The 131,404-nt window shown below is 41.3% G+C and overlaps 4 protein-coding genes and 1 long non-coding RNA gene across 9 annotated transcripts; 2 read left to right on the top strand and 3 right to left on the bottom strand.

Moving 5' to 3' along the window:
* Positions 1–12,573: 12,573 nt before the first annotated feature.
* si:ch1073-358c10.1 (mitochondrial peptide methionine sulfoxide reductase) lies at positions 12,574–66,773 on the bottom strand. 3 transcript variants are annotated; one of them, XM_034675656.1, is made up of 9 exons: positions 66,184–66,773; positions 63,425–63,542; positions 63,106–63,182; positions 41,342–41,410; positions 41,029–41,148; positions 37,677–37,781; positions 25,793–25,899; positions 16,506–16,604; positions 12,574–13,086 (listed from the first exon to the last, which is right to left on the bottom strand). In XM_034675656.1, exons 2-9 carry the CDS (start codon positions 63,478–63,480, stop codon positions 12,832–12,834), a joined length of 888 nt encoding a protein of 295 aa, XP_034531547.1. In that variant the 5' UTR covers positions 63,481–63,542; positions 66,184–66,773; the 3' UTR covers positions 12,574–12,831. The 3 variants fall into 3 exon arrangements, with proteins under 3 accessions (XP_034531547.1, XP_034531546.1, XP_034531548.1); XM_034675655.1 differs by lacking the exons at positions 63,106–63,182; positions 63,425–63,542; positions 66,184–66,773 and adding an exon at positions 48,542–48,761 and having other exon boundaries at positions 12,576–13,086; XM_034675657.1 differs by lacking the exons at positions 12,574–13,086; positions 63,106–63,182; positions 63,425–63,542; positions 66,184–66,773 and adding an exon at positions 48,542–48,756 and having other exon boundaries at positions 16,204–16,604.
* Positions 66,774–67,265: 492 nt separating this feature from the next.
* ythdf2 (YTH N(6)-methyladenosine RNA binding protein 2) lies at positions 67,266–77,761 on the bottom strand. The gene is made up of 6 exons (XM_034675654.1): positions 77,527–77,761; positions 77,278–77,302; positions 75,963–76,042; positions 71,646–73,340; positions 68,597–68,662; positions 67,266–68,296 (listed from the first exon to the last, which is right to left on the bottom strand). The coding sequence occupies exons 1-6, from the start codon at positions 77,551–77,553 to the stop codon at positions 68,273–68,275; spliced, it is 1,917 nt and encodes a 638-aa protein (XP_034531545.1). The 5' UTR covers positions 77,554–77,761; the 3' UTR covers positions 67,266–68,272.
* A 10,882-nt stretch (positions 77,762–88,643) lies between these two features.
* Positions 88,644–94,414, top strand: vgll2b (vestigial-like family member 2b). Of its 2 annotated transcripts, none has more exons than XM_034675339.1 (4): positions 88,644–88,945; positions 89,395–89,743; positions 92,183–92,629; positions 93,388–94,414. In XM_034675339.1, the coding sequence occupies exons 1-4, from the start codon at positions 88,859–88,861 to the stop codon at positions 93,429–93,431; spliced, it is 927 nt and encodes a 308-aa protein (XP_034531230.1). In that variant the 5' UTR covers positions 88,644–88,858; the 3' UTR covers positions 93,432–94,414. The 2 variants fall into 2 exon arrangements, with proteins under 2 accessions (XP_034531230.1, XP_034531231.1); XM_034675340.1 differs by having other exon boundaries at positions 88,647–88,818.
* A 7,035-nt stretch (positions 94,415–101,449) lies between these two features.
* Positions 101,450–104,345, top strand: ctsl.1 (cathepsin L.1). 2 transcript variants are annotated; one of them, XM_034674302.1, is made up of 9 exons: positions 101,450–101,579; positions 101,808–101,912; positions 102,204–102,346; positions 102,445–102,642; positions 102,728–102,919; positions 103,242–103,407; positions 103,498–103,603; positions 103,919–104,022; positions 104,142–104,345. In XM_034674302.1, exons 2-8 carry the CDS (start codon positions 101,813–101,815, stop codon positions 104,016–104,018), a joined length of 1,005 nt encoding a protein of 334 aa, XP_034530193.1. In that variant the 5' UTR covers positions 101,450–101,579; positions 101,808–101,812; the 3' UTR covers positions 104,019–104,022; positions 104,142–104,345. The 2 variants fall into 2 exon arrangements, with proteins under 2 accessions (XP_034530193.1, XP_034530194.1); XM_034674303.1 differs by having other exon boundaries at positions 101,557–101,579; positions 101,812–101,912.
* An 11,007-nt stretch (positions 104,346–115,352) lies between these two features.
* On the bottom strand, positions 115,353–119,763 carry LOC117805721. The gene is made up of 2 exons (XR_004629502.1): positions 119,634–119,763; positions 115,353–115,793 (listed from the first exon to the last, which is right to left on the bottom strand). It is a non-coding gene; the product is annotated as an uncharacterized LOC117805721 (long non-coding RNA).
* Between the last annotated feature and the right edge of the window lie 11,641 nt (positions 119,764–131,404).

Raw genomic sequence — 131,404 nt, 5'->3', positions numbered from 1 at the left:
CTATCGGTTCAGCAGTGTCTGCTCTGTGTGTATTGTTTTATGAACGTTTCCTGCTAACATTCTCTGGCTACTCTGTAATTTACTGAAAATATCCTCACACCGCCAAGTTAAGAATCCGGCCAAAGTGGAGGGTCAGAGCCACTTCAGATTTCTAAAAATGTTACTTCCTCCAGTTCCACAGAATGACCAAGGAGTGGTGAGGTCTGTTAGAGCCAGTTCTCACAGACTGGAAGCAGAAGGTGTCAAATAAAGAAACATCAAACTTTAAAAATCGTGAAACACAAATAAAAGATAAGACATGATAAGACATAGTACAATATGTCAGTTTATGGCAACTTATAAAAAGGATGACTCCAAACAATTGTGATATTGTTTCATTAACTGTCAGTGAACTTCACAGAAAGAATGGTCTTGAGTTGGGATATCTACCTCTACAAATAATATTTTTTCTTTGTATTTATTTCTAGGATGTGTTTTCTTTCACAACTCTACAGACCTCTATCACAACTTCTTGAGGTCTATAGTTAATCCACACTAATCAGGACATTGTTTCAGCTGAGCTTTTGAATGTTTTTATTCCCCTGCTTGTTAGTGAGATGGATGCAGTAAAGATCAATACATATCCTGATAGTTGAGAGGTCAAAGGTCATGTTCTGACTACAAAAAGCAAATCCTTCTCAGTCTCACTGTGTTACAAGTCAGATTAGCGATCACACTTGGAGGTGTAATCCTCAATGTGGCACTTGTATATTTAAAAATTCCTGGTGTCATTTTCAACTTGAGCATTTGCTTCCATGCTTATCTCATCGTTATCATTATTTAGCCCCTTTCACACATGCACTGCACTTCAGAAATTTTCCTGATAGGCTGCATGTGGAAACGCAATCTGAGAAATTTGATATTTCTAACTTTGGGTTAACTTTTCCCTAACCCATATAAAGCCCCAGGGAATGTATGAATGTAGCAGGTTAAAATCTTGAAATTCACAGTGATAGAGTGGGCTGGGTGATGGTCCAGATTCCTTCTCCCTCTGCATGCCCTACCTAGAGTATTTTGATTTGTATGGGCATGTCAGACACAGAGGATTTCCTGCTGTGTGGGACGTTTGATAGGGAATTCTGAAATTTTAGGACCTGAGTGTCCCAAAACGGTCCAGAAAATGTCAAGAGTTTGTAAAAAAAACAACAAAAGGCCACAGAAAGGAACCCCGGTTGTAGAGAGGTCTGGACATGTTCAGACCAAAAAGGGGCAGGACTTACTGTGTTTCATCACAACTCGGAAGGATTTTGGTGTCTGGTTAGCTGTATTGTGTCTATACTTCATCTGCCTCTTGCTTTCAAGGAAATTTACAGTGCTATTTTCAGCATTACCAAACACACGCTTAAAAACTTTTCAAAAGTTCAGTTTGCATGTCTCACCTACTCTCTTTGTTTACAGTCTCTATACACGGTAACTCCAAATCATGTGATAGATCAGCAAACCTAGATCTAGAAAACCCAAATTATCTGTTTAACTTTTTACCTCTGGGGCAATACATGTGTAATTATGATTTTCTTTTGTAATTCTTCAACTTTTTAAAAGAAGTATGGGAAAAGAAGCAGTGGATTCAGATAGATACTGGTGTGGGTCAGGCAGTTGACCTCAGTTAAGATAAAGACGAGCACTTCAAACACAGCTGATAAGCTTCACAGTGAAGGACGCAGAGCAGCTCCTTTGGCCGAAACAAGAGATAGGTCTGACAAAGGCCAGTGTATGAGAGGGGAGAATTGGTTTTACACTGATAGAAATCGCTCTGACTCTGCTTTGTATTCAGACAAGGCAGAGTGAGAGGTTATTTTTCAAAATAAAATAGTTTGAAAGATTCTGTCTGATCGCCTGCCACCTTTATCTAATGAGTGTTACTTCAGCCAACAGTGGCATTATGTAACTGAATAGGCCTCAGCCTAATGTGACAGACACGCTGGGATAATGTTGGTCAATCAAATGTGTTTTTGTGTGTTCATTCACATCACAGCAGCCTCATAATGACTGTTTAACAACCTGAGTAGTGCTCACCTGTGTCAACGTGTTGAGTGACTGAGTTAATTATTGTCCTCCAGACGTCTGTGGGGCCTCAGATACACAGAGAGATTACAGAGGACAAACTAGAGATTAGATTAGCTGAGAAGCTAGCCCTCTTTTCAGCGATTTCAAGATTTAAGCCTCATTCTGCTGTTTAAACATCACAGATAAGCAAATGCATGGGTGCTGTTATTCACGCTCGTTTAAGATTATGCTCATAAATGACTTTCTGTTCACGCCAGATGTGTGCCCCTCCCCCTCCTATAGGGAGGCAGATGATTCCACCCTCCCTGACCAACAACAACACTCCAATGTTAGGCTAACCTCCTGGTGACTTTATCGCAGCATCTGGCAAACGTTAGGCCTCACCTGAACCCACCGTTTACGCTGTAATCTGAGCAGCGCTCTTACAGATGTGTCTTCAGTAGGCTAAGCTGTGTGTGTATGCATGTGTGCGATCATGTATGTACTTTCGCATCTGTGTGCTCTCTTGTGGGCTCAACAGCTCAGCTCACACAGTTTTTGAAAAAAGACAATTGCTCGGTTCAGGATGGGAACCAAAGAAGCCGGTGCAGGCGCAGCAGGGGAGCCCCTTTTCAAGCGGGCACAATAACCACGCAGCCCCAGAGAACACTGTGCCTGGTTTTGCCTTGTGAACGTACAGCAGTGACAGTGTGCTGTGCACGTGGTCGAGATGGGTCTAAGTGTCCTTTTGTTAGCAGTCACTGATAAAAAAACAAGACAAGACCTATAAGACAATAATACCACGCTCCCTGCACAGCTGGCATATTTTCTGAGAAGCTATTTCCTGTAAAAATTCTGACACAGGGAATAATGATGGCTTTGATTGGGCCCCAGTTAACGGGAGGCACTTCCTGTTCTTTTGTATTGGTTTCATTGTGAGGCGATGGGGTAGGAGAAGGGGTGTCAGGGGCGAGGCAGGGTTTGAGGGAAACAGCTGCTGGAGATGACACAGTCAAGAACATCCCTGTGACCCCACCCCCCTTACCCCACCCATGAACACACAAATACAAAAAAAACCAACAAAACACAATCACTTCTTTTGGAAAAAACCTGTACCTTTGTTAACCATCTGATTCTTCAATGGTCGCCCCAGTTTGATCTGCGCCTAACCACCAGGATGAGTCAAGCTGGTTAACATCATTGCTTGTTCTGACCCTGAAACACTGACGACAAATTCTCAAGAGGAAATGTTACTAAGAGATCAGCTTTCTGGTTCCTGGCTCAGCTCAGACAACAAAGGGATTACACCTATTGCACCCAATTACAAGAAACCAGGGTCAAACTGGATTTTCAAGTCATTCTAAGGTTGTCCTTAGACCTTTAAAAACACGAGTGTAATTTGTTTCAACTGCAACATTATATAACAAGAATTACCCTCTCAAAAGCACATTTCAGATTGTAACGCTTTTGGCGATCCTTGAGGACAAAGTGTAAGTCTTATATACTAGCAGCAACCACTTGTGTTGTAAAACAAAACCAATGCAGAAGTGCCAGAAATTGGAGTTTATTGAGTGTACAAAGTCAAGATTTCCCCATTAGGCCTAATGTTTAAATGCCCATTTTTACAGCAGAATTAAGAATATTTAAAGTCTAGCACAGAAAAAAAAACGACAGGTGTGTAGCTCATTTATTAATTTGTACTAATTGCCCCACTGTATGGTGGGGCAATTATTCTAGAAGGCAACAGTTAAGATAATATAAAGGCTAGGAGTTGAATATACATTTGCATGATTATGGACATAGATGAGGTGACAGACAGTTGGTGCTTTGCAGCTGAGTTATAGCTAGGTTCAGTTAGCATTTCCAACATAGCAACCCCCATTGTTGGACTTCAAAATGTCTCTCCTGTAACCAATGTGTGGTGTCACAGAGACTTCATCAATGTTTTATACAATCTAAGATCGTAACTCTTTGCTAATCTCTTCCTGCATATATGATTTTGTTTTTTTTTTGACAACAAATTCAACCCTTTTTTATTAATAAAGTCTTATTTGCAACTCAAGTGGGTGTTTTGTCTGTCAATTGAGAAGTTGGTGGTTCAATCCCCGCTCCTGCAGTCACATACCAAAGTGTCCTTTGGCGAGACACTAAACCCCAAATTACTCCCAGTGGTGTATGAATATGTGTCAATAAGATTAGTTAATAGGCACTTGAAATAGCAGCCTTTGCCATCAGTGTGGAGTAAATGTGTGTAGTGTTTAAAAAAAACCTACAAACATTTTCAAAGAGATTGCCATCAACCATGTTTGAATTACTTTTTGCCATTTCAAAACTTAATGAAGGATGAAAACAAGGTTTCAGCGGCAGGGATGATTAGTATTTAATATACATTTTGTAGTTGAAGAAAACCTTGCTCAAGGTAGTCAAACTTCCATTAGAGGCACAGCAAAATAAGTTTTAAACTGTGGTGAAAAGGTTAGGGTATGCACATTTCTGCACTAAGGGAAGTCTCACTTGTTATCAGTAAAGGAAAGTCTGTGGTTCTCAAGTTAATTGCTGCAAAAGCAGATGTTTGCTGCATTTAGCACACATATACTGTATGGGCCCTGTTTGTCATAGAATAATTATAATTTCTGACAGCTGGCACAGCAACCACAGCTCTCACATAAGCATTCGAAGTCATACACACCCAATGTTTTCTATCTGAGTTTTCCATTAGTGTTTCTGCAAAGATCACAGGTTGTTCTGTTTCCTGCCACATGCAGTGTTTCGCCACAGAAGCTAAACAGTGTTCATGCTCTTTCTGCTATGCATAGAAGCTGATCAGTGGAAAATCATCAGCAAAACACACACACACTTTTACCACAAACACAGATGCATGAGCACAAACACAGTTGCTGCATAGCTCCATCTTGCATTTACTTTACATTGGGAGAGTCCCCTCAGAAATAATCAGATTTTCAAAAGGCTGATTAATTTCCTCATGCTGTCAATAATATCTCATTTTGACCATTTTGACCTCATTTGTTAGCCTTGTCCCATCTCCCCCAATGTTTTTCTTACCTTTATTATCTTTTATTTTTCTCTCTGTCTTTTTTCTCAACCCTCTCTTTAGCAGTGCCAGTCTCTGAGGAGGCCTGATGTGAGCTCCAGATGTTGAAGTAGACTGGCTGGAGACAGAAAGGGCAGAGGGCTTCGCCATACCTCCCATCTCTTCTTCTTCACTTCTGTCCTCTCATAACACTTTACCTGAAGATTTTTGTGCATTCACTTTTATGCATTCCTTAATTTGAATATCGCACCAATTGTTTTGCATTTTTATAAAGAAACTTTTTATTTTTATTTTGGCACCTTCTGAAATGAATGTCTAAATTCCTATGTGAATAAATAAGGAGAAAAAATAGGTTGAACTATTGGTAGAGTCTCTGTTTGCTAGTTGTTGTGTCTATTTTTATTAAAATACACTTCTTCTCATCTTTCTTTTATTTAAAAAAAAAAAAAGTTGAATCCTTTGTCGTTTTACAAGGCCTCACGGCAGGGGTCAAGGGTCGTCTAGCCTCTAAAGATACAATCTCTGTGAATGTGAACATCCATCCATCAGTGTGGACGCAATGTCACCTTCCTCACCTCTTTACTCATACTGCACCTCTTTTTCTCGCTCTCTGTATTCACTTTTCCAGCCCCCTCCCTAGACTCATTTGCTGGTGCTTCCTTCAAAGCACACATTGATCACCGGTGGACACTTAAGATAGTTGTAGTGCCTTCTCTGTGTGAATGTGCCCGTGCAGCAGCAGGGGTCACACTGTGAAATGAGGCTGCATGCCGGGGCTAATTGCACTCAGGGGTCACTAGCGTGCATCGTTGGCCATGCACGTTACTTAGCATATCTTCATCTACTGATAAGATCCTGTGTATATGTGTTAACAGTAATTTGGTGTAAAAATAACAAACAGAACAACAAGGACTTTGTTAGATAAGTGGGAGAAAGATGAGTTTAGTGGTCTCAGGTGTTATTGATTTCAGCACGAGAAAAGAGTGCAGCTTCACAGCCTGCTTCTGTATAACACTGAAACTGTTTTCGGCTCTTTTGGTGAAGGTACAAAAGGTTGGAGATTAAATCCTAACCCTAGTTTATGAAGTTACAAAAATACAACAATGAGAAGTGTTAATTAATCCTTGTCAAGGATGAGAACACAGCAAACAGAGGCTAAAAAAATGTTTTAAAACTGCCCTCAGGCAACTTTCCCCTCCTTCACAGTTTGGCTGTTTTCTTCATATCAGACACCACAAGTCCTCCGTAACTCAGTCATAAACTCATCACTCTCAAAACAGAGTGGTCAAAGTATCTTTATAGCCACATGAAGAAGACACTATTATTTGACTCCAGTTCACTCTGCCCACACACACGCACACACATGTCTATTTACTGTGGGTCATACTAGGTAGCAATAGGGCATTTTATGATAGCTTACAAATCCACTTTACTGTAATAAGAGCACTTACCAGCACAACAATGTGTCACACATTAGTCCGATCACCTCTCGGCAATTTGGACTTGTTGTATCATCTGCTGTGACCCGACATCTCCTGAATATCATGCAGAAGCTGCTCTTCTGGACTTTCTGCGCGATAAACAAACACAACAAAGAAAAACGATGATAGCATTTTACAAATGTATTAACTATAGAGACAGGAAGACATTTAAGGATAGAAGTAGCAATTGAGACAGTAGGCTAGCTAAGGTTTGCTAATGACAAGGATAAATGTAGTAGCTGAAACAGTAGCTAACAGTTACTGCACTTTAATGTAAAGAGCAGCAGCAAAAAAGAAAAAAGTTCATTAAAGAAGTGAAATTTTAAAGCTTTTGAATATATATTTTCATTTTTTAACACTAATATTGTTTCATATAATCTTATAGAGGTTTATGTTTCTAGTTTCACCACACATGCGCACACCAGAACTACAAGTCTGCTGTATATGGAAAACTTGAGGAGTGAACACAGATATAATCAGAGAAGCGTTGCCCTAAAAATAAATTAGTAGACTTCATAACCTCAAATCTTTTTATTTTACATTACGATTTAGCAACTATTTTATTTTTAAAGAAACCAATGTTGATGAATGTGAATGGTTCCCTTTCAAATACAGAAATAAATGACTCTCTTACCGTCAGCTAATGAGGGAAGTGTTTCAGGACTAAATAAATTCAGGTGCTGCTTTGATGTTGATCCATGTTGTCCTGCTTGGCTTCATATCAAATGACCACAACTTTGTCTGACATGCTGTTGGTCAGCGTGCGTGTGTGCACGTGTGTGTGACTTATTTCAGACCAAACTCTACATGCAGACAGACAGTCAGCCTTCTTTGCCCATCTGGAACAAAGGCTGAAGAGTAGCAACAGTGTTGATAACGACTTTAATAAATGTGTGTGTGAGGCTGAATGTGTGTTTGTGTGTGTGTTTGATGCCCTTGAGCCCCTCTTTCCTCTACTGCAGTTCTCTGTGGCCTGATCTTTGACCTGGTCATTTGACCCTCTCAGTGCTGACCGCTTCTCGGTCATCCAGCTGTGAAATAGACTATATGTGTGTGTGTGTGTGTGTGTGTGTGCGTTTGTGTGTGATCACATCTGTGCTCTTGCTACATCCTGGGGGAGTTCTGTTCACTTTAAATGAAAGATCCTGATAAACACACGTTTGTTCACTTGTACTGTGGGTTGCTACATGGTTTCCTTCCATCAATGACCTATTTTTTTTAACCTCACACACTTAAATCTGTAAAATCTTTCTGTCTCTGCTGCTCCATCCTGCTGTTCCCAGATTCCTTGCCCCCTCTGCAGAAAAACAGAGGAACTGCATCCTAGTATGGATTGACACGATTTCCAGGGATGTATTCAGGGCTGTGATGATGAAGACTCTGCAAACGAATGACTTTTTTCTGCGATACGTAAATCAGTTACTATTTAACAACAATAAAACTACTTACCCCCATGCAGATAATGGAACTCACGTGCAGATAGCATGATGTAAGAGACAAATATTAATATTTGACAAGATTTTTCACATGAGGCTTATTTATTACAATGTTTGGGAAACATTACATATTCTGGAAAAGGCGCAGAGAACATTAGTTTCAGTAACATGCAGCTGAAGCGGAACATTTTCTCTTTAACAAAATGATTCTCATGAACAGAGTAACTTTTTAAAGGGTAGTTCCAGGAACTTTTAAGCCTATTTAGGCCTCAAGCCTGCAAAACTACTGTGCCGCGGAACCGTGTCCCTCTTTTTCTCTTTCTCCCCTACATCTTTCTTCCTATCTTTTTCTATCTGAACTCGCTGGGTCCCCAGTACAGCACACAGGGCCCCCTTTTCGTCTCCTCCCATCCCTCTCTCTTTCTCTCCTTCCTCTATCTCTCTCTTTCTCTGTCTCCCCCCTGCTAGGATCCCCACAGCTGCGCGGACCAGGTGCGTTCCGCCCCGACACACACACACGCGCAGACTCACACACACACACACACACACACATATATATATAAACACATGCACACACACACACCAACACACACACACACACCCTTACACCCGCCAACGGACGCAGCAGGAAATGCCTAATACCAGTTTTAGAATGATGCCACTATGCCAGCTTGACAGGGAGGCTGCAGGATCTGTCACCACAGAGAGAGAAAGTGAGACTGAGACGTAGAGAAGTGTCTTGCAGATGATCATAGAAGAAGTGGAAAGGATGAAGAATTATTTTTTAACTTCATGCTCTAGTTTTAACTCCAGACAGTTGAACATTTCTTAACTAATAACCAGCATCTCCAAATGGCCTGTTTCACTCCCCTCACTACTGGTCCATTTCCAGCTCTGGATGTCAGCACCAAATATATCCAACTACAGCTCTCTCCAGGGATCATCCATTGAAAAGGGACCTCTGTCTGTCTGTCTGTCTGTCTGTCTGTCTGTCTGTCTGTCTGTCTGTTTGTCTGTCTGTCTGTCTGTCTGTCTGCCTGTGTGTATGTGTGCGACTGTGCACGCATGTGTGACTCTATGTGTGGGTGGATGCACATGTGTTTTTACAAAAAAAAAGTACCAGTTATTTTGGTCTGTGGCTCACCGCAGCTCACACTCTCCCCTGTCTTGTACTCATCTCACACGGCCCCAAGAGTTGGAGGGGGAGAAGAGTGTGACAGACAAAGAAGTGAGTGAGAAAGTCAAAGAGGGGTAGGTAAAAGTTGAAAATAAGAAGAGGAAGATGAAGAAGATTTTGTCATTCGATGTTGGAGCAATGTGGAAGATTTCAAAGACTAGCGTATGGTGGATTATCAGGGAATACAAAAAGGAAATAGCCGTTACAAGGTGCTCCATTCATGTTTAGGTTTAGAATTCTTCTTAAACTTTTACACGACAAGAGTTAGGGTGTAAGTGTTAAAGAGAGGATGCACGTGACCATGACGTCATGTGCATACCTTCTATAACAAAGTCACATCCAATGAGTGGCAGAAAGCAAGTAGCACATAACACTGAAAGCAGTGAGCAGCATCGTCAGCGTATAGCTTGAATGCTGCAAAAATACAAGAAATGCTTCTTTAAAGAACTAAGGGGTGTACTCTCATCAATCAATCAATCTTTATCTGTATAGCGCCAAATCACAACAAACATTATCTTAAGACACTTTTACAAACATAGCAAGTCTAGACCATACTCTATGTTAAATTATTAACAAAGACCCAACATCAAGACAGGATACGATTCAGTCCCCTCTTACTGACTGGACTTAATCTTATCTTGTTTTAATCCACCATGAACGTTGCACCTCGCAGTATTTAGCTAGTTACAGCGGCAGCCATGACGCACAATGTGTTGACACTCAGTCAAACTGAAGGCATGTCTTAGTGAGAAAGTGACATCAGTGTATACCCTTGTTCATTCTGCAAGTCGTGACGATACAGAGTCCAAATTGAAAGTAGCGAGGAAAGAAAAAAATTAGAATTTTCTCAAATAGAAATATATTTTGACATTCATCTAACATTTCAAGCCCATTAAGAAATAAGCTGTTTCGGTTTTACAATCAAATAATGGGACTGCAACTGAAACTCACCAAAAAATTTGGAGGAAATCCTGTTCTATAATTTTCCCTAAACTCTAATTTCCTCCAATAATAGCAATCGAGTGTGAACTGGCACCACTGTAATGGAATAGTCTATCACCCAGTTTTGGTTGCTGAACACGTGCTGTTGCCCCATCATTATGGAGTGCAGAGCAGATGTACTGTATCCTGCCTCAGTGCCCAGCACCAGCAGCACTCACATGTGAGGAAACAATGCTAAGTAGCAGCCTCCAGTCAACACAGCATCCAAATCCAGTATCATGTCTCAATTTGTTGGGAAACACTGCAACAGCCAATGTGCTGGCAACGGTCTGCATTTGTGGAGACACAGCTGAGCTGACAATGTTACATAATGAGAGATGAGATCAGAGTGACTTGTTGACTTTGTTTATCTGACTGTTGAATAAACTTCAGCCAAATGTGGATTTTGAGTGTTGACTTAAGAATTACATCACTGACACAACAAATCTAATTTAAAATGGCTTTAGCTTTTTATTGGTTGATATTATTAAATTGCAAAGGCATCATGCAAGCTTGTAATTAAGAATTAATTCTAAGTTTATTATTTATTTTCTAGGATTCTGACATTGAGTTGATATATTTTATTAAGCAAGTGCTTTATTTTTTACAAAACGTGCTGCAACAAGTACTATTGTTAAAAAAATTGAGGCCATAATGTTTTAATCTTGTACATGTTTCATATAACTTTAACTTTAGTGTCGATCTGTAAAAGCTGTGCATGTCGAGGTCAACTTGATATGGTACAAATTGTGCAACCACAAGTCACAGTTACAACAGCAGTGCGGCTTGTGAGCAATCCTTTTGCATTTCATTGTGATGGAAAGTTAGAAAGACCGCCACATCCATGCAGAGAAACGCACGGTAACACACACTCAGCTACTGGTACACGATCACACACCATGCTGACACCTCAGTGTGGCCACATTCTCACCTCAAACCTTTCCATTCACTGACTGTCAGGCCAGCGTTTCCACCAGCGATGGATGTTTTTTGAGGCCAGAGTTTCTTTGAAAAAGACAGCGAGGGCCAGGCAGAGACCTACTTCAGCATTTCAAGATTGGCATCTTAAATTCTACTTTAAGATTTCAAGCTCCACCACAGTTTTTTTTAGGGCAGTTTCCTGTTTGATATTAGTAAATAATCAACTTTAGAATACTGTTTTTCCTCTTCCAAAATGCCAAACAACAAGCTGGACTACTACAAAAAAAAGTATGGAGTGTATACAGTGTGTGAAACAGGTTCCTATTTCCTTATGTGGAGGTAAGACTCTAGATCTAAACACAAAAAGCAACCACACACACTCCAACAGGAAGAGTGTGGGTGTTTGGGAGCAGCTGCATGGAGAAGCATCAGACCCAGCTTCCTCCTGGTGCAGCCAGCAGCACCATCTCTCCCCCCCTGCTCTCTTTCTCTCCCTCTATCTACTCATTTCCTTCACATCTTTAGCATAGACGGGAAACATATTCAGTCAGACTCAGACAATAACGTCATCATATCACCATGGTGTATTCCCCTTACCCCGGGAAACTGAACACAATTTAACAAGAGTCAATCTGCAAGTTGTGCAGAATGATTCTTTCAGTGACAGATCTACAGAAAACATGTTTTGTTTATGTTGTAGCGCAAAGAGCGTGCGTTTGTCCTGATTCTGTCCTGCTTCTTGCTAATTGTGACACACCAGCACATCCCCGCTTAAAAAACCCAAATGTTGCACAACACTTTCCTGTGTTGAGCTCTTATCAAGGGCTTGAAGGTAGCGTTAGAAATCCGCTCACACCTGTGCGAGGTGCAGCTCAGATGACTCAAGGTGCAGCTGGACGTAGCAGATAAAGCCTGAAAATAAACATGAAAGAGATGTTTTGGAAATTTAACTGTCACACGTGCGTCAGCTGTAAAATGTCAATCTTTTATTGTTACACAATCATTTGTGGTTTGATGATAAAAACAAGAAGCAAAAAAAAAAAAGATATACTACGTTAGTGATTATGAAAACGAACTTTGCTGAACATTTTCTCTGCTTCGAGGCTAGTGGAATCTTTCTCTTCTCCAGACAGCACAGGTGCAAGAGCCACAGCATCTTTGTGTTTCACTTTCCTTTCCAGTTTTGAATTCTTCCTCCCTAACACCATCCCCTTCTTCCAAACCAACCAGTGTTCTTTTGTCTTCTCCTCTCCTTTAACCCTTCTCCTCAGCCTCGTTCTGTCATCTGCACACCCCCAGTCAGTGGTTACTGCGCTGAAGACACTCAGCAGTTATTTCTGTGTTTCCTGTGTGTCATGTGGTGCTAGCTAGAACTAGCTAGCATGGCTGACAACACACAGGCTCCCAGGTGCAGAGAGAGTGTCACAGTGTGGGCCGTCAGCCAGAAAGCCAGTGGGCCAGTTAGCGAGCCAACCGGGCCCTGTAGCACGTGCTGCCCTACACCCCCCAACCCCCACCCTTAACCCATCGCTTTTCCCAGAGGGAAGGAGGAACAGGCTCATGACATTCTCTCATAGTGGTGAGAATGCACGACTCTGCATGTGTGAGCTTGCCTTTTTTTTGTTTTCAATGAGGGTATTGTTGCATCAAGCTAACCTGTCTGAAGACACATTTAAAACAGTTCCAATACATCATCAACCTGCGTGTGCACATACTGTATCTGGAATGAGCTGGGTTTTCTTTCCCAGAGTTCAGGGGTCAGGCCGTGCCAGCGGAGAAGACCTCGAGTGAAACCAGCATGCAGGGGCACCAGGGTTCACCCACTTCCCCCAGCTCGCCCTCAGGCTGCAGATGCACCGACCCAGACAAGGCTGCACTTCTCTGGGCAGCACAGAGAGACTGCTGTGCTCCGGTTCCTGGAGCCCTGATGCTCTGATTGAGACCCTGCGCCCATGCAGGAACCAGAGGGAGGGGAAGGGAGAGCAAGGGAGGGGATGCAAACACATCTGGCATCTGCAAAAAAAAGAAAAAAAAGAAAAACCTACACACAACTCGTATAGCATCATGAGAGGAATGCACAAGCCATATAGGAACAGCATTTTGTTTCCCATCTGCTATCAGAAGATATGCACACCCACACACACCAAACAACAATTGTGTGCCTGCTACCTCCACAATCTAGAAAAGTAATTATGTGAGGAGCAAGACAAGATGGCACAACAATTCTCCAGCTGGTAGGATGGCACTAGAATACACCACTCTGCTGTTGTTCTATTTTTATGGCTCACCAAACAATGCCGAGTTAGGAGTCTAGAGAAATTATTTAACAGCCCTGCATTTAAAAGAGAACTCAAACAATGCAGTCATCAGTGATGTATACATACACACTGCTGTATATACATTGGGTGAGATCTATTAAGCTTGTCAGGGGGGAGGATACATGAAAAGCTGTGAAAGGAGGACAAAAAAAGTGTATCAGAGTGCAAGAGATTTGTGTGGGTGCACGTCTCTGCAAGGTGTCTTTTTGGTGTGTTTGTTTCTTTTGCGTGGGCGATGCCTTTTACATTAGGCGGCGGTACAGGACGGAGGTACAGGTAGTGGTTGGTATGTGTGTTTATATGTGTGTGTAGGTACATGTGTGGGTATGGGTGCAGAGTACTTTTGATAAACAAGCAGTACCTCACTCAGTGTTTCAGCCCACTCGCAGATCTGTTCTATTCTTTAAATTTGTAAGGATATCTACAAGTATTAAAGTGTAAAGAACTTGACAAGAGGAAAGGAACGTAACACAAAAAAGATCTTACAAAGAGCATTTAAGAGTAAGATATGTGCATATTCATTGTGGTGTTTGTGTGTGTCTCTGAGCGTCCTTCTCTCTTCAGGGTGACTGAGTAAAGGCCGGAGAGAGGCATAGCAGCGAGCTGGAGCGGTATGCTCTTTGTGGACAGCTGTGGGGCTATTAAAGGCCCATCTGCAGACAATAGGCTCTGTCTGAAGGGCACACACAGCCTGGTTCCTGTCCTGCCCTGCCTCACTGTGTTTGTGTATGGATGCGTATATGAGAGTACCATGCATTTCCATGCCCCATTTTAATCTATTACAAAGGAATACTCTGAAAACATACACTCACTCGTGCACGTAGGCAGCTACTTCTAGATGTCATTCATTTGAATGTGTCTGCATTAAACCTGGCAGCAAACCTCCATCTTTTCCTCCACTTAAAAGACTCCCAATGTAAGTTTCTCTCCTCAGAATAGAACAGAAGCATGCTTTGGTTCACCTACACATCTCTTGTTGAAGCTAGACAGCATTGCAGATGGCGGAAGACCTGATTTCATGATGCGATTAAGGCTTTCATGTCATCCTCACTTCAAAAAGGAAATGAAGATCTCTTTATTAAAAGGTTATCTCCTCCCGCACATTTTACAAAACACAACGGCATGCAAAAATAAAGGCAGGCACTGGAAAACAGCTCACTGGCCCAACCACATACCTCTCTGCGTGGTTCAATCAAGCAAGCCACAGCTTCACACACACATACACACACGACTGCTGCATGCAGACACATGCAAAAAATATCTGGCCCAATACTAAAATAGGCCTTGAGAGGTTGCACCTGCACCTGTGCCCTGGTCCACACCTACACACAGGTGTCAGGATGTGACACACACAGACAGAGAGAGAGAGAGAGAGAGAGAGATAGGAGAGAGGGAGGGGGAAAAACGAGAGCGGGGTGAATCACACTCCTGCGGTCGACCAAAAAGCTTTCTCTAGATATCATCTCTGTATTTTTAAATAGACGTTATTTTAAACAGACTTTCAGCTTGACGTGTTTATTAATGAAAACACTGAACACACGGTGTACTCAGAAGTTACTACGATATGAAGTGATTCGATTTATGACAGGACTCTCACATAATTATAGGGAGTTTAGTGAGGGTTCATAGAAAATGTGTATCATATTGCATACATGAGTGCCTCGAGTGTGTCATCCTGTTACAAATGACTGGTTCGAGTGTGTATCTGTGTATCATAGTGAGTCATTCCGGTTGTCCCGCAGTGGTGTGGTGTGTCCCTTTTGCCAAAAGGGGCAGTAACAGTGGCTTGTCTTTCAGATATGTCTAACCATATAAAGGTGCTCAAAGCAGACGCATCAATGAACGCACCTTTACATGCAAATATAACATGCATTCAAAACCAAAACAAAAAAAGGTTAGAGGAAATGTATTTTAATATTTTCAAAGACAGGCAATGGCAAGTCAACAAATTAAAGGCAGCTTACAGTCCATCCTGACTGATGCTAACTCATTCACACCATTCCCTCTAAAATTAAAATAATACTGCACTGGTTGATTCAAGCTGGTGCCCTTGTGTCTGCCTATAACTGAACATAAAGAACATTTAGTATTTTAAAACAGTCTAGAGTTCATTAGCTGTATGGCTTTCCAGCGGACGAAAACATTTTGAATATAAAAGTATTCATCTGTTGGTTGGTGTTCCTTCAAAGCACCAACTTTGGAAGACAGAGATTAATATGGATTCAAAGTTAAAAACAAAAGGGTGGAATACAATCACCCTGCATGGTTATACTGTTTTTTCTTTTGAGAAACACTGACCCCTTGTGGTGATTTTGTGTGACTTCAGCCCAACAGAAACTCAGCTGCACTTCACAATTTAATGTGTGTACCCTTCATTTTCCTTTGAGTAGTTCTATTTGTTGTGTATGTTATTTTTTGTATTAAGCACCAAGAATGTTCTTTGTTCAAAATATGCTGTAAGACAGATACTTAGAACAAGATATGCTGCTGGCATTATGATGCATAATATACTGTATTATAATTATCTTTGCCATATTATATTATGTTATATTACATTATTATTGTAACTACAACTCATGGTCATACTACATACCCATATTTATTTATTATATTGCTTAATCTGTCATTACCAACCATAATCCCACCATGTCAACCTGTCACTACTGAAGCAATCTTCACACTGCCTGTAATTACTTCTATTTAATCTAAACTCCATTGTAACATTGTAAATATCTAAATTGTATTCTAGCTTTATTTATCTATTCTTATTTTATTTTTACTTATCTTTTTTATTTTATTTTATTTTACTTATTGAAACATCTTCTTGATTGTACTTATGTCTGGGTTGCTGTACCAACTGAATTTCAACTGAATCAATAAAGTAATATCTTATCTTATCTTATATTCTAAGGCTTAATAGTGACTAACACAATTATCTTAAGGACATTCTAAAACATACATTGTGGATTCATTGAAAAATAGATTAAAGAATTAACCTACAGGACCAGATCCCTTTCACCTTTTCTCACCACCTCTCCCTCAGAGTTCATCCTTTTCAGTAGTCCTGGGACAAGAGACACCAGTTCCTTTGAGACCACAGTAGCCTTTAGGTACCTTCTTCAGATACTGCTGGTGATAGTCCTCTGCGTAGTAAAACAGTTGCCCCTCCAGGATCTCTGTAGTGATAGGGCCGTAGCCCTTTTTATGTAGCTCCTAGGGACAAAATACAAACACAATCCAGAATAGTTAAAGGACATATTTTGCCACTCTCAAGAAAAGCACCTATTTGATTCTTTAGACAGAATGTGTTTAGAATAATCTGTACGCTGATTTTCCTCTTCACAATAATGCATAAAATATCTCAATGCACCATCTTCTTGTGTTCAGATTCAGTTCCCACCAGCTCAGTCATGACATACATTCAGCACTTCTTTCTCCTTCTTCTATAACTTTCTCAAAGCGAGCACACCTCTTAAATGGTTGTTTTATTCTGCAGTGTATTGGATGTGAACTTTCGATACCTCTCACTAATACAGTAAAGAGTTTCTGCTTGTCGACGAGGAAGCAGGGTGACTGAGTGACAGAAGAAAGGAGCATCTTTCCCTTTTTGTAGTGCAGCTTGCCTCTGTGGCTCTCTCTGTGGGACAAAGCATCAAAGGGTATCCGCTCTCTTTGAGAACTCCTTAAGACACTTTCATACTTACACTTTTAAAACACCTTGAGAAAAGGCTTCAAAGACATGAAAAAAAAGCACACTCGTTCACGCAAACACACACATACACACACACTAAACACCTTTGACAAATATATCAAATACACGCTGCGCTGAGTGGTTTTCTCTATCTAATAATACAAGCACTCAGTCCTCTCTAGATCAGTGCTCCTGAGAGCTGACAAAACAACAAGTTCGTGGAGCACTGGGACTGTCTGTGGGCAACAAGTAGCTCGCATGTAGCACAGTACACCTCAGAACAATGTGCAGTGTGAAGAGCTGTGCCTTCTGGGGGCGTCAATAGCAGAGTTCAACAAGTACCATGAAACAGAAGCTAAACGCAGTCAATCCTGCCTTAACATGGTCTTATCAGCTTCTAGGTGTATCCTATCTGCTGCACTTAATGGTATTATGTATACTGTAATTGTTCTTAAGGAGCAAAATTGCTTAATTTTTTACAATTTGTAGCTTTCCTCTAATTAAAGAGCTTTGGTTAGCTTGAGTTCAGAGAGCTTAAAGCTTTAGCTTGTACATTGTTAGCTTGTTAGCTAGCAAATGTTCAAGGATTGACTTTAAAGTAATAATAATCAGTATTTTGACATATTAAGAGGCTCAAAGTTGATGTTATATTAAGAGTGTTGCTTGAGCTGTAATAAACCCACCACATGCTACCCACCCAGCACTTACTCTGTTTGACAAAAGACAGTTAGCTAGCTTGTAATCCAAATGTAGGTAAACTGCTATGCTAACACAGGGGCTAGCTTATTGAATGATAAAATCTGAGTTGTTTTAACAGGTTGTTCTGGTGCCTCCAAGTGGCCAAATATTTTTCTTTTCAAATGGACTGCCTCTGCTAGGTTAGCAGTTATGCTAACATGTAAGCTAATTTATAGAATGATGAAGTCATACATGTGACGAATTTAAAATAAATACAACTTTAAAAATATATATATTTAAAAGAAGTAGATAATTCAGTTTACAGAGCAGCAGCAGTGGCAGACAGTCCTGGCAGGACTTGCCAAAATATTGACTAGAGGAAAACTATTCTTACAAAAGATGTTCCCCGACTGATCATTTTGATAAACGTTAATATGTCTGCTGAAAATAGGTGTTTAACATAGTTAACATCTGATGGCTGTGAAGACATCACTATAACTCTGACATCATTTTCATTAATGAAATACTTCATAACCCATGGTGATTTGTACAGAGACATCTGCATCTATGATGTTTCTTTTCTCAATGAAAAAGGTACTTACTTCAATTTGGCTGGCAGCCATGGGTATTAAAAGTCAACCTTCAAGTTCTTCTAATATTGACTGCTGGTCAATCAGTTTGAGACGGCAACTAATGAATATCTGAATTCAATATTCATCTGACTGTACTGATAAATTAAAGAACGTTTCAATTTTAATTAAGTACTATTTTCAATTAGTCCAATAGAATTACATAGAAGAGCGAGAAATGCCCTTCAAATGGTCTTTGAAATCCCCTGATAAGTGACTGTATCAGATAATTTATCATCCCAAAAAATTACAGATCAATTTCTCGCAATCATCTATTTGAAAGTGACAATTTTACAACCGCACAAGAAACAGAATTGTGCATGAGCATGGAAAGAGACACTGTCTTCATATCAATCTACATATCAATTGCTTAAACTATAGCCTAAATTACAGCAACTTCAATTTTGGCAGGATGGAATAAGTTCCAGCTAATGCTTTGAAGTCATCTTCAGGACGAAGGTAATGTATAAATATATACAATGATAACACACCTTGTCTACTAATCTAATGTCAGAGAAGGGCAGGAAGGTAGGTTATAATTTTGTCCACATGGAGGCAGTGTGGTACCAGCTGTGTGTGTGCGTGCATATATGTGTGTGTGTGTGTGTGTGTGCTGGAGGTGATGCAGTGGAGTCAGTAAATCAAAGCTCTGCGCCCCACAGAGAGGCTGAGGCAGCAGCTGACCTCTAAGTCCTCGGTGGCTGCTGCTACAATGTGAGGGCTCTAATCTCCCTGCAGGAAACGACCAAACATCCACAAACCAAACAGCTCTCAACGCTGAACACCAACCTCAACAAGCATGGAAATATTTACCTTTCAAATGTGTGTACTCTGACACGGAAGAGCCCATTTTTTCCCCTGCCTACATCCAGCAGCATTGTGGTTAACCAGCTGACACTAGCGTGGAGCTGTGGACATCATGGCCTAATTAATCACTCATCATCACCAAACCACTGTGGTAGCAAACGCTTCGGGGCAGAGGATGCTTCATGTGCACAGAACAACATGTCCAAGAAAAGGTCTGCTATTCTGGGCAAATACAAACCCCCCTTCCACCACACGAGTCCCTCGCTCTCCATCCAGCCCTGTACAGCAGTCACAACATGGCGGCCATTTTAGATCTATAAATCAGAATGCATGGCGTCACGCCACTGTGTATAACCTTATGTGGCTTCACGCTCGCTCTCTCTCACTCACTGCAGCAGCGATGGAGGAATGGAGGGAAGGTAAAAACACAGATGGAGGATGGAGCAAACTAGATATCAGAATGTCAACAAGATGAGCATTTTGATGCTGTTGGGAGGGAACCGTCTTCATCCCAGTTTGTCGTGCACACAAAATTTTGAATGTGTGTGCATGTGTTGGAGGGCTGACAGTTGGGGTCACAGATATTGAACCTGGTAAGGTATAGTTATGCTTTGGAGAAACTGTGGGGACAAAAATCCCATCAGACAGCCACATCATGGGGACTCCGCTTCAATCTGACGACAAAAAAGTCCTTTCAAGGCCAAAGATTTAAATGTACTGCTTGAGAATCATAGCTTAGTTAAGATCATGATAATGGTTAGGGTTAGGGAAGTAGATGTCACGATTAACATACAGTTTAATCGTGAGGGGATGAACGCTAGTCAACGCAATGTCCTCCCAAGCAATGAAAACAAGAATGTGTGTGTGTGTGTGTCAAGGGCTGAGCTCACTCAGCCCAGTCAGCCCTTCCTTTCTTCACGCCTGTCGGAAAGACTCCCCTGTCAGAGACATGGCTGAACGGGTGCATCTCTCTCTACCTCTCTGGCTCTCTCTCTCTCTCTCTCCATCTCCCTCCATGCTCTCTCTCTCTCTCTCTCTCTCTCTCTCTCTCTCTCTCTCCCATGTGAGCACAGACCACCGCTTCGTGCTACCAAGTCCTCCCTGCTCTCCAGCCAAGCGAGAGAGAGCCCCTCTTGCCATCGCCATCGCCAGAGAGACGGCCTCAGGACACAAATAGGACGTGACACCCCGAGAGAGGGTGGAGGTGGAGGAGGAAGAGGAGGAGGAGGAAAATGTACCCTCTTCACTTCTCCTACCCCACTGTCTTGTCTTTCTCTGTGTTTCTTTTTTTTCAGCTGAAGGCCCATGACTGCGGAGTGGTGGGGAAGAGATGTGCGTTGACATAGAGTTTGTGACACCCGATGACTCATGGTGAAGACATTTGAAGAGGGATATGACCTCGATTCTATGATTTATGTAATCATCCCTCAGTCCACTCCTAGTACTGGTGTGTGGTCACTACTATTAACCATGTCACTGTCTTCACAGCCCCGTTGTTTTATTAATGCTCTCATCTCAGTCTTGATCTCAATTCAAATTTGCTTTTAAGGCATTACCATAATTAAATACAATCGTTACACGGCCTGTTTTACAAGATTTTCAATGTAAATCTAATAATTCAACAGAGGTGGAGGAAGTATTTGGATCTCTGATGTAAGAACGGCACTGCCTAAATTTTAGAACATGGCAGGAAAAGATTTAAATCCCAAAGTAATAATTCTATTTGAGGAGACGTACAAATATATTTTTAACTCTTGACACTTAAAAAAATCCAAAATAAAAATACCAAAAGCAAGAAAAGATGTCTGTAAAAGTGTAACATTTCAAGATGATAAAGGCTTTTAATTACTGATGCAAATCTGAATTAATTTCGATATTCTTTTGGGTGTTTTAATCTATAATACAGGACATAATGCTGCATATTTAATATTGCACAATCTAGATAAATGCTTTAACAGCTTCTAAAATATGAGGATAAATACTATAGTGTATAAAAGTAAGAATACAATTAATGCTTAGCTTGAGTGAAGTGTCTTTAACTACGTGCCTAAATGTACCTAACCACTTAAAGTCAAAATATTCAGACTACCACAATCTGAAAATGTAAATGCATCAACTGGTTTGTGCAATACTAAAAACTCTTGATCTCATCTTAATATGTAAAACTAATGTTACGTTCGCTGCAGCTGCACATTCGAACACAAAAGCCCAAAAAGCTCTTCAACATCTTCAAAATGTAAATACACGGTGAGTGCTGCAGGAAGCAGAGCTGCTCTGTGGTACAGTGCCGGCTTCAGACAGACCGTAGCTCTGCCTGAAAACACATGAAATAGCCTGACATGATACTTATCGACTAGTCCTCCGCGCCATGCTTGCCCTCGATGACCTCGGGGAGAGAGCGGCAGAGCGGGAGTGATGGAGAGGAGGACGAAGGAGGACGGCAGACAGGGAGAGGAAGAGGCAGAGAGATGGTGCAGAGACACGCAAGACTGTCAAGACAGTGGAAAAAGGTGGAGATGAAAATAAAGTGTAGAATAAAAAAAAAAACGTGATGCTTCTTGTGCCTTTGAGATTCTGTAAAACACCATTCCTGTAAAATATCTGAATCTGTGTGTGTGTGTGTGCTCAAGAATGTGCACTCCCTCTGTGTGTCCGTCTGCACACCGAGGACTGAGAATTTTTTGCATTACCCCCTGCCCTGCTCTGTTGATCTCTGTTTCTCAGCGCGGGGTCAGGCATCCATTTTAGCTGGGCTCTAATCTTCAGCGAGCGCTCCTACATTTTGTGAGCGAGGAAGCCAATACTCCTACATTTGGAGAGGAGAGGAGAGGATGCACACACTGCTGTCTCGCTGCGAGGCGGTGCACACTTTTATGCTTTATTTTTCGTTGTTATTGTTTTCTTTCCAGGGCAGACAACAAGTAGATCAAGAACTGAAGACGGAAAAGGCAGAAGATGATCCCAGCGCTCTTGTAGGGAGTGATCACCTTTAAACATTTAAGCTGCTTTGAAATCGACGATACCTCACTGACGGGATGATGTTTATCTTCTTGCTATTACAAAAAGTTATTTATGAAAAATTCACCACTTGTCTGCGTTATATTTCAGCCTATACTGTCTTGTAGCTACATGAAAAATGAAAATACTGTAAGACCGTCATGTTTAAGACAGACGGACTATAAAAGACAAAAGCTCTGAAATAGTCGTAACAGCAAATTTGACTTTTGAAGACTTTCCAAAACAAGAGCGTGAGTTTGTGTGACATGCTGCGCCCCTTTTTAACAACCCTCGAGCTTCTCCTCAAGCCTCAAACGATCCCCCTCCTATTTTTTCCTACCATCATCTGAACCCCTGTGCACCCCCCCTTCCCCCTTTCAAGCTCATTAAGTTAGGATGCCTTATCAGAGGGCACACTCACCCCTCCAAGGCCCTACACACATGCATGTGCGCGTACACACATAATATTCCAAGCTGGCTTGATAAAACCTATTGTTCATACATGCACACACACACACACTCTCTCCCTCTCTCTCTCCCTCACACATCACACACACATTTATATATATAGAACCCCCGTTCTTCCATTTTTTCTCTTCAAACCCTAACCCATCTCTAACCCATCCTCCACCGCCACCCTGAACTCTCCTCCTAATCAACTCTTCCCATCCCTTCTCTCTCACCCAGCTCTAGGGAGACACATTTTAGCAGGGAGGGAGGGATGGAGAGAAGGAGAGAGAAAGAAGAGAGAGAGAGACGAGGGAGACAGAGGGAGAGAAAGAGATGCACTCCTCCTCTCTGCTCTGCTGCCACAGCGGCTTGGCTACAGAAGCCTTTGATGTTCTGCAAATTTCAAATTTCATTATAGAGAACCCCCTTCTCCCCTCTCCCCCTGCTCACTCCTCCCCCTCTCTGCTCTCGCGCTTAAACAAGCTTTTCTGTCTCACCCCCTCCCCACCTCACCCCCAATGCTGAAGTTAAGAAACTGAAAGCCCTGCAGAAGAGACTCTTCGTATGGGTTAATTATTCATTGGGCTGGGCGTGTATGTGCCAAATGTATGTCTGTGTGTGTGTCTGAACGTACATGAGAGTATGTCTGTGTGTGTGTGTGAGTCATGTGCTGGCAGTGGGGTGGAATCTGGATTTTGTGATGCCTGTCTTATCTCTGATCGTCTTAGATCGCCTCCACCCACTCTCACGTGTCACTCTCGCGAACATGCACCCACTTCTCCCGATATAGAGCGTTGGCCTTTTAGGATAAAAACACACAATCTAACACACAACCTTGCACAGACGGACACACACAGCAAGCCCTTCCTCTGTTGAGATACCATTTTCAAGTCTGGTGTTCTTGAGACTCAGCATCAATGCGGCAAAGGCAACCATTTCAGGGCAGGAAGCTGCCATTTTGGTTCAGAGCGTGTCAGCTGCTTTGCGAAGATATGTGTCCCAGTGGCCCTCAGATGAAACTGGGGTGCCAGTGAAGTGGTTGACAGATTGGTGGTGTCAGCAACGATGTCGGGTGGGGGGAATAGGAGGAAAGCGACCGAGTGCTGTTTCTCCCATGGATGTTGATAAATGGGTGTGTTTTTGCGAGAGTCTGCTGTAAACTGGGGTAAAGCTCTCAGCCTTTTGGCACAGAGATGACAGGAAGATAATGCTTTAACCCATGGCTGTTTTTATACTGCTACTTTGTGTAATTATGGTATAGCTGTTACATGTCTTCCAGGCATGACATGACATGTACATGCTGTCATTTTCAAACTATGTTAAGCTACTCTTTAATCCCATCAGAGGAGATATTTGATGACATTTAGGGACAGTTTTTTGAGAAACTTCCAAATAATCATGTTTGTAAATTGCAACATTTGAAGGGTTTTGCTTGAGATTTCTGTTTTTAATTTTTTTGGAGGAGGATTGATCCCAAAATATTCAACATGATATAAAGTCATTTTCCAGTTGTTGTTTTTTTACATACATATAAGTGCATATGCACAGAAGAAAAAGTTCAGTCCAGCGGCCTGTGTGAGCGCTTTTAAACTTCTCCTGAAACAGAAGTATTTCAATTACCCACCAATGCGTGCTTTCACTTCCACTGTTAACATTTATACACTATTTTTCTTACACATGCTCATTACGAAAATTTAGTGGAGTTTTAACTGCTAATGAAACAGACTTAAATTCATACTGAGGCCTCTATATGACCCACAAAAGGAAACTGCAATGACTGTCTACATTCTTCTGACAAAATAATCCTCTCCTCAAAGTGCATTTAGCTGCTTTTGGAATTATACCTGGTTCAACCGTCATGCCATCATAGATGTTATTACCACTTTTTGTCCTGTTGGCTAAAAAACAGATTTCAAAGTCCATTCAATAATCATCTTCTTTTATAATTAAACAACTAACAGCATTTACAACTACCATACAGTATCATGTGATCAAATAACATTGAACTTTGAAACTCAGCTTTTATTGACCACATCATGTCTTTGGTGATATGGTTTATTTGGTTCATACTTCTGTAATGTTTAACCACCTATCCCGACCTAACAGGGAGCTGGTGATAAAAACTATGAAGGTGCACAGCTTTTAAACCTAGGTGCTGTATACGTTTAGGTGTAAATGAGTAATTGTGTGTGTGTGTGTGTGTGTGTGTGTGTGTGTGTGTGTGTGTGTGTGTGTGTGTGTGTGTGTGTGTGTGTGTGTGTGTGTGAGTGTGTGTGTGTGTGTGTGTGTGTGTGTGTGTGTGTGTGTGTGTGTGTGTGTGTGTGTGAGATAGAGAGAGACAGGGTCAACGTCAGTTGATAGGCCTGTCAGTCATGGCCCTCTGATCTGATTGCCTTCCTCTTTTTTTCTTCTCTTGCCTTTCCTCCCACTATTCTCCACCTTCCAGGTCTCAGCTGCCACTCCTCTCTGACCTCTGAACCCAGCCCAAGGCCAAGGTTGGGAGGTTGTTGCCACAGCAACCTGGAAGCCCCTGAGGACCATGACTGCTGACCTCTGGGGTCCCTAAGTCACCATGTCGCTGATAATTTGCTCCCCTTTACCTCCTGCTAGCTTCTCCATGAATACCATTTTGAGAGGCCAACGGATAGATGGACTAATGGATGGACAGAGGGACAGATGGATGGAAGGAAGAACAAAAGGACGGCACGTGTGCCATTGAAAGCTTTAGAAATTACTTTTGTTGACCCATTGACCCATAGAGTCAACGATTCGATGTAGGTGGGGATCAGCGTCAAGAGGTGTTTTTTCTTAACTAAACAGCATCAAACTTTCAGAGGTCACCACTCCAGAGACTGGCTTTGAATTGTTATTTAAATGCCTGGGACGACTCCAAACCACGGCTCAGCTTTGCTTAACGGCCAAAAAAGTTACTTGGATTGATCACAAAATAACGTTTTGTTGTGCCAATTTGTCTTATGTAACACATCCAGAGTGAGCAGCAAATAAAAGATAAATCACAGGCACTTTTTCAAAGGATACTCTGCTGTGACTACCTTATCTCACACATGCTTGAGTTATGTCTAACACCATGCTTGAGTAAAGGAATAATATAACCTGATGTGTGTGTATCTGTGTGTTTGTGTGTATACCTGCTGGAAGGCCTCTTTGGTCTTCAATGCGAGCTCCTGCTGAGTGGGGCTGGATGTGTAAATGGCAGAGCGATACTGAGTACCGTGGTCAGCGTGCTGCCTCATACCTGCATGAAACACACAGAAAGAGAAAATAAGACACCCCACAAACAGACACAAGTACCACAATCACCACAGACACAATGCAATTTGCATGTAAAAGGTTTTCACAATTATGTCATCATCCTGCATCTTGAATTCATGAACCAAATGAATTCAAAGATCACAGCAGATTTGGGCTTTCATTAGGGAGGCCTGCGGTGTGTAGGTGTATGTGCTCGTGTAGGTGGGCGCATTTCCTTCTCTCCCTCTTCTTTGTCATCCTTGTGGCACTGTCGAAATTTTCATCAGCTTTACATCAGTGTGTTTGGAAGAGGCCCAGGCCTGGTGTACCTTGATGAGGAGGCCAAACAACTGCCATCACTTGAAGCTTTTCAGAGGCTACAGCACTGAGCAGCTCTGGCATCCATGGACCACTACATGGCAGGCTTCTCTTAATCTTTATGTCTCACTCTCTCTCTCACCCACTCAGCCTTTGTTTCTCATCCTTACTGAAGAGCATTATTCTTCTCTGCACCTATCTGACAACATCTTCATCTCTGGTCTTCAGTTATTGGCTTGGGCGAGCTCACCACATGGCATTTGTGTGTTCCTCTTTAGACTTTTACAGCTTTGCCTTTCAGAACGCAGATGGTGACAGTGGCTTAGTTCATCTGAGCAACAGACAACAAGAGACTGTAAGACAATAATCAGGGATGAAAATGAAGAGGAAAAGATAAATACAAACAAAACAATGTAGAGGCAGACTGCTTGTTTTGAAGTAATCTGAACAGTTTTGTATGCAGTGTTTCTACTATTTCTTCTACCAATGGTCGATGTGTTTTGTAAATGCTTTAAACAAAACAAGCAGTCAACATTAAAACAACTACTTCTCAATATAAAGGGAAGGTCCCCCTATAAGCAAACAGGGACTTATTTCCACATCTGAAACAAAATAATGCTTTATTTGTTATTAGTAATTTCCAGTTTAACTTAAAATGAACATTTTGAGCAGTTTATGTTCCGTTTGGCTCCATTTTGGTCTCCACTAACTCCTGAGGGAAACATATTGCTCTTTGGATGCAAATGCTGACTAGCTGGTGTATAAATTATTTTTTTTACTTTTAGTTCATCTCTAAACAGGGAATGATGATAATAAACCTAAAGGTTTAGGTTACAAGTTGTTAAAACCAGAAAAATCGTCTGAAAGATGCTAAAAAAGAAAACTTCCTTGGCTAGCCGTATCCGTGCACTTGGATAATACTGTCAGAGGGTCTACCACTAATTAAGAGCCTCTTTTATAATACACATAGTGTTCCAGTCAAGTTACTAAACCTTAAGTCTGAGGCTAATCTTAAGTCCCCAATGTTTGAGTCCAAGTCTAATTTGGGTCAGGGGAGAATAATCCTAATCAAGTCCCCATTATCTGAGGATTTATAAGGAAGACCACTGTTTGACTCTAAAGTACTGACTGCATGAACCCAGGTTAACTGCATGGGACCTTTTGGATGTGTAGAAAACACATTTGGTTTATTAGCATTACATTCTGACTGATCTTTTCCAAGTGTCTGGAGGTTAAATGTATCAATAAAGTGACAGCACAGTGTGTAAATGTGTATAATTTCTGCTGCCATGGCACTGCAGGGTTCTAAACTAAAAAAGCTGTTGGCGGGTGGCTAGCCGACAGTAGCAGTCCAAGTCACTTTGGCATCTCACTTAATTTTTTGGGCGCATACTGGATGGATGTCTGTTAAAGTTTGAGCTTGTCTCAGTCAACTCCTTGATGGTTCTTTTACATATTGAACATGTTGCATTGCTCGTTTGAAAAAATATTTGGCAGCAAAACTCACAACTGTAGCACCATGTAAGACATCCAGGCAGTGACTCTTGCTCAACACAAAGGCATTAAATGTGCAAGTGCCAGTCCTTTCTTGAAACTGAATAATCAGGAACAGAGTCTGACTCGAGTCTGAGTCCTAGTACCTCAACTCGTAATGCACACAGTTATTTGATTTATTTTGAAGATTATGTTTTGGTCAGTCCAGCTTTGACTAAGTTGAACAGAGCCTCTGCAATTGCAATGTTTAGTTTTTGTGATGAAGTGTATATTGTGCTCTAACCAAGACACCAAGTCTCTCTGTATGAAGTGAAAAAAAACAATCCATAAAACAATCAACACTGTGAAACAATCTGATGTAGTCAGATTGGTTCACAGTGGCAAATTGGAAGCATAAGCATAACTGCTTGTGAGACTGCTTCTAAGGTCTGTTGCCCATCCAAGCCTCACAATGGTTTAAAGTTTGTCCAACAACACACTGTATGTTACACTACCTAATATCTCTTCCCTTTTTCTGTTTATACCGTGGGAGAAACTTGTTCTGAATAAATACATGCAGCTGAGGCCACAATGCACTGGCATCCTCCTGTCAGTGATCTGCATATCTTGTTCTCTTTAGATTAAATGTTACCTTACATCATGGTGTGTCACAACCTATCTGTGACACAGTCTGTTCAGATAAAATGGCTGTAAGTATTCATCTGGTCTTCATTCAAATCAGAGCAGACAAGCAGACGTCGCCCGCTCTCCGGCGCACACTGAACGCCTCAGAGAATTTGCTTCACTGAAAATTTCATCAACAATATTAAATGCTTGAGTTGTTCAAATATGATTTTAGAAAAAGAGGGCTGTGGAGATTACCCAGTTGAACAAAATGCATGCATATGAGTCTGTTTAGTGCAGATATTGTTCCTTACAATATCTATTTAATCCAAAAATGAAGTGCCCTTTTTATACAACTGTTTTTAATGCAGGGTTTATTAGACTGCTGGACAAATGGAGGATGAGTACCTTTCTATTTGAAAAAATAAACTGAAATATTCACAGACAAATAATAGTTTCTGATTTTTTGTTTTTCCCTCCATTCCCTCCTCTGTTGGACAACAGATCTTTGCCCACAATAAAACCAAGACTTACAACCGCGCTAATGGTGCTACATGCCAACATAATCACGAATGTCACGGCAAAAACGTTTTCCCTTGCCATTTCTAATTGTTACAAGGCTTCAATAAGAAGGAATTAATCTAACCTGAGTGTATCAAAGGTCAGATACAAGGAGGCAGAGTGAAGGAAGGGCAAGGCAGGGTGATGTGCTGCTGCAAGATGTGACCCTGTTGAGGCTGTGATGGACCAAAGATGAAAAACCCTCTTCTGAAGTGTTTTGATTACGTTACTAGATTGGAGCACATGTACAAAGCTAGCTGAGCTCCAAACGGTTCAGGAAATATATTTACACATTTCTTGGTCTTGGTTTAGCGTGTTAGCATACCAACTAGCTAACTTGTTAGCACTAACCAATCCAGAGATGAGGCAAGACTTTGGTTGTAAACCAAAGTGTTGAACAAATTTTGATCTGATCAAAAGGAGACATTTCACCAAGAACCTAAAATGCCAACCTACTAGAAACACAAGATGAAAAGTCAGAGTCAGGATCACTGAACTTATTTGGCTTTATCTTTTGGGTAGAAAAAGTAACTATACTAAATTTCACCAAAGTCCATTTCAAAGTTGTGGAAATATTTAAGCATAGATCAAGTGGTGGACCAACCTACAATCCAGTCACTATTCCAACCTTACTTGCCAAAAAACATCCCTGATTTCATGAACCTACATTTTCTATCTCCACTTGTTTACACTTATTCATTCTTTGTAAATCAACTCTCTGTGTCATTTGTCTCCCTCTGTCTCTGCATCCATCTCTACCTTAGCCCTCTTTCTCTACATCTCTGCAGTGTTGGACGTCGGCCATCTTGCCCCCAGCACTGTTGTTCAGTGACGAGGCTAATGGTGGCCCCTTCATCAAAGGCCACCAAGCCGCTCTGCCATTGGCTGCCTGGCAGAGCCTTTACTGTGATTGGGTGGTTGGCAGGGGTTTGTAGCTTTGCTGTTTCCTCTGACCTTCCCTGCTGACCCCTGAGGTTCTGACCATTCAAACCACACACACACACACACACACACACACACACACACACACACACACACACACACACACACACACACACACACACACACACACACACACACACAGCAATGCTTGGTTATACATGTGCATGATCAAATGTGGATAAAATGAGCAGTTTAAATGAGCAAAAAAAATAGCATCCTATATCATGCTACTACGGGTCTGTCTGCTTTCATTTGATGAAAGCAGTTTAACAGAAGAACAAAGACGACTTTTTTCTCCGCCTTACAGGGAAAGGTGGATATTGAATCCCTCATATAATAAGTAAAGATGACAAAAGCTTTTATCAAAAAAGGAAAGCTTAATTATAGAAAATACCAGAGGAAAGTCAACGAGAACCCTTGAGTGGAAGTAGCTGCTTCCAACACAAAGAAAATTAGGATTCATCACATCTTCAGAGATCCTTTCACCGTCTGAAGAAGGAGTTACTCCCTGATCAAAATGTGAACACTATCCAAAACATCAGCCCAGCTTTTGACTATACTAAGTCCAAACCCATCCCTAAAGCTTTTGGTCCTCAAAGAACTACAACAGCAACAAATACCACCCCCCAAAAAAACTTCGGTTCCCTCCCGCCTCCGCCGTCTCTCTCTTGCTCTCTCCATTTTTAACAGCCCCCTTCGTTATTTTCTCCATCCATCAAAGGCAGCAGTAATTATTAATGAGAGCCTCCCCGTTCTCTCTGCATTATGCATGAGAGCCTTGCCTCTGAAAGCAGAGGGTAATGGGGGGTGGACAGAAGGGGAGGGGCTACAGGTCTGAAACACACACACACACATACACACGCCGCCTCCTCAGGGTCACTGACCTACGCCCACAAAGCCAAAAATATTAATTAATTGCTCCTTTCTTAAATCAGAATTTTTTTAAAGATGCCCCTTCAACATGAATGGAAACCCATTCAGACAAAGTGGGAGGTGTAGTAAGGTTTGTCAAGTCTCAGAGGGACCAGCTACTCTCTCCAACAGACATTTGTGCCCAAACCTGCGCGCACAAACATACATTTGTTCATTTTTGGCTTGTTGTGTTCAAACCCGTTGAGATTTCCTGCAAGTCTGTTAAATCTCTTCCAGTGTTTATCCTTGCACGCTAAAAAAAATGGCACCACTCAGCTTGTCCCTGCTGGCTGTTGGGGATAAAAGCCTGCTAGTTCTCCTGCTTCCAACTTCACCTTCATTTGTTCTTTCTGCAAACCGTGCACAGTCACCTTGTGTCATTGGCAGTTTTCTTATTCCCCTCGAACTAATTCCCTCTTTTTTCTTCACAGAATTCTCCTCGTCTTTGTGATTTCAGTTTTACACAAAAAAAGGTACCTCGCAGTAAGAGGGTAATATTGCTGCTGTGGAAAACTCAAACTAAAGGGGAGAATATGAAGAGAAAAAGTTGAAATTACAGGCTGGAACGTATATACCGAAGTATGTCCTTCTTAAAACATGTCCCTGTCCTCCCTCCTCACTCAAACAAGTAGCCTCACCTCATCTTATTCCTCCCTGGTATCGTTTTTACACGACAATCCTTCATCCGTTAACAACTGTAAGAGCTGAGATTAGCTTCACCTCTCCCCCTCTTCACCTCTGTCCCTCCTTACTCTCTGTCTTTTTCAGCCTCCTCTGTATTTCAGGAGGGCGTTCATTGCTCAAAATAGATGTAAAAACGAGGAAAGATTGCAGATGAGGTCAAAAGAAGAAGAATATTTATAATTACAGAGAGGGCAGAGTAAACATTTCACAAGTCAAGCTGTTGTCAGTGTCCACAATTAAGAACTTTTTCTTTCTGCATAATTGGTGACTTTCTGCATCTTTTCTTTGGGCGGAGGGAAAGAAAGTGAATTTGAGATTATTGCTTTTGGCACTGCGCACCAATTAGACTGCATCCGAGAGAGCATTTATGAACGATCTAATTTGGTTTCTTTTCTGCCACTTTTATCCTGTTATCCTTTCTCACTAACTGCCAATGTAACAAAATGTTACACCTGCTCACCCTTTCCCAGTCTGGAGTTGTTTGGTTATTTTCATGCTGATGGAGTCTGACAAACGATGGTTATTTCTCTATTCTGTCAAAAAAAAAGTACAAACAAATACAGAAATATAATGGCTGATAACTGCGGTCTTTCTTGTGTGTGTCTGTGTGTGTATGTGTGTGCGTGCGTGATAGTACTCCGGATTGTGCCGTGCCCCGCGGTCCCGTTACGACTGTGTGCGTGCCAGCAGAGCCCTCTCTCCTCCTCTCCCCTCTCAGCTGCTATTTTTGCCCTGTTCTTATGTAAGCCGCTCCTGACGCGCTGGAGACAGAGGCAGAGTACGGAGCTGGGATGGTGAGAGCATCCCTAGCGGACAGAAAGAAACACACACACACACACACACACACACACACACACACACACACACACACACACACACACACACACACACACACACACACACACACTAACACACACACACACACACACACACACACACATACACTTTCCCTGCACGTGCAACACACACACACACATACACAGATTACATATACTAAGGGGAGGGGAATGTGTGACATATGCAAACATACATACAGAGCAAAAACCGCCAAGTGATGCTCCGCTTGCTGTCAGATAGTGACAGTACACATACGGAGACAACCTTAAGTCAACAGCAGAACTGTGTGTGCCTTGGCAACAGCGCTGTGCACGTGTGTGTATGACTGTAAGGTGTACAGGCACATCATGTAGATAACTGCAGTAACTATCATCGTCTCTTTAAAAAAATCAGCTCCATCTCTCTGCTTAGTTTCAGTTTTATTTTCACTACAGGAGCAGTGCTCTCTAACATGATCACTTCATGGTTCTGGGCATGTTGTCAGAGCACCGAGATTCTGGCCCTTACCATGTTTATTTTTAGCTGCGTCTAAACCTAACAAGAAGAGCTTGTTCTATGGTTGTACTCAAATCAGTCCGGATGAGAGTGGTGGTTAAATTCCCCAATATTTGGTGATCTTTCGCTATGAAATTTCTCATTTTCATGTCAGCAGAATCAGCAAACAGGGCAAATATAAGTGGGTCAATTTGATTATAAACTATTTGATATATTACCCTGTTACTTAAGACACAGTAAAATAAAAAAATAAAGAAATCTAATCCAAGACAATGCAAATATTATCCCATTAACAAATTCTCTAACAGTATTGATCTGCTCTCAAGGCGTGTGTATGAAATTATTGAATTTTCAAATTGATGCCCATCTTACTTTGGAGCACAATCCTTAAATACGGCTCATTGAATTTTTTTTTTTGTCAACTGAGTTTTCGAATGCTTAGAGGAAACTCTGATAGTCTGAAATTAACTCTCCATTTGTTAAGTCTTCATGTTAACTTCTGTGTTTTATCCATCAGTCATAATTAAGCAAAAAAGCAAAAGAAAAGTAAAGTCTCATTGATCAAGAGTCAAAGCTCAGTTAAAGACTCCCATATTTTCTGTTTTGTAAAGATGAAACCATATTTTTTTTCTCTCTCTATTCTATCAAACACACCTTAACTATTTTCTTTTATTTCCCCAATTCTCTTTCAAATAGTTTCCCCTTTTTTGGTAGTGAATCTATTTCCTTGCAGGGGACACAAAAAAGCATTGTGGTGCCTGACAAAAGCAAACAGACTTGCAGATAACACTTATAAGTTATATAATGCAAAACTTGAGCGTAATCCAGCTGACACACATAACTCAACCCCCACAGCCTGCACACGTGCCGCAATCTCCATAAATTAGGGCCGTCAGAGTGCGTAAGGGTGTAATAAGTGACACCTGGTAATGAGCAACCCTTACTCAGCCAACCAGAGGAGAGAGAAAGGAGAGGTTAGAATTGTGGGGGGTTGCAGAGGTCAAAGGTCAGAGGTCAAGGTCTCCTCCTGTGGGGTTTGACTTTAGCATCCCTAAATTGAGGGATGTGGTGACACAGGGGGGGACCTGGGGGTACCCCAACAGGGAATTGGCGTGTGTCGCCGCCAGCTGGGGTGGAGATATCATATAAAGGAATATTCATGCTTAATTTGTTTGAAGAAAATAACTTCTATCAGCATGACTAGGCAGATGGAAGACAGATTGATTTATGTCTATCTGGTGATCTGACCCTACATAAATTATGTGTGTGTGTTTGTGAGATAAGCAGTTTTTTTTAACTCAATGTAATTTAGACAAATAATAAACCCAATGTAGCACCTAAAAACGGAGTTTGCAATTATAACTGAACAGAAACTGCTTTTATGGTTAAAAAAACTGACTTTTGTTTTTAACTTACTGATTTAATAGATTTGTGAAATACCTATTTTTTGCAATGTGACCCTTCAACATCTACACCAACATATTCTTATGAGGGCACGCATGTAGGTGCAGACGCTATGAAATGAAGACAGCTGCCTCGGCCATCTTAACCGTGCAGTTGTGTGTTTGTGTCTATCTGCGTATGCATGTGATGCTTGTTCACTGACGCAGCATCAGCAGCCCACATGGTGGAAACTGCATGGCCTCAAAAGAGAAAGGATGCAGGAAACAAGGGAAGGGGAGAGGAAGAGAGATGGTGGAAACAAAGAGGAGGGGAAAAGCCTTGGTTGTTAAGATGAAGGGCGGCGGAGGGTGGGGGAAGGAAGAAGGGAAGACGGGGAAGAGATGGAGAAAGGGAGATGGGGGTAGGGTGGGGAGGATGAGGATGAGGAGCAGGGAAGGGAGAGAGTGACTAAGAGATAAAAGTGGAGTGAGTGGATGCGAGTGTGTTTGTGTGATGAGCGGATGGCCTCAGGGAGCGGTCGACTCACTGCGCTGCTCTGCGGATGTGCTGACAGGCTCCGGGCCGTTAGCTAACTCGCTTTCTCTGTCGCTACACTCGCTGCAAGGCGGACAGGGGTGGGGGGGTTGCAGGTGAGACAGCTGAAGTTGAGAAGGGGGTTAAATAGGAGTTGACAAGGAAACTTGGAAACGTTGTGGAAAAAACGATCCAGGGGGGGAAGGATGAAAGACAAAGGTGACAGGGGAAATCACAAAAAGGGTGAAAAGTGCGGCTGACCTTTATTTAAAGGGGTTGAGGAGCAAAAGGGGTTGTAGGGCAAACAAAAGGGGTACTACTGGATGAGTTTACTGGCAAGCAAAATAAAAAGTTGCCAAATAAGACGGTTCTATGCTTTGCCAGGAGCTAAAAGGACAAGAGATACATGGAAAGAACCGGGCCCATGTTCTATAACAAGGAAGTAACCAGCAAAACTGACGTGCCATTGGTGCAGCTGTGTGCACTCTCTCCATGCACAATATGTGTGTGTGCTCTGCTCATCCGCATGTATGCACAAATGGAGTAAAGCAGCCTATGAGTAGGAATAATGAGCACTTGTGCATAATGTGAGGTGAACAGTATGCTTGTGTATGGAGATGTGTGCGCAATTGATCTGCGGTGTGTGAAAGAACAGCAAGATGCGTTTGCAAATCAACAGCGATCATCCCAAAAACATCAAGTCGCATTTTCAACCCCTGATGATGAAACAGAGCTGCTGCTGCCCTCTGACATGCAGATGCCTCTTTGGCTGCTATGAGTCCATGTGCTTGAGTGTTTCCACACAGACACACACACACACACTAACACACACACACATGTGGAGGTACCAAAGAGTTACTTCACCACAGATGTAAGAAACTTATAATTTGGGAGCGTGTTGAATGGGGGGTCTTTATGCAACATCCCAGGGAAGCCAGCAGATTGAGACTAGTGTTGCTGAATATGGAAAGAGGGCACACAGCAAAGGCTGCTGGGAGTTTCTGATTGGCTGCTAATGTTGCTATCCAGGCTGGGATTGGTGGAGCTGACGCAGCCCGACATCACGTTGTCGGGACTAAACCCTTTTGAACTGAGGCAGAGCAGAGAGGCACAGATCTCAAAACACACACACATATGTGCATGCACACTTGCAGATACACACCCACATACACGTATTAAAAGGAAGTATTGCATGAAACTGAATATGCATCTGAACATGATAGTTCCACATGCACTCCGACATAAAGTGCATATGCATATAAACCAGGATGTGCACAGTGTTGATGGTGTCAGGAGAAAACAGAATTCCTAATATTCCTGGGCTCGTCTCCATACACGATGATCTCTGGTGACTCTGCACAGCTAAAAGGGAAAAGAGTAAACTTACTTAATTTCTCCATTCTCTTTTAAGCCCAGCTCTAAGGTGGACAGAATAAATTGGAGCTTAAGCATGCGTGAAGGCAGAGCCAACGGGCCCCTTTCCACCACTCCACGCCACATTTGTCAAATCAGAGGAATTTCAGCTACACGTGAACTGAGGATCGGAGGAGAGAAAAGCAGGCTTTCACATTCCAGTCACACGCAAGGAGGCAAAGGAAAAATGTATATTTGAATTTGTGGTTATTTCTGTATACGTCGCCTGTTCTTAACTGTGACAAAAAAAAAAAAAAAACAAGTAGCGGAGTGCATAGTCAATGAGCTGCATGCTATTAATAAAACATGAGATGAGACAAGGCGGTGAGTCAGGGGAAATGCATGACTACTCCTTTGGCCTCAATGCCTTTGCCCCGTGGCGTGTCGGCTCGACTCTGCTTGTGCCTTTGCCCGTAGTAAGACGTGTCTCTGCCCTCGGCTACGATGAACAGGAGAAGATTCGCATCTTGTGGTTCTTGGATGAACCTCGGTACAGACACTTTCTTTTGACTCTGCTCCTGTTGGAGTAGAATGCAAAGAAAATCTGAAACAGAAAGTTGATCTGTATGCTAGGGTACGAATTTAGCTGTTTTTTTGGTAGATGCACAAACATGGCTGATGTTTCAGTATATTTAGGTCACACTATATATGTGAAAACAAGTATGGCGAATGCTAAAGAGGTGGCAGAACTGACAGGGACACGGCAACTGAGTGTGTGTATGCTAGAGTCTGTTTTAAGACTTAAGTCCAAGCCTATGAATCTTTGATCCATCTCTTCCCAACTTGTCATGCCCCCTCCCTCCATTCAATATGAGTGAGCAGAGTACCTCTTTGCCTGTCCTTTGCGCACGCGCACACACACACACACACACACACACACACACACGCACGCACGCACACACGCACACAGACACATTCTCCCTGTGCCCTCCCGGTGCATTAATGTTCTTACATCACCTCCTCCAGTGAGCACAGAGAACAAGAGAGCGAAAGAGACTGGAGGAGATGGAGTGATGAGTTATGGGGGATGGGTTCTTGTTGGGTGGGGAAGAGGAGAGGTGAGGGAGCAGGATTCAAATGATAGGAAGTTGAACATATGTGGTATAGAAGAGAGAATAAAAAAGTAAGTTCTTATAACACTGTTGAAATATTTTGGGGTCAATGTTACACCCGTTTCCACTCAGTACATGCACTTTGCACAGTGAAACCAAAACCCACACACATTATCAAACCCAGAATAAATGTAGTATCATCATGTCACCATTCAGAACTACATGTACAGTGATTGACAAAACCATGGTGGACACTTGATGGAGAACATGCCATGCCCATGCTCGAACACGAAGAGAGTTTTAGGGCTTCAACATGCACCACACTGGTGTGTTTCTCCATGGATGGCTGGATCTCAGACACATTAACACTGTCTGGCGTTGACTTACACCCATGAGACCTAACCCCCCCCTCAGACCACAACACACACGCAGGCACACGTCTGGGCATCATCCTTCTGCTCTAATACACCCTGTGCCCCTCGGGACGGGCGTTATTTGAGGGCAACTTTTGGGTTCTGTGTGGGTTCATGTGTACGTGCGTGTTGGTGTCTACCTTGTGTAGGGTCGTGGTTCTCCCAGAAGGTTTTCAGTAGCTCCTTGAGGCTGATGTCCTCTGCGGAGAAGACCACCCGGACCACCTCAGTGTGACCCGTCAAACCTAAAAAAGGAAACACAAGGATGCAGCCATGAAAAATATATTCGTATGACATTTTCTGCTTCTGCGTGACTTATTGCTCCACACATTTCTCCATAATCCACACTTCTAAGTTCTGCAAAATTATTTGACATAACAACTGACTCAAACTGAATTCATAATGTTTGCATGTCTTGCCAGAATTAGAAAAAAAATGCAGGCTGCAAAAATGGAGAGAAAACAAGGATTATGAATAGCATCCTTGTGAGTTGGTTGTATGTGTCATTGAGTTCATGTGCCAGGGGTAGAAGACACTCAGGTTGAATCCACATGGAGCTTTGTTATTGCTTGTGGCACAATGGGAGAATGCATGAGAGAGAAAGAGAGAGAGAAAGAGAGAGAGAGGGGGGGGGAGCATGGTAAAGGATGGAGCTTATGGTGAAAGTTGCCAAAAGCACACAGACACCTGCTACTGTCTGCAGCTGCCAGGACCCCAAAGCTTCAACATGCTGCCTGCAGGCATTCTCAAACTTGGGCATGCTTTAGGTCTCACATGGAAGTCCATGCACACATATTCACAGCAGAAAGGGTACACTCACATGCCTCATTGCAGACATGTACCTTTGCTAAATATAAACACAGAAGTGTTGTTTGCTTTGAATTTTTATTAACAGCAGCCATTCTCTTCCCTTGTTCACATGCACACATACAGGATATTTGTATGCAGACACATATGTAGATGATGCATCAGGTGCAATGCAGACAATAGGAAGAGGGCTGCCAGATTCATGCATCTGGCCAGAAGTCCACTTTCTGTCTCTGAATGAAGCCCAGAGCATTCTCTCAAGCCAAATGAGCATGGAAGACTTCACTTGGCTTGATACACACAAGACATAGTTTTAGTTGTATGCTAACAATTTGTCATGATAAAAGATAGTCCTCTTAATAATTATGTTGTATTGATCAGAGTAAGTCTCTCTTTTTGTCATTCCCCCACTCTCTCTCCGTTTCCTGCTCTATCCACTGTCCTGTCCTTTCTAAATTAAAGGTGTAAAAGGACAAAAACGTAACTTTGAAATAAACTCTGTAATGCTCAAGTAAACATAAGTTTGGAAGCATGGATGGATGGCATGTACTGTGGAGGTATTACATTTGTGCAAAAGCGAGGCTCAGGTGGGCTTAATGACCTGATGACCATACACCATTTTTCCCCCTCTAAGTTTGGCAAGGACAACTCTAAGACAGACTGCAGGGCCTCCCCAAACCCTAAAATCTTATCTTCTGCAAACATTTGGCTTTGGCCACAGCCAGAAATGTTGGGATGCAAGATAACAGTCACGCCAAAAACAGTCAACAAGGATGGTAAAAGCAGAAAATGGACGGCAACTGTAAAACTGGCTACAAAAGTGATTATGTACCTGCATGAATTTGCAAGCTTGTCCAAGTTGAAGGGGGTGAAAGGCTTTAACTTGATGCAGATCAGCACCACTAAAGAGAGAGAGAGATTGTTTTGCTGAAGGACACTTATGCAGGAGGAATTAATTAACCTCCCAAATCACCAGTCTACCCTGTTATTTTTCTTTTTTTTTTGGTTAACTGTGGACACGGTAAAACCTTCGTTTGGAGTTGGCCCTAACAGTTCATTTTTCGGGATTTTTTTATTACATTTCTTTTCTTTTTTTTTTACAAGCTTAAGCTTGCTGATGTGAGAGTTACAACAGTCTTTGCTAGGGCAGAAGTCTTAAACGGCCCCATCTTTCAACCATTACCACAATTTTTCAGTAACAAGTAGCTGAAGGCCTCCTTACTCATGCAGAGTAGAAAACATTGATACAAATCCCTTTTTAAACAATCATGTGGGTCAATTGCACCAACAAGATATGAGGATTATAGATCCCATGTAACAGTCAAGAGCAAAAGCACAAAAGGTTCCCGCCTCAGCGCTCAATTCTGTTCAGCAAACGCATCACAAATTGCGCCATGCTGTAAATTAGTCGAGCTAAAATATGCCAATTGATAACAACATCTTCTATCAATCTCAGCTGTCTGTGTCATCAGTCGTTTGTCTAATTTTACTGCACCTCAACCTCTACCCGTTCAGTCTGTCAAACCATTCACCTATCTACCTGTCCTACCATCCTTCCCTGGCTCTGCTGACAGTTCAATCATCCTCTTCTTCCTGTCCGTCTGTCTGTCCGTCCAGCTGTCTGTCCTGCCCTGGCTGTGTTGACAGCTCCTTGGTCTCATGCCGTCGCAGTGTTCTGCTCCGTCATGGCCACTGGAGCGACGCCTGCACTCTCTCAGCCGATGGACAGGCAACCGTTCTTTCTCACACTTTTTTTTTTCCTCCTACAATTTTCTTTCTCTTCGAAAAGTTTATTTTAGCTGTTTCCCTCCCTTGCTGCAGCTTTCAATCTTTCATTTTCTGTCATCTGTCTCCAACTCCATCCTCCTCTTATAGCTGACCATCTTGTTGCTGGGAAGCTGACAGAAAGAGAGACTTGGAGACGCATAGGAAACATAAAATCCCTTTAAGGGCTCTGCTCAGAAAGTCTGCCAACCAAACCCAAACCCTTTTCCCCTCCTCTCCATGTCCCCTGTGCTGTGTCTGCACCTAGACTCCATGCCTGCCTGTAATGATGCTCCCTCCAAAAAAAAAAAAGGGAGCCAAAAAAACTAACAGCTCACGACTCCGAAAACCCAGAGAAGAGTACAAGACAGAACTAGAGGGCTTCATCGGAATTATGCATCAGTGCCCTACATGAATATATTTGATGCAGCAAACAGGAAGAAACAAATTTGGATGTAGACACATTGCCAAAAATGTTCATAGGGCTTTCATAGCAATCGCAATGAAGTCAAGCTTGTATTGGCAACATCATGTTCGCCAAATCATCAGCAAATTTGTGGCGCTCCATACACAGTAACCTCTGTTTGCAAAAAACGCCGCAGTACAGCACAGTACAGAGCCCAATCCTTACAAGTAGGTCATGGGGGGGCGGGGACGGGGGGTGCAGCCCATCTGGAGCGGTGCATTCTGAGTAGTTGACTGCAGATGAAGGGAAGGCGGCAAGAGGATGAGAGCGCTGTACTTAAAACACCCTTTCCAAAAATCTGTATCTTTTTCTGCTTTTTTTTTGGTCTCTTGAACCCTGAGTGATCTGACAGAGAAATGTCCTGCCAGCCCACTTCACCTCCGCACAGGGACGAGCACAGCCAGGTTATATAAATCAAAGTGCAGAGGATATGAGTTTGGTTCGGAGTGAGTTACCTGTGCAGACCTCTTCGTAATAGGGGTTTGGTGTTAAGCCTCCAGCGTAGCCCACCTGTGTGGAGAAGACTCCTGGAAGCCTCCAGAAAAGTTTCTCCACTCCCCAGAAACAGCCCATACCTGCAAATTACGAAAGAAAGCAAATACACGCACAAAAACACACACACACACGATTAATTGGTGCTTCTGTGTTATCATACCATCCAGAAAGAGGCCAACACTTCACCAAAATGTGTCAAAAACCACAAACTGCGAACAGAATTCCATATTGGGCTGAATCTGATTACAAAAATGTGTGATTGTGCAGTCTCACCAAACATGATGGTCTCCATGCTGTCTGGAAAAGGCTCCACAGTGGGATTTCCATTGATTGCATGCTTATCTGTGAGGGGGAACAGTGTGCAAATGTTAAATAAGATCATAACACTGCATTCAAACAGTACAAATTACATTCAAAGAGGCCCATTAGTGGCCTCATAGTTCTGTGCATCGTCACAGGCTGACCCTGACCAGCGGATCAGAGGTGGAGGCTTCTGCACTGGAAGACATTTAAGAGATTACACGGCTTTGACCACCATTCTATCCCTGCTGTCCTCTCCTCAATACCCACAATTAACCACAATCATGCAGTTATTTTCTAATCTCTTTTTTCCCCCTACTGCACGTCTGTGAATGCGAGTGTATTAAACGCCAGGCTTGGCACCACTGGGCGTCCACAATGCGATCAACTGAAGACACTTCAGGGGCACACACTTGTATAACCTCACGAGCAGGCCTAATCTTCTGCTGGGTAAAAATACCTCATAAGTAAAACAAACTGGAGTACTGAGAGGTGACGGGAGGAGGGGGGGAAGTGGGGGGAGTGGATGGCACTCTGCTGCCAACTGTGCTGCGTGGAATTAGAGCGCTAAAAAGGAAGTGTGTGTGTGTGTGAGTGTGTGTGTGTGTGTGTGTGTGTGTGTGTGTGTGTGTGTGTGTGTGTGTGTGTGTGTGTGTGTATCCCCACAGATGTGTGAGGAGGATTAGGGTTTAAGAAGACTGAGGTGACTTAGCGTGCAAATCTCCACTAAGCAAGGCTGGTTTGTACTGCAACCACTAATATTAGTCTACAGATAAACAGGCCACAGGGTACACTAAGGGCTTAGGCACATACCGTTAATGGACACTTACTCTAGGTCTAAGTTGTGATTGGTTGCTGGTTATAAGGTGAGGTGTGACACTGACCTAAAACGTGTGAATGCAAATTTAGATCAGGAGCTGCACGTTTTTGAACTTTGACAAGAGCTGTGAAAGAATTTTGAAAGAATATTGTAGCAATACATTTAAGAAAAAGCTCCTGGCTTAGGCCCTTGAAATCAGCAACAAAAAAGAAGCTAGAGTTGCACTGATATCAATATTGAAACCAGTCGCTTTCAACAGTCTCGGTATCAGGTATCAGCATTGATATGAGGGACCAGTGTCAACAGGATACCAGTATCACAGTTGGATACCAGTGTCAGTACTGATTCTCATACTGATACTAGTATCAGTATCAGGCACCAGTATTAATACTGGGTACCAGTATCAGTGTCAGGTATGGGATACCAGTATCAGAACCTGATACTATTATCAGCACTGGATACCAGTATAAGTATCAGGTACTAGTCTAAATATTGGATACCATTGTCAGGTACCATTATTGGGCTCCCAACATCAGTATCAGAGACCAGTATTAGTAATGGATACCAGTATTAGTCTCATTTCCAGTCTCAATATTGGATACCAGTTTCATTATCAGTTACCAGTATCAGTCTCAGGTACCATAATTTGAAAGGTCTACTAACATTAGTATCTGGTACCAGTATGAGTACTGGATATCAGTATAAGCGTCAGGTTTCATTCTCAGTTACCAGTATCAGCGTCAAGTACCATTATTGGTATAGGCTACCAACATCAGTATCAGTTACCAGTATGGGTACTGGATACCAGTACAGGTATATTGATATTAGATACCCGCAGCGAGGTAATTGACGAACCCGTACTGGTATGGGATACCAGCATCAGAACTTGATACCGGTATTATATCAGGTTGTAGTGTAAATATTGGATACCACTATCTGTATAAGGTAATAGTATTGGAACCAATTTGTACCATACCAATTTACTAGTAACAGTGCCAAGTATCAGTATTGGTATCACATCAGTATTCAGTATCAGTATAGGTATTGAATATCAGTATTAGTATCAGGTATCAGTGTTAATATTAAAAACCTGTATTGATATCCATTACTGAGACTGAATGGTTAGCTAATGTGCTTGTCAATAACCCCTTCTGTAATACCATTATTTATCACTTACCAAAACATCAAGTGGTCTCAGGTTATTTACTGTGCGCCAACAGAAGAACAAAAGCAGTTTTAATAGAGAGTGTAATGGTAGTCAAATCTAGGGAAATGTAATCTAACTGTCTTTATTACACTGGTATTAGGGGGTTCTTAGTATTGGCTGATAGTGGAGTCTAAGTATCTCGCTGCCATTGGACAGGAAAAATTGTGCAATAGCATCTCCACAAGAAGCAAAAGAGGCACTTGACCTGATACCACCTGTCTTGCTTTACCACCTCAAGGGCACTTTCTGATATGAGACAAACTTCTTAGGTTTGAGTGTGCGCTACCAGATTGCAGAAGCACTAAAGGACCCCTAAAATGTCACAGAGGCCCGACTGCCTCAAGGCAGTCCCTTCCTGCCCTCCTGTTGTGCGACAGTTCTGTCTTTTAGCAGCAGGTTGTTTGGCTGTGCCAGGTCATGTTCACCGGCACAGTCAGCTACAATCAGAGTGGATCTATGTCAGTGACTGCGCTGGATAAGTATTCCACAGGGGAGGACAGAGAAAACCTTCCCTCTTCTCCTGTGAGTTTTGTTCCGTCTATCATCTGCTCACTCTCACCCTCTTGTCCTGCCTCTCCGGCCAGGGAGATAAAAAGCAGTGAAGTTGCCAAATGAGGGAGAGAAATTGAGAGAGGGAGAGGGAGACAAGTGTGTGATAGAGGAGGAGGAGTGGGAGGAGGAGAGATCAGCCTGCCAAAACAATAAAAGGAGTAAATAGCCAGTGAGAAGCAACAGATGAGGGAGAGCAGAAAGGCAGTGAAGGATTCTTTTGGCTTTCAGACTGCCATGCCTTTGGGCTTTATATAAAGCGACCGGGCACTTCATCCAAGGGAGAACACAGGGAAAACAAACAAGCAAACAAATAAACAAACAAAAGAAGAGAGGTAAAAATGAAGACCGCCAAGAACACACCAACACTTTGGTGTCAAGAGAAACTAAGTGTAAGCCAACCCTCCCGCCCTCCATCTTCACTTCATACTGTCCTCCTCACACCATCTTCCCATCATCCCTCACTCCCCTTTCACAAGCACGTGCATGCCTGCCTGCATGCACACAAGCACTCAATCAGCTGCACAATCACTCACACACCAACCTCTGCTGTGGGTATTTCTCCCATGGAGCAGCTGGCAGAGGTCCAGGTAGTGCCAGGCTAGCTCCTTTCACTGTGCCTTACCCCCCACCTCCCATCCCCTTGCCAGCCCAGCGCCCACACCCCATTCTGCCAGAATTACCCCACCTTAACACACACAGGCAGAGAAAGAACTGGCTGAATACTCTCACTACAGTGCCTCACTACGCCAGCAAAAGAAAGAACAGAGGACGGCAAAAACACAAGCAGGGCGGGTGACCGACTGAGCTTACAAAGAAGGAAACAGGCTGAATATGGGGGATGGATCCATGAAAAGGATTTTTTACCAACTTGGATGAAATATGGGCGTAATTTCTTTTGTGCACCTTTGTTTTTGAGGATATCTGAAAAGAACAGTACAGTACAGCGGGGCTGAGGCGGAAACTTTGGTCACCTTTTGTTGCTTTTAGCTTGATGGTTGTAGGCGGCTGGACCAGAACCAAAACACCAGACCCGGCGCCCTGCCACATTGCTTGAATCATGGCTACCATCATTCAAGGGTACAACAATCTGTTGCTTAGCGATCAAGCTGTACTCATTTGGGTGGGTATTTGATCTTTGTTACCCTTCGATTCTAGCTGTGGTCCTGTGTTTCTCACCCAGAAAACTGTAGTCCAAGCGCCGCTGCCTCCTCACGCAGAGGAACAGGAGAGGTACCATCCCTGGATGCCAAGACTGGTAACAGAAAAGGTTGATTTCCAGGCTGCTCTGTTTATTTCCTTCCAAAATCCATTCTCCCTCTCTCTCCCTCTCTCTTCCTCTTCCCTCCCTCTTCCTCTTTCTAGCTTCACACAGGTTGGCAGCGAGTCAGGCACGAGTCGTCGGAGGAGGCTGATGCTTTATAATGGTGCCAACTACCCTCTGCTGTATGGGAGGATGGGTAGGGGAGGAAGGATTGGGGCAACAGAGGGGAGGGGAGGAAAGAGGCAAGAGTGGAGGGTGGTGGATGATTTTCAAGAACAGTAAGAGGTATGTAACAATCAACCCAACTTGCTATTGTGACTTTTCAATCTATTTAAAGACACTTCTATTCTGGGTGGGAAAACTGTCTTGACTCTGATGGGAACAACTTTAAAGCCTTCCATGCATTCCATACATGCTGTATGCTAGCAACGGAAACAGTTGCTATGGAGAAAGGTAACTACTATGGCTTTGGCTGCATTCTCTCCATCCAGCAAGATGTAGGCACATCCTGTTGAGGCCTGGCAGAATATATTTACCCAAACATGGATGAGGAAAGAAGAGGATGGGGTAGACCTAGTACTCTCAATCGATCAATAATTCATGCTCATTTAGCCCTAGCATGCGTAAGCCCCTCCCATTTTCTAGATAACATTCAGGCCCCATATATCTTAAGAAACGTATAAATGCCCCGCACTGGGGTAGATTGTCGGTGACAAACTCACTCTCAAAGCTCAGTGTACTGCGTTTGATTTAGTTGAGCAGGCGTGGCTGGACAGTACATGCAGAACAAAGAGGAATCTCCCTTGATGGACAATGGGGATATCACCACAAAATGTATAGGATAATTTCTGCAACATAAACATAACAGTGGCAAACAATATTCTTGCAACTGAGGTGAGCAGTAAAAAGTATTTAGCAGAAAAAAGTAAAGATTTTTGTTCACACAAGCACCCTATAGGACAATGTTGAGAAATGTTCAGGGGCGCAGTACATGTTTGAAAGGGTCTCCAATTCCTATGATTTACTGTGGGACCAACCAAACTACCTGAGGGATACCCATGCAGACTTGGGCGGGAACAGAAGATGTATAGGCACTTAAGCACCAGTCTCTATCAGTGAAACAGTGCTTCCCGTTAGCAAATCCCAATCATTTATTTATCTACTGTTTCATACCTAATTTGCATGCCTTCCCATTTAGTTACTCATTCTTTCTTACCCCTTCAAACCATTTGCAAAAGGTAGAAAAATCAAGGGCTTCTGGGATAGCAGAGATGGGGAAACAACAGAGAAATAATTCCAGAAATATATCTTTGCTGTGAACCTGCTTTGAAGAGTTATAGTGAAGCATGTAACAGAGATTGATTTTGGTCAGCTGACCTCCCCCATCCTGTTTGGAAGAAATATTGGCAGTCTATACCGCACTGACTCAAAATAATAGCCACTGTGCCCCTACCATGTAGCAATCTGCCACTGGATCATTCTCGCCAAGGTCACAGTTACGTTATACAGACTGAAGAAAGGGAGGGGACACAGGACACCGGGACACCAGAACAAGGAACCAGCCGCTTCTTTAAAGAAAGGAAGGAGCAACTTTAAGAATTAGTGATCTTCATTGCGGTGAGAAGAAAAATGTGTATACTCATACACATGCAAGGCTGGGACTGCACAGGGAATATGTGGAGACAGTCCTTGAATTACTCATGCTTACCAGCCCGCAGCGACAAACACTGATATTCAAACACACACATGCACACACAAGAACAACCCCGTCCCCACCTAAGCTGCACCCCATGGTGAAAGGGGTGGAACAGATTTCTGCCATGCGGTGTCTCCGAGCTGCTCCGACAGACGGAGCAGGAACTTACGACGGGGCGGAGCCTTCATGCGCATAATGCCCAGATGGGCCCCTGGACGCTGCGGCACCGCTTCCTCACATGCACTCACACCCTGCTCCCATAACGCACTTTGTGGGACCTTTAACTCAGTTCTGTAAGACAGGATACAGGTTCTAATTTCAACATGTCCCCTTGGCCGCTTGTTGGCACCGACTCTCTCGCTGAACAATATACTGATGAAAAGCGGAATCAAAGAAAAAAAAGGTCCGGGCGAGAGAAGGGTTGACATGTTACCACACATCAAAGATGGTAGAAAACAAAAGGCAAAATGTATAATTTGATGTGAAAGGCAGTAAAGAAAATGGCAAAATTATCAAAGGCACCAAAACCCTTACTTGAGACAAAACATATAAAAACTACAATACCTGAACTATATTTCTACGCATATGAGCTAACACTGTTGAAAACATGATCTGTTCAGAATTGTTCTATCCAGATTCCATTATAAACTATCATAAACAGAGGCACTGAACATCTCATCAAACTTTTGCTGATACTTTGGAGTTAATTTGTAACCCAAATTGTATGACCAATCCTAAATCTGAAAGACACTTAGCAGGCTAACGGGGCTAACTTGACTTTACGAAACAAGTCAAAGTACAGCAAATGTACTTTGACTTGTTTTGTAAGGTCAAGTTTGCTTTCTCATTTTCATCACTCAGAGTAGTCGATATTGATAATGTTGATGAAGACAATCTGCCATTGTTAACTTAAAAAAATGCATTTATTGTCCTATTAATCTTTTCTTGAGAACTTGTCATATTATATGACTCATGCCAAAATAATCCCTTTCCACATCACAAAAAGGTGTGTCTGTTGTTTCATCTTTCATCGATGACATTTCAAAATGACTGGAAAGCTACATCTTGCAACCAATGTGTCATTGGATGGGAAAACTGCTTCATCATAACTTTAAGGTGTGAGATCTAAATGTTTTCTCATGATATAGACGCCTCATTTAAGCCAGTTATAACCACAAGCACAAAGAGAAAAAGTTTAGCAATGAACCCTGCAAGATTAATCCAACGTTCTTTGTTTTTGGTCTTTTCTGCACAGTAAAAGAAAACAGCTGTAACTAATCATCAATTTATTGCTGAAATTCCAATCCATGTTAGTCATAAATGAAGGGGAAGTAACCTTCCAATTCAGCATTTCTTATTGTGAAATACATAAGCTACAACTTTTCTGCTGTTTTATTACCAGTATTGAAGGTCAAAATAACTTTTTTTTTTTTCAATTTTCTTTGTCTTAACCCCTAGAATTGACATTTTTGTAAATAAAGCAACACGAAGCCATTTCTGTCATTACTTCTCTTCTTTAGATGGATTTAAGGTCACTCGCGTGCGTCTCAGGCACGTAACTGAAGCACGTGAACAGTTTACGAAGTGCCCAACAATCCCCGCTGCCAACTCGCAAACCGCCTCAGTGTGTGATTTACCTGCCACGACCGTTTTCTCCTCTCTTCCTTTCAGAGCGCGGTCTCTGCTTAACAGCTGGGTTTTATCTGCCATTGATTCAGCAGCAGCGAGCGACACAGAAAGTAGAAGAAACCAAAGGGTATGTTGTGTTTGTGTTTGGGAGAACATCTGTAAAAGCGCCACTCTCTTCCGGGATGCCTCCAGAGCGCCACGCCGTTACGCGCTGCGAGCCGGCGCGACGGAGAGAGGAAGGAAAGGAGGGAGGGAGGGGTGGAGAGACGACGGCGAAAACGCCATCAGTATGAATATTCATCGTGCGTGGGCAACGTCGTGCACTGCATATTAACTAATCAAGGGGTTAATATGACTTTGGCACAAAAGCCTACAGTGCGCCGCGTGCGGGAACGAAATTAAATTTAAATAAATATCCACACCGTGCTGCATGCAAATGAGCTCGCCCCAATTATGAGCTCTCATTTAGTGGGAGGTGCTTCTGCTACATCAGGCTGAAGTATGGATGTATGGATGGGTAGGTCTTCCTTTGTGGTTCATTTTACAGCCGTGTTCTGGGTTAATCCTGATGACTTATAACTTCAAGTGTCCATTTGTAATAACCAAGCCCTGCATTCATGGTAATAAGCATCTGTAAAGGAAAGTGATGAGTTTAAGGACTATAGGCAACATAAAGAAAGGTTGATGTGTACTGTCCATTTTCAAAACTAACTATCCAATGACAGTTTTTAAACATCTTGAAATACTCTGGAGACAATAATTTTCCATTTGATTATTATGGTTGAGTCTTTTGAAAAGGCAAAAGCCATTCAAATTCATCACCTTGTTACCCTCAAGTTGTAAGCGAATCAGAACAAAAACTCAACACTAAACACTTTGCAATTTTTGTTATAGAACAGACTTGCAGAAGGTTGCCAAATGCTGTACAAATGTCTTCAAGGTGGTCTCATCTCGCATGTCAATCACCTGGGCAACTTTGCAACCCTGACTGAATGTTGATGTTGAGCATCAGGAGCTGAACATGATTCATATTCTGTTATGAATGGAAAGTCAATGGACCAAAAAGCAAAAAAAAAAGGGAAATGCTGCAGCTTTATTTAACAACAGAATTCATTAAATGAATAGTTTGACGCAAAGTAAAGTATGCATCACACTGACCTAGTGGTCCAGGATACACACACAACTTGACTGCGATGTCTGTTCTGGAAAAAAAGATAAAATAAAGTCACCTAGAGTCACAAGCCTGCACTAGTCGGGTCACTCTCAGAAAGGATTTTAGCTGCTGTCTTACTTTATTTCTGTCTTGAAATGTGATCATTACAGAGATGATTATTTACGTGTGGGAACTTTTCTCGTGCTTGCTCTGAACCAGCCAATTTACCGGTAACAAAGAATCCAGGGCATTGTTCCTACATCCTGCAAGCCAGAATAGCATCACACCCTGCTGCAATCCTCCTCTTCCTCTCTTCCTCTTTTCTCTCTCTCTTATCTGCCGGGGAAATGAAGCTCAATCACCTGCGGAGGAGCTGAGGGCGGCACAGGGGACTTTGCAATGCAAATGCCAGGTAATTACCCGAAAGCTAGGAGAGTGGAAGCATGCAGATGAAAATAGAGCGGGCAGAGGAAAAGAGAGAGAGAGAAACAGAGGGAGGGAGGGAAAGAAAGAGATGAACTGAACAGTGGGTTCACATGCCTGTTGATGCAGGATGATTGGGGTGTTTTGTTGGTGTGTGGGGATGTAGGAGGAAGAGAGAGGAGGAGGGACAAAAAGGTGATGAGAAGGCTCAGGGCTGGATAGGAGCCACATACAATACATGTATATACAGAGAGAGCCCACAGTGTGTTTGTTTCCTGCGCGTGTGTGTGAATTTACGCATGCAGTCCTTTCACAACTGATCAATAAATGTATGTTTCTCTTCCTGAATCTCTGTGATGAAGGAGGAAAGCTTTTACTTTACAGTGAATGAAACCATTTGTGTGCATGAGTGCAGCAGCAGCAGTTAGAGTAAAAGTGTGCATTTGTGTGTACACTTGCATGCATAAGTGTTTTCGCCTGGGTGCATATGTGTGCAACATTGTGTGCACGCTCTCTAATGTGTACATGTGTGTGTTTTGCACATGTTGGGTGATTGAATATGCTTGGATTGTGTTGCTTGTGTGTTGTAGCGAAGGATTTAGTGAGTGTGCCAGCTTGCAGATGTTTGATTGTGAGTGAGAGCGAAGAGATGTGCAGATGTGAGTGAGTATCAAAGAGATTATGAAATGACCTGGAATTAAAAAACTGCAGTAGATTTTTTTTTCCTGAGTATCGTTGCACATTAAACCCTCTTAGACTGAGAGGCTGTTGGGAATCAAGCTGTGTGTTTACATGGTTTTTACAGTTTCATTTAATCAGCCAAAATGCCTATTTGTAATTCAATACAGGACTCTAGTGTTTGTTTGATTGTTTGTGTGTTTGTGGGAGATATTACCAAGCAATACAGTGACTCACAAGCAGTTTGCACCTTGGCTCAATTGCTACCTCTGATTAACATCTGAACAGAACAGGAGTCAGCCAACCAGAAAACTGTTTTGGCCATTTAGTGTAATTGTGGCTTTGCTAAAGTCTCACTTCGCCTAATTAGAATAATAAATCATGCCGCCTCGTTGTTTTCAAAGGGCCCTCCATCGTCTCGCCCAAGCAGGTGGGATTGTGGGATGGTGTGAAAAACAAAGGCTTTGATTGCTCGGCTGAAGCTACACTCGGTTGAAAGCAACGTAGCACTCTCCCGGGATTCATATTCAAAACTAAGCCGGATCGCTTCATAGACGTGAGTGGGAAAAGCCAACTTGACAAATTTTGATTCATATCCTGTCCCATGCTTGACTTCACTTGACATGAATCATCTCGCTCATTGGAAAAAGGAGAGAGGAGACTGGGATATGTCTGAATGGCATAAAGACAAGATAATCAAGTTGAAGATTTCGGGATGTAGAAGTAAATCCACGCTCTGCACAGGCCTCAGGAAGTTGGACCAGGTCAATCTTGCAATGCAACATCCATACTACAGCAGTTGAAGACCTATCTGTTTAGGCTTGCCTTTGTTTAATCTGTCTGTTTTCATGTAATGTTTTTGTATTTATATGCAATCGCTGTTTTGCCTTTTAATGTTTTTCTATTGTTGTTGTTGTAAAGCACCTTGTGACCTCTGTTCTTGAGAGATGCTCTATAAATAAATCTTACTTACTTACTTACTTACTCTCCCTCTAGGTCTCATTCAAAAAACTTTTGTGACATGTTGAACAACATTTATAGCAATTGTTATGATGGAGATAAATACCAAAAGTATTTTTCATTTTCTATTGGTCTACGGACTGTTTTCCTGATTAATCAGCATTAACAGAAATAAAGGCTCTTTTTCCCTTTCTGTCTCACACTGACCATCCAAAAATGCCAAAGTATAAACTTTGATATCCTAAAAACCACTGGGAATCAACAAATATTCACCCCGATGAAGATAAAAGTGACTTATAACTGCCTCCAGATGAAGCCGTTGTCAGCATATTTGCACATTAGTTCCGTCGATTGATTAATGACTCATCATTTAAGCTCTACAAACATCAGCATTATCAGGAGCATACCTCGAGGAAGCAGAAAGAAAATGTTGCAGAGGAGAATGCTCATACATAAACCTGTACTGCCTTTTGATATTATCTACTCAGAGTCATGGCTAATGAAGTTAATTTTTGTGAATAGTGTCAACAGTGTATCTCAGATGAAGCTTTCCTGTGTGTAAGAGATTACAAACTACAAACTGTGTGTATTCTTTTCATTTGATGGTCACTTAGTGTGTGGTTAAGGTGTGTCTTTTGGGTCTCCCAATTGTCAGTCTTTCTTTGGAACTGTGTAGCCTGTTGTCTTATTGTGACTCAGCCCAACAAAGAAAGAAAAAAAAAGAATGAAATACATTTAATAATTAAAAAAGAAAACTTTAACTTGCTCAGCCAGTTTTTCAGATCTGGGTTACTCCTGCACATTATGGGCCTTGCACAGCACTGGATTGGAAGGACTACATTTTAAGTTTAACATCTCTTCAAAATTAAGTAAGATGAGAGAGAATCTATGCTCTACACAAACTGTTTCTTGTTTAAACTGCATTATACTAGATCTTTGCTGGATGTTTGTTCCTTTGATAGGAATTTAATGATCCAGTTTACTTCAGCTTCTTGTACAGTTACAGTCTATTTTTGTGAACGTTGTGTTTGTGCAGGATGCAGTATTGGCAGGTAGACATTTAAAAGATAATTAGATATTTTACTTAGTCTACATAAGCAGTAACTGAGTGCCCACTAAAGAAAAAGTGCAGAAAAAGTTTAAAAAGAGGAGATGTACTTGTTAAACAGAATTTCTCAGAAACACTTGAAGGAAACGAGGTTAACAGACTTTTATACTGTTAAATTGTTATTGTGGAAGGTATTCAGTTACCAATTAGTAAAGTTGCAGATATTAACTTAGTGCTGTAAGAATTAATGCATCAATCTACATGTTATTTTCTTAATTGAATGGCATTTTGTCCCTTTTGGCACACCGCTGTTAAGCCACTGCACTGTCTTCCTGCTTCCTGCTGCTGTGCTGATGGAAAAGAATGACACCACATTGCTTCTGAGTGACAGATCACATGTAAAACTCCCAGAAAGTTCAATTGATAAGTTTCAAGTAATATGCTTTTTGTGTCAAACAGAATTAAAATATCACTTTGGGTTTGCGCTACAAGCTAAGCATACAACTAATTGGACTGATTTCAGCGGAACATGACACTGCATCACAGAAGCTAGCCGAGCACCGTTTTGGAGTGTGTGAATAACCACAGACCTGTGGTTGAAACTTAATCAAAGAAGTTAACTACAGCATTTGCTAAACAGGTCACAGCTCACTGCAGGCCAGTCAGCAGGCTGGGAGATTTGCAGGCATTTGATCCTCAGATTGAGGTACTGGTAAGAATTGCTTTAAATGGTTAATGTGAAAAATAATGGAATTTTAAACATGCAGATAAAATTGCAATGTCAAATCAATCATGATGAACGATTGAAATACATAGACCAGTCATGATTTAAATACACACTGTTAGTTCACCCTGCTGACAAAAGGTTGCGTTTATTTTACATCTTTAGAACAAAACTTGGGTAACAATATTCTCTTCACTGATTTTTTCCCCCCCAAGTAGTCTAACAAACATATATGTACATCTTTTGCTTCTCATTCCAACATCCGTCCCTTTTAAAATGCATTATAAAGATTTTTTTTCTTTGTGTCTTTGTGCCTCCAAATCATTTCTCCTTTGCGCATTTGCTGCATTTTTTCGAAATTTCATTACAGCAGATAGAACTTTTCATTTCAAACATTGCATTGAGGAACAAAAAAAAAAGGTTAAGAGATAAATCTGGAATCAGCAGTGGTGATTGGAGCGGGATGAGTGCAGCTATATAACAGCAGTCTACTTCCTGTCCCTCCCGCTCTGCTGCTCCACCCGTGCTAAGAGTGGCTGGGCTAAGCCACTCTTGCCCTACATACAGCCTAAACAGCAGATTACTGAGTGTCCCTATAATCCCATGCACCAGGGCATGTGCCACTGTCACCATGCACCAACCACCCAATCACCCTGCAGCCACCGTCACAGCGCCTGCTGTTCCTCTAGCTGTGCAGCCCCCCACCCACACCCTGAACATCTTCTCTGTTTTCTGATTTTGGTCGGCCATTTTTGATTTTTGGTTTTATTTCTATCCACTGGAAGCCGATGTATTGAAATACTTCATTCCACTGCAATCTTTTCCTCCCTCTCTCTGTCTGCCTTAGCAACATCCTGTCCCATGCTCATCCTCAATGTGCCCCCCCACCCCTCTCCCAGTTTTAACCTCCTCATGACCACCTGGCATAGGATAGCTTCCTCCAGTCCCGCAGCCTCACCTAAACCACCAGGCCTGAGATTAGGGTTAATCTGGACCTTGTGTCATCCTGTATCTATCCACCACCCCCACAGCCCCATTCTTTCCTCCCTCCCTCCCTCCTCTTTACCAAAGAGGCTTTGGTTTAAAATCCTTTATTGTGAACCCCCGCTCCCCTTGCTGTGTCTTTCTGTCTGCTGCCAACTGCAACTTTTCTCCCGCATAACATCCTCAGCCAATCCTAACACAGATACTGCTAGAACCTGTCCCCAAGCTATGTCGGTGAGGAGATGTGAGCGAAGGATTTCTGCATTGTCTTCCTCTTTGGAATAAATTTGCAATCAGGCAGGCACGTACACTATGCTCGCTTGTATATGTGTGCAGATGAGCGTGCGGTAATTCATGGCTATACTTAGCAAGTGTGCATGCAATGGCGTAATGGCGTTCGTGTTACCTTTGTGCATAACCAGGATTGTTCGAGAGTGCTTCTTCAATTCAAACACATTTGGAGAGTCTACAGAATTCATCCTTCACCCAACCCCCCGTACATTTAACCAGTCAAGCTCTCCTGCTCGTCTCACCCTGAGGACACAGCGAAAGGCATAGAGGCCCTAGTTGGATGAAGAGACTCCACAATGGTGCAGAGAGCAAAGATGCGTAGAGAATGAAGACAAAAAAGGAGAGAAGATACAAAGTGCTTAAGCCCCTTTTCATTTTTTTGTCTCTCGAAATAAATGGCAAATTCCCCCCGCAGCCAAAGTCTCCTTTTGCGAGTTGAAAAGCCAGCAAAAAGCACTTGGCAGACAGAAACCGTGAGGTAAAGAGGCAGCGGGAGATGTAGGCCACGCACTAAAGTGTCTTATCAGAAGGGGCAGAGAGAAAGACCCTTGGGCACAAGAACCTGCATGAGTTGAACCCTCTAATGAGGAAACGACAAGGAGGATCCATGAAATGATCACAAGATGCTGAGCTTAGAACCTAATGTCAAATTACTTGTGTAATCACAACCAGCCTGTTTGACGAGTACTGTTTGATTTGTTCCTATTACACAGATAGTCGGTTCGCTTATTAAAAAGTCTGAGAACATGAAACATGATGATTATTTATAGGGTTCGTTCATCGCCAGCCAGAGGTTCCTCATGAATCCAGGAGACACACGCACATCTCTTGAGAACAAAAATACACACACATAATACAGACCTGATGACATTATCATTTATGTAGCAGGCCTTAATGCACAGAGGAAGACGGGATGCTGAAGGTCTTCTAAGTGGATTAGGAATATGGAATCCCAGTACCTTGATGCGGGAGTTACTGGTCGAGCGGGAGTGACTGATTAAAGGGGAGAGAGCGACAGAACATGCTGAGGAAGGAAAAAGTGGAAAGAGTGAGGGGCGAAACAGAGAATGTTCAAAGTGATTGTGCAAGAGTGCAAAATGTCCGCAGAGAGCCAGAAAGAGGGAGTGAGCGATGTAGTTAATGGATGTAAATTAATTGCTGTCATGTGGATTCTGATCCCAATAAATCAGGGTCAGTGTGGTCTCCGGTGCCATCTCTGCTCGCTTTGGAAAAGGCAGGAGGGAGCATGATCTGACAGTACATCACACTTTTTCTGAAGTATATGTGCATGGACATATTCACACACTGTTATAAGAAATCTATCTCAAAATGTGAAATGAGAAATGTGTGAAATTGTAGTAAACATTTAGTGTCTTTTGTATTTAATGGAACTTTTTACATCAACTTGTACGATTATAATGTAATTGCTGGACTTAGTTAATATAAACACAAATTAAATCTGTAAATTGTTAGAAAAAAACAGTGTTACACATTAAATGGCAAAAAATAAACAAGATAGTATATTTAAAAACTATATAACTCTCCTCACAATTGCCGCTACTCTGCCCACATGATATTTAGGATCCAGCATGCAGCGCTATAGGATCCTTACGAAGAGCTTCTCAAAAGATTTGTACCACAAGTCCAAACACAAGAGAGAATGCTAACTAGTGCAGACCTAACTGGGTTATAAATGCAATGTGGTCCAATGAATTAGCCATGCTTATTACTGGAAATTACCACTGTGCTTTCTGCTTAACTAGGCTGCAAAATTGATTTACCTTATTTCCCCAGTCTATGACCATCACAAAGACATCCTGTTATTATGAAGGCTACGAGTATTATTGTATGTGTTAATCAGAAAAATATGTGAAGCATGTATTTTAATTACAAATCATACCAGGGCAATTTTAAAAACAAAAGCCTTTAAATAAAAAAACACTCCAAACGTGTTGCCCACACACTAAAAGAAGCTGACACGCTGCAACAAAACCAAATCAGAATTTGAGAAACAAAAAGAACACTGTCAAGGCTGATGCTAATGTTTCCCCAAATTTAAAAACATTTTTCATTTAGTACACTTTACAGTACAGTATGCCCCTTATTATATACACCGTGTTTTCTTTGATACCGTATGCCCCAAAGCATATCACTCATGTTCAAACAGTAATATCTGAACATGACAGAAATGGTGCAAAATGGGAAGTAGGTCACATAGCAATTTATTTGACAAAAAAAGGGTGGGGGTGGGGAACTGGGGCATGGTGTATGCAGAGGCAGCAGCAAAAGGGAAGGTTTTTGGGAACGTAGATCAGATTTTGTGTGTGTGTGTGTGTGTGTGTGTGTGCGTGCGTGTGTGTGTGTGAGAAAGAGCATGCAAAGGGTTGACCTGGAAGTAAAGTTACAAGCTGGTTCGGCTCATTCAAAAACTGCTTGGTCAGTGTTGGGAAAAAAAAAGAAAATTCGCTGACACATGATGGTGTAATTTTTTTGGGTATTTAACAACACACACAACACCACACACACATTCATCAGGGGTTCCATTGCCCACTAGAGAGAAATTGAAACTGATATTGCGGTCACTGGACCATATCAGCACATCTGACACTCAGTGTGTCAGCAGCATTGATCAGCTGTCGATGAACTGCACAGCTACTCGCAACCCTGACACAACTGAACACACACACACTTACACAAAAACAGCTGAAGTGTGTGGATGGCCACTGATATTTACAGAGTAAATACACAAAATCCACATAAGGTACTGTAAATATGTGTTCTCCCCTGCACAGACAGCTGCACTCTCGTAAGCTCGCTGGCTTCCTCCTGATCCTGTTCAAATCCTGTCATCACTGAACATCACAGCTTTATGATTTGCAAGTGCACGAAAGCCATATACCCCATATTCCTCAGTATTCCCACAGAGTTGCAGCAATAAATGCTACAGCTCATACAGCTCAACAACGATACAGACAAAGTGCTGATGCATAAGCTTTATGTCCTTTATTTGTCTTTAGGTTCCCATTACATCTCTGGACCAAAATGTAAAAAAAATGTAAGGACATAAAAGTAGCCTTTAACAAAAAATAAATAAATCTGGCAATTTTTAGTTTAAAAGTGTAAAATAAGTTTGTATTTCCTGTAAAATAAATGTGGTTTTGAGTGTTGTAAAAATAATAATTAAAGACAGATGTATTAGAGTCACTGACATTTACAGCTGAGTGAAAATATCTTCAATTGCTCGGTAACAATTCAACAGAGTTACTATATTGAGCTTTGCCTTTAAAATCAGTAAAATATAGAATTCAAATTTCTGCATTTATTTTTCTCTTTATTTATAAAATCTGAAATTTTGACATAATTTCAGATATTTAAAAAAAAAAGAGCAGAAGTCACGATGCTCATTGTGCTTCGTATGAAATCTAAATAGGACACACACATTCACACACACAAATATCAGTCCGTGGGGCATTGGGTTCATGTGGCCCTATTTACATATTGAAAGACTATCTACAGTAAAACTCTCCACACAATCTCAACAATCTGCACAGACTGCACTGAGGATCTGTAAAGCCACATTAACACATAAGAGAGGCTCTGGAGCACCAGTCTTTTCTAATGACTCGATAATCCGACCCAAATGCTGCCTGCTTGCTAATCTCTCCATCGGATTACCAAACTAGGGACGAGCCCTGTCTGTGTGTGTCAGCCTGTCTCTCTGTCTTCCTGCCTGTCTGTCTGTCTCTCCCAGCTTGTCACTTTGTATAACTGCTTGCTCTTGTGTTTCTCTGCATGATAAAAAAAAATCTTTGCTTTGCTCTCTGTGATCTTCCTCGCTGTCTGTGAGTACTGTGGGGTTGCATGCCTGTTCGCCCCGCTCTCATCCTCACATGTTTGAGGCTTTTAAAATGGAGAATGGGGCAGCAGGACATCAAAATGCAGCCTCAAATCTCCTTCTTTACTTCATGCCAACGCATGAACGCACAACGCAAAACCTAAATAAAAAACATATACAGTACAGAATGTGTGAAAATTTATGGCATGTAATTTATGTCCATAAATAATAAGGTTCCATTCTTCTCAGATAATTTTTTTTTAAGTATTTGACGCAAATTTTGGACACGCATAATCCCCCCCCAAAATAAAGGAAAGGGAATTTTTCGTGCCTCTATTCAAACTGCCTTTACACACGTCTACTCTGAAATCCCATCTTTCCATCCCTGAGAAATATAAGGCCATGCTCTCTCCATCGTTCCACACTAAAAGCTGTGCTGCAATGTTATTGTGCATTTCATGTAAACAGATCCAAACTAATGTCCTATTTGTCACACATCGACCATGTCTGATTCTATATATTTTCTATAAAACACTGCTGCTGTTTTCTGCCTGCAAGGCCCTAAAAATGTCTCTTTGATTTTGCAGAAATCACTCTGTGACTGTCTCTCGGAGTGTGTGCACATGTGTGTGTTTCTGGCATGTTTGCATGTGTATGCAGGAGTTTGCGATTGTGTATTTTCCGGACTGAGCTGAAGCTCTGTCTTGTGTACTGTAGCTCAAACTGCTGATGACAGCCTGCAAAAACTTTGACATTTAGCTTTTTACTAAACAACACTCGATTCAGCTAATGCTAACTTTACATATTTCTGAAATATCCCTCTGAACCATGGAGAATTTTGCAGATTTGCCGACAGAATAAAGACCGACTGCATTTTCAGTGAAGAATAACATAAATCACATTTTAGAATATTTAACCCAGTACAGGTTTGTAATTTTGCATGGTATTAAAATACTTTAATGCTTTTACTAAAAAAAGGAGATCAGAAGGTGTGAAGTAAATGCGTGTCAAAATGCTACTGGTGCAAAGACGGGCGGTTGATAAGCCTGCATGTGTTTTTTGTGTTACCTGGTCTTATCACACTAACAAAGCCAGAATGAATTAAATAAAATGTAAAAAGTAACAAAAATGAAAAATATTACCTACAATATGAGTCAAAGGGACTATTAAAAACCAAACCAGACAGAAAATAGTCAATTTGACTTAGAAGAAACATTCTAAGAAAACCTCTACAGCTTGTTTGTATAGCACAAAATTAGCTTTGAATGTAAGTGTTAATATAATGATAACTTGTCTCATTTCAAACCCCATACATACATTTAAAATTTATTTGAATTGATTGTTTGGATTTTATTCAGGCAACATCATTGCTTTCACCCCACGTGTAGATGTAATATGAAAACGCTGTGACATAGGTCCTCACAGTTCTAGGGAGAAAAAAAAGCAAAACTAAGGCCGAAAGCAAAAATTCTTGAATTCAGGGGGATAAATCAAAACACAAGCCCCCAAAAACCATCCTCATACAGAATGCATCTCCTCCTGCACAGATATGACAGTTGTAGAAGTCGACACATTTCAAAATAATGAGAAAGGTTAGGAGCAGGGATATCGGGATGAGCTAAGTGGTGAAGTAAGGCATGAGACGAGAAAGAGCGATGGAGTGCTGGAGGGAGCGAGTGATGGAAAAGGATGGGTGAAAAAAAGGAGGTGAGGTTGGCCCTGTTAGTGGACGACTGTGTGTGTGTGTGTGTGTGTGTGTGTGTGTGTGTGTGTGTGTGTCTGTGTGTGTCTGTGTGTGTCTGTGTGTGTGTGTGTGTGTGTTCGTATGAGAGGTAAAAAGAGACGGAGGGGGGGGTGCTACTGCGGCTGTCCATTTCCCGGGATCAGCTGATGGCCGCGGATGATGGAGCGGAGAGGGGTCAAGGGTCAAAGCCTTGCATTGTCAGCCTGGCCCTGCTCTCCCGTGGGGTTCCCTCCCTCGCTCTCTCCTCTCTCTCTGTCTCTCTCTCTACTCTACCCCCTCCTCCATCCATCAATCCCCCCACTGCCTGCTGCACATTTACATACATTAATCAGCAGTGTGCGTCGCCGTGACTCGCCGGCAAGAGGATGCACCACATGCATTACTGGCTGCTTACCGCGGCAGTGTGTGCCGCTGCAGCCCGTGCATTCAGAAAGAAATATTTGTAAGCATTTTATTTCGTATTCAGGCGATGGTGCATGATACATATGTGCAGGAAATGTGTATGTGAACATCTGTGTGTGTCTGTGTGTGTGCAGGACAAGACAGTGCCTCCCTTCCCCCCCACCTTCCAGTATTAGGACTACCCTCCTCACCCCTCGTCCCCCCTCCCAATGCCCCCCCTACACACACACACACACACACACACACACACACACACACACACATATATACCTCCCCCACTTTGCCTGTGTAATCCCTGCCAGCTGGCCCCGTTGGCTAATCCCTCTGCACTGATCAGCTGGGCCACGCATCCAGTACGGGACAGGACAGGGACAGGGGCAGATAGGGGCGGGACGCTTTCAGTGTGTGTGTATATGTGTGTGTGTCTGCATGTGTGTGTGTTTGCGTGTGAGGTGGGGGGTGGTGTCGACCAGAAAGCATAAATTGAAGCCCGTGCCTTCGCCTCGGCGCAGTGTGTCTGTGTGTGAGCCAGTTGCCTGTTCCTCCTCCTCGTCCGTCCATCCCTTATCTCCTTCCTCTTCCTCCTTCTCCCCTCTTGGATCCTTATACATATATACCGACCCGGCTTATATATGTATATTTTACATCTTGGGCTTTTTTCCTTTTCCTTTTTGGTTTTGTCCTGAGCAGATCCAAAGGATTTTTTCTAACGGTGGTGACTGGGTAAATTTAGTTTGTTTTTTCCCCCCTTGACTGCATGCGTGACACCTGCCTGCCTCCCGTCCCTTCAGCCCCTCTTGTCCGCCATCCCACCAAATCTCTCTCTCTGTGTGAGTGCACCCCTGCTCTTCCCAACCCCAGAAGGACCTTCTTCACATGATGGAGCTGCACTGTCACAGCTACAACTTCAGCAACAACAATAACAAAACCAGGACCACGGACCCAAAAGGAGGAAATACTCTGCAGCTCCTCTGCTGTTTTTTTTTTTTTAATCTCGTCTTTAGAGAGGAAGGATATATTGCATTTGACAGAAACCCTGTTTTGCTCGTGCTAGTGAAGAACTCTATTGGCAAATATAGAAAGGAACTGAATGCAGTGATTATGAGTTTAAAAAGAAAGGAATTTTAAATGTAACAGTTGCAGTTTTCTTGATGCTAGAGTCTTGCGCAACGGCAAAGAAGCTAAATTCCCACTTTAGTTTTACCTGTCTAGATACCAGAATTTAAACTTTGCTAAATAATTTGATATTTAACAGAGGTAGATGCCTGTCATTTAGATCCTGTTTTACAGTCTGTACATGGCTATAGTTACATGCGCAGAGTGCACAGAGAGAGAGAGAGGGAGAGAGAGAAGAGATGGAGAGTAGGAGGGAGGGAGAGAGGGAGGGAAAGGGGGAGATAACGACACAGCTTTACCAACTGTAATGAAGAACTGCTTGGTCTGATTAAACCGTACCAAGCTCTTAACCAGGACCAGCGGAGGCTGCACTATGGCGAGGATAAGGCATAGCTACGCATCGCAGAGTGTACTCCTAAATATCTAGTCGTCATCCTTTGTTTTGCTCTGAGGGGAAGATGGTCTGCAGGAATGGTAGCAGTCAGGTAGCTGGGCTGCTGCTCTCTTTATGGTGCAACAAAGGTAGCTGTGCTCGCTCGCTCTAGCTCACTCTCTGTGCTCTCCTCTCTCTGTCCTGCTTTTTTAGTCTGCTGTAGTATATGTATACAGAGAATGCCTTAATACTGCACCTGCTGCTCTGATAATATTTATTTTTGTTCGTATTTTGTTGCTGTAAAACCTTCACAAACGCATGGATGCATTCACACACTCTGGGCTCTTCATTTAAAAGACTTACAGTGTCATTGGCTTGTATCATTTCTGTGTTTTTTCCTGTTTTGTCTGTGTTGAAATCATGTTTTTGTTGCAAAAAGAGGATGCATGTATATGTGGGATTAGCATGCAATGTACTTTGACGTGTGAAAGGACCGCATAGCCCCCTCTGAGCCCACAGGGAGGAGAAATCACAGGTGAGGAAAGAGTAAGGAGAAAGTCTGAAAAATACTAAACAAAAGGATGTACCGTCAAGATTCAGAAATTGGCAGCTTTAAGAAAATAGTGTTCATGTTGAAAATTGCTGTAGGTTGTGATTACAAAGGAGGGAAAGTGTTGCTGTACGCAGGGTAAGTAACATAGCAGAACAGGACATGAAGGAAGCAGGAACATTTTCTAAGTTTGGGTTTGAGCTCTTTGTGTTCACAGTGGACCTTGATTTAATTTCAATACAATTAAGGCACGCGGTGAATGCCAAGAGAAAAGCCACAGTCTTCGCTCACCTGAGACACCAACGTTAAGCCGCCACAGGGCAGGAGAGTGGCTCTGACGACTGCACAGATGGATGTTCACCACAATCCTATGAGATTAACAGGAGACAACGTTAATTGTCACACAGAAGCCGGAGAAGAAGCATTAGGTAAAGAGGTTACAGAGCAGCAGCGACCTAAGACAGGTGAACAGATGGGTCAAAGCTTTGAGGAGAGGTAATTTTGAATAATATAGGGAACAGGGGGAAATCAGCCATAATTACTGGGCACCAGTTGAAGAAATATACTGGTTTCAATAATGACAGAACAGGCAAAGCCATAGGCAGCCTACCAGTGTGGGTCTTGTGGCCAAATGGACAGAGGGATCACACCAGGGGGATTTGCCATGTGGTGACAGAGGGCCACTTCAAAGGTCTGTGTGTTTACGCATGAGCGTACACTTGCTGAATCTGAGAGGAAGATGCAAAAACAGGGTGAGGATAATGCACCGAAAAAGCAGAAATATTGTTTTCACCTACTTGTGCCCTTAACATAAAAAGCAAACAACTTCTGGATCATTCTCATGCATGCTGGTTTATTTCATTCCCATTTTTTCATTACAAAATATGTTGTTCTTTATTTTACAATTCTAAGCTACATTAAAGCAGTTTTTTCTTGTAATTTTTAATGTCATGGCTTTGTTTGTGCTTATTTTCCTGCAAAAAAGTCTCAATAAAGAAGTCATTCCACAGACAACATTTCTATTTGTACTATCTAGCAAGTCTCTTCAAAGTAAAAGGCCCAAAGCACATCAAGTCATTTAAATAATGAGCTTCATCTCAACTCCTATAATCACAGCGCTGCATCAAATGATTCAAGCTGTAAACCGCTGTAGGCGATAGAGATGAGTTGACCTACATCTCAAATGATGGAGGCGGAATATCAAAGAAAAAATGAAATCGTGGATTTTTGTCTAGATTCATTTTGATCTATTTCGCTGCCTGCTGCTTTAACATAAGGGTAGTCTATTCAAGATGTAACTCAAGAATGTGTTTAACATGGGAAGTTTTGATATAATCAACACAAAACAAACCATCTTAGAGAATGCTACATTTATGCTGGAGAGATTTAAAGATAAATGCAGAAGGCATTTTTCAACAAAATCCGCCCGGGCCAATGCGCCTCTTTATATGCTGATACATCAGTGGATGACATGTTTTTTTATTCTGTCATCTCCAGACAATAAGAGCGTGCAGAGGGCAAGTGTGCCACATATGTTGAGACAGAGGTCATCAACTGTTTACGGGCCCCTTCCCCTGTCTGCACATTATGCATTCTCAAAAACTCTCAATAGAATTGGGACACTAGGAGAAATGAGGGGGTAACACTCAATATGTAAACAGTGCTGGACCCCTGGTGATGGAGAGCAGGTGACCGCGTGTAGGGCCCCCTCACTCAAGTGCTTAAAACATCCATCATTATGACATATTCCTAAATAGCATACATAAATGTATACTTAATATATATTTTAACCCCCACTGCTTTTACAGATGAAGCGAAAATAATGCTGACATGTTGGTGAAATTAAAGGGGGACATCATAGGGACATTTACAGACAATTTGATTGTGATAGAGAAAAGAAAACTTTTATTCCTAAAATATAATAAGATACGGTATAGAGAAAGCAGTAGAACTTTCCGGCATTGATGCGTTTTCTCACTTTACTGTGTTTTTTCTTATGAGTATTAGAGGCAGGCTCAGCGAAACAAAACGCATGAAAAGGGAGAAGAAATCTAATTTAGTCATGTAAATAGAGGTCAGGTTGGCGACATGGTGAAGCGTCACTAATGGAAGAAAGAGATGGATGCCTTATGATAATGAGGGGAAAATAAAGCAGAACCATGACCTTGCCGTGCATTATGAACCCACCGACACCACGCACATTATGTGAAGCTCTGACTAAACAATACATAACAAAGTGCAAATTAGAAGGGACAAATGTTACAAATAAAAGCAGGGCATCATAGACTATGAGAGATAGTAACCAATTATAATTTATTTAGTTAAAAAAGGTCAATTTAAGGAGAAAATACCAAGTAAAAAGCTGTTTTAAATTAATATATTTAACTTTTTCCCTTTTTTGCTATTGTCATAATACACCCTACATTGCAGTCAGCCACACACACACGCACACGCACACACACACTAGAGAACCTCTTACAACTGTAGGCCAACTCATTTCGGTCCTCCATCTCTTCCCTGCATTTAGCCTGATCTTTGCTCTAAAATATAAGTGCTGACCTCCTCCCCTCTTCTTCTCCGCCGTCACCCTCCCCCCTCCTTCTCGTACACTTTCTCCCCATGGTCCCATTTCCCTTTCTTCTCCTCCATCGTTTCGGTTGCTGTCTCTGTCTCCCTCTCTTTTATGGACGTTCATTTGCATCCCAGGAGTGGCTGAAAGGCAGTCCCCAGAGACGCGCTGATAAGGGTCACGGGAGATCCCCTCGAGGCAGCGTGTTCGCCACGCACCCTCAACGCAGACACGACACGTGCCGTCGACCCCCCTCCTCCTGCTCCGCGAAACAGAACATAAACACGCATTTCTTCTCTAAATAAAAGCTGGACTTCCACCTAAAAAAGCTGACTGATAGTGGTCACAGATTTTAACGGTGGTGATGTTTTGCAGCTTTACACTTCAATTGAATTAAGGCCTTGATATTATTTCAATTTTATCCGCGTGTTACCTTAATAAACGTTGGTATTCTACTTTATCTTCATAATATGGTAACAAGACGTTGTATGGACGATTCAAAAATAATACATTAGTGAAAAAAAACCCCTGATAAAATCACAGCCATTAACAAGTATTAAAAATCTACAAAACATAATGATTTTGATGTAAATAATGTGTGCTATAGCCTATATTATGTTTTTAAATGTTAGCAAACAGATTGCACCAGGTGAGTTGTACGCAATCTTCAGGCTAGCTGATAGTGACGTTCCTGTTAAAAATAAAATAAATAAAAAATAAATAAATAAAAAGGAGAGTATTGTGCCTTAATATCTTGCTCTAATTTAAGTAAGCTTTATGGGTATTTTTGTTGAACTTACCTGTGGGTGGAAATTACACTAAGTTATTCTGAAATTAGGGGATTTCAGTCCTCGTCTTAATGCTATTGGTGTTATGAAACGTTTTGCACACAGGGGCAAAATAACCATGTACGTCACAACTTAAACACATAGGCCAACCATAGACTGTAAAAAGTAGAGGCCAACCTAAACGTGACTTATTTCAACTTTTTGTGTTGAAGTTGTGTGCTTATTTTATCAATAATGGAAGCAACAGCCAAGAAACTTGAAAAAATGAAGCTACAAACTGTCAGTAAAGACTTGCTGTAAAGGCGGCCCAGCTTGATGATATGACCCCTGAAGGAAACGAGTGTCCTCCTGTACAGGATGGAAGATGCGCAGCAGTAGGTTGTGCTGTGTCTCCCTCTTGTGGCCGCGACGTGCGCTACAACTGCATTGAGAAGAAGAGAAAATGGCGGATTGCAGATACTCTCCTGAGCAGGTGTTTGAACATGGGCAGGAATACGAGATGAAGAATACATTTTTACAGCTCAAGAAAATAATTACTCTATAGAGGATAGCCCCAATGCTAAAGATCACGTAATACACATGAGAAAAGAAAGTTGTTACCCATCAGGTAGCATGTTCTGCACAGTAGATACAACAAATGTGGACAGGTTCAATTAGACACGCATGTGACTACCAAAAAAGGAAGAAAACCCATACACCAATTTGTGGAGCATCTTTATTATGCCACGAATAAAAGCCAGTAGTTCTGAAAGAGGACCTTGCGTATTTTTTTCCTTTATATTTAAACTCACCAACATTAACATTCTGAAAATGATGGAAGCTGATTGTGATATTATATGTAAAGTTGGCTGAGCAGTCAGAGATGGGACATGAAGTGCAGAGGATGTGATCAGGAAGGAAAATGGAGATGAAAGAAATGCAGGGTACAGCGGTTTAGTTCAGAGTGAGGACAGAGGGTGGATGGGCTGAACACGAAGGGAAAGCAGAAAAAAGTTTGTTCCTGAACCTGGGAGGGACGAGACAAACTGAAGAAAATAATCTACAGACACTGCGCAACAAATTCAATTACAGTCAAACAAGGGGATGCACACCAGTTCTGCTGAATATACCACATTTATTACTTTGAACTGATTAATAGAAAGAGTGGGGGCAAGGCCACTCGCATCACTGTCTTTAGAAAACTGAGGAAGGAGGAAAAACAAAATACAAGAAAGCAGCCCAAAGCAATGATGAATTAACTTGTCCAAGAGAACGGAACAGAGGGTAAATAAAGTCCAATGAAGACTGTCAACAGAGGGCCCCAATCACTTTTTAGACCATAAAATTATACACTGAGCAAGGCTCATCAACTTAACATTTCTTCTGCTTTCACACTCTTCACCCCCCCTTTCACTACCCTTCCTCTTCAGGCCTGGCTGTCCCCACATACTCGGTCCACCACATGCCAAAACAAAACAAGAGGGCCATTCTGAACACCTTCAGTCCTCTCAAACGAAACATGGCGAGCACATATGAAAAAAGATTCTGGGGTGAGTGTCCTTGAAGATGAAAATCCACTGAGGAGGAAACTCCACTGGGTCCTGGATGAAGATGTGAGCATCCTCAGAAAGACAGGGGGGTGAGGGGGGTGAGGGTGGTTACAAAGAAAATGAGACAAACTGCCCATTCTTGACTTTGGGACACTAAATTTAGCCAACACTACAAACTTCTATTGGATTTGTGTGTTTGTGTGAGAATTACAGGCTTGCTCTTGGACCATAAAAACAGAGGGATGATCCTTTCATTTAAAAAAGGAAAAAGCAGCATACAAGGGGGGAAAGCATATGTAGTGGAATGGGGTGGGGCAAAAAAGATTTCACCTAAGGATGCTATGCATTTAGTTGTAGTCCTATGAATAATCGTTTCCTTTTTCTTTTTACTACAAGTTCGAAGTAAGTCTTTAAAGTCAAAAGAAATCAAGAGAGTCTTCATTTAGTTTTTTTTGTCCTTGGTTAATTCTTCACCCCGTTAGAATTTCTTAGAGATCTGGATGTAATGATGTCATGGGGTGGATAGGGCTTTAGGCGGGGCCATTGCAGTCTTTTGACAAAAGCACCAACTGTTACTTGACTCGTCCTTGGCGCTCCTAGAAGAAAATCAAAACACAATAAGTTAGGAAAAATGAAATGCACATGAACATATTTGACCCTGATCCTAAAAAATATAAAGATAATTCTGGTTTACTCTTTGACCTCAAGTGTACACAATCACTCCACAGATTCAGTTTGTTTACTTCTACAACCACTTACTGACACTTCCCCAACAACTTTTTTAGATGCATGATAGACAAGTAAAATTCACAAACACCACATCAAAGCTTTACACATTTAGTATCAAAATAATATGTGCACTGCTTCAGCACATTGTGACAGATGAAGTCATTTACCTGAAGCCTGTAATGACTCCTGTTGCTGGGGTTGCTGGGATATGGCTCGCTGCCTTGGACCTCCACCTGTCACACAGAGGGGTGAAAACTGAGCATACTTGGACCACATCCAAACAAGATAGTTGCTATAATTAAAATCCAATCTATGTCACAAATCTAGCAAAAAAAATAATATGTTTGCTAGACCATGATTAGCACCAGCAGAGGATTTTGAAATTTTGCAGTGAACATGACAGTTTATCATTAACAGCTACAATCTAGATAACATCACTACCTGATAATATATTACAAGAATCAGATACGAGAGAAGAAAAGTACGAGCTGAAAATGGAATGTTATGTAATTGGAATAAACCATTAAGCACTTATTCATTTCATACTTACAAATAATACCTAAATTAACATTGTATACCCTGGATAAAGACTTTTTGAAGTTTCACAAATAGATGAAGTTTCTCTCTCTCACTTATCAATCATTGTGTCATCGAAACATGGTCAAGAGTTACTCAGAGTGCTGCATTTTGGGTATTAATAGGGGAATAACTCAAAAGACAATCAAATTTTGGAATGCAGAAGTTCAGATTCAAGATATTGTATGCTCTAACAGTCCCAAAATGTGACATATAAAGCACATCATTGAACACTTCATATAATCACATCAAGTTTACAGCTGTGAAATAATCTTGTCATTTACAAGATAACTGATGACAGGACAGTTTAAGCTGTATGTGAAGGCATTTTGGTGGCATTTACAGTAAGTGACTAACAAAATCTGCAACGTAAACAATACAATTTCTGCAAAATCCTAACCATCTTCTTCTGGAAGCTCATCCTGACTTAAAGCACCAAACATTCACTTTAAGCAGCACATTTTTGTGTCTTTAAGTGGAGTTGCACTAGACTTTAGGGATTACTTAGAATACACATACAGTGATATGGTAAGGATCCAACTGAAATAAAAGTTCATGGCATTAAACTAACAGAACCCACTAAATTTGTGGAAAATAAATGCTTTTCTTCAACTAGAACAGTTTAGTTCGTTAAAAGCTTTTATGTAGATGGTAAGTAAATATGTTGACTTGGCAACCTTTTTAAAGAATGTGCCTATCAAATAAAACCATATCAGGTTATATTTTATATCACCGTGTAGGACTTCAAACCCCAGTGTCAATGAGTGCTGTTTTTACAACATAAAAACTGTAAACAATGCAGAAAAAATCCCTTGTGAGCTGCAACACATTTGTCTGTTACTGTTCCATATGTTGACACTGACAGAGCTACGATAAATCATCTTAACAGGTTTGAGTCAACCCTAAAATGTGTGAGTCCAATTTCATGTACCCATGTTAAAGGACATAAATAAAAAAATACTGATAACTCCAAATATTCCCATTATTTGATGTAAGCAGTAGGATGTCAACCCTGATTAAAATAGAAACAGCTATTGTGTGCTACATCATTTTGGGGGGGGGGGGGTACATCACACTCCGGGTGGGAAGCGTCAATGTTATTATTGTGTCTTACTATTGTGTCTCAGGTCGTTAAGCCGTATAAACGTTGACAATTTGATGAATTAATGTAATGCCATCGCTAACTCACTGATAAGCAGATACAAATAGAATGAAAGGTTAAAATCCAGAGACACTATATTTTCAGTAAAAAAAAAAAAAATTGACAACCCATTAGCTAACATGAGAACACAGCTAATGTTAGCATTTAGCCACTTCCTATTCAACAAACATTTTAAAATCATGGACATAATTATTGTTATTCCCATAACGTTTGTTTGTTGTTTCATTTTTAATTAATTCATTTTTGTGTTCTTGTTAATATTGAAGGATTTTGTGTCTTATTTTTAATATGGCACTGTTAATTCCAAGTGGTCAAAAATTGTCAAATTCTGTCAAAAAAAGTTCTAATAAACAAAGTTCATTAAAAAAAAAAACATGGACATAAGAGGAAAAGCGAAACATCTGCACAAACAGAATTATTTTCATTACAGACTACTTTTTTTGTTTTCATTCTATTTAACTTCCCCGTCAAGCACTGTACATGTGTCTTACCTTCAACACTTGGGATATAACCCTGAATCCAGTTGCTATATCCATTTATCATCTCTTTTTTCTGAGTCTGTGCAAAATTATTCAAATATTTGTTGATTTGTTCAAAGAAAATTGTTGGTGCACACGGGAGGTTTCTCATCCTGTCACTTGACTAAGGTTTATATCCCAGATAATGGAAGTAAGACTGCCAGTGTTTTGATATAATAAGAAACCCTGCTAACTGGTTAGCCAGTTAATAGTGTCCCTGGTTAAACTGCAACACTGAAGTCTGCCTGTACAGACAGACCATCCTCATATTGTCAGAGAGCGTGAAGTTAAAATAGACAGCATAAACGCTCGAGTAGTCATCTATAAAAATATTTTTTTCTATGATTAATAATAATATTTTACTTTTCCTGATCTGATCTTCGATTGTAAAACAGAATTGTCTAAGGAAGAGTGGCTGAATATGAACATTAGCTGTGCTCTGATGTTAGCAAATTAGAGCACAAATGTTTTTACTTAAAATATAGTGCAGTGTCACTTCAGATGTATCAATAAATTATCTTTGTTGCTGCTTATCAACAGGTGAGCAGTGACAAGACAACAATTCAGTAGATTGTAAATGTTTGTATTACTTGATAGGACGAAGGACGACACCTTGGGAATGAGGTCTATTATTTCTGATCTCCATTCTTTTACGTCTACCTTTGATTTTAAAGCAAAGTAATACATGCGAGTGATTATACAGAAAGAACACATGGCACCACAGTGAAAAATTTAGGAAAAGAAATCGCAAAATTTTGTTGTGTACAAACACAAAGTTCAAACAAGGAAATAAATTCACCGTTAATCCTTTGTTTTCCGCTGGTCCCTCACATGAGAAAGAAAAACTTTTGATGCTTACAACTCCCAAACTAGTATCATAGACTGAACCTTCTTCAATACAAGTTAAGCACTTTGCTCGTACATCAGTATTATAATTCACAGTATTCAACTGTTTATTACCTTTTTCACACATTCCTCCTCTTCCTGACGCTTCTCGTAGTGAGAAAAGTCATCGAAGATGGAAGTGGTGTGTTTGTATCCAGCGATGATCTTAAGCACCTGCCTGGCCTTGTCCAGTGGTACCTCCTGTGTGTCCCGAGAGTTGGTCACTGGCTTATTTTCGTTGTTCTCAAGCCGAATGTGCCTTAGCTGACTGTTGGGAACGTCCTTAACAAAGATCCAGCGCACATCAAAACGACCCTTCCATTTGTCCTGTGACCACACGCCAGCAGACGTGTTGTAGTCCACGGGTGAGCGCATCTCTGCTACACCACAGAAGTGACCACTCCCATTGACACTGAACAGAAGATAAAGCGGCCCTTTGGCGCCCAATGAACGATAAGCTGCATCCAGCCTCTTGTTGCCATGCTCCGTACTGCACCAGATATTATACTTGATGGAGCGATGAATGTCGTCCTCAGAGTAGCTCTTGATGATAAACACCCTGCCCTGCTTGGGATTCCAGTCGAAGTCCTTGGGGTTATAATTGTTAACCATGCGCAACTTCTCTAGGACTGGGTGAGGCTCAGAGGGGACCCCAGGAACCACACCCACACCAGAGGAGCTCGGTGGTGACTGGCCTGTACCACTCCCACTGCCATCCCCAAATCCATTGGCCCTGTTCCGTGGAGGAACCCAACGAGTAGGTTGAGAAGGTTGCTGCTGTTGGCTTTGAGGAGTAGGACCCTGGGAGAGAGGAGGCTGGGGCATCTGAGTCATACCTGGTTGTCCACTGGGTGGAAGCTGATGCTGCCCCATCTGAGAAACAGGCTGTCCCAGCTGTCCATTGCTGAGGGGCATTTGAGGGTTTCCTGCAGCAGTAGCTGCAGGCTGTGGGGAAGCCTGGTTGGGCGGCTGCCCGTTGCTGGGAATAGAGGGCACCTGCTGAGGGGTGGCAGCTTTAGGCATATTGCCCTTGTTGTCCCAAGTGCCGATGTCCATATTGTGTTTAATGGGCGGAGGAGGCAAATTGGCACCCACCATGCCACCCTTGGTTTTCAGCTTGGGTTGAGGCTTGGCTGGTTTGCTGGCAATATCGGCCCAGGAGGCAGGCTTGGCAGGGGCGATTGAGACAGGAGGCATGCTGGGAGGTCCTACAGATGATACAGGGCCAAGAGGACCCCCACCAGGTATGCCAGAGCCCACCACCTTAGGAGCCATGTCCCCATTACCACCAGGAGCAGCATTGCCGATCTTAAGCCCAGCCATGCCCTGGTCAAGGCTGTTCATACCAGGGGCCTTGTTAAGAGGCTCATTGGCGGCAGGTGCAAACGGGGACTGTCCATCGATCATGGCACCTCCAAGCGAGCTGGGAGCATAAGCATAGCTGCTGCTGTAGCCAGAGCTCTGTGGTGTCCCCGACTGTCCCTGAGAGCTGCTATTTCCCCATGCTGAGAAGTCGATACCGCCAGGGAAGAAGTTGAAACCATGCTGGCCCAGGAAAGGGTTGTTCCCCAGGGGGCCTGGCTGGCCAAACATAGCGTCCGGGAGGTAGTGGGGCTCCCCATTGCTCAGCTGTCCATAGGAGGCCAGGTAAGGCATAGGAGGGTCCCCACCTGTGGACCATGCTGCCTCATTTAGGGAGTAGGAAAATCCTATGGAGGGGCTGTAGTAGCTGGGCATGTAGGAGTCCGACATGGCCGTATAGGCATTGCTCTACACAGAAACAGAAAATATTTTAGTGAGAATCTGCCTGAAAGAAGGAAAAACTTTTTTGCAACACACTCAGATACTGTTGTTTTGTTTAGTCCCTTTGGCATCTCAGGTTACATTTATGTCTGACGCAGACAGGCTAAGTAGAGGAGAGTGACAGCAATGCCACCTCTGGTTCCTACATGGATTCTATTAGTCCTGATTGATGCTTTAAAGTGTCCAGATTAAAGAAAATTTGAGGGCACACTCTCTGCAGATACACAAACAACCACATTTCTTGTTTATTACCGTTAATTTGTCGCTATGTTTTTAATGCAATGAGTTCCTGGGACCCACATGTGGTGATATGGGGTACCCAGGAACAGCTAGGAACGGAGTTTAACTCATGTTTCACAACAATATGATATGATTAGGTTGTAACAGATATATTCAGGAATGTTGATGTCTATATGAAATTAAAATAATAATTCAGAAAAGTCACATTTGCACAACATACAAATAAATAGTGCTTCTGTAGCATCCTAAATACCACCAAAAAAAAAAACTAAAATTCTCAAGATTATTGCAGATTTTTTTCTTCCTCAGTGGCATATTTAAAACATTTTGCTTGTTGCTTACTCAGAAAAAAAATGGATACTGCTGGTAATGTGACATGGCAGTATAGGAGGTTTTGTTTTTTAAATCTGAGAACACTACTTGCACATGACCAATGGAACAAGATCTGGAAAAAGATAAAAAGGCACACTTCTCTGTTCTCAGGGGTGGAAAAACCAACACAAATTTGAAGTTTTGGGACTAGTCTGTCCAGATCTTGTTCTGCAAACTAGCGTCACGAGATTCTGTGAGCTGTAGTGCTACTGTGACATTTCTGAGCCAGTCAGCCTGATGTCTTTTTAAAGCTTCACTTCAGTAACGTGTATATTGTCAGAGCGACATGATTGCTGTTTTTAGTAATTAGACTGGGAGTGCATTTGAAATCCATTAAATGATCATGTTAGATATGGCCATAATGGAAATAATAAATCAAACACACCCTTACCAGCATTCTGTGTGTTGAGGAAGTGGCTAACAGCTACATCACACAATCAGATAAACAGCTAACAATGAAGTCACATCTCTTGATCAAGCCCTACCAGTTTTGTCAACACTAATCTGTACACCTCTTGAAACAACAACAGCCGTAGAGCTACATAACTTTAATTAAGCTTATGTTAGCATACACTAGCGTAAAAGCTTAAAAAGGTTTAACTACTTAGTGACTGGGTTACACTATGCTAGCACTGATTAATTTCATATTCTGGCAGATTACTTTATTGCATGTCACAAAAACGGTACGCACAACAACATTTAGCATTTACCACTCAATGTTTCAGCAAATAGTCTGAGAAGAAATTCTAAAAGTTATTGCTAAATTAATGGATTCAGGTAATTTCATTTAATAAAATGATTTGGAGGTAGAAGTATTTAAGGTAGAGGAAGAAGAATGAATGATGATACCAAAGAAGCATGTCAATATGGGGATGTTCCAATGTCAAACTACAAGGTCAATGTCAGGGCCATCTTTAAAGCTGACTTTGGACACAAGCCACCTATATAGGGGTGTAACGATTCATCTACTACATCGATGTATCGATTTATATTCCTATGAGCCGACTACATCGATCTGTGCTCGGCAAGTTGGCCTTCCAGACAACATATATCGAGCTAACATCGTTTTGAAAGGTGATAAATTGATTGTATCGATACTAGGAAATAACGCATTGGATTTAAGCACGGCAGACTTTATATGGATGTGTTTTTTTTGCACTTTTATTAATAATAAAGACGTTAAACGTTACTCAATTGAGGCGGCCTGTCTGTGACGTCATCGCCACACGCCAGCAGACAACATAACATAGCATGGCGGGTGGCAGAAGAGAAGTCGAAGAGCGAGAAATCGTCAAGCTACCTACATTGCGGTCCAGCGTGTGGAAACACTTTGGTTTTTGCAAAGACAGAGATGTTATAAATAAGTTGCTTGCTGTTTGTTGGATATGTAAAGGTTAAGTCAAGTACCACGGCAACACCACAAATCTATCCAACCACCTACTAAGACGCCATGGGATTTCACACAACGCCGACCGTCCAGGCACCTCTTGCAGCGTTCATCAAGGTAACATCAGCTCTGTCCAGCCAGCAAGTTTAGTCAGAGACGAGGCTAAAACCCGGCTCGGGCGAAAAACATCGCGGCAACAACAGGAATCTAGGAATGTCCCGTATCAAGGGATTTATTTCACAGTCACACCGGTTGAATTATTGGCTAAAAAGTTGCAGAATCGATTTCAAGTCACTGACAGTCGTTTCAGATCGTATTGTTCTAAATGAGCCAATATTGTCCTTTAATTGTATCGGAAACCACGAATCATGATACGAATCGAATCGTTGTTAAAAAGAATGGTTACACCCCTACACCTATATGAATAATTAAGATACCTCTTAGTATACTAACCCAAAATGACTATCAAAATTGTGGTTAAAAATACAGGAAACTATCCGAAAAATGTAGGCTTGTACTACAAGGTGTCTACGACACTACATGTGATTGTGCTAAACTACAAAGATTAACAGTGGTTATTGAAAACATACCTGTCTGGCCTGAGTATTCAGGTAAGGCTCAAACTCATCGTCATTCAAAGTATCCTTTTGGGTCACAGCTCCGTTTTGCACTGAAAAAAACACAACACAGATGTAAACAGAGTGTCCAGGTCTGTGTGACATTACTTTATCTTGTCATATCACATAAGCCTTATCACAACCTGTTACATAACAAAACCACTCCTTGCAATCATTTATGAATAGCACAGGAAAAGTCATTAAGCTGGGCATGATCAGACATTACACATTATAGCTGCTCAATATGATTCAGATTACCTAGCACTAGCTTTCAAAAAGAAATGAATCAGCTCCTAGTTTAGTCCATAATTTAAGATACACTAGTTGCATGTTGTTACACGATAACTCAAACAGACAGGCGATTCCCTTGTACAAGTATCCAAATTAAATTTGAACATAGGTTACAAAATAAATGACATTTGGAGAACATAGTCTATGTCCATAATATACAGCAAGAGGCCCAGTGATCCGCGGTTTGTTTTGATAGATTTCGTTGTTTCAGTTGCTGTGCAGGGTGACATGGGGATCTTTGACCACTGATCGGAGCATGGAAAAGCGACACTGTAATGCAAACTGGACCGCAAACACATGCCAACCAACATTTCGGTCTGAACGGCAATGTGTGGGGAAAGTGCGCGGCCAGGAAAAGCATGTCGGAAGACGTGTCATTTTTTGGTTAACTTAGCCACGAGTTTAAATTAGCAAGCTAGCCGTGTGGTTAGCTGCATGCAGTCTGCAGCGTCTCCATGTTAACGAGCGCCAAGAGTCCTTTCAACATGACGGACTTAGCTAACACTAGCCGAGTGTCCAGCGTGATGTGATAGCACCTGGAGCCTTCCACTGCATACATGTTTGAAAATGCCTGACAAAGAGAAGCAGAGTAGTAAGGGTACCTTAGCACCTGTCAGTACTATAAAAAAGGTAACATGTTCAACCAGGAAAAGGATGCTGATGTGTATCATGTTGCCATTCAACGTTAGCTAGTCAGAAGAATGCTAATGCTATCTAATGGGACCTTACAATTCCTGTTTCGGAGATGAAAAAGAAAGTAATGAATAGTCACGTTAAGGTCCGAAAACACTCCCGTGAAGCGGAATGTACTACTGTGTTACAGTCAAGTGGTGAATTAAATACCAAATATAGAACACTTCCATAATACGGCCTATATGCTGACTAGCTAGGGGGCAAGCTACTGCCTCCGCGCACGCAAGATTTTCAACGCAGCGACCGTAAAAGATCCGCATTCACTGAGCCTCAGCTGACAACGATGGGTAATATTAACTCTTACCTTTATTAGCTTGGCCTTTCGGTCTCTGGATTGGGTCCAGGTGATTCATGAAGGTTTGATTTATGAGAAGAGAGGAAGGGGAAAAATAGATGAAGAGATATATTTCAGCAGTCAGTTCCTTTAGCAGGTGGTCAGGCCTACTGCACTACTGAGCCACAGCCGCTTCCTCTGAGCTAAGCTATCCTCGCTAGCCGTCGCGATGCTGAGAAATTTGGCCCTCGTAAATGTTCAGAAAATACCTCTCTTTACCTGTTCAAGAAGGCTGCTGGCTGACATGTCTTTCCCCCCCGGAGCCTGTGTAACTGAATTTGCTCCTAAATAAAAGCGGCAGGGTGTAGAATAGGTCTAGCTATTGGAGAGTTTTAGCCAAGCGCCCCTATCTCTCTACAGAGCCTGGTTTCTACACAATGGCGGGCTGCAGTTAGCTTGACAGACTCCTCAACATGGCTGGGCGGCCCTCGTCAACCCACGATGGCATTTATTTACGGTGGACACGCGCCCCCTAGTGGCGCGGAGGAGCCAGGTTTGTATGAGACCATATGAATAGAGCGAATGCAGACATGGAGCTCTGGTTTTTGATTGGGCTTATAAAAAAACTGTGGGATCTCTTCCACCCACCATTCGATTCTCCTCCTCTGTCGAGACTTTTAAAAGTCGTCTCAAAACGCACTTTTATTCATTAGCTTTTAACTGCCCCTCAACTCAACTCAACTTTATTTATATAGCACCTTTCATACATAAAAACATGTAGCCCAACGTGCTTCACAGAGTAAAAGACAGTAAGAAAATAACAGCAATGGTAAAATTATAAAAGGCATGATTAAAGAAAGGAAATACTTAAAAAAAAGAAAAAAAAAGAAAATGAGGACAGTAAAATTAATAAAATAATTAAGAGTGGAAAGAAAAGTTAAAAATAATAAGATGAAACATACTTTATTAATACCCAGGGGGGAAATTCAAATTTTTTTCTCTTGTGTTCAGTCATGCTACACGCACAGTTTTTTGGTTTATATACATACAATCATGCACACACACATGCAGTGGACATGCACTTTGGGAGAGATGTCAGAGTGAAGATACTGCTGTCAACCAGCACATCCCATACAGTTGGGGGTCCAGTGCCTTGCTCAGGGGCTCCTCAGCAGTGCCCAGGCAGGTGAATCACCACCTCTCCAGCCAACAGTCCACTTGCCAAGCTTCGCTCATGCTGGGACTCGAACCAGCGACCCTTCGGTTCTCAAGCCAAGTCCCTATGAACTGAGCTACTGCCACCCCGGGGTTAAGTTAACAAGATCAGATGAACACAAGAAAAAAAATAAGATATATACATGTTAAAACAATGGTTAAGATAATAATGATTAAAATAATAAAAATAATAATAATAACAATGCAGTCCATGGCTAAAATAAACTACTCCAAATTAAAAGCTTAGATTAAAAAGGTGAGTCTTAAGTTTACTTTTAAAAACACCCAGAGAGCTTTGCCAGAGAGGCAAAGAGTTCCACAGCCTAGGGGCATAAAAACAGAAAGCCCTCTGGCCGGTGTTCGTGTGAGACACACGAGGAACATTTAAAAGGGAAGCATTCGAGGACCTCAGTGATAGGGCTGGAACATAAAATGACAGGAGATCAGTAATGTGTGGAGGAGCAAGACTGTTAAGAGCTTTAAAAAATAGTAAAAGGACTTTAAAATCAATTCTGAAAGAAACAGGGAGCCCCGTACCACACTGGCTCAGAAACTCACTGCACTGTTAATTGTATTTCTTGTTATTACAGTAGTTGTTATTACTGTTAATTTAATTTTTTATTATATTGCTCTCTTGCCACTCTTCTTTCCCTCTCTCTTCCTCTGTTTGTGTGTTTTTATTTTCATTTTCTCTTTGGATCTCTTTGGATCAACTGTGTTGTGTGTAAAGTGCTATATACATATTGTTGATTTGATTTGATTGATTATAATAAATAAAATTAAAAAATATGTAAAAACTGAGAGACAGATTAACAAACAGACCCATTTAAATAAATAACATCCAAACTCACATTATTGTTATTTCATTTGGTGTTTCTAAATATGCTGCATATTTCTCATATTAGATGCAATTTACAGAGAAAAAGACCATGTTGATTTATTAAATTACTTTTTTCTCTCACAAGGTTTAAATATGCAGTTGATTGCAATGAGTGCAATAGATGCCTCAAAATAAGACTTTAAAAAATGTTGCATGATTGGCAAATCTTGGCATCCATAGATGGAGTTAGAATACACTAAATTGTGTAATTTTAATCAACTTTATCTGTATCTGGGTTGCTGGTTTTCTCTACATTTGCATTTAAATGTTTTAAATTATAATATATATATATTTTGTGCCCTCAAATGTATAAATCTTAAAAAAAAAAAAAAAAAAAAAGGAGGTATAAAACGTAAAAAGTGCCCTCTGCTTGCCCCACCAATATATAAAACAAAAAAGTGCTCTCTGGATGCCCAACCAATGTATATATAAAAAAAGAAGTGCTCTCTGCAAGCCCCTCAAATGTATACAAAGTAAAAAGTGCCCTCTGCATGCCACTCAAATGTATAAAATGTAAATTCCCTCGTAGTAACTTATGTTTTGTAATTATGTAATTTCATCAATTATATTGAAATATATCAATTGTTTTGTTTTCCTATTTCATAATTAAATTTCCAGCACAAATGGTAAAAATAAATATTCACCAGAATGCTGGGAATTAAGTCTTGGATGCTCAAGACCCCCTTCTTGTTACCTCTGCTTCAATACATTTAAATTCACCCAAAACTGTGAGTACCAGGTGTTTGAAGGAGGTGCCTTTTTTTATCTTTTCTTTTTTTTGCCCCTGCCTCTCAAACAGCCTGAGTACGCCACTACTCAAGGTACATTAAGTTTTTTATTTCCATACTTTAGTGAAATTTTAATGTTGTTGATTGTATGTTTTTATATTTTTGTATTTGTATGATTTGTATATGTTTTTTTTAAACAACTCAATGGCTGCACTAGTACATGCTGCCCTCCAAAACTCTTTACCACCCACTAGTGCTGCTGTATGGAATGAACCCTTTCATTCAGAACCCCTCTTAAAAAGACTCTACTTGCCATTTCATGACAATACCACAAGGTGTCCTCCCAGTCGCAAGAGTTTGAGACGCATGTAAGGAGTGAGGTCAAGAGTAGCTTCCGTGGGTTTTGCAATTATCACACAAGATAATTCAGGAGTAGTCATCTTTCCCCCCCCCCCCCCCCGATTAATCATGCACACACATGCATACACATAGACATTTCATTTTCATTCAGCATGTCCACTGCAGGATGCTTTCAATTTGGTAAACAGGCTTTTTATTTGTGGAGAGCTCAGTCTGTTTGAGCTCAGGGGATTCAGACACTAATTAGGTACGTTTCTATATGTTACAACCTCAGTTGTGAAACAGCCTTTATAAATGCACCGTGCACCCTGCTAATTAAAAAACTCCCACAAGTAGAATATATTACCTAGTCTGAGTTATTCAGAAAGGTGAAGAGAAGAGAAGGAGAGAAGCCTGTTTGTATGTAGTTATCTCGTGACAACGAAGCGCATTTTCTTGCGATAACAAATGATTAACATTTAGTCTTAAGAAAACTGTTTTTAAAAAAGGGAAACCGCCATATTTGTTTTTACATTTTTAAGCAAATTTATAACAAACCCCAGTCAAAATCAACTCTTGTAGAGTTCCATTTAAACCCTGCTTGACTGAGCAGTTCTGTTATATGCAAATCAATTAACACAAACTACATTGAAACAACCATAGAGAGCCATGTAGACTTTGTGGAACATCAGAGTACTACATGATTGTCCTGTGACAGGATTTTGATTGTGATTTTGGACACCTTTATTTCATATTCAAGATATATTTAGAGAAAAAGGTAAACTGCTGCAAAAAAAGAACTGTAATGTCGCAATAAGTCTTACAAATACAACAACAATTATTTATTATTTAAGTCATTCAGTTTGCTTAGTAGACAATACACATTTTCTTTAATAATCTTTTAATTTTATATATATTTTCCCAGTAAAGCCCCCTTTTATTCAAGTTTCTATTGAATCAACACATTAAATTGTCCTATCTTTTAAAATCTTTTTTTTTAACTAACTCATGTATTTTACACATGTAATATCTTTTAAAATGATTATTTACATTAAGTGCCGGTTTATACTTACTTGCCTTTTTCCTCCAGGGCCTCCCCTACTACTGTACTTAAAACATTTTAAGCCCAAGGGTTGGTCAGATAGCATGTGACTAAATGGCACCAAAGAACACCCAACATAAGGCCAGGAATAACCCCACACTTGGAGTCACACAAACAGTCACACACATGTCTTACCCCCACACAGGGGTCAAGAATATCTTCAACAGAGATGTGTTCTATCTTAAATTCTAGTGCAGACTGTGTTCAGAGCGCAACAATTAAAATACTTAATCCAGGGTGGCTTTGTCTGAGTATCCACTGAGGACAGACAGGACTGCACTCAGTGTAAGAATAACACAGACAAACAGGGATGTAGCAAACCAGTAGCAGTGACAGGACATTTGACTCGAGAGACATGCGTAGGACAGTAGCATGGCATGTGTGTATCATATTCCGCCTTTCAACTCTCAATCATTTTTGGGTGTTTGATTTTTATTCCCAGAGGCTTGTTGACTGCTGCGGATTGGACAGGTGGCATAACATGGCGCAGAGCTGGCCATTTACCAGCCAATAAAAATAGCTGTGGTCTCCATGATGTCACCGGTGAGTAAATCAGAGGTCCTGACTGTTGGGAGAGAAATAAAATGAGGGAAAGACAAGAGTAGCTGTATTATTTTTTACAGTTTCATGTTTCTTCTTACCTGTCTTGTGTCTTTTAGCTTTCTTAGTCTTTTCCTTTCTTCATCAGTTTCCAGCATGTTTTTCTCCAACTGTGTTCCACCTTTTTTTGCTGCTGCTGCTCATTCAGTGGAATTTAAACCTTTGCAACAAGTGAGATGTTAAAAGACTTGACAACAGAAGACCATGTTCCCAACACCAAACCCCAATAGCTCTACCATCTTCAGCCAGTCACTCTGGCAGCAGTTGCCAGAAAGGGTGTACAAACTAAAGCCGGAGTCTGATCTCACTCCCATACCTGGCATTCTGAAGCCGCAACACCATGCTGCCGATGTGGAACCTGATCAGTCATAAATCTTCTCTGTTTGACCATGTGACACACCAAATTTGTGATTCGCTCTCCATATCTCTTTCCCTCTCTATCTGCTGCCTCCCATAGTACTCAATATCTGCAACCGCCTCTGGCACACTGAAGCAGAAAGGTGACGGACCAACATGCTCAGATTAGTGTTTCTTCGTGCGTCTTTCATCTGTTTATACATGTTTTTTTTGCTCATATGTCAGAGTGTTTGGATGTGAGTGTGTGAATTTGTGATTATGTGTGCATAACTCCAGTGACCCAGAGGCAGCGTGCAGCAGCAGGGTCGCTCACTGATAGGATGTTAGGTATGTGGCACTTGTCAGCCTCTTCCAGGATGCTGTTAATTCACATTCTGTCCATTTCAGAGGTTTAGCCTTTAATTACCAGTGAATGTTCAGAGTATTTATGTGTGTGTGTTGTATAAAATTAAGTATATGCAAATAGCTTCATTTTAGTATTGACACTTTAGATTTGATTGAGGAGCTGTAGCTGTGTTTATTTCACATTTTTACGTACACCTTCCATACAGCTACAATACAAGAATAATCCCTAACAGTGAGCAACTATTTTTCTAATATCATAGTCTTTAAAGCACATTGAAAGCGATCATCACCTTAAGGAAACAGAGCATGTTTTCTTGTTAAAATGTCTAAATCAATTTTTTTTCTTGAGAAAACAATGACTGGTCATGCTAGATTAAACAGATAATCTATGTCTAGATTAATTCTGGTTTATTTAACCAAACCTGATTTCACCCCTCAAGATCAATGGAAAGACTGTTAAGGTAACAGGCACCTCCTGATACCATGCTAAGTCACCTTTCAATTCATATAGCTGCTAACATTAACAAGACATCATCCTTAAACGTTGGCAAGGCATTCCTGATTTTTGAGATCCAGGTATTGACCATGCTGATACTACCTACCCCACCACTTTGCCCCTGACCATGGAACTAGATGAGCAGCAAGAGCAATCAAATCAACAGGGTTAGCAAGTGGGCACCTTCTGTCACTGGTGATTGGTCAAGCTATGCCCACAATAATTTAAAAATGTATTTATCAAGCACTTTTCAAAAGCTGGGTTACAAAGTGCTTTACATGGGTAGCAAAATATAAAAAAAAAGAGGTCATAAAATCATACAAGGCTAGATAAAGTCATAAAACACATTTTAAAAGACATACAATTCCTTTAAAATAACTCTGAAAGAATACAATTCTTTTAAAATATATATTCTAAAAACAGTTAAAATCAAGTAAAATATAATAAAGTTCAGGTAAAATCAGGAAAGGCTCTGCAATAATTTTTTTAAGAAGAGATTTACATTTTTTTTACGACTGAATTAACACTAAAATCAATCGTACACTTGCATACATTAGACACAGAAGTATACCATGATGTCACTTACTTGCAATTCCAAAGCACTGACTGTCAAATTACCACACCTATGAGCCAATTGGTTAAACACAGCCATCGGGTAGGCAAACACATGACTGCTTAATTGTAGACGCACCAATCAGGTTTAAGCACTATAAAAATGCAGCAGGTGAGTTCACCTGCAACTGGATCCAGTATTTGATGTTTGTCTGATATTTGCTGAGCTTACAGTGTTACGCACACTGTAGTAGCATGGAAACTGGGACATGTTTTGTTGCGATTCTCCGTGTTGACATGTTGATTGATATAGGTATATTACATTTTCATCAGTCTGCAGCATTGGTCTTGTTTAGTGTTTGCACTTTCTGTGTGTAATTCACTTACAGTACTCTTATCACCGAGAAGTAGAATTGCTAAAAGTGTTCTAGGTTAACAGCAGCAGTGTGTAACTGGTCCAAACAGAATGAAGTCATATGAAACGTGTGTGTTTTACATGGTAACAAAATATGGTTTTGATAAATTAGTGAAACGTTTTTACAAGTGTTTCATTTTGAAAAGGATCTGAGGTGTTCTGCTACTTGTGTGTGTGGTTGTGTAAACTGTGTGTAGTGTTTTGATAAAATGGGCCTTGTTTCCAAAATCGTGTTTAAACAATCATAAAAATCTGTAATAGAGATCACTGACTCGGCAGACCTGATCTCCTCAGGTAGATCAGGTCTTAGGGGGACCTTATAGTTAGCTTAAGGTACTAGGACCCACCCCCTCCATGCTAGCTCTCGCCCTGTATCATACACACACATGCGAAGAGAATAACAGAGAAAAGAGAAGTGTCAAAAAGATAACAGGGAAGTTAGAGCCAGGGCGAGTAGCATATTTTGGTAAGAGCTCACCCCCAGTCAGGCTGTATGCTCTACCTCCCCCTGCTCCTGTATTTTCATGAGGGACAAGAGAGAGGGAACAAAGAGAGGAGTCTGCAGGGAGGTGTCAAAAAGAGGGCAGGGAAGGCAGAGCCAGGTAGTGAAGTCAATTTGGGCTAGAGCTTACCCTGGTCGGGTTAGGCCATACACTCTACCTCCCCTATTCCCCAATTTTCATGAGGTAAGAGAGGAGAAGTGAAAGAAAAAAAAGAGAGCATGCAGAAAGGTGAAGAGAAGAGAAGGAGAGAAGCCTGTTTGTATGTAGTTATCTCGTGACAACAAAGCGCATTTTCTTGCGATAACAAATGATTAACATTTAGTCTTAATAAAACTGTTTTTAAAAAAGGGAAACCGCCATATTTGTTTTTACATTCTTAAGCAAATTTATAGCAAACCCCAGTCAAAATCAACTCTTGTAGAGTTCCATTTAAACCCTGCTTGACTGAGCAGTTCTGTTATATGCAAATCAATTAACACAAACTACATTGAAACAACCATAGAGAGCCATGTAGACTTTGTGGAACATCAGAGTACTACATGATTGTCCTGCGAAAGGATTTTGATTGTGATTTTGGACACCTTTATTTCATATTCAAGATATATTTTGAGATAAAGGTAAACTGCTGCAAAAAAAGAACTGTAATGTCGCAATAAGTCTTACAAATACAACAACAATTATTTCAAAATCTTCACTGAGAATAAAATATAGATTCACTGCTGCTATTTCCGTAATAATGTTTCCTGTGATCCCACGTTTGAAGGTTTCATGTACGATCAAGTTAGTTTTCTAACTGTTCTGCCATGAACTGAAACTCATGACCGTGAAAGTCTGGTAAAAACTCATTAATCTGTGTGTGTTGTAGAAGTGTTGGCAGTAATGTGAAGTGTACACGAGTATGTCTACACAAATGTTTTTTGTAAATTCTTGAAGTATATTTAACTGACTCTTATTCTTGAAGCTCTGGAGTCCTGGGTGCTGGTGGTCTGTGTGCACAATGAGTGTGTTGTTTTAGGGAGAAAATAGCTGCACACTTGCACATTCTATCACAGAGGATTTATTACCAACATTTGTGTGGAAGGATGAATGAGCCAAACCTGTCCATATGTGGCCCTTTGTGTAGTGTGTGTGTGAGTGTGTCTGTCTTTCTGATGACACTCAGTGATGATTTTGAACAGCTGAGATGAGTTTGTGTGGAACTGGACAACAGGGCAGCTGTACATCTCTGTCTTGGACACACAAACACACACACACACACACACACACACACACACACACACACACACACACACACACACACACACACACACACTGAGGCACATAAACAACAGTGGAATCCTGAGGTCCGACCCCCTTGGGACCAAGCCAGACTGGGTCCTTAATAAAGGCCTTGTTGTTTCAGGAGGTAGCTTATATGGTTTCAGGTTCATATCTCAGCAAGCTCTATCTCACAGGCCACTTTATGAAGCGTCATGTTGTCTTCATATACATTTACACACATGGTCCTTCATTTATTTTTAACTTCATCCCAATTTTACTTCACTGGTCATGATAAATGTGCATGTGTGCACTCATTTCTTTGATGTACACAAGCATTCATCACATTGATTATAAACTATTATTGGTGGTGTTGCAACGCGAATAGCGGTCTAAATAAAACCAGGTTGCCATTACTACCTCAACCGGCCCTGCAACATCTCAACCAATGGGAGACTTTGCCTGGTCAGACCTCTGTTAAGAGAGGTGGGGCTTCGATGTGCTGCAGGGCACAAGGAGTGATGTAACCTGTGTTTATTTTCAGCATATACACGTAAATGTAGACACACACTGGTTCACTCAGACACACACACACACACACACACACACACACACACACACATACAGAAGCAACTGTTGAGTCTTGCACATACTGTTCTTTACATGAAAAAAATTGAGCATGCGCTGCTAGGGTCGATGACAAATATAACCCTGATGACAAACTTTTGGCCTTCAGGATGTGTGCCATGTTTTTATTGCGTTCTTCCTACTTTGGACTGTTGATGACTAGTATTGTGGGGATGCATGTGCAGAGAATAACACACACACACACACACACACACACACACACACACACACACACACACACACACACACACACACACACACACACACACACACACACACTAACGCAAGCGTGCACACACACACACAGTGTGTGACAGTTCCAGGGAGAAAACAATGTGATTAAAAAAATTGTGTATCACTAGGGAAGACTAGCGGGAAGGAGAGGCAGAGACAGAAAGAGAGACAGAGAGAAATTTAGTCATGGCCATTAATACTAATAGTGGCCTCCATTCCCTTCTGTCAGCTGCAGCTGTTGATCACGCTGGTGTAACAGTGAGCTTTCTAGCATTGCATCACTCTCTTTCCCAATGACTCCATTGCATTACACTGCACAGATATGGATCAAATAGCCTCTAATGCAAATCATGCTGCAAAGGAAATGGACTAGAAAGTTACCCAATAAGACTTTTGTTTGCAGTCTTTTTTACAAAGATTAATTTGTTTTAAGAACTGACACACTTTGCTCCACTGAGGCTATATGCAATACAATACAGAGTATAGTGCAGCATTACATTGCAGCACTATGCAGTAAAATCCATTTATCAAGACACTGATGCAAGACAGCCTCAAAGTGAGAACTACAGCTCTGAATGTTAGCTTCATCCCCTGCTATTTAAGAGCATGTCCGATTCATTAGCATGCCAATAACCTGCCGCTAGTTATTCATACCATGTGTGATGTATGCAGAGCGACATGTTGGTCATGTTCTCCATCTAGAGAACGCAGCAGAGAGACGATGTAACTTCCCCAGGAGCTCGTCCACTCACATACATCAGAGACATTCCACCTCATCTGACACTCGTCCATGGAATTCTGCAAATTTTCCACACTATTCTCCCAGGCACACAGGCAAGTGCCTGTCAAAAAGACTGGCATGCCTCAACATTAGGCACCTGTAAGCCCTTAAAACAAGAGAAATCAACCGCACCTTCTGGGGAATGTATTCAGCCCTTTCTGCTTTTAAAGTGGAATGTCTTGAACACACATTTTATTGTGATTTTCTTCACAAATGTATGACAGATTATGTGCTTCTTATATGTTTGTGATTGTCACCTGTAATGTTTGTGTGTATGTGAAAATATCTCTTTGTTTGCACTGCTGATAGGCGATAATTTGTCATAGATTTGTGCAGAGTCCCTTTCTCCTCTATGTTGGTATGACCAGTGTATGCAACCTATAGTTGACACCTATGTGTCATTCTGGGAACACACTAAATACTTCAGATGACTTGAGGGTTTACTTGGCAACCGATGGCTGTTTTAAGACCGTGGATACACTTTCAGCTTGGACTGAGTGCAAAGTTTTCAAGGATCTTCAGTACATGGAGATAAATAAAAAGTCGCAAGTATCATGTGCTCATTGTTGTGAGGCTGTTTTTAAAGCTCAGTGACTTCATCCTAATCTATTTATGTCACTGGATCACATTCTACTTAACCTTTATTTTACACAAGGATCGAGATCTCGTGGAGCCATGATTAGTCACAGGTTGTGTCCAGCTTTTCTAGAACATATTTTTACCAGTTTTGTGTTTGAATAATCTTTTATAACAACAATTGCAGGCATCACTTATCACAGCTTTCAGCCCATTGATTTCCATACCGAAGGAAACAATCCCTTTGCTCTTGTACAATCCATAATCCGTGTTGGGAGTGTTGGTGGTGGTGAAGTGGGGGACATGGGGGCTGGTAAAGGTGGGAGGGGTTGACACAGAGATGTACAGGACAGGACACCCTCATGCTTGCTCCATAAACCTCACCACAATCCGCTGCCGCAGCTGCTGTGGCGCACGAAGGGAGCGGAGAGGGTTGCTCTTTTCTGGAGGACTATGCCGAGTCTGGAAAGAGTTTTTTCTTTACACTGATCAGCGATCACTGAGCACGCTTCTCTTCAGTAGAAAAAGAAACACCGGAATGTTGTCACTCTCTCTTCCTGCAAGGTCGGTTTCCACAGATCAGTGAGGACATCGCTCATTTACCATGAGCTGTTTGGATGTTATGTACCCAGCCTATGGACATTACGCACCGTACGCGCCGACTGCTCCTGCTTTTATTAATTGCTTACAGGTATGAAGTGAGCATATATATCAGTTTTACAGATATGTTTTGCATTTTTCAAGTGTTTAAAAGATGATGGGGTTCCACTGTAAGGGGGATATTTGGCAAGTAAAGTAAATGCAGTTTGTGCGTAAAAGCAAACAACCGTATGAAAAAAAGATATTTGTTTGTGAATTAAGAATTTTGTTTGGAAAAATTTGTCTTTACCAACATCCGATTTGCAGTTGGTGTTTGAGTAACACGAAGCACAGTAGTTGCTCTGATATTAAAAACATTTCTTTACGCACGCACGCCAGCTTGTTCTCGCGCGCACTCATGCCAGCGCTGCCACACACAAAGAAAAACATTAGGTCAAAATGTCTCATAGACAGCTCGAGAACTGTCCTCGACAACACCTGTCATAACCCTCTCCCCTCTCCTCCCCCGCCCTCTCTCTACCCTCCGACCCCGCCTCGCAGGCTCCCACAGGTCTGAGCAGAACTTCTTCTCGCTGCCGAGATTTTATGGACACTCCCAGGGGTCCCGAGGGGATGTCCGGGGGCCCAGGCATAGGGGGATCGACTTCCTCTTCATCTTCTTCCAGCTCTTCTACTTCCTCCTCCTTCACGCCTGCAACTCTGAGGCAAGAGGAGGGCCCCAAGGAGAAGCAGGAGGCCCCCGAGGCAGAGTACCTGACTTCTCGCTGTGTCCTCTTTACGTACTACCAGGGAGACATTAGCAGCGTAGTGGATGAGCACTTCTCCAGGGCCCTCAGCTCCTATATGGATGGAGAGGGCAAACGGAGGGCGCCAGACCAACAGGGAACAGGTATAATGCATCGTTCACGTTTAAAAGCTGCACAAATACTGGTTCACAAAAGTCTTTGTATTAGCAGTGCTAACCTGCGGCGCAAATGAAGTAATCTTCCATGTGTTAAGAGCTTTTATGTCCACAACTGCAGAGTAGGTAACATGTAATTGGGGGGAATTTTGATGAATACAAAAGGCATTAAATCATGTGTCTGATGTGTGAAAATAAAGAAAACAGCCTCAGTTAAAATCAGAAAAATATCTGAAATCTTTCCACCGATTGCATTTGGAACATAATCAGAATATTTTGCCTCAGTTACTAGGGCTGATGATAATCTATAATTATAACGGATTCATGCCAGCCTGAAGAAATCTGGAATGTCTGATCTTAAGTTGGTTTTGTCCCCCCATACATCCCTGCAGTTGTATGATTTCCATGCAGTAAAGTGAACTCAGGTTCAATAGTTGTCAGTGTGGTGTCCTGTGCTTGCTTTTGAGGCCACACAGGGTGAGCTGACAGTTCTGCAGAGCACAGCAGAGAGCCAGACAGGTGATGTGATCAGGTGACATGACTGCAGGGCTGCTTGTTGGGACTGTTGTCTCTGGAGAGGTCTGGGTGTAGGGTTCAGAGGTCACGGGGTCAGAAGCAGTTGCAAGACACAGGACTAATTTGACTCTAGTTTAAGTAAAGGTATTAGGAAAAGAGAGAGAAATGAGTGTTGTGGTTGGATTTATTTTTTAGGTTTTGGGATGAAAAATCTGGAATCCATAAATGATTTAAAGCAGCTTCCGAATGTTAGGCTTGAATACTTGGCATTTTGTGTGGTATGCTTTGGAAACCTTGTCACTGCAGACACTGTTGGGATTTATAACCTGTTGTAAGTCAGGATCAAGCTTTGGTAAAAGCGAGGGAAAAAAAGGAAAAAAACAAACAGAAAATCCATAATCACTCTTAAAGGCCTCAATGTACATTTCATTTTTTTCTTTGATTTACTTTAGCTTTGATTGCACCAGAAAAAAAAGGTCATCTTCAAATCTTCCATGGAAACTAAGTTTCCATGTAGCAGCAGAAAATCCAAATCCTATAATGTTAATTCATTTAATTTCTGGTCAAAATATCTCATTGCACCTAATAGAAGCCAAATCTCTCTAGTTTAGATGTAACATCTTGTTTCAAGAAATTAGCCGCAAAAAATGAAGGCCTGAGTTTTTTATCATGTTGTACAATAGCTAAGTTACTATTTAAGTTTCTTGAAGTAAAATATAGTCTTATTTTATGATTTTTATTCATTACAAGAAACTCAGAGTTTATTTTTTTGTTCTATTCTCAAGTAATAAGATGGTGTTTTTGGCCTTGTAACCTGAAAGTGACTCAAATGAAATGTAATCAGAAATGTTGACTAGAATTCAGATGGACACACTTCTTTACATTTGAGTTTTTTTTAACTTAAAGATGTTCCTTGGATATCCATGTAAGGCCTTCTGCCTCCCCTGCTCTGCTGTCGCTGTTAGTTTCTTTCCTAGTTCAGCCGGACGTCTTCATTTCGGCACCAACACAAGCTTCCTGCCTCACAACAGATGCTATGTTTATACATGGCCGTAAGCGCACAGCCTCGCCGGCGTATCCCCTTCAAACGTCTCCGTGGCTGCCATTCTGACTCTCCCTCCAGCTCTCGCCCCACAATGGTTGCTCAGTCAGTTGCCGGCCTGCCTGTCAGATTTATATACGTATACTGTGGTCTGTGTGATAGGGTGCATGCAGAAACACTACCTCTCAGGATGCCGAGTGGTGTCTCTTTTCAGAAGAATATCTAAATATAAAAGTATACTGCTAAAAACATATAATGGCTCGCTGACATTCTGTCAAGGGCGAGGAGAGGGGGGAGCAGAGAAAACAACAGGTGGGGGTGCAGGAGACAGAAGAGAGGGTGGTTGGTGCAAGCACAGGGCCAGAGCTGCATGACTGAGTGTGTGTGTATGTGTGTGCAGGAGAGGGCTGTGAGACTTTCAGAAGTACTGGGCTGACATGAGAGTGAGAGATGTCACCACAGTGAAGATTTAAGGCTCTGCAGGCCTTGGGCTCCCTCCAGGTCAGAGCTTCTGCCTTATATAGAACTCCAGGATATAGGGACATCTCTCTTTCTACCTTTCTGTCTCTCTCTCTCTCTCTCTCTCTCTCTCTCTCTCTCTCTCTCTCTCTCTGTCCACTAGAACGTGGCTGTGTTTATTTCTGTGTCTTGTTGGGGTGAGGGTTGTGTGTGACAGAATGATCCAATGGGGAAGATATCTGGGCCAGAGGGTGTAGCAGTCATGTGAGAGACGTTGGCGCTCTAGCAAGGGTTGCTCCAGCCTTTCATTTGTCTCTTTAAATCAAATGCATCACCACACACTTGTGCAACAGTTTGTGCCATGGCCTATATTTAATCACTGTTTATCCTCCTTCCCATTCTCTTACTAGATACACCATCACCAAGTAGTCGACGGAGCTTCCCTCCATCCTTCTGGGACAGTAACTACTCCTCCCCTCAGAGCCGGTCCCACTGCGAAACCAGCGCACCCTCCTATTCCATGGACCCCTACGCATCAGGACTGCACCCGGGTCTGCCCCATCCGCACGCTCACCCTCACCCACACGCTCACCCTCACTCCCACCCACACCCAGCAGAGAGCTGGGGTTATTCTCAGGCCCAAGCCTACGGGCCCCCGCGGCCTCTACACGAACTGTACTCACCATCAGCATTGGAGCCTCATTATGGGCCCCTGTTAATGCCCACAGTGAGGCCCCCTCACCTCCCTACACTGCAGAGCCACTATGAAGTGAGCAAGCTAGAGCCCACTGCCTCCTGGCCTGGCCTGCTGCCCCCGGGGGATGTGAGCCAGACGCTGGCGCTCAACATGGATGCAGGTACCTACTGAACCATAACTAAAACACTGCATAACAAATAAACATGTCCCTTTGTTTACAGTTCAACAAAATATCTGAAAAAGAACCAGATATAAAAATCCAAAGCAGCATGAAACAGACACACAGACATCTGTATACACAAATGCAAACTTCAAATGTATATTTTCTTAAGGCAACAAAAACATCGGGTGTCCACAAGTAAAGTCGTTTTTATATTTGTTGCAGAAAATTGTGTTTTTTCTCTTGCTGTCATCACTGCTGCATGAAATGATAAACTTTCAGAGTTTTGCCAGCAACTATTTTCTACAAAATTAAAAAAACATGAGGGTATAGTTATCTTTAATAAACGTTGCTGTGAAGTATGGAACATAATTAAATCATGCATAAAAGCTTTTTTGTGCTTATAATCCTGCGTTTGACTCCAGGGATATGGAATTATGAGTACAGACATTCAATTACTCACTCAGAAACCTGTATGTTCTGATAGCAGCTAACTTAAAACACACATATGTACACGTGCACACACATCTGCAACTGTCAGCCTGGAAAAGATGCACACACTTGTAAAATGTAATGCCCAAAGCCCTACACACGCAGACACACACACACAAACACAATGCATCATAATCATCTCACAGGCTCTCTTTCCCCTTCTCTGAAACAGGATGTTTGGCTAAAGTAGGCTCCATGACAACCTGTGTTATGTTGTCTGCCATTGTCCTCATCATTGTCCCTTGGTCTTTCTGTTTTTCTCTCAGGCCTCCAGCAGCACAAGAAAGGCAAGGAGCTGTACTGGTTCTAACGAGCCCTTCAGTCACATTGACCAGCCATTACCAGATCCAATTAGTCCCTGGACCTGCTCCGCTATTGAAGCAGCGTGTCCCTTTATCCCCCCTTTTGACACACACACACACACATACGCACTCCACCCCCTCTGCTCTCTGTTTCACGGCCTCCCCCTGCCAGTACACAGCCTCGCTCCAGGTCGACGTGTGTGCACCATGGAGATAAAGCAGAGAGAGAGGGAGAAATCTATGCTTTCTCTCTCTTTATTTTTCGCCCTCTCCTCTGCTCCCCCCTGCTGCCTTGGCGAGGTGTGGGCCACAGTGACCTGTTTGGACCGAGAAAGACAGGATCACAACAGACTTTAGCAGTGGACAGAGAGATAGAGGGATGAATGGAGGGACAGAGGGATGGAAAAAGGCAGGCAAGGATTCCCTCCAATGTCCCTGGTTATCTCTGTCTCATGTTCTTTGTTGGTACGATCATCATCCACTTATCTGGGGTTCACAAATGCAACATGCAGGATCACCGATTCTGCTGGTTTATTCTCTGTGACTTTCATCACGATGCCCCTTTTTTTGTTTGTTATTATATAACTCTGTCCTCTGAAATAAAGTGTTCTATTTATTGGTGTGTATGTGCATTTTTAAAATGTTTGTTTAGGCCAGTGTTTTCAATATATTGTGTTTTCTAAAGAGAGAAGACGTGGAGATGACGATACCATGTGATTTTTTGATGGACCTTCTCTTATACATGAAGAGAACAAAAGTGGTTTCTCAAAGACATATCAAACATATCTTCAGTTCAACAAGTTTTTGTTTGCTCTGAACAGACTCAAAGGTTGTGTTATTTCAATTTGATGATGATTTTCCATTTTTGTGCTTTATTTCTTTGTGACTATCTTGGATGTTTTGAATTGGACTTTGGGGGACTTTAGTGTGTGCCATTTCTCATTTCTGTGCCCGAGAAGATTGTGATGTCAATAAATATTTTTATGGTAAATTATCACATGCCCTAAATGTTTACTTTGCATCACATGACATCAAATCTTATCTCTGTTTCATGTGAAATACATTATTCCTCTATCAAGAGAGAGAGAAAAAAATCATTGTGTGTGTGCAGATATTTTAGTAGCCGTGTGGATCCCAGAGACAGTAGCACACAGCCAGATGTGATCAAGATTACGCTATGCAGCGCGTCTTATTTAAAAGGCCTTCCATTTGAATTCCTGCTCGCATTCACACTTTGTCACCTATAAAGTGGGAACGACTGGTGAATGCCAGCAATGTGTAACCAGAGAAGAGGCCAGACATCCCAGCTATGCACCAAATGTTGCTGTGTTATTGATCCGATAATCAGATTATGTGCTAAGGTATGCCACTCTGGGCCACTATCACAATTTAGCGGCTGTTATGTGTGACCTCCCCTGGCCAGAGAGCAGCCAACTATGTGATTGGCTCTAAGCTGAGGAAACATGTAGAGTAATGAAATTAGAAGAGTTTACCAGGGATGGCGTTCCCGCTCAGATTCTCATGCCAAGCAACTTATTTGGACTTTTCACACGAGTGTTGTCTCTGGGTCGGAGGGTTTCCTTTTCTCCTTTCACAACAGATGCTGAAGGATCAACTCCACAGCAGGGATTTCTCCACAGCTGCTGTCACATTATATCACTTAGATGTCAATAAACTCTACATAGTATTAATGATTAACACCTTCACAATCAAGTTATAAGGTTTTGTGTGGAAATAACACATTCAGTGAAAAGGATGACCATGACAGTGATATGAAATGAAAATTTCAGCTTGTTTTATTGTCAAAAAAAGCATCAGAGGTGGCCCTTTAGAAGCATTATTTTACTGTACAAATACAACTCCCTGTGAGAGAGCTGTATAATAATGTTGAAGTCAAGCCTATGGAAATGCTGCCCTCTTCTGGTGTGTTTGAAACACTACAAGGATCTATGTGAAGACAGCAGAACACATGGTTTCAGGTCTTTGGCTTCAATGCAAAGTGCATAACTGAAATAAAGCTTGTTATCCATTTCTACTGTGCTCCTCCAGGTTTGCCGAAGATCTTTAAAAGCGCCAAAAAAGAGAGTTACTGCACACTGTTGTCCAGGAAAACTCATAGGAACTCAACTCAACTCCACTCAACTTTATTTATATAGCACCATTCATACATATAAACATGCAGCCCGAAGTGCTTCACAAAATAACAGAGACAGAAAACAACAGCAATGATAAAATTAAAAAAGGCATGATTATAAATAAAATACTTAAATAAAAAACAAAATTGTTAAAATAAGTAAGAGTGGAAATAAAAGTTAAAAATAAGATAGCGTTGACAAGATCAGATGAGCTATGCAATACAACTTGTTTTCAATCAATCAATTAATCGATCGAGAAATCAGTCTTTATTTGTGTAGCGCCAAATCACAACAAACCTGATCTCATGACGCTTTTACAAATATAGCAGGTCTAGACCATACTCTTTGTTAAATTATTAACAAATACCAGATCCAGTCCCCTCTGAAGACAGAGCTCAGTCTTGGGTGCTGGGGGTGGGATAAGATCCCAGTGTGTCAGTGTGCCAGTTCCCCCGGTAGTCTAAGCCTATAGCAGCATAATTAAGAGCTGGTCCAAGCCTGAGCCAACCCTAACTATAAGCTTTATCAAAAAGGAAAGTTTTAAGCCTAATCTTGAAAGCAGAGAGGGCATCTGCCTCCTGGACCCTGACTGGTTCCAAAGGAGAGGTGCCTGATAAATGAGGGCTCTACCTCCCATACTACTTATAGACTTTAGGTAGGACAAGCAGGCCTGCATGCTGAGAGCGTAGTGTTCTAGAGGGGTAATAGGGCACTATGAGCTCTTTGAGATACAAAGGTGTCTGACCATTAAGAGCTTTGTAGGTCAGAAGAAGGATTTTAAATTAGATTTTAGATTTTATGGGGAGCCAGTGTAGAGAAGCTAACACTGGAGAGATGTGCTGTCTTTTCCTAGTTCTAGTCAGTACTCGAGCTGCAGTGTTTAGGACCAGATGAAGAGTCTTTAGAGACTTTTTCTCAGCATACTTTCCATTTAGAGAAACAGGAACTCTGTTTTATTCTTATGGTCAAAGGAAAGAGATGATTTACTGGCAGCTATTTCAAAATCAATGAATGTGTTAGTTGCTCAGTCAAGTTAAGATGTGTTTTCAGCCCTTTGTGGTTTTATCCCCTAGCAATTTAATACATTGGGGCTGCAGTGGCTCAGCCTGTCAGGACCTGGATTGAGACTCAGGGGGGTCACCAGTGGTAAAAAAAAAAAAAAAGGACTGGTAGCTGGACTGTTGTTCATTATCTGGGCACCAGTGGTGTACTCAGGCTGTTTGAGGGGCAGGGGCAAATACATTAAAAAAGGGTACATCCTTTTAAACTCCTTGTACTCTCAGTTTAGGGTTAATTTAAATGTATTGAGGCAGAGGTAAAAAGAGCTGGGTCTGGGGGCCCTCCCACAGATAATTTTGAGCACCTAATTCCCTTCAATGTGGAGAATATTTTTCTGAACAATTGTGGTGGAAATTGAATTATGTAAAAGGAAAACACAAAACTGCTGATATATTTATATATTATTTAATATATTACATCATTAACATAATATAATTAACTACAAGGGCAGCCAGAGGGCCCTTTTTTAACGTTTCATATATTTGAGGGGCATCCAGAGGATCCAAGAGGTTGATCGCCCCCCTGCCCTCCCTCCTGAGTATACACCACTGCTGGGCACTGCTGATGTAGCCTTTAGCAAGGCATCAAACTTCCCCCTGGTCTGGGTTCCTGTCTCTGTGCAACTCCCTGAATCAGACATCTATTCATTATGTCCATAAGATCAGTTTACTTTTTGCTTTTGACCCTCTTTACATGCTTTCTTCTTTAGTTATGTGTGTGTGTGGCAGGTGTGAGAGCAATACAAGTGATCACAAGTTCACGAGTCCAGAGATTATCCAGCAAGAGTTGAATGCATGGTTTCATCAACACAAAGTCAGACTGCAGTTTGTCTACATGTTTTTTTTTGCAAAACAAATCTCCAGTAAATGTTGTAAAAGGCTTATTTTACAACACGTTTATATTGTGAAATATTTCAGGATTGTAACAATATAGGGCAAATCTGACGAGTGGTACACAAATAAAATATTTTGATAGTGCGTGTGTGAACTCCTCTCAAATCCACAGCTAACTGATGCTAATATGTTTACCTCCAACTGCAATCTGAAACACCTTCATTCCTGTATCATCTGATTAAAAAAACCCAAACCTTCATGACTTCTAAAGAGAAGTGAGTGTTATTATAAGTCACTGGTGATCGTCAGCGCTTCCTGTTAACACATCTGATCAGCTGTGATGTCTTTGCATTGAGTAATCATTTACAGTAAATCAAAGCCTAAGTTGACCTTTAAATAGACAGTAGGTCATATGATCTTTGACAGGTCATGTGATCTGGATGCAGTTTTCATTCAGGGCCAGTTAACAGATCATAACAAGTGAAACAAAATCAATGAAGTCAGATTTACAATTGTTACGTTCTCTTCATCAGATTGATCAGAATTTTAAATATGCCTCCCCTGATTTCATAATATATTCAATATAGAATCAGACTGTAAACTGTTGATTGTTTTTTCACTGCATTAAATTCAGAGAAAGCGCTTGAATTATAATCTTTACCCGACACTCAACCTGTTGTGTAGCAGTACACAAACAACTATTTTATTCCCCTTAATTTCTAACAGATTACATAACTGTGTATCTTATGTCTTACATTTCAGGTTGTAAATGTGTAATTTCCAGATCTATAACGAAACTGTCAGGGTTGTCATGTGCAAGCTGACAGGGACAAATGAAACATGAGGGCATGCAGCTAAAACATGTGGTGCATAACGTGGGAGCTGTTGTCTGCTGGTTTCTGTTTTGCCTTTGCAGAATAAATCCCTTAAGCCTGTAGACACACACACACACACACACACACACACACACACACACACACACACACACACACACACACACACACACACACACACACACACACACACACACACACACACACACACACACACAAACAAATGGGATTAAAACTTGTGAAGACTATACAATGTATGTAAAAACAAATGAACATGCTTTGTTATAAGCTCTTTCTCAAGGCCAAATAATCACACACACACCTTGCTGAGAATGAACTCCTGAACTCTTTGTTCTTTATTCATTTTGTGCTGACTCATGACCCCATCCTGTCACTTGACTGTTGTTGTAAATGCTTTTATTGTAATTGAGGTACATCACATTTATGTCTGCATAAAGGTGCACTTGGCTTCAATTTATTTTAGGCTAGCACTTCCCTTACTCCTCTACCCCCATTCATCCCAGTCTTACACAAAAATACCAGAAGTGGCACGGTGCAAACAAAAGCATTTTACAGGATCACATTGACATTCCACTTTGTTCATGTGACTTAAAAATGCTGAATCAATATGTTTCGCTGTCGCACTTGAGGTCATTTAACTCTAAAGTAGCTGAAAAGCTAGTGGTGGGAAGTCAACGCCTAACAAGTGGACAGGAAGTCAACGCCAAGTAAGTGTGCAGGAAGTCCATGCCAAGCATGTGGACAGAAAGTCAACACCAAACAAGTGGACAGGAAGTCAACGCCAAGGAAATTTACAGTATGTCAATGTCTAAGCAAGTTGGAAGGAAGTCAACACCAAGCAAGTGGAGAATAAGTCAACGTCAAGTAAATGGACAGTAAGTCAACACCCAAGCAAGTGGACAGTAAGACAACACTCAAGCAATTGGAGAATAAGTCAATGCCCAAGCAAGTGGACAGGAAGTCAACATCAAGTAAGTGGACAGTATGTCAACACCCAAGCAAGTGGTGAATAAGTCAACGCCCAAGCAAGTGGACAGTAAGTCCATGCCCAAGTAAATGGACAGGAAGTCAACTCCATGGTTTAAATATAAGATGGATACATATGAATTTCAAACCAGAGTATTGCTCTGATGGACAAGTGGGATCTTAGTAATTTAAGTACAGTCCCTTAGGCAAACCCAAGATACCAGACACTGTAGACAGATAATGCAATCCACAGTGTTGAATAATAGAGAGAACCCCTGAAGTCCCATTAGGTGATCATTTTTATCACAAGCATGCACACAAGTTATTATCTTCTAGGAACAAGTTACTTAACCTGTGCAGAAAAGTTGGTTCCTTGTGGCCACAAAATAATTATCTTTTGGGAACAGGTTAATCTTTTTGTGCTCAGAACTTAGTACCCTTTGCAGATGCAAAACTGGTTAATATTCCACATGCCACACAAGATAATAACTAGTTTGCATAAGATAAAAAGTTATTACTTTTGCAGGATTCAAAGGTTTCATGAAATACTGCACTCAAATAAGGAGTTAGTTTGTTAAGTATTTTGCTCTCGACTAATTTTCATAGGAATTTGCATCAGCCACGTTAATATATCACCATTATTATATTTCAAGGTTGATACTCAGACTGCAATTTGCTGTTGTTTCTCTAGACTGATTTTTAAATCATAAATCACTACTTGTACCCTGAATATTCCACTTGTGGTTAATTTATTTTACTGATTGTTACATATTTAGAGTAAGCTTTGTGAAGCTCTACAGCAGCTCAATTAGCGGTTCTGTTTCTGTTGTTTTTTCATTATACCTAGGCTAATAAATGCCCTTGTTGTTACAGAAAGGAACCTAACATGTACAAACACACCTGTCTGCTAACTGGGAACAGACATGCAGACACATGAGACATGTTGATAGAGTTTAATGACCTCTGTAAACTTTTAGCTTACCTCTACCTTTTTTTTTCATAGCATCTTTATGGTCTTAAGTATTTTCATGGGATGAAAGCCTTGTGACAGACAGACAAATAAACAGTGACAAACAGGATGACAAGGCAAAATAAAGTGAGACAACAATGAAATCAGAAAATAAAATATAAATACTAGTAAATATGAGGAAAAGAGTTTATAAGAACATGTATTTACACTGTAGTTGTCATCATTTTCTTGAAAACAAATCCATTTGGAAATTTGAGCACTAGTTTCTGCTGTTTTCCATGTCATTCAGTCGACTTTTGTGTGTTAGTGTGCTTAATAATATTTCCCTCATGTTCCTGACAATAACAAGTAGGTACTGTTAGAAGTCAAGTAGAAAACAGGATGTGTGCATTGAAAGGAAGTCCTGACAGCTGTCAGTGGAAAGTCACATGAATCATAAATCCAACAAAATGAAATGAAAGAAAAGATATGACTCTTCAGAATGGGTTTGTATAATCTTTTGCATGCTGTTTCGGGACTTTTCATATTTCTGAGAACCATTTTAAGCCCCGACCTCTGGTATATTTACGTGAATGTGTGAATTTTGGCCGCTTCATTTCTCTTTGTTTCTTCTTTAAAAAAAGACATAAAAACACTTCAGTCTGATTTGGAGAAGTTGAGACAGACAGGGTATACTATAAAAAAGAAACCAATATATCATTCAAGTAACCAAACACTGATGTGCGACTGTCTCAGCGAAAAATTACACCCACATTTCTGAGAAATACAAACAGCAACATCTGCTACCTACATATTTTCCACTGGCATCAATAAATCGGTAAGGTTTCAAATAAAACAGGTATATTTAGTTCAGCATACATTAGTTATTGTATCTTTGTTCTTGTTTCATTTATGTTTTTCAGAGGGATCCAAGTCAGTCTGTGACAGGAATAAGGGGAAATCAACACAAAATTCCGGTGTGTTCTTACACACAAGGACAGCCTGTGTCCCTCTGTGGTCATCATTAAATTTTCCACCAACATAACTGTTGAGTAATCGATCATGTCCTCAAAAACAGAGAAATTCATGACCCTGATGTTTCTTGTCTGCTGACATATGTTTCCCAAAAGAAATGGTATCATGAGAACTTCTCATAATGAATAACTCCCACTTTCCTTATTTCAATGATTGACTCTTTACTTCTCTCCTCCTCTCTCACTTAACAAGCTGCTGACATCCACCTGACTGGACATACTGCAGGTCATAACTGAAGACAGCTATATAAGACTACATCCCTGACACAGCCCGGCATTACCTACAGGTGTTTATACCTCCGACTTCATCACAAACACCAACAAAGGTAAGCAACTAACAGCACACACACACAGCAGCACAAGCCTTCCCGTTCTGAAAGGTGCTTGCTCGCAAACAAGAAACAGAGGCTGACGAGATGAAAGTGATTCTGATACAGCGGTGGTGTGCATGGTAAATGGTTTGTGAGCAAAACTGAAGTGAAAGAGATCAGTCTTAACCTGTGTGGTTTCCTGCAAGTCACAAGGGATCTGTGTCTTTTCTATGCCTGTGTCAGTCAGTATGAAGCTGCTGCTGGTTGTTGCTGCTGCTCTGGCCGTGGCCAGCTGTGCCAGTATCTCCCTGGAGGACCTGGAGTTCCATGCCTGGAAGCTCCAGTTTGGTAAGAAACTTATCATACTGCTTTCTTTGTGTTTTTTCTTTCTCCTAAATGCAGTAGATTTTGTTGGTTTCCTGTGAACATATCACCTGTGTGGCTTGAATTTGGAGCGGTTAACACAACACACACTTAAAAGTCTGAGGGGAATTTGTTACATCCTGTTAACTTCAATCTAAAACTTTTCCCATGAATTCAGGAGCATCTATTTTTCATAAAAGGATTTAATCAAATATAAGCGTATTAAAGAGTATTGTTTGATATTTTCAACCAAATTTTCTCCTCCTGGACTTGCAGGAAGGACCTACAGCTCTCCATCAGAGGAGACTCACCGCAAGCAAATCTGGCTCAACAACCGCAGAGTGGTGCTGGTGCACAACATCATGGCCGACCAGGGCATCAAGTCCTACCGCCTTGGCATGACCTACTTTGCTGACATGGTATGAATTAAAAGACAGAGACTACCTTTTTAACTTTCAGTTTTTTCTTTGTATGTTTTTAAGGAAACAGTGAATGACATTTGTTCTCTCTTCAACAGCAAAATGAGGAGTACAAACGCCTGATCTCCCAGGGCTGCTTGGGTGCCTTTAACGCCTCTCAGCCTCGCCGTGGCTCCACTTTCTTCCAACTGCCTGAATTAAGCGACCTGCCCAACACTGTTGACTGGAGAGACAAGGGATACGTCACTGACATCAAGGATCAGAAGCAGTGTGGCTCCTGCTGGGCCTTCAGTGCTGTAAGTACAACAACAAAGTCCTATCCTCTCTGTTTGACTTCACACAGCTGTTTTCTGGTCTCTGATGAGTGTATTCCTCTTCCAGACTGGCTCCCTGGAAGGTCAGCATTTCAGGAAGACAGGAAAGCTGGTGTCTCTGAGCGAGCAGCAGCTGGTTGACTGCTCTGGTGACTATGGTAACATGGGTTGCAGCGGAGGCTTGATGGACCAAGCTTTCCAGTACATCAAGGCTAACGGAGGCATCGACACAGAGGACTCCTACCCTTATGAAGCTGAGGTTAGAAGAATTTCTCTTTGCTTGCATGGTTGTAAATGCGTCTTTTGGAACACAGCACTAAATAGCAGAGTAAGAGATACAAATCAACTCATTCAGACAGTTTGAGAGTGATGGGCCCATGTGTTAAAGCTGAGTAATACTGCCATCTTGTGGACAAAAATGTAGCAACCCAAAACCATGAAATAGACTTTTAAACCTCTTCTAGTCCATCTTTCAAACTTTATTTAAAAAAAATCTAACATTTGGAAATCTTTTTACTTGTGATAACCATTTTAAGTGTGTCTATCTCACACATTTTGCTATATTGGGATAATTTGTTCAGGATGATCAGTGCCGCTACAACCCTGCCAACATTGGAGCCACATGCACAGGCTACGTGGATGTGAAAGAAGGTGATGAAGATGCCCTGAAGGAAGCTGTGGCCACCATTGGGCCTGTGTCTGTTGGCATTGATGCCTCCCAGGAGTCCTTCCAGCTCTATGAATCAGGTGAAGTACATCCCCTTGACACAGCAGAAAGTAAGCAGAAACAAGCAATACTCGTTCTCTTGTATGTAACTGTCTGATCTGTATTTGTAGGAGTGTATGATGAGCCAGGCTGCAGCAGCACAGAGCTGGATCATGGTGTCCTGGCTGTGGGCTATGGCTCTGACGGTGGAAAGGATTACTGGCTGGTCAAGAACAGGTAAAACATGTCATAAATCAAGGCCTGCTCTCATGCTAACACTCAGTCGCTTGTATAACAATGGAGACAGAAAGCTAAGTTGTAGTACCCTCAGAAAGCAGCAGTGAGGTGTTTTTTCTTATTATAGCTGTGAGAGTAAAGTGAAACTCACTCAGGATGTTCCACACTACCACTTACTCGGAATTGCTACTATTATATCACTTCCCTAACCAATATGTGCATTATGATTGTTATGTCTCTACATGCAGTTGCCATGTTTCTGTTTCTGTTTTACATTCACTAGCTAATTGTTTCTTGTATTGTGTGTTTCTGTAGCTGGGGCCTGAGCTGGGGAACTAAGGGATACATCATGATGTCCAGGAACAAAGACAACCAGTGTGGCATTGCAACTGCAGCCAGCTACCCTCTTGTCTGAGCAGGTGAGCTCAAACTTAAAACCCTGCCTGTTTATAGCTCTGTTTAAAGATTAAGTTGTGTGCAGTCTACAGTTTATTGTACACTAACTGGTTATTTATATGCATGTTTATTGGTTTTCCAGGTCCAAGACTTCCTTCAGTGAGGAGGAGAACAGTGGTGCATAATTTACTGTAATTTCATTAAAGAAACTGACTAATAGAAGAACCAAACGTCCGTGTAAGTTAGGAGTGTGCAGTCTGTGTGAGCGCTGATGCACTTTAAATAAAATTACTTTTTTATGAGGAGTGTAAATAATTGTAAAGAAATAAAATGTTTGACATAAAAAACATAAATGTGTTTGTGATTTCATGCTTTCATGTCTACTTTTATAATAATGGGACAGTGTTGATACCATGTGACTCAACAACAGAACAGCTTTATTATGGCTTCTGTTAGTTTGCTCTTCTGTTAGTCAGTCCTCACAACCATTTGGGGCTGATGTCCAATTTGGTACAGTCAAGGACTCTATCAGCTTTAGCCTAATTAGCGGTTCTTGTTGTGCAACCATATTTGTTCTTAGTGAAATCTCTGAACATTTGTAGGTTGGGATAATGATTTACCAGGACATTTTTATAGCTTTAAAGTGCATGGGAATGCTTTAAAAATGGTTCATTTTACAACAAAAGTTGGTTAAACTTCAACTTCATCTATGAAATTTAGAACACATATTAGCTCAAATCCCCCATAAGATGACTTATAAGAGTTTGGTGATCACTTAAAATCTAGCCCCATCATACATCTATAGATATCTAAAGAAAGTGTTCCATTAAATACCTGCAAAACTACAACAACTTTCACATCACGCTATACTCAAACTCACACTCATTAGCAAATGTAGCTATGGATTCCCTAAGTGGACATGGTTCTATAAATTGTACTTACTCTGTTTGGTATCAACTTAATCTCATTTGTTTAATTATCCAGTTATCTTGATATCATAAAAAAACATTTTTATGTTGAGACGAATGGCTAATTTAACCCATTACAATTGGAAAACCAGCTCTTCCTTCCTAATTTGATGGTAAAAATCAGTTAGGATATCCAGAAAGGAACTGCAACTAACTTGTTATCTTGGTAAAATCACTACTGTTATCTTAAAATAACAAAATAAATAAGTGATGACCTTGAGTAAACAACCAGAAATCCTTGATTCACTCAGGCAACAGAGTAAACAAAATGAACAGCTGCATGTTTGCTCAGGGCTTCTGTTAGCCTGCTAACTTTCTAAACTCAAGTAGTGGACATAGTTGACACAGTCATTTTGAACATGTTAGCATGCTTACATTGGATTAGCATGGAGTATCTTGCTAAGAGGCCTATAGCTGCGTGGATCTAGAGCCAGATTTTGAGATTTTTGGCTGTAGTAAGTCATCACTTGTTATTCATCAGGTTATCACCTTATTAGGTTCTCACAGTTGATTCTTTATGAGGGTGGGCATTATGACTTTATGCTACTTCAGGACAAAAATGGAGAGTATGAGCAGTATTTATTCCATAATTGAAATTAAACTATATCTGTCATGAGCTGTGAACTATGGCTAATGTTAGCGATAGCTGGAAGGTAGCTGCTAGCTAGCAGGAGTTGTGTGGTAGATATGCAAGATGCTTTTGATTTACAATTGAGTTTTTTTCTCTGGCAGTGCTGCACTTGTTTTTCTAGTGACTCAAATATTTTGTGAATGTACAGATGCCTTTTGTGTGGATGGTGATAGTTTCTGTTTGTGGTTGTTATGCATACTTTAAATAATGACTTACTTCATTGGCTTGTAACTTGATTATCTCAGGAAACAGAATAAAATGTATGGATGCACGTCTGCCCAGGGCATCTGTTAGCATGCTAACAACTAAACTCAAGTGGTGGAAATGGTTGACAGTCATTTTGAACATGTTAGCATGCTGACATTGGATTAGCATGAAGCATCTTGCTCAGAGGCCTAGCTGCATGGAGCTACTTGTTGTAAACTTAGCACCACTCCAAGTGGTGCTGAGTCAAATACTGGTTCAACACAGAAGAGTATATCGAGGGTTACAAATGTACTTGTTTGACAGATTTTGACCAGGTCTAGTAAGCCATCACTTGTTATTCATCAGGTTATCACATAATTAGGTTCTCACTGTTGATTCTTCATGAGGATGGGGCAGACTTTATGCTACTTTCAGGTCATGTGGGCATTTACAAATAACATATGGTGTATTTAATATAATCTGCTTTAGGCTGTAATCAGTAAGGTGTGTGAAAGACTAATAGTATTCATTTGGTTCAGTTTTCCTGTAGCAAACTGTACCTGTGTAAAATCACTTGCAGTTCTCTCTGCATAACAAATAACCCACAGTGAGTTCAGCTGCTGTAGCTGTGGGTTATTGCTACAGTAGGATGCACATGCATTAGTAACTGTTAACACCTGATGCTGGGAATTCATTACTTTTCACAACTAAGTAAGTCACAGGTCAACAAATTCGCTGACCGAAAATCTAGCTCTTGATTAATTCACTCACCTAATTTCCATTTTGCATTACTTTCTAAAATGATTGATGACACGAGCTGACACCTAACGGAAAACATACGCCTAGCATCTGACTCTACATGAACAAAGTAGTTCCAGCTCCCTAAAATGTGGATGTTCAACCTGTTTGCCTGCAGCTAAGGCTTATGTTTAACAATGAACTTTACTCTGTGCTAAATACAAAAAGGGGGCTTTTAACATTATAAACATATGTTTGTATAGTTTTTAGTTGTGGACATTTATAGATAACATATTTCAAAAAGCAGATTTAGTCAGATAAATAAACAAAATAAAACAAAATAGCTGAAGTTTAAGTCTAGATTTAGTCTCTGATACTAACTGCAGCTGTGGCCTTTAGTTCACAACCCACAGGCCAAAGATAAAAGCAATTGTTAGTGGCTTTAAGATGTGATAAAAAATAATTCTGCTGAAGAAATATCCTCTCTTAGGTCACTTTTTACCATCTTTGTTCTTTCTGTTGCCTTGTCTCCTCAGACAGCTTTCTTTTCTTTAGCATTCTGTGGTTTGTAAAAGGTTATTTGAGATTCATTCCTCATATGCAGGTTGGTGTGCTGCTTCAGATGTAAAAGTGAAAGCAGATCTGGAGGAGAAATGTGAACATGTGTTGAAACACAATAACAGAGCTGAAGAGACACTTAAGTGGTTGAATCTCTTTCTAGTGTGGTAAAAGCTGTAATGGATTTCAGAAAAATGTATCAGCAGTATGTATTTTGATCTCTATTACGTTTGATATATGCCTTTTGCCTTAAAGATCATCATCTCCACCTGTCGCATCGTCATATTGTGACACCTGATCTGCCCTAATCGTTGAGGATAGGTTTCCATATAAACTGCAATTGTGACACTGCAGAAAAGAAGATATGGAAGAAATTTATTTTTTCTTATCCTCATCTTTCAAAACCACTGAATGAATACCAAAATAATGTCTCATATGTCATGTGATTTGGGAGTATGACAATAAATCCTAAGCATAATGAGAACAGAAAAAGAGAGTTGAGTAAGAGTTCACTTAGCTTGTGCTGCATTGTCATATGCACCACATGTTCACTTAGACCTGCTTTGGTATATATGGAGGAGCATTTTGCTGATTTATTTAGGTGTTATATTTTTATTGGCCCCCTAAAAACTTAACATTTACCATCTTTAGTGCATTAATCAACAGCTGTTGTGTCTTGTCCAACAGCAGTGCATTGGCCATAAAAAAATATCCGTGTGTCCGTTAACTTGTGTTGCAGTTTATTGTGTATGATCTATCTGTAATTTTAACATTTAAAGCCAGTTTATTTTATAACAGGCCATGACACCCTCAAGCTTATCAAAGAAACAGGTGGAAGTTAATACATTCAGCTGCCACTATCACAAACTGCTAACTCCAACACTAAGGATGCACAATCAATCAATCAAACAGACAAACAAACAGTTATAGCATTAAACTAAAAATTGAGAATAAGGAGCAATATGAGCAGCTGTATTTATACAATTAATTTGCATCCTAAGCTGAAAGGAAGTTATTTCTGTCATGAGCTGTGAACTATGGCTAATGTTAGCGATAGCTGGAAGGTAGCTGCTATCTAGCAGGAGTTGTTGGTAGTTATGCAAGATGCTTTTGATTTACAATTTAGCTTTTAAATCTACCAGTGCTGCAGTTGTTTTTCTAGTTACTAAAATATTTTGTCAATGTACAGATGCCTTTTGTGTGGATGTCAATTTGGACTGTGATAGTTTCTGTTTGTGGTTGTTATTGCATACTTTTATTAATGACTTACTTCTTTGGCTTGTAACACATGGATGAACTTGCACTTGTGTTAAATGTTTATTCACTAGCAAGGACCACACCAACAACAGAAAGAGATTTGAAAGATAGTTTATTGATTACGGATTATTGTATTGATCGATTTTTGAACTCGTAGTCGCTTTGGGGAAGCTTCGTAGGGGATCCATCGTAGCACCCAGGCACGAAGAACCCCCTCATGGCCCTATGGTTAAGGAGGAGAGGAGCAGAAGGAGAAAGGGAAGGGAGGGAGGGATGGAAACAAGAGCGAGAAAGAAGGAAGTAGTCAGGTTTGAATTTATGAGAAAACGGAAGAGGTGCAGTTGAGGTGTGGCCCTGCTCCTGAAATGTTGCTATTATCACCACGAAATGTACCGGGACAACTGGATTTCATTCTGTGTAGTAATGTTATTTGTTTGTTGCATTGGGAATCATTAGCACTGGATAAAAACAAACCAAAGTCTGCATCCTCACTTCCTGCTAAGCCACTTACATGCTTCCTGGTCTGTTTGCAGGCAGAACTTTCTTTCCTTCTGTATACTTACCCAAGTGTTAAACATCCATTACACCGGTTAACTTTCCCCATCAAGGCCAAGCAGGTGTTGTAACGTTGTTTCGAAGGGTCTGTAAATCAACTCTGGTCCTAACCTTTGCCAAGCCATGAGTGTATAGAGTAAAACCATAACAGAATTCTGTTTTCTTTCTTCAGTACTTTCTAATGGTTAGGGGTTTTGCGTGTAATCCAACTAAACAGCAGTACTTAAGCCATTATTCTTACATCTCCATTAAACCTCAGGCGGCGGAAGGTTGCTTCACTCTTCTGTAATCCATGAAGTTGGCTATAAATGAACTCACAATGCTTGAAATTATTTTGCCAATTTGTCATGGGCTATTCAGCCTAACTAAATTTAATTTTACAGCATGCAGTGAAGCTGAAGAAAGTTCAGTACCCCAATCTGTCTTTTCTTTCTGGCAAATCATGGTAACAGATGATGCTGCATGCTTTATTTGGCTCTAGATATTTTATAACTTGCAGAGAAAAAAGCTGATACGGCCAACAAAAGTCATAAGAGAAGAAATGACTGCCCTTCTCTTCTGCGGGGTAAATGACATATTTTTTAATCATACGCAATTCTTTCCAAAATGTAATTAATGAAATCACATGAAGTGCTTGCAATTTTTCCCATTCTAAATGTCACATTAGGTCTGGTTGTGATAACATTTGATGAGAGGTGGAGAAACACAGAGACAGGGATTTAATCAGCTTGTGTGACAAAATGTGACCTTGACATCTCAGTTTTTCTTCTTTTAGCTGAGGCAGCGACACCATCGAGAGCTGCCGAGGGGAGGCAAACAGGCACGAGCAATGTAATTGAAAGAGAGATTTATAATTTCTTTGGTCTGGTGAATCTCAGAACAGTAGGTGTAGAAAAAAACAGCTCTTCTACTTTTATGGCACTGCACAATATGACAGTACTGAGCCAATTAGACCTGAATGATTGTTATCCTGTGACGTTATCATCGTCACTCCCTTTATTTTTGTGCACATAAAGAAGGGCATTAGACAGTGGAAAAAAGAGCTACGATGAAAAAGCTCTCAGACAGAGACAAAGGAAACAGAAGGAGGGCGCGTTAAGAGGTGAAGCAAATTAATTGGTTTTGCTAAATCCTCCTCAAACAGCAGAAGCCAATGTGGTTCTACAAAAGGCCATTACCGGTAATCAATTTAAATCTGTTTTACTCTTCCCGAGGAAACCAATTAGGCAATTTAATTTGGCTTTTTTGATTCACAGCATAACCACTGCACAGGATGGGACGCCCAATTCCCGTCCTGTGGAGAGGGACAAGTGAAAACACTGGGAGGTGTTGCTGGAACAAACAATGCTATTGATCAGAGGGAGGAAGAAAGATCAAGAGAGGAGAGGATGATTAAAACCACAAATTTAGATTTTGTTAAGAAGGAAAAACACATACAGTGATCTTACTGCGTCCTTTTGAAGCGTTCTTAATAATCGAAGTTTATTAGAAGTTGATAATCTACACATATAGTTAAATTTTCCACTAAATGTGAGTGAAAATGTGATTATTTTTGGCTGTTTTTCTGCAGGAAGAAACTCTTTTTTAAGGGCACTAGATGGCAGTACTTGACTGCTGATGATTATCTCAGCAGTTAGAGGCGCTGTAGCCTGGGTTTAGTCATGCAAAGCCCTTGTTCAAAGTCAGATGGATTCCTTTGATTGCTGCCATCACATGCCTTGAGATGCGCATGCAACACACATCCAGCGCATACAGACCTGCACGTATGCACACACACACACACACACACACACACACACACACACACACACACACACACACACACACACACACACACACACACACACACACACACACACACACACACTTATTGAGACTGCATTTTCCTGCACCAGTGAACCCATTACCCCGTAACAACGCACCCTGAGTGTCTGCTTAATCAACAATGTCACCGCACAATTTCAGTAGATTGGCTGCCGGGTCGGTATGCAGGAAAGTGTCAGTCAGCCGTGTCACCCATCATAGCGAACAAACAGTGGCTCCTACAGGGGGGGCGATACAGATGGGGGCCACGTTTCTGCACCCATGTGTTATCCATCTCCTACCATGCATTTCCATGAGTGTGTGTCTGTGTGACTTGAATGTGTGTGCTGGGAAATGGGATGTCGACTAGTTTGTCACAGTAATGGGGAACGTGTGATTGTGACAGACAGGAGTTCTGGATGACCGCACACAGTCTTGACGCACACACACATACATGTAAAGGGGTGTGATGCACATTGAAACACAGAGGCTAAACATGAACAGAACTTCAGAAAGTGTAGCTCTATCAGCTTTATAAACACTTCATATTCCTGAATCACCACCAGGGAGATGGCCACCACCTTTCTTTCCTGTACTTTTGAATCATTCCCTCCTTTATCTCTATCCCCTTTTCTTTCCCTGGCTTCACCTCTCCATCCTCCTCCTCTTGCCAGCTGCATTTCTTGGACGGGGCTCCTGGCTGCGGTCTGAGAGAGAGAAGGGGCGAGTGAAGCTAACCGTTTGAGAAAAACAGTTCTGGCAAGGCCAATTACACCCAGACAAAGCACTTTGCATGTTATTGTGTTAGGGATTCATGCTTGATTGAGTGAATGGGTTCTAATGAGGCTGGGGAACGACGTGCAGGAGAGGAAGAAACACTCCTCCATTTCCCTGATGCATTGATTCACCAGCACATAAACACATGCAGGTACAAAAACACTGGATAATGCACAGCTACAGTGCTAGGTGTGCAGAAAAACTCATGCTTATCAATGCAGATTGTATCCCTCTTCTTTAGGTTGTAGCTGTGTGCGCCTGTGAGTGTGTGCAGTGGGTGGGAGATGAAGAGGATATAGTGAAAGGTAACTTGCTGTATTGCTTTGCAGATGCTCCTATGTGAGAGCTTCACTCCCACTGGCCTCCTTTTATAGTATCACTTCACTAGGTAGAGTTAGATATAGCAACAGATTGATTGGTAAAGCCTACAGCAGTGTTAAAAAGAGTCAGCGGTTATTCGTGTTAGGCCTGTATAACAGATGTTGATTTTATTTCTGTTTTGTTGGGCACTGGGCTTCGAACCGGCGAAGTCTCAGATCTTTGACTTTATTTCTTGTTTTGTTCTCTGTCTTGGTGAAATGAAAGTTGAAATGAATGTAACTGGCCACGGGCAGAAGGAAAAAAACAAACACCCGCGATGATGTTTGCAAGATCACTGTCAACAGTATACAAATTGAAAATGAAATTAGCTGGCAACCAAGGTCCAGGCCATGAATTTTAAAAGGCATGCATGTAAAGTGAAGGGCAGCTGCACAAGAAGCACAGCAGACAAGTGAGATGCATTTGCAAGTCCTGAACTTGCATATTTTTAAATGCAGACATCATAAATCATTAGCAAACAAGCCAGGCATTTAGCTAGCATTGCTAATCATCTATATCATGTGCTCATTTCATCTGATTACCATAGATTTTGTTTCAGTGACTCTAATTCCAACAAGAAAGGGATACTTCAGAGACTAAGAATGAATACCGAAAGCCATGTGCAGAGTAGCAGCCTTCATCTAATCTTCTTTGTCCTTCTTTTGTATCTCCCCCTCCACATGTTCATCTCCTTCTCTCCCACACTCTGCTCATCCTTCATTCCTTATTGCCCCTCCCCTTCCTCTCAGCCCCCTCCTGCCTCCCCCTGCCTTGCTGGGGTCAGGGTAAGGGGTCAATCACCTGGGCTGCACCTCAGAGCCAGTTTTTTTTCAAAGCATCAGTCGTGTCTGCATTCTGTCTTAGGTTTTTTTTCGTCTTATATCGCCCGACATCTTGTTTCTATGGGAGATGGCCTCACATTCACCTGCAGGAACCCCCTCTGTGCAGTGTGTGTATGTGTGTGTGTGTGTGTGTGTGTGTGTGTGTGAGAGAGTCTTCTGCATGCACACCTGTGTGTAGGCAAGTGTCAGTGGATTTTTCCCTGCCCTTATTTGCCCACACTTGTTTATTTGCCCTGTTGTCTTCCCCTCTTCTCCAGCTCTCTCTACCTCGACTGACCTTTCTTTTTCTCCCTACCTCTCCCCCTCCATCGATAGCCAGAGCTAATAAGGCAATTAAAGCCTAATTAAAGTAGTCTTCAGGCAGAGGGAAGGTCTCGGGCAACTTCACAAGGGTAAGGGAGCACCGTGTTTACCTGCATCTCTGGAGAGCTCTCCCGCACTCTCTCCTGACCAACACAACAAAGTAAAAAGAAAAATCCTGAGATAATGAAAAGCTTGAGGAACTGTACACACAATCCTGTCCCGACTCTACAAAGTCCTCAGGTTTAGTTCTGTATTTTTGGTGGTATCAAGAAACAGGTAACATGAGGGAACTAGCTAATTTGTTCAGCTTCAAGCATATTTATCCAACCAGCGTCAGCCCACTCATTGTTGTCAAATTTGCCAGCTCAGATCAAAGGGCGCTGTGCAGCATGTCAGCCAGGTTACCTCTGCCTGGCACTCTGAATCAAAGTCACGGATTAAGGGAGAGTGTGTGTGAGTGTGTATGTGTGTGTGTTTGGGGGCTTTCAAGGCCACTTGACAGACGATCATCCTGTCTTTGGGATGTGAGCTGCCTGTCACAAGATCTGTGTTGCTTTTTCCACGTACATCCCAGCGCTTCTCTAACATCCTTTTGCATACGATCACTATGTGCACTTGTAGTCTGAAACAAAATCTTTACCCCTGATTTAGAAGGCACTTACAATGCATTAGCCTTGTGGTAATTACTAGAAACTCAATTAGAAGAAACCGCTGAAGACCAAAACCAAACTGGAGGGCTTAAGCTGCAACGCTGGTAAATGGATTTGGAGTTAATTTAGTGAGTCAGAGGGTGAAACAGCCATCAGTGATGTTTTAAGCCGCAGCGAGCAACCTGAGCGCTCAGAGCTCTGCACCGTCGGGCTCATCTCTTCTGTAGTCTGCTCTCAATTGGCATTCAGCCTCACTTTGCTTTGAGTGTTACGTTAAATTGCTCTGGGAATTCATATTACACGCGTGCATGTTCGTGCATGTGACAATCCTTCACCCGGTCTTTCTTCATTGGCGTATTACGTCTTAGTCATGTTTACAAGGGTAGATTTTACTGTTAGCCTCAGGTCCTGTTCAGAGTGGAGAAATATATTTTATTAATGGATCTTTGTATGTTCTCGAACATGCCTAAAGGCGATTTCTTTATGACCTTAAGCATTGCCTGACATGTTTCTAGTGAAAATATTTGTATGAACCTTCTCCGGCTCGATTCTGGTATGTTTCTGCTGCTTTTTGGAACGCATATTTGACACAGAGGGAAGAACTTTTGAAAAATACATAAAAGTAATGCTTGAATGTTGGCATTAATGATTCACATCCAAAAAATAATAAATACACAGACTGGGAGACTTGATGTGATGAAAATTAACTTGACAGTGTTCTTTTGTTGCTAATTCAAATGAAAATGGAAATTTGACCACCTTTCCAAAGACTCCTTCACAAATGCACTCCAGGAAAAGTTTTGAGGAAATCCACCCTCTGAATTTTGAGTTTATACACACGTGTTTTCCTTGTCTGACGAGAGCAGTGTTGGACAGGAGGTGGGGTCGAGTCTTGGAAGGCAAGATGTGATGCCGAGAGCGTGCTGGGAAAGCCACGGTGTAATGTTTACAATATGATGGCTGTCATAGCAACAGTGACCTACACTATGATGACTGTTTTTGCATTTAGATCAAAACTATGTGTAGACAAACAGATGTGCAGGCATCTTCACTGTTCACCTCTTGAAAATGATTCTCCATTACTTGGGATTATTTTATTCATCCAGTCACATGTTGTACTTCTGGGTTTGCATTGGCATGGCATAAACTCTCCCACAAAGAATACTTCCTGCTTCGTTGTCATAAAGTTGTCTCTCTGACTTCTTGCATACATTTTGTTAAGAAGGAAACAATCTGGATAAAGATGGGGTGAAAATTTCACTGTTTCCGTTCACACATGCAGCTCACCCTGAATATTTTTTTAAGTTTTAGGTTTTGTGAATGTGTCAATACACCTCAAAAGAGGCTGCAGCACACTTTTTTTACTCTTTTTAATTTTGATTATCCAACAACTAGTTTTCTAATAAATGAATTGATAACTTGACTCTGCTTACTATCTAAAATATATTAATAAAACATGGTTCTGGTCAGGTATGAAGTTGAATGTTTCACATGAGCAAAAAAAGGCAGCAATTACTCATCAAACAATCTGAAACAGACACATTTTTGGTTTTCTTTCCCTTAAAAAAGCTTAAACATTTACCAGAATAGTTGCAGATACTTTTCTGTCTGGCATGATGGATTTATGCAACTTTTTCAGCTCTATTTATGTAACACATTGCTTGTTTTTATTGGCCGATATACTCACAGATACCGTTTTATTTGAGAGCAACTTAAATCAGTTCAGAACTTTGACCATTCAAATTTATTCATCTTTAGGTTTGTATTTGTACCTCAGACACCTGTACATATGGGACTGTAAACACAGCAAACGTGTCACATTTTGGACTCTGCCATGGAAATCCATGGAGAGAGCAGTGCAGTGAGCAGATGGACGCAACACTGGAGAAAGAGTGGGTGGTGAAGTCTGCATGTCCCTGTAATGCTCCTATCGGTGCCAGCCTGTGTGTTGGCATGTGTGTGTTGGCATGTGTGTCTGTGTGTGTTCACAAAGGTGCTACTGCAGGATCCTGGCTTTTGCCTTGGAGTCAATTTGTATATCTGTGTGTTTGTATGTGCGTGTATTGTGGGCTGCTAGTGAGTGGGTGTGCATCGTGAGAGCACTGCTGTGCCTCCTTCTTTTGGGGAGCAGATGGTGATGGAGCCGGTAGCTCCACCCGACTGTTCCTGACATCATCATTCAAAGGAGAGAGAAACGAAAAGAGAACATTTTATTAACATTAAGAGTATTTCAGACCTCTGATAATACAAGGATTTAAAAAACTTACCAAACATCACAAGTATGTAAGGATGAATATGGATTGCTTATCACCATACACTGAGGAAAACTTAAGCCTCTTCTTTTTAACTCTGGGCATGGTTTGTTGAATTAGTTCTTTGGACCAAAGTCAAAATCAAATCTTAAAGTTGACTGCATCATGTTGTTGCCAAAGATTAAAGAATAATTGGCTGGATGCTAAACCATCTGCAAAGAAAACCCTGCATCCAATTTTTATGAACATATATATTTGCAGGATTGACCTTGTATTTAAAGTTTAAACACATCATGTTCCTCATTATACATGACGTAATAAGTATCTATAGATCCTGCATAACAATGAAAATCCTAGGATGCAGGGTCGAATTTGGATATAAGAAGTGTCCTGCTTGTTGTTTATACTTTGAGTGGTATTGTAAACATGTTACTTCATGTAAGTACAGCTAAAAATACACTCTTACACTTCTTGTCTTAACACCACCTCCATTCTTGCTCCTCATGTTACTAGTCGGACTGTTAGTGGCAGTGCGCAGAGGAGTCTTGGCCAGAAGTAATTGCAAACTGCTGGCTACAACAGAAACCCATAGAGTTGGCCGTCTCTCACAGAGGCCGACAGGTTCAAAATTGTGCATGTTGTATCTTTCTACACTCAGCTGACAGTGAGACTAACTAAAAGTAGTTGGTTGTAATACAACAGTTGTGTTACAAATCCTACCTGCATGACAGATATGTTCAGTCTTTATAGTGTAGAGGCTAGTGTAGGGCTATTCAATTACACTTTCAACTTGGCCAGGTTTGAGGACCAGGCCAATTAAGTTGGCTGGACTTGTTTTAGCAGCATTCAAACATATTTTTCTGCTTTTGCTAAAGAGAAACTTTAAATAAATGCAAATGGATCTAGCAAAATAGAAACTTTTATTATTACTTTTGACTTATTTGAAATCAAGTACTTTTGGACACATATCTGGATTTATATGCACAGTTGTGCCATATTAGTTTTGTCTACGGTTTCATCAACTGCTATTCCCAATATATCTCTAGCCACACTTCAACCCTGAATAGTTGAAGTGTCAGACAGGTAAATATTTAATAGCAGACGTCACACTAACTTTAATTTTGGTGTCATCTAACACTTCATCCACAACAGCCAGCGCGCATTCTCTCACTACTTTGGAGTCTGTAGGTGGCCAGTTCGTCTTTTACAAGGTCCATGACACACAATGGGAAACTCCTGGTCTCTCTGTTGGGCTGTGCAGTACCACACCAGAATTATTGTCTGCCCTCCATCAATGCAATATGTCAACACCTACTGAGGCAATATTTTGGCTTCACTTCTTAAAGTGGGAGGATATGGTGGAGTGCTGTCCATATTAATACACAGTAATTTTATTAATACAAACTGTTTCAGGGAGCTAATGATTTAAAGTGTTGGTCACTGTAAAGTTATAAGATTCTGTTACTGCTGAATTGCATGAGCAAAAGACAAGATGTGTTTCTAATATGTAATATCTACCCTCATCAGATGAGGTGGACTTGATTTTTATGATAATAAAGAAATGAATTGACACCCTTTAGCCAAATTTGAAAACAAAGCATGAGAATAATTACAATATGTAATGTAGGGTTAAGCTGAACTGACACAGATATTCATGTATTTATTCATTTAAGGAGAGCACATCTGATAATTCTGCAAGACCTGATCTATCCAATAGTGCAGCAGGATCAGGCTTTAGCTAATTATCTTGAATTGGGGATTACAACTTAACATTGTGTGTTTTTTGTTGCCTGGGTTTGTGATTAATTATAGATAACACTTTTATAATAGTCTAAATGCAATTAAAGCTTTCGCATGTAATGAAATTTTAACGTAAAGCTATTATGTCTGAAACTGTGGAGACAAGGAAAACAATTCAAGGAGATTCATGGCTCCAGTATATGCTTGAACAAAGATATGGCTCAGCAGGTTGTCAGCATTAGTGTTACAACAGCAACTTACTTCCCCCCCTTTTCCTCAAGATCATACCATGTGATGTTAGATATACAGGTGTGCAAAAGGCCCAATGAGGATTCATTTAAAAAAAAAAACTATCAGCTGCTCTATCAAAAAAGTAAAGGAAGCAATAGTTATTAATAGAGATTATTGTTTAAACAGGCTGCAGACATTACAGGATAAAGATAATACCCTCAAAGTAAAAGAGTTAAAAAGCATTCTAAATTCAGTCTGTGCTAATATTTAAATCTGATTCATTTTTAAAAGGATGATCTTCTAAAATCATAATATCTTAAAAAATGCAAAAAGGGAAAAAAACCTACAGAGTGCTTTGAAATGGTTAATAAATATATATATATATATATTGCTGTTTGTGTCATTTTGCGCCCCTATATGGACAAAGTGACACCTGGTATCTCTTTGCTGTGCTTGTCCTGTACATGTGTAAATATTGTTTTCTGGCTGAAAACCTGCTGTCTTTTAACAGTCAATGTATCACTCGTCATACACCTTTGTGGTGGAAAAATAAAAAAAGTGTGCTATTTAATGTCTGGTCTAACCCCTACTGTGATGTACGGCCTGCAGTTACAGGCCCTGAAGGTTAGAATGTAGAAATTGTCAGTGATGTTACTGATGGTCTAATTGCTTCTGCTGTGTGTATGTCATTATCAGTGTAAAATGCCTCACAGAAGCTTTAAACTGCACTTGAGTTGATCTGTGATCTGTCGAGTGGTCTTAATCTGATAGACTGAGATTGATTGCTTCTGTCTCCTGGCAGGTACGTCTGGAAATTGCATGGTTTTCCTAATTTCATTCTAGTTCACCCTTTTTCATTAATTCCCTCCAACTTTAGTTAAGTTGTCAACTTTAAAAAGAGTAACTTGATCCCAAGCGGCAACCTTCGGTCTAAAAATATGAGTCCAATGCGAAAGTGCTAAAAACCGCAGTTCATCAAGGATCCGCTTGAGGCTGGCTCCGGACGTACTGGAAACCACATACACACCAATTCAAAAACCCCGATCTTTACAGCAGAATTAAACATGTTTACAGTCTGGTGTAGTCTGGATAGCTGATTTCTCGATCGGCACACATTGTAGGGGGGTGAATTTTTTCATAACGCAGTAATTTCAAAGATATTGACATCACGAGTCTTCCAATGAGAGGCACAGCTGATTTGATTGACAGGCGGTAAAACTGTAGCTGTTGGCTAGGAGGCTCAAAGCCCGCCTAGCCAACATCAGCAATATGGCTCCCGCCGACGATTGGCCTCAAAACAGCGCTTCAGATACAGATGGGTGACGTCACAGATACTACGTCCATTATTTATACAGTCTATGCTTGATCCTGATAACTCAGAGAAATGTTGTCAAAAGAGTATTTAGATTTAAATGAGTTGAGGTTATGTAAGCAGGGAGTTAAGTAAAGCTTTTGTGATCAGAGCCCCTGCTTGGATGCATAGAATAACTTGTAGCTGTATTTACTGTAGTGCAACTTCTTAAAACACATTTTGCACTTTGGTTTATGCCTTTTAAAGTACTCTGATTAATGTTTAGTCAGTTTAAGCTAACATCACATTTCTCGCTTTAATACGAAAGAAAGTGAGTTTTATGACTCAGGTAAACATGTGCCTCCGTATGTCCATCTCCATCTCCTTTTCAAGGTAATTATGCAAACTAAAGCTGTATGATTGCAATATTTCTCTTTTGTTTTAGTCTCGCCGATACAAACCACAGTTAAAATAATACAGTATGATCCTTACGTGAAGCCTGAACTCCTCCAGTATTCCCTTTATCCCTCAGGTCCAAAATTACATCCAGTCTTCAGTGAATTGAGGCTTGGCTCATATATATAAAGGTCATACGTGCCTATTAATGAGTAACTCTGTTCTGGTGTCTGTCTCTGGAGCTTGCTAATTGAGCTAGCATCTCTCTCCCTTCATCCCTTGAACAAATGTACAGTTGCAGTGGGGAGATGACTGACAAAACTGTGTCATTTTTTTCTTCCGGAGCCTCTAAGTGTGATGGCGTAGTGCTAAATGAGGGCCATGATGGACGTTGTGGCAGACAGAGGCATCCAAGCCCACCACTTCCCCTTCCCTACGCCGCCTGGTGCGTAGTGCAATAGCCAATCAACCGCTCACACAAAGGAGGAATTAGCATATTCCTTGGCACAAAATCGCTCCCTTAATTGCAGCTGCATTGAGCTCCGTGTTCTCCACACCTCCTCTACTCTCTCTTTCACTATCTCAGGTTTTTTTTTTCCTCCCCATTGCCAGCCTCTCCAAGTGTGTGTTTTTCTGTTGCTCTTTCACTTCGTTCCCCCTCCAATCATTCAGTCTTCATCAGACGGCTATTGTGCAAGCGCAGGGGGAGAACGCAGAGAGAGAGAAAGATGGGGGCTGGGAGTGTGTTTGGCATGCTGTACTATAGGAACAAGGTTGTCAGTCTCAAATGATGCTCTCATAATCAGCACATTGGAGCTGGGCTGCTGCACAGAATGACAATATCAGCTTGGCAGTGTGTACATTTCTGTGGTCTCCCTTTAGGCCTGTCAATCTTCCTTTATGCTTGTGTGTTTGTGCTGCTTCCCTCTCTGTCCTGACGTTTTTTGTTTGTTTCTTTCACTCGTTCTATCCTTGCTGCGTTGTTCTGGCACGCTTAACTGTTTTTTGTGCAAATCTCCTTCTGCTCACGCCTTGCCTTGCCTCTAGTGTTTCATCTCCATCTTTCTCTCCTGTTTGTTTTTCACTCCCGCTCGCCACCTCCCCCCAGCCACAGTTTACCCATTTCCTTCTTTACCTTTTTTGTCTCAATCTCTCTTTTTTGTGTTAATTACAAGCAGCAGAGAGCAAGGTGGGACTTTAAAAGGTTATTTTATGCAAGATTTGTTTTCTTGAGGGGCTAAAACTTGTTAATAGCATACTTGTTTGTGCACCAAACACCATTTGAATGCGTATCCGTGTCTTTAAAGATCTCTTTCAATTTTCCACCTTCCCTCTTCTAATACTGTATTAATAAAAAACCTATTTTCATTATATTCCAAACAAACACTTTTGTCCTGCTGTTTTTGCCTCCATCAACTGTCTTCTTTCAAAGTTTCTCCTGGCAGACTTCTCTCTTTTACTGTTATGCTTATATATCTGTCTCCCACCTCTGTTATCATCACTGGGCTCACACATCTATCTCCGCTTACACTGTCAAACCTTTATCTTTCCTCCTGTATACTGTAGTTGTTGCGGGGTGTCTGTCTTCCTCTCTTGTTGCTTGTAGTTTGTCTTCCAGCATTGCTGTTGTGGTAGCGGTGTTTATTCTGCCAGTCAGAGACAAGGGAGAGACAGCATCAGTCCTGCCTGTGTTGTGGAGGGAGGCTGTGGGGAGAGAGGGGGGTGGGGATGAGAGGCAGCAGCCACATTTCATACTGTAAAGAGTCCCTGGTGGTTTACACAGTTGTGCGCCTGAGATAAGCTAAGGTCTTGACTGCTCTTATGCAGAATTTGCATACAGCAGGAATACTCATGCAGTGATGCAAGCACGACTTGAGTGGTTTTCCATCCAATAGGAGGAGGGTATGAGGCTCACTGATACTGCAAGCTCTGCATCCAACCAGCTCATGCTGGCAGCTCCCTCTTTAACAATAACTCCACTGAAATACTAGGAACTAAACACCAAAGAACATGTAATCATTGAGCTTCTACATTGTGCTGTGATTGAAAATAATGATGCAGTGACACTGGAATTCTCTTTCTCCCAACGCCTGTTTGTTCTGGCACAGACACGGACGGACAGAACAAACAGACAGACAGACAGACATACAGACAGACAGACAGACAGACAGACAGACAGACACCTGGCACAGACACAGACTGAAAGAAAGAAACCTACATAGAAAAATTACAGACTGCTCCATAGGGTTTGGTACCATTTCAATTTTATCAATTCTGGTTCCAATACTGGTTCTGCTTATTGATTCTGAAATATCTGTAGACATGATTCGTTTAGTTCTATATGAATGCAAATGTGAGGTCAGCTGTGTTTTTTGCCTGAGTATGACGGACGTTACTTCGGCTGCGGACAGCCGAACATAAGCCCGCAACACATTGAAGACAGAGCTTCCCTCAAATCCCCCCCGTGTTGATGTAAGTGTCCTAGTAGACATGCCCCCCCCCCCTTGTGCTGCGTCGGTATCATTTTTAGTGAAGCTTAGTCATAATTTGAATCGTTTGTTGCGGTCCGCCATGAACCTCTACTCGCGACTTTGTTGACGTGCTGCATCACACATGACGTAACGCCCACACAGCAGGTCCTGGCAGGTGAAAAAAACTTTGTGTGGACTGCAGAACTCTTACAGAGGTTTAATCCTGAAAGGTTTAAGTTGCTGTTAGGAACCACATTGCGGAATCGAAAAGCATGTTCCTTATCGATTCCACGAATCGGAGAAATTTGGAACAAGTTTTTGGTACCCAAGCCAATTCTCCATCTCCTATATGGATACAATAAATATGCAGTAAGTGAGTTGGCACTGGTTGCCATGCACTAAATTAGCTTACTCTTCGTACATGCTAAGGTAACTGACAAAGTAACGGCTAAGTGCAACAGAGTAGTTACACACTCATACAGACAATGGCAGGGCATATTTTGTGTAATGATAACAAAAATATCTGTGAAATATACAGGTGCCCCACACAGAGGATTGTTAAAGAGGTAGCAGACTGAGTGGCATAAATATGATTCTCTTTAAGGTATAGAGAATTTCATTGTAGCATGATTATTTTTCACCATACCGCTGTTAATGGACAAAGTATCCAAACAGGACTACCTCGTTTTAGATAAAGTCCACAAATTACTTACCCCGAGAAATCAAGATGGTCCTGACTAGTTCTGCTTACAGTCTGCAACATGGTCCACAAAGACCACATTTAACAAGACATATTGTAGAGACAATTAACCCACAATATAAACACGTAATAAAACCTGTGATCTATCATCGCTTGGTAAATATCTTTACATAATCAAACCCTGCTTAGAAGATTACACATTGCACTGACGCTTCTACCTGTGAACATTACTTTGTGTGAACTTGTTAACCACAAAACAGCACAAGAACTTTTCAATGAAGTATTATGCTAATCTATTTTTTATTATTATAAACTACTGTCTAGAAGATATTAAACCCTCATAATACACTGGTACATTAAACTGTGTTTGTCTCTATTTGTACAAGTGTTGTTGGAGGGTGCTTGAGAACAAGAAATCCATTGCCAATGACAGCAGCTTGAACTTCATGTGTGTAACAATAAATTATTACAGAACTTGATGCATCACTATGGGCCATTTTGAAAATACGAATGCAAGTAAACAAATATAAAAGGCATCGTTAAAGGTTTTTGTACCACTTTGGCTCAGTTGGTAAAGCAGGCGCCCCATGTACAGTGTCATGTTTTGGTCTGTTCTTTGTTTTCTTTTTATGTTTTTTGGTTATTCTGGTTGCTGCTCAGGTGTATTTAGTCTCGAGGGTCTTTGTTTCATGAGTTGATTTCCCGTTTGTTAAATGTTTGCCTTTTTTGTATACTTGTGTATTCCTTGTCTGTGTTTTTGTCTTGTGCTTCCTGTTGTAGAATATCCCGCTGTGTTAAGGTTTCCTTCCTGCGCTTCCCTCCTTTATAATTGTCTTCATCAGTGCCATGTTGGTCTCACCTGTGTCCCCTTCACTTGTTCACATACTACATACTACATACTGAATTTTGGACAAATCAGTACGTACTGCTAGTATAGTAGGCGATTTCGGAATCAGCCTCTGTGTTTCCTCCCTTCTGTGTTGGTTTATTGAGTTTGTGATGTTTCATGTAGATTCCCATGATTCCTGTGTCCCTGTGTCCCCAAGGTTTTTTTTTGAGTTAAGTACGTTTTGGTTTATCTCTTTTGTTAATTAATACTGTTTATTTTTGAAGTCTGCACCTGGGTCCTCCTTTTGGCTTTCTGAACTGTGACATACAGAGGCTACAGTCCTCATCACATTATTGATCCCTGGTCCCAGCAAGATTAGGTTTGTGTCATTACCCCTTCTCTCTCCCCTAACATTTCGTCTAACCCAAGCTGTCCTATGAAAATAAAGGCAAAGAAGCTCTGTTTTTTTACAGTAAGACTGCTTTTATGAAAATTCACTCATTTGATTATCAAGGCTACCCTGGCAGGTGGCTGAATGAGTGGGTTTACCACTATTTGGGGTTATACTTGAGAGGTACACTTTCAGTTAGCCATAGTCCAGCTTGTCTGAAGTAACACAATTACAATGCAGTGAAGCTATTAAAATACTCCTAATGTATATGCTCTATGGCTGTAGAAAGTAATACTTTGAGTAGCTAACTATTGGCTCAGCTGCTGTACATAAGCTTTATGTTTCTGTGGTTTTAGAGCTCTGAATGAAAAGTAATCAAGTTTTTTTTAATTCTTCATTTAAAAAATGGCTGTCATTGCTCTCAGTGCTGCTGCTGCTGCTGTTAAGGATCTATAATGCAAACATCAATAATCCTTCATCAAGTATCAGTTTGTTTGTTTGGATGTATATTTATTATGTGCTTAATCTGTCAATCTATCACTCAATCAAATCTGATTTTTTTTAGTGAGTATGAAATTCTCTGTTGTCACCAGCGTTAATCTTCAGACATAAAATCCTCTCATGAATTAAAATGCGTCATATTGACTAACATTATTACTGTCATTACATTAGGGATGCTCAGTGGGCTTTCCTCTTCATGTTGCTGTGTTAAACCACTGTTTATCCTGTTTGTAATCACCTAAATGAGCTCATGAGTATTTCATACCAAAATTGGATTGGATATCAGGAGTTATGTTGGTATCAGTTGGCTCACTGATACATGTAATCATCAAATCATGTGTCGTTTGTGGAAGTGGTGTATTATTGATGCTATAAATTTCCTTCTTTAAATCACTTTTAAAGGTGACATATCATGCAAAATCAACATTTTAATGGTTCTCTACCTGAAATATGTTTCCCTGGCATGTCTACAAACCCCCCGAGAATGAAAAAAATCCATTCTGCCTGTTCTGATTTCAACACCTTTCTGTAAATGTGTGTGAAACGAGCCGTTTCAGACTTCCGTGTTTTTGTTACATAACAACAATATCCGGTCTGTCACGGAGTCAGAGCTCAGAGCTTGTTCAGCCCATAGACTGTATAAAATAATACTGAACCCCTCCTCCGTTTTTCATTACCTGCACAAATGTGTGCTAACAAGGATCTAAGGAGGGAGGCATGCTAGTTGTAGGCTGTCTTAATAAACACAAAGGTCGGTTTTACTCCCCACATCTGCAGAATTGAAGATCTGGTGGATGATTTTTATTTTTCATGGATAAGTGCTAGCGCTAGTTAGCATAGCCACATAGCTACATGTTCGTAGCTGTGTACCAAGACACACGTCGACATACTGACAAATAAAACAACAAGAAACACTAAATCTGTGACCAATCCTTCAGAAAGGTCCTGCTGCCTTTCTGGCAGAGGTCGGTTTTACTCCCCACATCTGCAGAATTGAAGATCTGGTGGATGATTTTTATTTTTCATGGAAAAGTGCTAGCACTAGTTAGCATAGCAACATAGCTACATGTTCGTAGCTGTGTACCAAGATACACGTTGACATACTGACAAATAAAACAACAAGAAACACTAAATCTATGACCAATCGTTCAGAGAGGTCCTGCTGCAGGCGCCTTTCCGTCAGGATCAGATTCTGGATCAGATTCAGAGGGTTGAAGTAGCGCGGTCTGTGAGCAGCCGTTTAATTCAGCTAACATGTAAACATTAGATCAACGTGCTGGAGAGCCGAGGCCACATCCACTTCCTGAGGGGGCGTGGTCAGAGAGAAAACAGACCGTTCTGAACAGGACTGAAGAAGAGGGTTTTTCAGGCATGCCAAAATCTGATTTCAAAGTGTTTTTTGAGCATAAACTTTAAAGACATGTTTTGGGGACCTCTTAGACCAATATGTTTTGATGAAAAAAGCATAATATGTCACTTTTAAGCTCTCATTTTTGCATGGCGATGACAGTTTCTGTCTTCATTTATCCACTCTCTCTTTAATCAGTTCAAACCTCAGAAAAAAATCCAAGTGCGACAATGCTTAAAGTAACCTGTCACGAAATGCTTTGGTATTATCATCACCATATTCTCTTTGCCACATAAAGATTAAATAATTCAACACGTCTCAGCTTTTCAGGTTCCTGCTGACAGTTCATTAGTGCAATACTATGATTTGGGAAAATTAGGGTGTATAATGATAATAATTGTAAAACAGGCTGATGACATTGACATTAGATGTGGCAGATCTCTGCTTGTATAATGAAGTGGATAGTAGGACTGGAAAGCACATTCAGAATCACAACAACAAATATACATTTTGACACACTCTGAAAAAATTGTGATGTCCTTTTTTGTCTTCGTCACCCATATTTAAACTTTCTTTTTTTCCCAGTGCAGCATGGTTCCTGAGATAAATCATAATAATCATGGTGCTCTGGTATTAACAGTGTTTAAACTGGAAGGCCTGCACAAATAGCCTCTTTATTAATAATGCTTGACAGGGCTTCTGGTTGGAAGCTAACGGCTCATTAGAAACACTAACTAGTCCCTGGTAGCAGAGACGCATGGCTGCTGCTGGTCTCTAATAAAGGACACACTAATTGGCTAATTACATTCACAGACAAAGCTCACAAGTGCCATGCTTATGGACCTCATTTCAAAAGGCCAGTACTTAAAATGCAAAGCGCAGAACTGAGGTCACTCTTAAGGAAGCCTGCTTTATAATGAACACAAGACCACACATTGACTAATGCATTTATGCCACCATCACAAACGGACACACACACACACACACACACACACACACACACACACACACACACACACACACACACACACACACACACACACACACACACACACACACACACACACACACACACACTTCCATAATAACATGCTAATACTTATTTGCAAAAAAAGGGAGAAGTGACTTCAGGTCCTGCAGCTCATTTAGGAAAATAACTTCATTAACATGCTTAAATGGAAATATTCCTCAAATGGAAATTTTGCTCAGTGTGACTTGAGAGAGCATTTATCAGTACCTCCTTAATTTGCAGGCTTGTTTCAAGACTGTTGTGACATGAAATGCCATATTTTCTTAAAAAATGCTTTGTAATTTGCAATGTTTGGAGCCATATTTGGATATTAAAGAAAATATTAGTTACAGTGTTGAGTGTTTTTGGCAACCTCACCAAAAGAGGCCTTGTTTACAAAAGTGTAAACAGAGAATTCTTTGTTAGTGGATAAAGAAGGAGGTATTCATCAAAGTACCAAAATCTTTTACAGAGCTCTAAATGCACAAAGTAGAATCTACATTTAACATTTTTACACATTGCTTTTTATCTTGGGCTGATAGACTAGTATAAAACCAGATATTTCAAAATTACTTTTTCTGAGACTCGTGCTTACACACACATTAGTCATAGGTTCGTGGGAGGTTAATTGACACAACCCAAGATATCATGGTAGATGGCTAACAGTTTCAGACAAGTTAATTATGAATATACAGTATAGAGTCAACCAAAAGACTGTAGTCTAAGGCTGGAGTCAGAAGCTTCTCAAAGAGAGACAATCTATCTCAGAGCCTCTTCAGAACGGGACAGCTGTCTGCTTCACAGCTAAAACTGCAAGCCTCTAGCATGCTGGTTTCATAGACTGTATAAGTTATAGACGTAGTATCCGTGACGTCACCCATCTGTGTCTGAAGCGCTGTTTTGAAGCCAATCGACTGCGGAAGCCATATTGGAACTGCTGAACTTAACCTAACTTCTGTAGAGCTAGAGTGACATAAAGAGGCGGGCTTTGAGCCTCCTAGCCAACAGCTACAGTGTCCCCGCCTGTCAATCAAGTCAGCTGTGCCTCTCATTATGGAAAACTCGTAATCTTAATATCTTCGAAATTGACGCGTTATAAACACCCCCCCGGTACAGTGTGTGCCCATCCAGAAATGATCTATCCAGACTACACTCGTTTTTTGTACCAGGCTGTAAACATGTTTTTTCTGCAGTAAAGATCTGCTTTTTTGAATTGGTGTGTATGTGTCTTCTGGTACTTCCAGAGCCAGTCTCAAGGTGACACTCGAGAAACTGCAGTTTTAGCACTTCCGCATTGGCTTTGATTCTCGCGGTTGGAGGTTTGCCGCTTGGTTGGTTTTAAAAAATAGAAAAGATGACTTGTTTTTTGTAACAAGGAAGTGAGTCTGGTGACTAACATGGAGACAAGTGTGGGGGAAATATGGTGACGTTCAAATTTGTGTACAAAGCTTAAAAATATCCAGACCTTATTTAGGCATGTGTGAATACAAACTTTTTTTTTCACAATGACTTTACCCTGAAACTTTCTGCGAGATGTTGGTGTGAGAAAATGTATGAACACAGCAGGTACAAGTCAGGAACATTCACCATGAGTAAGTGGGCAGAGTGATGATGTTGCCTACATTGAGCAGAGTTGCTCTGCTTTCTACTCCTTACTGTGTGCCTCAGTTGTCTGTATTATATTTTCTTCTGTTGTGTCTGTGTATAGGTGTAGTCAGAGCCACTATTGTGATAGACAACTGCTCTTCCTCCTGCACCAGCCACCCCCTTACACACTTAAACCAGAGTACATCAGGTTGAGAGAGTGCAAGCGATAGAAAAAAGAAATTCCTGCTGAGACATGTATGTGTGAAAGGCATGTCCGGAAATGATCTAGAAAATGTCAGAAGATTATCAGTGGGAGGGGCTGCAGAATAAAAAAATAGGGACTGCTTTTATTGACATTATAACTTCCTAGAGGTTCTGTATTATTTTCAGTCTCTTTGTTCCTGGACTCAACCAGTTACCAGGTTGGACAACCTATTTCTGCAAAATTTTAAACTCAGCTCCATTTTTTGAAAAAGGTCCCAGATGTGAGCTAAATAAAGGTGAAATAGGAGATGAAGATGAAGGACCTTATAAAAAGAGGGTCTGGGATTGGGGAGATGCAGTATAGCTGACCTGACAGGAAGTCTTTGACAAGAACCTACACGGCAGGTAGCAGAGGTTCAGGACTCTGACACTGAAACTTAGCGCACAGTCATCCATCACCGTGGCTACTTCGCCTGTCAGTACGGCAAGCTGAGGGACGCAGAGGCTGTGCCCGGGCAGATGGGAAGGGAGGATGCGGCCTTCAGTCCTCGACCAGAGGAACTGTGGTCAGAGACAGAGACAGAACAGCAGCCAGGATGTGTGCTGACATACACACATATACACATGCACACATACTGAAGCTAAAATAGGGGCTAAAGTGTGTGTTGACCAATGGCCTTTCCCGTCCCTCTGTCCACTCTGCAGACCAGCTGTCTGGAAGAAGTAGATACAACACATCCATCATCACACATGCTCCTGTCGCTGAGACCTCTACTCATGCTGCGGTTCAGTGTGTGTGCGTGTGTGTGCGTGTGTGTCTGTGTGTGGGTGTGTGTGTGTGTGTGTGTGTGTGTGTGTGTGTGTATGAGGGCTTTTCTTCCCTTGTCCTCTGCTTGTTTTTCATGACTGGTTCCACTTCAAGAAGACAAAAGGAGGACCAAGAACAGGCATTTATTTGAGCTTATCTTCTTGTTGTCTTATTTACAAGTGCTAACAAGTATACAGGAGTGCATGAGAGCATTTATATAAGCCCTGTTTACTTAACAAGTCCTCACGGAAAGGGAATGATTAACATTTCATCTGACAACATTGCCTTTTGAGGGTTTATATTTGTGTGTATGTGTGTTTTTGTGTGTGTGTGTTTTGCAGTGTTACAGCAAAATCTTACAACACAAAATTCTGCAATGCCTAAAGCTAATCAATAACAATCAGACGTATTCAGATGTAGCCTGAGCTTGTTCACAGTCTTAATTTCAAAATCACATCAAATACACAATTAAAGCTGATTACCATCGTCACCAGCTTGTTGTCAAAGGATTTAAGAAAAACAAACAAACTGTTAGCGGCCAGATTAGCAAGTATTAGCATCAACCAACCCACCATCATGATACTATTCTCAATATCATAACAGCTTTTCTGTGATGAAAAGTCACTGTGGTTGAGTCTAGTTTAAAAGTCTATTCGAAGAAGCCATCATATAAATTGTAGGTAGCTGACCATGTTCACATGTTAGCAATTTTCCTCTGTCAACATACTTAAGAAGGGAAGCACAAATGCTGCCATAAAGTCGCACCAATGACTTCCAAGGTTAGCTTCATTTAAAGTGTGCTTATCTTACAACCCCCTCGCGGTTGAATCAGATCAGATATCATTTAACCACTATTTGGTCTTAACATTAGCTAGGAAGTGCTGAAAGCCAATGTTTCAGTTTGGTATTGTTACATGGTACAATAGGAAGGATAGAGAACAGTAGTTAATGCATATTAAGCTTCATTAAATTTAATTAAGGAATTACCTTCTTGGTGAATATAATGCTAGTTAAGTTAGCTAGGAATTGGTTAAGCGCAACAATTATATGACTTAAGGCCCATTTGTGCTTCCTTTACATATGAAAATAGAAAAGTACATTTTAAACCCCAAACTATGATGTAATGTTTACATTGGGATGGATATCAAACACTGCTACACTAGAGGGCGCAGGTCTCAAACGGGCGTCCACTTCTACACCGCTGCAGTCCGACTGACATTCAGTTGTGATCTCTGCCCAGCTCTTCTGTTGTAGTTGTCTACAAGCCCGGGCAAGGTACCATGATATGTTCATTTTTTCAACCAACTCGTACAATCGTTCATCAAATTTTTCTTCATTGTCATTTCATTCATCATATGCTGATCTGACTTGAACTGTTGGCTACACTGCTTAACACTGCCCCCAAGGTTTCAGGTGGCACTGCAACGTTTTGAGACTTTGCCCAAAATTGAACCTTTGCAGTGGATTTCAGAGGCTGTATAGTGTGCAAGCTCAGCTAACAGGCTTCGAACTAGTGAACAGGCTGTTTCCTTCAATTCAGATTCCAATGTTGATTTTTGAGTGAGTTCCTATGATTTAAAAAAACTTGTGTATTAAGTGTTAGCACCTAGTGAATCTGTGTAATTGTATCATGCTGAAACACTGTGAATTAAAGACAGATGTATCAGATATCAGACAAACTTAGCCTCTGCTCAATGGTTATAGGTAGATTCCATTATTTCTACCAATCTGTAAAGCATTGCACTTTCTTGCGTTCAACACTATAGTGTCCATAGATGTAAAATCCATTTACAGATCTACGGACACCAGTCACATACTTAAGTGGAAACAAGGCGCGTAAGTCTTTAGAACCAGAGTATGGCAACAAATATTACTCAGCTTCCTGCTCTGAGCATGACAGCAAAAAGGCCTAAGTGTAAAAATAAGGAATTGTTGACCGTGGTTTAAATGTTGTGTGACCAAGTTGTTTCTGCCCTACATACCAAACTCAGCCTGATGGGACTGTGTTTAAATGATGCA

This window comes from Notolabrus celidotus, chromosome 22 (genome assembly GCF_009762535.1).
Source record: "Notolabrus celidotus isolate fNotCel1 chromosome 22, fNotCel1.pri, whole genome shotgun sequence".
NCBI lineage: Eukaryota > Metazoa > Chordata > Actinopteri > Labriformes > Labridae > Notolabrus > Notolabrus celidotus.
Note: the sequence above shows the minus strand (reverse complement) of the source record. Positions and strands in the feature narration are given on the sequence as shown.

Excerpts from the sequence above, each read along its gene's own strand:
- si:ch1073-358c10.1 (XM_034675655.1), bottom strand. The coding sequence starts at position 48,689 with ATGTTCTCCCAAACACAAACACAACATACCCTTTGGTTTCTTCTACTT. Across the intron at positions 41,149-41,341 it reads CATGGAGACCATCATGTTTG|GTATGGGCTGTTTCTGGGGA; the intron begins GTGAGACTGCAC and ends CGTAATTTGCAG. Across the intron at positions 13,087-16,505 it reads ACCAGCAGTATCTGAAGAAG|ATGCCAGATGTGTTTGCATC; the intron begins GTACCTAAAGGC and ends TTTTTTTTGCAG.
- ythdf2 (XM_034675654.1), bottom strand. The coding sequence starts at position 77,553 with ATGTCAGCCAGCAGCCTTCTTGAACAG. Across the intron at positions 77,303-77,526 it reads CCAGCAGCCTTCTTGAACAG|AGACCGAAAGGCCAAGCTAA; the intron begins GTAAAGAGAGGT and ends GACCCAATCCAG. Across the intron at positions 76,043-77,277 it reads GAAAGGCCAAGCTAATAAAG|TGCAAAACGGAGCTGTGACC; the intron begins GTAAGAGTTAAT and ends TGTTTTTTTCAG.
- vgll2b (XM_034675339.1), top strand. The coding sequence starts at position 88,859 with ATGAGCTGTTTGGATGTTATGTACCCAGCCTATGGACATTACGCACCG. Across the intron at positions 88,946-89,394 it reads CTTTTATTAATTGCTTACAG|GCTCCCACAGGTCTGAGCAG; the intron begins GTATGAAGTGAG and ends CCCGCCTCGCAG. Across the intron at positions 92,630-93,387 it reads GGCGCTCAACATGGATGCAG|GCCTCCAGCAGCACAAGAAA; the intron begins GTACCTACTGAA and ends TTTTTCTCTCAG.
- ctsl.1 (XM_034674302.1), top strand. The coding sequence starts at position 101,813 with ATGAAGCTGCTGCTGGTTGTTGCTGCTGCTCTGGCCGTGGCCAGCTGT. Across the intron at positions 101,913-102,203 it reads TGCCTGGAAGCTCCAGTTTG|GAAGGACCTACAGCTCTCCA; the intron begins GTAAGAAACTTA and ends CTGGACTTGCAG. Across the intron at positions 102,347-102,444 it reads TGACCTACTTTGCTGACATG|CAAAATGAGGAGTACAAACG; the intron begins GTATGAATTAAA and ends TCTCTTCAACAG.